The sequence below is a fragment of the Sminthopsis crassicaudata genome, chromosome 3 (assembly GCF_048593235.1).
Source record: "Sminthopsis crassicaudata isolate SCR6 chromosome 3, ASM4859323v1, whole genome shotgun sequence".
Taxonomy (NCBI): Eukaryota; Metazoa; Chordata; class Mammalia; order Dasyuromorphia; family Dasyuridae; genus Sminthopsis; species Sminthopsis crassicaudata.
The window spans coordinates 394,774,307-394,881,727 of record NC_133619.1 but is presented as its reverse complement, the minus strand read 5'-3'; the positions used below and the strand labels follow the sequence as shown (position 1 = coordinate 394,881,727).

Sequence of the window (107,421 nt, the reverse complement as noted above, 5' to 3'; positions counted from 1 at the left end):
TTTCCAGAATAGCTCTACTGACAGGATATTAGTGTGAACCTGTTTTCCCACTGCCCTATGACATTAGGGAAACAAAATCTGTAACCAAATTTTCCCTGGAATGAAAAATTTGGCTATTCAATTAGGAACTCTTGCCTTGGAGCTTCCTTCAAGGAAGGAGTGGGGTGGAGATTTGGGATGGGTCTCCTACATCTCATTTTCCCTACTTCAGAAAGAATGGCTTATGTTAGGGATAGCCTTTGCTCGCTTTTGGGGGAGTCAAATTCTTCATTCACAGAATGAGTTCACTGTTGTCAAAGCTAGCATAGGGATTGGGGATCATAGGACCATGGATTGAGAGTTGGATGGAATCTTAGAAGTTATCTAATCCAATCCCTCCATTACACAGATGAGAACACTGAGGATCAGAGATGAAAAAGGACAAATCATGTCACAAAGGTAGTGAGACATGTTTTGGGAACTAGTCCTATGATTTCATTGGTATGGCAATTGGTAAGGAAACTCTTTCTGCAAATTATAGTTTTAGGCAGCTAAAACTGTTGGAAAATTCATCTTAACAAAACTGGAGAAATAATGACCAAATTTTCTCCACTTCCCAAAGGAGTGATGGTGAGATGACAGAAAAAGGGAACTGAATAAAAATTATGCTGTTAGAATTATGAATTTGATATTTTTTCTTTTGGTCTTTTTGATAAAATGTCAGTTAATACTAGGTAATGGGCTGTTTTTTTAACATTTAATTTTTGTTTTACTTTTTCTCAATTACTTATAAATAAAAATGTTTAGCATTAATTAAAAATATATTTTTTGAGTTTCATATTTTTTTGATGAAAAATCTCTCTCTCTTCCCCTGACTTGAGAAGGCAGGCAATTTGACATAGAACATATATGTGTAGTCATGCAAACATATATTTCCATACCGGCCATGTTACAAAATAAAACACAGATGAAAACAAAGAAACAAATCAAGAATAATAAAGAAAATATAAAAATATGCTTCAGTATGCATTCATATTCCATCAGTTCTCTTTCTGGAGGTAGAGAGCATTTTTCATCATAAGTTCCTCAGAATTTTCTTGGATCATTGTATTGCTGCCAAGAATAACTAAGTCATTCACAGTTGATTATCATATAATATTGCTGTTACTGTGCACAATGTTCTCCCAGTTCTGCTCATTTTACTTTGTATATAAATCTTGTACATAAATCTTCACAGATTTTTTGAAAATATCCTGATTATAATTTCTTATAGCAAAATAGTATGCCATATAATTGCATACTAAAACTTGTTCAGCCATTCCTCAATTGATGGGCATCTCTTCCCATTTCTAATTTTTTGTTACCACAAATATAAATATTTTTATTCATATTCAAAGGTTCTTTCCCTTTTTCTTTGATCCCTTTGGGGTAGTGACCTGATCATGGTATTACTAGGTCAAAGAAAATGCAGTTTTATAACCCTTTAAACTTAATTCCAATTTTTTTTCTGAATGGTTGGATCAGTTCACAACTCCATCAATGATGTCCCTATTTTTCCACATCCCCTCCAATATTTGTCATCATTAAACAATCTGCTAGACATGTTGTGATATCTCAGAATTGTTTTAATTTGCATTTCTCTAATCAATAGTGATTTAGAGCACTTTCTTCTTTCACATGAGTATAAACAGGATGGATTTCTTTACTTCCTGTTCATATCCTTTGACCAACTATCAATTGGGGAATGACTTGTATTTTTACAGATTTGACTCAATTCTGCATATTTGAGAAGTGAGGCCTTTATCATAGAAATTTACTGTAATTCCATCTCCCTCACCCCCAGTTTCCTGCTTTCCTTCAAGTTTTATTTTATTATTTTATTTATTTCTAGGCACATTCAAAGATGATTTTCAATATTCATCTTTGTAAAACCTTGTATTCCAAATTTTTCTCCCTCCCTCTCTTCACCATCCCCTAGATAGCAAGCAATTCAATACAGATTAAATTCTTCTAAACATATTTTCAAATTTATTCTGTGCAAGAAAAATCAGATCAAAAGAAAAAAAGACGCTAGAAAGAAAAACAAACAAGTAAACAACAACAGCAACAAAAGGTGAAAATATTACGCTTTGATTCACATTCAATCTCCATAGTCCTCTCTGTTTTTTCCATCACAAGTTTACTGAAATTACCTTGATCCAAGTCCATCACATTTGATCATCACATAATCTTGTTACTGTGTTCAGTGTTCTTTTGGTTCTGTTCATTTCAGTCAGCATCAGTTCATGTAGGTCTCTCCAAGCCATTCTGAAACCATCCTGCTGATGGTTTCTTACAGAACAATAGTATTCATATATATTCAATATATATTCATATATCATAACTTAGTCAGCCATTCTCCCACTAATCTTCAACTGATGGGCATGCACTCAGTTTTCAGCTCCTTGTCACTGCACCAAACATTTTTGCACATGTGGGTCCTTTCCCTTTTTTTATGATCTCTTTAGGATACAGACTGAGTAAAGACATTGCTGTATCAAAGGATATGTACAAAAACTATTCATTTAACATCCCAGAATGTTTTCTGTCTCTTTTTTGGTCATATTTCCCCCTTATCTATAAAATTGTCAGGTAAAATATACAATGTTCCCCTATTTTGCTCATATCATTCATTATTAGTTCATATACCCATTTTGAACTCACCTCAGTATATCTTGTGAAACGTTGTTATATCTGAAGTTTCTGCCAAACTGCTTTCCAGTTTTTCTAGCAGTTTTTGCCAAATAGTGATTTCTTGTCTCAATATTGTAGATCTTTGGAGCTATTAAACACTAGAATTTTATGGCTATTTACTATTTTATTATCTATTTTACTGATCCAACACTATATTTCTTAGTCAGTACCAGATGGTTTTGATAATTATAATTTTGTAGCATAGTCTGAGGTCTTGTACTGCTGAGCCACCTTCCTTCATATTTTTTCATTGATTTCCTTGATATTTTTGACCTTTTGTTCTTAGAAGAATTTTATTACTTTTCTAACTCTATAAAATACATTTTTGGCAATTTGCTATGACACTGAATAAATGAATTAATTTAGGCATAATTGCAATTTTTATTATATTGACTTAACCCAGCCACGAACAATGAACATTTCTCCACTTGCTTATATCTGACTTTATTTGTGTGAAAAGCATTTTGTAATTTTGTTCATATAGTTTATGTGCTTGTCTTGGCAGGTAGGCTCTTAAGTACTTTATATTATATGCAATTACTTTAAATGGAATTTCTCTTTCCATCTCTTCCTGATGGGCTTTGTTGCTTGGGCTCTTCTTTAATGATCCTATTAACCTTAAATCAAGGATGGAAACTGTTGTTTCAATTGGCAAGGATAGAATGTACTGAGCTGTCCTCACTCTCGTCTCTTCTTGCCTATGACCATTGTCACTCATATTTACATGAGCACTGCTTGAACCTATGATGTGCAGTCTATGTCCTTTAAGTCATTTTCCTTTGCATGTATTTCCTCAACTATCAATTCCATGATCTTGCTTTCATGGTCAAGACTTTAATCATCTTAACTAACTGAGCCCAAGGACTGAAAATAAGCAGAACTTAGTCATTCCCTCTGCTCTCAAGAGGAGGGTGATAGCTTAATACTACCACTTTCCCTCCAATATAATAGCAAGAAAAATCACTTATCTGAAGAAAACAATAAAGAGAAGTAGGAGGTATTATACATATTAAAATATACCAAATAATAAATAAGAATAAACTAACTTCATCTGGGAGCAGAAAAAACCAAAAACTTCACTTCCATCAAAAAAGGGGGAAATTTTTACTAAGGGGAATCTATTCTCATTATTCTCTAGGGTTTCAAACAAAGAAATTCAAGAGACATGTTGGATGCTAGCACTTCTACATTTTTATAGTGTTCCTAAATTGTGTTGGTCTTTCAAAAAATTGCCCCCTTCATTTTCTTAATTAATTGGTCCCTTCTTAAATCTTGTTAAAAATTTCCAAAAATCAGTCCTGGGCAGATAGGAGGCATCACATTCTGTTTCTTTCAGCCAATTAGGAGTCATGCCTTCCTCCATTTAGATTCTCACAAAGTCACTCACGTGACTTTCTCTTGGAAAAAATGACCCCTTTAGGGTAGAAATGAATGTTAAAATGAACAAATGAAAAAGCATTTTAAAAAATCAATGTAATTTTTCAATTAATAAGTATTTATTTTCTCTATTTCACTCCCTAATTGAAAGGGAAAAAAGTAAAACTCTTGTGAAAAATATACATGTATAACAATGACTGCCCTACCCTGCACAGCCTGAAGGCCAGGTATGATACATTTTCTTCTTCTTGAATTTTTGTGCCTGAGATATTCATCTTATTATTTCCCACCTAGCTGTTCTCTGGATTCCGTGATCTCCAGGAATTCATCATCCCACAAAAATGAAATCAACTTCGTCATTTTCACTTCCTGAGATCATTTCCTATCCTAGTGACATGATTTCATAATAACTTCTCAAACTTCATATTCCAGCCCTTTCCAGTTTCTTTTTATGTGTTGTTTACCCAATTGCTCAGGATAGGGATTGTCTTATGTCTTTCTTTTTCAGTGCCTGGTATATAGTGGGCACTTAGTGGACAGAATGCTGATTTTGAAGTCAGGAAGACTCATCTTTCTGAGTTTAAATCCATCCTCAGACACTTACTAGCTCTGTGACCTTGGCCAAATCACTTAATCCTGTCTGCCTCAGTTTCCTCATCTGTGAAATGAGCTGGAGAAGGAAATGGCAAATCACTCCAGTATCTTTAACCCAAAGGGATTGCATGACTGGAGGAAAAGAAGACAACTACTGAAAATACAAAGGGAGGGAAACTTCCTTGGGAGTTCTTTGTCCAACAAAGGAGACAACACACACAAACAACACATATACATAAAAACAGAAGTCACTTTCAAAGAGGGAGAAGCAAGAGCCAATTAGTGAACCACCAACTTTGTAAATAGAGAGAGAGGGAGCTGAAGAAATATAAGATCTGAGGGGGCTTTCTGCCATTCCAAGTTCAAGTTTTGGGAAATGAGGTGTTAGAATCTTAGTGTTGTAGTTTCAATCAGGAGTGATGAAATAGGCACTTATAGAAATGCTGGCAGAACTTTTCCATTTGTAGGGGCAGAGATATTTGGTATCCTTTCAGTTTCATTTATAGATACTCTTGGGATTTGGATCTCATGTCAAGTCTTCTGCAGACTTATTTTCCTTTCCACTGCTTTTTCTAGATACTATTTTGTAGCTTTCTGTCATCATTTTCTTTGGTGTTTCACAAATGAGCTTATTCTCTAAATAGGTAATACCCTTGGCTACCATATCTATGCTTGACAAGAAGATAAAGCATTTACTGGCTGAAGCTACCTTAAAGTACTATTCCCTTCTTTGTAGCAGTTGCTTCATATCAGTTAAACTTTGCTAAGATGTGATAATGATCAGTCATTGTCTTTTCATTTTTATCCCTATTCCATTTTTTTTCAGAATAAATAGCATATTTTAATGCAGCTAGATGGTGTCGTAAATAGAATACTTGGCTTGGAGTCAGAAAAGACCTGAATTTAAATTTTGCTTCAGACACTCACTAGGATAAAGTGAGATATTTGCTATTTTTTTTTCAGTTTTTTATTTTTTTTTTAGTTTTCCCCCCTAATTACATGTAAAGATAGTTTTCAATTTTTTGTTAAGGTTTTGAGTTCTAAAATTTTTTCCCCTCTTTTTTTTTTTCTTTCTCTTCCCCAAGACAGCAAGCAATCTAATGTAGGCTATGCATATACAATTGTGTTAAAAAATTTCTATATTAGTCATGTTGTAAAAAAGAACCAGAAAAAAGTAGAAAATCATGAGAAAGAAAAAAACATATTTTAAAAAAGTGAAAATAGTATGCTTTGGTCTACATTTGGACTTTATGGTTCTTTCTCTGGATGTGCATGCCATTTTTTGTCACAAGTCTTTTGGAATTGTATTGGATCACTCTATTGTTGAGAAGAGCTAAGTCTGTCAGAGTTGATCATCATACTATGTTGCTGTTACTATGTAAAGTGTTCTCTGGTCTGCTTACTTCCCTTTGCATATCGGTTCATGTACTTTACAGGTTTTGCTGACATCCATCTGCTCATCATTTCTTGTAGAACTTTAGTATTCCCTTATATTCATATACTATAACTTGTTCAATCATTCCCTAATTGATGGGTATGCCCTCAATTTCCAGTTCTTTGTCACCATAAAAATAGTTATGATAGATATTTTTGTACATGTGAGTCCCTTTCCCTTTTTATGATCTCTTTGGGATACAGTCTCATAATGATATTGCTAGATCAAAGGATATGCACAGTTTAATAGCCTTTTGCTCTCCAAAATGGTTGGATCACTTCACAACTCCACCAACCATACATTAGTGATCCAATCTGCCCACATCTTCTTCAACATTTATCATTTTCTGTCACATTAGTCAATCTGAATGAGATATTTGTTGAATGATTTTCAAATCTCCAAGTGCTATATAAATGCTAGGTATTATTGTTATATGTTAGCTATTAATAGGTTGGGTTGGAGCTATCATAATTGTACACAATGTTTTTTTTTTTTTTTTCTCATTTGTAGTCTTTCTTCTAATTGGGTTTTGATCTTGGCTTTTTCTCTAACTCTTCCATGGTTATGACTACACTCAGACTATACTCAGACTATACTGATTTAAAATGATTTTCACATCAATAATTTTTTCTTGTTTTTTGACAATCAGTACTCAGTTTTATTTTTGCAATCACCATGTCCAAGGGTTTCCAATTCTTTTCTACAAGTATTCATATTTTCTAAGCTTCTTTTTAAAATGTTATTTAATATTTAATTTGCTTCATTACATTTAAAAATAATTTTAATATTCTTTTTTTCTTGAAAATTTTTAATTACAAATACTCTCCCTCTGCCCTGCATTTCCCTCCTATTGAGAAGTTGAGTAATTTGACAAACATGTTTCTATGTAAGTCATTCTGTAAAAGAAACAAAGACAAAAAGCTCTCATGAAAAATAAAATAAAAAAACAACATTATTTTTGATCAGTATTAAAATTCCACCAGTTCGTTCGCTTAAGATAGACAGCACCTTTCATCATAAGTTCTACAGAATTGTCTTGAATTGTTTAAAATAGCTGTTATTCATAATCTATCATTGTACAATATTGCAGCTAATTGTGTGCAAAGTTTTCCTTGTTTGATTCATTTTATTTTGCATTAGCTCATGTAAGTCTTTCCATATTTTTCATAATTTCTTAAAGCACAATGGTATTCCATCACAATTATATACAACAACTTGTTCAGTATTTCCCCAATTGAACTTCCCCTCAATTTCTAATTCTTTGCCACCACTAAAAGAGCTGCTATAAATGTTTTGTACATATAAATCTTTCTCCTTTCCCCCATTTTTTTTTAGCTCTTTGAGATTCATACCTAGGAGTGGTATTGTTTGGGTAAGCTTGGTTTTATATAGCCCTTCAGGTATAGTTTTAAATTGCTCTCCAGAAGATTGAATCAGTATGCATTTTCACCAGTAATAGTACATTAGTATTTTAATTTTTGTTCATCCCTTCAATATTTGTCATTTTCCTTTCTATCATATTAGCCAACCTGACAGGTTTGAAATAGTAGTTTTATTTTTTGTTTATTTCATCAATAATGATTTATAACATTTTTAATGTGACTATAGATAGCTTTGATTACTTTGTCTGAAAACTGCCTGTTCATATTCTTTGACCATTTATCAATTGTAGTGATTTTTTTTTTTTTTTTTTTTTACAAATTTGACTGTTCATTTTGTATTTGAGAAAGGTAGTCTTTATCAGATAAATTTACTGTACTTTTTTTTTCATGGTAATAATTACCAACTATGTATTTCCCTCTATCTTATTTTCCTCCTGTTTATCCTATTCTTTCTGTCTCTGTTTCTCTCCTTTTGCTCTCTCCATTACCAAATGTATTTTGCTTCTAGCTTTTACCTCCCCCAAGTTGCCTTCTTTTCTATCAGCTCCTCTCTGCTCCTCCTACTTTCCTCTCTCACTTTTCCTATCTTCTTCCCTTCCTACTTTCCTGTATGGCAAGATAGATTTCTATACCCAGCTGAGTGTGTATATTACTTCCTCTTTAAGCCAGTTCTAATGAGAGCAGGATTCATGTCCTTCCCTCCCCAAATCCCCCGTTTTCCTTTCCGCTGTAAAATCTCTTCCAGGTTTCTTTATGTCAGATAATTTACCTCATCCTACCTCTCCCTTTCCTCTTCTCCCAGTGTATTCTTCTTCCCCATTCCTTAATTTTATTATTATTATTATTATAGATAATCATACTATCACATACAACTAGCACTTCAGTTTTCTGTATATGAATACTCCTTCTAACTACATACACTAATAGTGAGAAAGTTATTAAGAGTTATAAATATCATCTCATGTAGAATCATAAACAGTTTAACTTTATTGAGTCCTTTATGGTTTTTCTTCCTTTTTTATGCTTCTTTAAATCTTATATTTGAAAGTCAAATTTTCTATTCAACTCTGTTCTTTTCATCAGGAATGCTTGAAAGTTCTCTATTTCAATATAGTACTTAGAAACATCAGTTTGACTCCATGCAGCAGCACTATTATTTTAGCATAAGGCAAAGCCTAAGTTGATCATCCAAATGCTAACTGAAAAGACATTTTAAAACTGGTTTGAAATGTAATATAATGAACTAATGCTAAATGAAATGAGCAGAACCAGATCATTGTACATGGCAACACCAAGACTATATACAACAATCAGTTATGATGGATGTGACTCTCTTCAACAATGAGATGATTCAGACCAGTTCCAATTCTTTAGTGATGAAGAGAGCCATCTTCACCCACAGAGAGGACTGTGGAAACTAAGTGTGGACTACAACATAGCATTTTCACTCTTTTTTGTTGTTGTTTATTTGCATTTTATTTGCTTTCTGATTTTTTCTGGTTTGATTTGATTTTTCTTGTGCTGCAAGATAATTATATAAATATGTATCCAAATTAAAAAAAAATGTAATGTGATTTCCTTAAGGCCACCAACCCCTTCTCTACTTGTTATTGAGCAAAATTCTTCAGTAGAAGAGAGATTACCTATATCTTTTCCCATCAATTTTAAACATTACTTGTGAGTCATGAAACACAATTTTCACAATCTGAACATCCAAGCTTTCCTCCAAAAAGATGCTACTATGTCCAATACCAATATACATTTTAATATCTTATTGAGTTGGGGAGAAGATAAGTTAAACCAGAAACTAGGTGAGGGGAAAGCTGATTGAGTTTATACTACATTGGGAGTGGGATGGTATTCTTAACCCTGTCCAGAATACATCTGAAATATTGTGCTTTTTTTGGGAGCACAATATAAAAAAAGCATCGTTAGGTTGGAGCAGGGAAAACATGATTGACCCGACCTGCGGGTCTCAAACTAGGGGGGTCTGAAGCCCCGTGCCAACCTGTAAGCAAAGCTCATAAGGCGACAACCTGGGAATGGGTGAAGAAAGCAAGAGGCGGAGACAATTCTGTGTAAGGCAGAATAGCTCATTTATTAAAGGGAAATACAAGGTTTATATATGTTTCCAGAGTATAGGTTTGAAAAAATAGTTCTGTGACTAATTAGGGGGACTTTTGATGATTAAAGAACATCTGGTGGTAGATATGTGTGTCCTTGTGATGTTTTATGGCAGGATGTTCTCATGCTTCACTGTATTGCTTATCAGTTCTTTGGTATTTGGGGTGTGGGGCAAGAGGCTCCAGCATGTCTCCCTTCTTCAATTTAAAAAAAAATAGGAGGGAAGGCATTTTGACTCAGAAGAATCACGTCTAGCCAATTTGAAATTTTAATTATTATAATCCTGTTGTTATGGTTTTTCTCAATTCTATGCATAGGGAGGAGAGCACTGAACAGAGCGGAGAATTAGCAGAGGCTTCTATCCCTAGGGTCAGATGGTCCACTGCGACCAACAGCTATGGGGAACACCAATTTTTGTTGAGTTTGTCTGTCTTTGTTAGGCCGTTGAGTCATAGGTGGTCCTGTCTATTCTATGGTAGGCAGAATTCCTAATGACCATATGTATTGTAGGCCGATTTGAGACAGGTATCAAGCATACAGTCCTGATGATCTTCCGGTGCTCGTGTGTTGCTGAGGTGCTTTCTGCTCGTGTGTTGCTTTCTGCCTTTCAGGGAACAGCCAGTGCATTATGAGTTTTGCATCTCCATCTCCGTATTTCTCTCCCCTAGCAAGAGTATGAGAAAGTCTGGCCTTTTATAAAGGCTTATCAGCCAATTAGAGGTTAGAATTTGAGGGACTAATTCTTATGAATATCATTTTGCCTTCTCTCTTATCAAAGGTAAAGGCCAATGCCTGTTGATGTACAACAATTTGCATTACATCAGATAACTGTGAGATTCTATTTAACATTATCCGATCCAAACTTTCTTGATGCCGCCAAGCAGCATTGTTTTTTAATCATAAATTGTGGTAGAGTCGCAGCTAAAAAAGCTACCTCCTGTTGAATTTGATATATTAGTATTTCCTCTATCACATTAAGAGCCAAATTAACCACTGATATAGCTGTATCAAAAGAACTGTCTCGTTTCATTCTAGTTAATTTTCTTATCATGTCTATAGACAAAGAAGGATTTTTACCAAAAAATTATATAAGGGTTTGGCACATACATCTGTGCAGGTGCGGGGTACGGAAGGGCTTCCCTAGTTGACTCGTTCCGTATCGTCTGTATCTTGACAGTTCTTTATTAATTGTCTATGCCCAGGGAGGGAGCCACTCTTCTCTGGAGCACAAACATCTCTAGGAATGGCTAGTTCCTAGCATCTAGTGTCAAAAATATACAGAGTTCATGGAACGGTCAAGTTCCCATAATTTGGAAGCAGAGGCCTGTTAGATTTGAGTGAGCTTATAATCCTAATATGAAATTTTAAATTTCTTATTCATTTGGCCTTAAGATCACGAAAATAATAAGAGGACTGAGCTAGTGGGGTGAAATTAGAGTAAATTAATTTCATTTTCCAATACATAAGACAATTACACATACATAATATAACTAGAAAGAGTAATAATAATACTATGGGTATAGCTAAACTATTAAAATAAATGGTAGCGCTACCTGATCTAAATAAGAAATCATACCAATGGTGGTTAGTATCCGATGTTACTAAATGAGAGGCCTCGATAAGTTGTCCTGCAGCTATAAGAGTCTGTATTCGATGTTCATTTAATGCGCGCTGATTAGACTCTAATAGTTTCTTCATAACTAAGATCTGTTCAGGATATCCATATATATGAAGTAAAGCAAAGTAATCAGGTAAGACAAAAGGTAACACATGAAATTAACACATAACAGCCCATAGCTTAACTTGACAATACACAATAGTTCCAGTACACCAAAAAAAAAAGTACACATAGCATTTTCAGGTCATTGTTTTTCCATGCTTCTGGTAAATTAAACATATGATCCCACATTGCAACAATCTCTGAGCATTTTCTTTTTGTATCTAGGTATACGTATTTTGTAAAGAGCATTTGGTCCACTAAAATAATTTACTAATATTTCCAGTAAAACCCAAACTAGTAATAATACTATCATCAAAAATCTGTAGAAATTGGCTTTGATATTATAATGTATTTTGGTGGGGTAGGATCGTCGTGGGCAACTATTGAGCATTTACAGTCAAAGCTTGAGAAACAGCTTGTCCAGCCCTGCGCAGTCTGCTGGCCAAGGTCTCAAGGTCTATTGAATTAACTATACCCAAACCAGTTCCAGCACCACCAAATAAAGTGTCATACCAGGTTCTTTTCTTTCTAACACAATTCATCAGATGAGGAAAAGTTACATTATTGGTACAAGTTTTAGGAACTCTTATGATTGATGGAGGATGTTTTGTAGGAGGGGGAGGTGTCAGTAATAGATATTTTATCTAATAGTGAGGTTTCAATACCGCTATCAAGATTTTACATGCACAGTTCATCAGTTGCTTTTCAATGTCTGTCTCAGCTTGTTCTCTGCATTCATTTGGGAAGTCCACACCCTCGGAGTCCACTCTCTTTCCTATGTAGCACTGCTGTATCTGGATCTGGAACAGTCCTTTCCAGCTCAGGGTCAGCTTGTCCTCCTTCCATGTCCCAACCAGGACCCCGTCTCCAAGCTAGAACTCATGCACTGTTGAAATCCTAAGGGAGGAGTCTGAGCAATAAGCCTGTTTAGTTGTAAAGTTTTCAGATGTTACAGTAAAGACATAACATATTTCCTTAAAAACAAATCCTTGGTTTCAAATATTGGATACAAGGAAGAATTTTGAATCCCTTTTGGATAAGGGTGACCATACAACAATTCATAAGGTGACAATTCCACATCTCTTCAGGGGTTTTGTTTTAATTCTTAATAAGGCAAGGGGAAGGCACTTGGTCCAGGGCAATTGTGTCTCTAATGCCAATTCAGTCAGTTGCTATTTAATTTCCTTATCCACCCTTTCCACTTTACATGATGAGGGAGGATGCTATAGCTTGGGCCACAGATTGGAGGATCTTAGCTGTGAAACAGGTGCCTTGGCCTAAATCTACCTGCTCCACCATCCCATACCCTGGAATGATATGCTCAAGAAGTACTTTTACAATTACTGAGGCTGTTGCCCAGGCAAGGGGAATGGCCTCCACCCATAAGGTCAGATGGTCCACTATGACCAACAACTATTTGAGACACCCCACTGACAGCAGCTCAGTAAAGTCCACCTGTATGCTTTGGAAAGGCCTGATACCAGGAGGCCTTCTTCCTTTTAGGCTTGTCATTGGGCCGTCCTATTCATCCTCTGACAAACAGGACACCCGCTGACCAGTTGTCTGCCATTGTGTATGAGCCAGTGCCACAAACCTAGTCAGCACCACATCACACAGGTCTCGGACACCCCAATGACTGCCCTGATGTAAATGTTGGGGTACATGTCTCATACCTGCTGTGGTCAGTATCTCTCTGCCATTAGGGAGGAGCCAGTGCCCCTCTTTTATCCTTCTGAGCACCAAGACTTTTAGATTTCCTGCTTCTCTTCTGGGGTAAGGGAAGGTGGAGGCACTGGAGGCAGAAATGCCAGAATTAGCACCATCATCTCCTCTGTACTTACAGATTCCTCTTCTCCAGGCCGCTTTGCTTCCTCATCTGCAAAGCAGTTTCTCCTTATGTCAAATGAATCTCCTCTTTGGTGCCCCTGCACATGAATCACTGCAGCATTCTTAGGTAACATAAGATTAGTCAAAATTTCAGTGACCAATGCCCTGTGTGCCAATCCCTTTCCTTTACTGTTTACCATTCCCCTTTCTTCCCATATTTCCCAAATATATGAACAATTCCCCAAGCATATTTTGAATCAGTCCTTCAAGCAATTTTAGGGCTTGATTTAGTGCCTATAATTCACAAATTTTGAGCTGACCACTCTTTTGGCAAGAATCCAGCTCGAACCAGAGTCAAATCTTCCCCATTAACAATAGCATAACCATTTTTCCTTTTCCCATTAACTATTTGTGAAGAACCATCTATGAACTATTCAGTGCCTTTCAACAAAGGGACTTCCTACAAATCTTCCCTAACCTTAGTTTGGTAATCAATCACATTTGGACAATCATGTTCAAGGGACACATGTTCCCCAGGGGAAGCAGATAAGAACATGGCTGGATTAAAGTTATGATCTGGTGAGAGTGCCAAATCATCTCTTTCCAATAGTATTGCTTCATGTTTTAAAATCCTTGAATCAATTAGCCACCTCCTGGCCTCTTTGATTCAGAATTGATTGAACCTGGTGCAGGACACTCACTATTAAACTATTCCCAAAGGTTAATTTCTCACTTTTCTTCTACCAAAAGTGCTGGGGCTGGCCTTGCTTTAATTGTGATAATACTCCTAAAGCCACATTGTTTACTGTATTTACATATTGAACTATATCAGGCTTCTCTTCCAACAACTGAGTTAATAAAGGCTTAGTTAATAATGCATATTCATCAATCCAGGTTCTACAATACTCCACCAATCCTAGAGATCTCTGGAGACTCTTTTTAGTTTTAGGCTTAGTAATTTGAAGAATCCCCTCCACCTATACAGGATCTAGTTTCTTTTTTTCCTAAGCTTATAAAATGGCCTAAATATTTTACCTCATGTTCCACAAATTGCAATTTGTCTTAAGAAATTCTCAATCCCTGTGCTCCTAAATAATTTAACAAACTGATAGTGACTTGGACAAGGTCACTTTTTTTCTTCCTGTCACAAAAAGATCATCTACATTTTATAAGACTTTTAACAATAAGAAATTTATCCCAGAATGTTCACACAATTCTTATATACCCAAGTAGATGTTTTATAAGTTGAACATTGTACCAATTATTTTGTTTTTAAAATACCCAATACACAGAAAAATCCCAAATTACATATTGCCATAACAAAAACATTTTCAAAAGGACTATTATACTTGGAGACCCTTTAAATAATTGGAATCAATACAATTAATTAAAACTTCTATTTTCACATAAAGGAATCTTAAAAATTCTTAAAAACATCAATTAAACATTTTTTTTTATAAATAACCCTTTCAGACTATATATCACATTTCTGATCATATTCTTTAAACACAAAAACCATTATATATCTAAGGAAACAAATGTTCAATAAATTAACATCTTGTAAGAGCAGCTTGACCCCTTTATCAGTTTGCTTTCTTCAACCAGAAACAGCTGCAGTTTCTTACTGCTGCTCTCCCCCTGCAAAAACACATCCTGTCTCACAATCATCTCTCCGTGACTCCCCTGTCCAACTAGTTCCTTCTTTTCCCCACTGATTTCTTCTTGAAATCATTTGCTCTCACTAATCAATCCTTCTTAAATCACCTTCATTCTCCTGTCCCATCTCTCTGTCTTTCTCTTCCCAATGCTTACTTACTTAAACCTAACACTTCCAAACCAATAACTCTTCTGACTTCATTTAAACTATTAATTGCTTTTGTAAATCAATCTCTCTTGTCCCTTTTCTTTAATCACCCTTTTTTTTTAAAACTTTAAACTTTAAGATTCATAACCCATAATGATAACAAATTACCCAATGTTTCAGAAGCAAACCAAATAGTTTTTTTTTTTTTCCTGCCTGAATGCTTCAAGGCCACTAGTAAGAAGCTTCCCAGGCGGTATTAAGCAGATAAGATTGTAATGCCGTTACTCCCCTTTAGCAGGCTTTGAAAATCTGCTTTTCAGAGAAAACTTTCCCACCAGTTTAAAATAGTCAAGGTTTTTTTTTTTATACTTACAAATTGGTACAACAGATTAAAAAGTTTAAAATCACAAACAATTTTTATATTAAGTAACATTAAAATAATCAATTCTCAAATTTCTTAATCATTGTTTTTAAAACTTAACAAAGCTCTTAAATCACTAAAACAAACTAGAGGCTTTTCCTAGGACCCCCGCTGCCAGAGAGAAGTTTGTTTCACCTTGAACATTCTTCCCTCCCAGAATTCAAACAGAGCTTCTCTAAACTTCCAAGCCCATTTTAATGCATTTCTCTGCCTTCACAGGGAATGCCTAGATATTCCATGATTTAAGACCACTCTGAAAGAATTACTATTCTGAATGAATTCCAATTTCCCCAATTCAGCCTGATATTTTTCTAAGCCTGTAACACAGAGGCTGAATTCTTATCTCTTATGAGCTTGCTAACTTTTAACACAGAACAAAAAATTCAAAGCAGACAAACATACACACACAGACACACAGCTCTATTTTTATTAACTTTTAAGCCTCTTTCTCTAAAGCTTTCTTTTAAGATCTTTTATAAAAGCTTATTCTTTAGAGAGTTGGGAACCCATGAATGCGGCAGATGGCATACTCACCTTTGCAATCTTTTGATTGCTGAAGTAGGGGGTCTGGCCAGACGGGTACGTTCCTTCTCCTCGCCGATCTGCCGGGCTGCCACGAATCTTCAGGTCCCTGTTCGAGGGCGCCAATTGACCCGACCTGCGGGTCTCGAACTAGGGGGGTCTGAAGCCCCGTGCCAACCTGTAAGCAAAGCTCGTAAGGCGACAACCTGGGAATGGGTGAAGAAAGCAAGAGGCGGAGACAATTCTGTGTAAGGCAGAATAGCTCATTTATTAAAGGGAAATACAAGGTTTATATATGTTTCCAGAGTATAGGTTTGAAAAAATAGTTCTGTGACTAATTAGGGGGACTTTTGATGATTAAAGAACACCTGGTGGTAGATATGTGTGTCCTTGTGATGTTTTATGGCAGGATGCTCTCATGCTTCACTGTATTGCTTATCAGTTCTTTGGTATTTGGGGTGTGGGGCAAGGGGCTCCAGCACATGATGATAAAAGGATCTTGATATTCTGCCATAGGAGGATGGGCAGAATGTTCTGTGGATATTTGGTATAAAGAAGAAATTGGAATAGGGAAGGGGGAGCTTGTGATACCCAGAGTAAAGCATTTTGAAAGGCTGTAATGTGAAAAAAGGATTAGATTCATTCTGCTCAGGGCCAGAGAGACTAGGTAGCTGTTGGGGTCCTTTCCACCTTTAAATTTCTGTAGTTTTGTGTTTTCATGGGTGGAAGTTACAGAGAGGTTCTTTTAGTTTAAATTGGATGTAAGGAGAAACTTACTAAGAATTAAGCTCAGATAAGAGTGGGATGAATTGGGGAGATGACATGATTAGTAAACAATGTGTGCCAAGCTCCAGTGCCAAGTTGAAGAGGTCTGGTCCCAATTTATCATACAATTGCTATGCATTGCTTAAAAATTGATATGCTCACCCTTTGACTCAGCAGTACTTCTGCTGGACTTATATCCCAAAAAGATCTTAAAGGAAGGAAAGGAACCCATGTGTGCAAAAATGTTTGCAAAAAAGCCCTTTTTGTAGTGGCAAGAAATCCAAAACTGAGTGGATGCCCATCAGTGGGAGAACGGCTGAATAAATTGTGGTATATGAGTGTTATGGAATATTATCATTCCGTAAGAAACAACCAGCAGGATGATTTCAGAGAGGCCTGGAAAGACTTACATCAACTGAGCTGATGCTAAGTGAAATGAGTAGAACCAGGAGATCATTATACACCGTAACAAGATTATGCAATGATCAATTCTGATGGACATGGCTCTCTTTGGCAATGAGATTATTGAGACCAGTTCCAATTGTCTAGTAATGAAGAGAATCATCTACACCCAGAGAGAACTATGGGAAATGAGTGTGGACCACAACATGGCATTCTCACTCTTTCTGTTCATGTTTGCTTGCATTTTGTTTTCCTTCTCAGGTTTTTTTTTTCTTTCTAAATCTGATTTTTCTTGTGTAGCAAGAGAACTGTATAGATATGTATACATATATTGGATTTAACATATATTTTAACATATTTAACATGTATTGGATTACCTTCCATCTAGAGTAGGGGTTGGGAGGGAAAGGAGGGGAAAATTTGGAACACAAAGTTTTGCAAGGGTCAATGTTGAAAAATTACCCATGCATATGTTTTATAAATAAAAAAGCTTTAATTAAAAAAAAATCGATATGCTCCCAAACTCGAACCTTTGTGTCCTCAGTTATTTCAGATTTCATTCATCATATCCCTCAGGGGAAATGTTCAAACAAAGGCTGGAACACTCTTTGAAGGAGGCTTTAAGCCACTCCACATTTGAACTCTGGTCTTCCTGATCCCAAGCCCTGTACTCTATGTACTTGCACCACACATTGTACAGCAAGAGCCTTTGTGATCCATTAATAGATTTCAGAGGGATTTGTGAACTTGAATGGGTAAAAATGCCTTGCATTTTCTTTTCAGTACAAATACACAGGCAGTAAACTCACATATTTTATTTTATGCATTTTAGAGCATTATTCTGAGAAAGGGTGAAGATGGGCTTTACCTAACTGCCAAAGAGGCTTCATGACACAATAAAGGTTAAGAAACCCTGATTTAGAAGGAATTCTTGTTCAATGACAGGGTTGAATAGTTGGTCTCGAGTTTTCAAGATATTTGGTTCTGGTATGTGCATGTGTCTCCAAAATCAGCCCACCAGGCTGCATTCCTGACTTCTCTCCTATGTCACAGAAACCTCTTCATCCTGAAGCCTTGGTTCAGCCTGGGAGTTTATGCCTTGGGGGTCTGTCTCTCAGATTTCATGTTTTCTCCTATAACCTTTATTTAAGGACACCCAGGCCAGCCAGGTCTCATTTCTCACCAAGTTGTACTTGGGATTTCTTTACCTTGTCCCTGATCTTCAGCTTTCTTTTATGTGTTGTCTTTGCTTGTTAAAATGTAAACTCTGTGAAGGCAGAAACTTTCTATTTGTTTGTATTTGTATTCCCAGAGCTTGGAACAGCTTTCAGAATATAGTAAGTGCCCCTGGACAGCAACCTAGACTATCGGTCCCTTCTCCTTACATACTTCATACTCTCTTCATGTCGATGAGGGCCATTACAGGCCAAATAATATACTGCATTTTTCAAGCTTTCATTTTCATTGCTTCAGAGGAGTTGTTACACATGAAATATGGTACAAAGAACTGGTTATCGGTGTGCTCCTTCCTCTGAGCTATGCCCTAAATAGTTGCCTCCTTTGCCTACCCTTGGGCATAGCTTTATCCCCAGAATGCTTTATTGTATTTTCTTATAATGACTTGAATACATGATCTAGATCTCCTTCCAGACTAAGTGCTTCAAGGCTATCCAGAGTAGGGGAGCTAAGTGTTATGTGCTAGGATAGGTTAGAATTCTGGACTGAGAGTCAGGAACATGAATTCATATTTGGCATCAGAGATTTCTTATCTGTCTGTCTGTCTGTCTATCCATCTGTCATTTTGTCTCTGTCTCTCTGTCTCTCTGTCTCTTTCTCCCACCCCTTTGTCTGTCTGTCCTGTCTGTCTCTGTCTTTGTCTCTGTCTCTCTGTCTCTAGGTCTCTCTAAGTCTCTCTCCTTTCTCCCACCCCTCTCTCTTTTTGTTTGTCTGTTTCTATCTCTCTTTTTCTGTCTCTCCCTCTCCCTCTCTCCTTCTCTCTGTTTGTCCCTCTCTCTTTCTCTCTCTCCTCTCTGTCTCTATCTCTGTGTGTATATGTGTGTATGTGTCTCCTCTCTTATCTCTTTGTGTGTCTTTCTCTGTCTCTGTGTCTCATTTTCTTCAGGCACTTTCCTTTACCCATAACTATGGACAAGTAACTTACTCTTCATCTCCCTAAGTTTTTTATCTGTAAAATAGAAATAGTAGTAGTACCTATCTCAGTATGGCTGTGAAGCCCAAATGAGATACTGTTATAAAGCACTTTGCAAATCTTAAAACATCATATAAATATTATTACTATTCACTTTAATACTTCCCAAAATATTTGATCCCATTTTTGTCCTTCATTCTCAAAGGAGGACCATGACATCAGGGAGGTGAAGCTATGAGCAGTGAGTTGAATTTTAAATAAGGGAGGGCTATGCAAAGTCACCAGACTCACTTTCTCCTTGGGAGTCATCTGAGTCCAGTAAGATACAGATCAGGAAGACTAGAGATGATTCTGGATTCAGTGGTCCTATAGGCTTAGTCCTGTACTTTGATACTAAATAAATGGTGATTATAGCAGGACATCAAATGGTGATTGAGTAAATGAATGTTTCCAACATTCATTTTTGTTAGATTTTGTATTTAAAAATTTTCTCCATACCTTTCTTATCTCCTCCCTCCCTAAGACAACAAGCAATCTGATATAAATGAAATATGTACAATTCTTTTAAGCATATTTCCATATTTGCCATGTTAGGCTGAAAAATGAAACAAGGCAATGCCAGGGAGGTCACAAGAAGTTAGAAAAAGCTTTGGTGTAGACTGAGTAGAACTAGGCAAAATCCAATCAATAGTTTTCTCAGCATGGACCAGGCCTGTGTAAACCAGTTCAGGTCCTTCCCAAACAGGAAACTGGGAGATCTGCATGGAGCTCTAATGGAGGCAAAGAACAGAGAGCTTAGGAGTAAGGCACAGTGTATGGAGAGAGAGAGAGAGAGAGAGAGAGAGAGAGAGAGAGAGAGAGAGAGAGAGAGAGAGAGAGAGAGTGAGAGAGAGACAGAGAGACAGAGAGACAGAGAAAGACAGAGAAAGAGACAGAGAGAAAGAGACAGAGAGAGAGACAGAGAGAGAGACAGAGAAAGAGAGAGAGAGAGAGAGAGAGAGAGAGAGAGAGAGAGAGAGAGAGAGAGAGAGAGAGATACAGAGAGAGAGAGACAGAGAGAGAGAGAGAGGGAGAGAGACAGAGAAAGAGAGAGAGAGAGAGACAGAGAGAGAAACAGAGAGAGACAGAGAGAGACAGAGAAAGAGAGAGAGAGAGAGAGAGAGAGAGAGAGAGAGAGACAGAGAGAGATACAGAGAGAGAGAGACAGAGAGAGAGAGAGAGGGAGAGAGAGAGAGAGACAAAGAGAGAGAGAGAAAGAGACAGAGAAAGAGACAGAGAAAGAGAGAGACAGAGAGAGAGAGAAAGAGACACAGAGAGAGACAGAGAGAGAGAGAGACAGAGAAAGAGAGAGAGAGAGAGAGAGAGAGAGAGAGAGAGAGAGAGAGAAAAAGAGAGAGAGAGAGAGAGGGAGAGAGAGAGAGACAGAGAGAGAGACAGAGAGAGAGAGAGACAGAGACAGAGAGAGAGAGATACAGAGAGAGAGAGACAGAGAGAGAGAGAGGGAGAGAGAGAGACAGAGAGAGAGAGAAAGAGACAGAGAAAGAGAGAGACAGAGAGAGAGAAAGAGACAGAGAAAGAGACAGAGAGAGAGAGAGAGAAAGAGAAAGAAAGAGAGAGAGACAGAGACAGAAAGAGAGACAGAGAGAGAGACAGAGAGAGAGAAAGAGAGAGAGAGACAGAGAGAGAGAGAGACAGAGACAGAGAGAGACAGAGAGAGAGACAGAGAGAGAGAGAGAGAGAGAGAGAGAGAGAGAGAGAGAGAGAGAAAGAGAGAGAGAGATAAATGGACAAAGACAGACAGCTAGATAGTTGGACAGAAAGACAAACAGGCATATAAACAGTATATGGAATATTTATTATGTTCCAGGCACTGTGCTAAACACAAAGGGTACATATATAAGCAAGCAAGACAATTCCTCCCTTCCTAATGGAGGAAGATACACATAAGGGGAATGGGAGATTCCTATCGCTATATGGTATAGGGAAGATTAAGAAGTGATGGGGAGTCTTGTTTCCTGAGGTGAAAATCTCACCTACCAAAGTTAAAGTCTCAGGGAGAATCCAAATTTCCAAAAGAAGGCAGATTAAGATGATGGCCAGAGTATAGAGAAATGTAGAAATGGGTGGGGAATAAATGAAGAAACAATGGAGGGTTAAGGGACTTTGGAGCAAGGAGAACAACAGACAGGAGCAGATACTAGCAAGACTTCTACATATTCTAACATTAAGTGTACACTTATATGCCATGGAAATACTTCACTAGAGTGTATGTGTGAATGTGTGTGTGTGTTGGGGGAGGGGGATTGAGTGTTTGGAAGGGGATTAATGAGGTTGTATAATTTGGCCTATAGATTCAAATTTTTATCCAGTCAATCTAAGGGTTTAGAAACCTGCTCTATGGTTTGTCTCATCTACTGCACTCCATGAAGGGCTCACATTTAATAGACTTTAGGTTTACAAAGTGCTTTTCTAAACAATGTCAGCTCTGTTATGGACCTCCCCCAAGTCAGCATCATGTGTATTCATCAAACACATGGTTAAAGGGGCTACACTCCTAAAATATCAATGACAAATATTTAACAAAATATACATTTAAAATACAGTATAATATTGATAGTATCACATTTTAAAATGAAATCATTATATAGGGATTAATGGCCCCCATTTCTATTTGAGTTTGACTTCACCGGTTAGTTGCCAGAGCTGGGCTTGAATTCCTATTCTATCTCTCACACATACTAGAAGAAAACATTGCTGGGGCAGTGTTTTCAGTTTCTCAGATTTCTAGGTGACTCTCTGAGACTGACCAGCACTGATCTGTGGTAAAAAGTGTTTCCTCACTGGGCTTTCCTTCCACTGATGAAATCAAAATGCTGGACTTTCCTTCTCAGCACCCCATGAGAATTTCCATTATTTTCTTTATAGAGACGAGAAAACTGAGGTTCAGAGACATGAAGTGATTTGTTCAGGTCACACTTAAGCATCAGAACCCTGTTGGGGACCCAGGATTCCTCACTCCCAAGTCCAGTGTTCCGTCGTCCATGCTGACTAAATGTCACAGCCCTATTCTGCTGGTACAGCATGGAGTCTGAGCTGGGTGTGGGCACCTGGCAAAGAGTGAAGGTTGATGAAGCTTATGGTTATGGTGATGATGGTGTCCAGATGTGGCCCCAACTGAGGCTACTCCCCCCCAAATGGATTGTTCTGATTCTTGTTCCTCTCTGATACCAATGTCACAAGGCTCCCTCTTTTTTTTTTTTAAATCAAATACAGAAATCTAATCTCAACTATGAAGAAAACAAGAGGCTTGCTCTAGGAGAGCAAGAAATAACCTATTCACAGTGAAAAAACATCCCCTCCCTTCTCCCCCGTCCACAGATTGCTTGGACAAAGAAAGCAATTTCCTGTCCAACTCCAGCTAATGGCTTCCAACTGCTGTTACGAGGGAAGTGAGGGCCATGACTACAGGCTGGAGCTATGTTTCCAGGCCCTGAGAGCAATTTTGTACTAATGGGTTTTAGAAATGGTAATGGGGCACATATAAATATGGGGTAGAGTGGGGAAAAGAGATTTCACCGGGTGCTTGGACGCCTTCAGAATGGGGCATGTCTCTAGTGTTCCAGAGTGTCTTGGCTGCTCTACTTTGGCTTAGGGGTTGGAGGGGGGGATTGGGATATATGAGGGACTTATAAAATATAATGCTGAGAAATCTGGAAAGTGTCCCCATGCAGAGCCAATGAGGAGTTTTTAATCTGAGCCAGTCGTCCATGGCTACAGGTGATTCTGTGATCACTATTTGCTAAAGAGGAACCCCTTTTCTCCTTTAACCAATAAACCAATAAATATCTCCTTTGATTATAGTCTTGCCTCCTCGCCATTCCCTATGCTCCTGCCTCAACTTGTGGCGTGGAATCCAGAGCTCCCAGATAGTCTCTTGAGATGTTCCCAGCTTCTTGCACTCATGAAAACCTGGATCTCCTTGGCATTGCATTGCTGGCTACCCAGTACCTCTACCTTATATCCTCCCTTCATCTCTATGGTGACCAAGAGGTTGAATCAGTTGACAGATGAGTAAGTTCCCTTCTAGCTCTAAGTCTTGTGATTACTATGGTTCTAGGACACAATGGGGTGTTGCTTTGCTGTGTACAATTCACTGCCTAATGGATTACACAAAATCCAGGGCTATCTCACATAAGAAGTTTGAGTCCTGAGATAAGTGAAGGACTCACTGTTGTGAGGAGGAGATCTATTCATCTCTTCACTCACACGACCCCTCAACAACCTTTCCTTCTTCCAGTTCTCTCCATCCATTGATATTATTCCCTACTTGATACAGTCATCTCTTTGCCTCCAGGTTATTTTCTTTTCTCTCTGAATGAATTCTTCCTCCATAAAATCCTTTGCCTTTTATACTAAGAGAATTCCATAGGGATATTTATGATTTTAGAATTTATACACCAAACATCCCTAGATTTCCAGCTTATCAACCTCATCGATTTCCATTATCTACACCTTCATTCCATCTCAACTTTTCACAGTGATGGCTGTAGCTTAGAATCAACACTCCCATTATTGTGCTATTATTGTGCTATCTCCAACATATTGAATCCTAAAATCCCCTTCTCTGATCATAACTCTTGCTTTCATTCCTTCCCTCGGCTTCATTCCTTCTAGACTTATTATTTTTTAAATTAAGTTTTTATTTTTTAATTTAAAAAACCTACTTTGCTTCCCTCCTACCTTCACCCTATTGGAAAAAAAATTCCTTGTAATAAGTATGCATGGTCAAGCAAGACAAATCCCCTCCTTGGCTGTGCTAAAAATATGTTTTATTCTACACCCTGTAATCAACATTTCTCTGTCCTTGGTGAATAGAAAACTTCATCACTGGTTCTTTGGAGTCATTCTTCATCTTTAGATTGATCTCCAGTCAATTTTGTTTTTACTTTGTTTAGAATTTTATTTTCTCTCAATCACATGTAAAAACAATTTTTAAGATTTGTTTTTAAAAATTTGAGCTTCAAATTCCCTCTCTCCTTTTCACTGAGAAAGCAAGTAACTTGTTATAAGTTATACATGTGTAGACATGCAAAACATATTTCCATTTTAGTCATGTTGTTTAAAAAAGTACACTAAAATAACAAGTAAAATTTTTAAGAAGTAAAAAAAAAATGATGCTTCAACTTGTATTCAGACATCATCAATTGTTTGTCTGGAGAGAGAGAGTATTTTTTGTCATAAGTCCTTTAGAGATGTCTTGAATTGTTGTACTGCTGAGAATAGCTAAGTCATTCCTATTGATAATCTTACAATATTGATGTTACTGTGTACAATGTTCTGTTTTTACTCATTTTACTTTGTATAAGTTCATTTTAGTCTTTCCATATGACAATCATATACTACAGCTTGGAAGCCATTCCCCAACTGATGGGCATCCATTTGATTTCAAATCTATGTCTCCATTATAAATATTTCTTGTACATTTTTGACATTAGAATTTTCAACTCTCTTTATTCTTTCAGGCCATTACCCCAAAGCTGATCTCACTTTCCTCCCTTTATCATATGGACCCTATCTATACTTGACCAATTCAACCAAAGATGAATTTCTGAACTTGCTTTTTTGTCTCATTGTCAGGCATACCTAACCAAAACCTAATCCTGGGGAAATGATAATAGAACCTAACATTTTTATATTGTTTCAAAAGCACTTTACCTGTGTGTATGCTCTTCCATATGCTCTTCTCATCACACCTGCCTTTTCTCTTCCTACTTGGGTAGGAAAGGAACAATGGGAAAAGCCACACAATTTCAGGATAGATATGTCAAAGGGCCAGAGATTAAGCCCTGAAAAGGTCATAAAATCCTAACTACTTATTTTAGCAGATGAGGAAACTAAAAAAACAGAGAGATTGAATTACTTGACTTCAGCAGGATTCAATCCAAGTTGATGAGATCTAAGTTTACTGGAACCTTACTATTGAATAGAAATCCTTTTATTCTTTCATAGTTGAAACAAAGAGTGTTTCAAATCTTTCATATCCTTAAGACATAGCCTCCCAAATCTCTCCCAGGAAAAGAATTTGCCTTCTAGTTTACTGAGAAAATACTGAGTTTTCTTTTGTCCTTTATTTCTTATTTCAGAACCCCACTACATTATCTATTTCAGTCACTGAGGAAGAGGTGTCCCTCCTCCTCATCAAGCTTAACTTGTTTACTTGGATGTTTAATTCCCTATCTTCTTTTCCCCTTTAGAAGTTTTGACCTTCATTCATTCCCTTTCTATCTCTCATCTTAAATATATCCTTTCTTACTACCTACAAATATTTTCAATTCTTTACTATCTTTAAAAAAAAAGCATTAAAGTACACTATGAATGCTGGTTATTATTATTATTATTTTCCCATTATGTATCTAAGAAAAAGCCTTTTTGTTGTCCTGGTTTTTCTTAAAACCCTTTATTTAAGCTTCCTATTCACTCAAGTAAACATCCTAAAACTTTTTCACAACCAAATTCTGAAAAAATATTTTCTATCATAACACCATCCAACTCACTTCTCTACCCTTTGTATACTGACTTCTAATTTTACTATATGACTCAAAATTCTCTCTACCAAGGATCTATTAACTGCTAAAACTGGCAATTTTTTCTCAGTTTTCAGTTTATATTAGAGATGTCAAACATGCCTGAGGGTGCCTGCAACCTGAAACATTCCAAAGTGGGGCTGGCAGCAGATTAAAATGCAATTGGGAAATATGTAAAAAAATAAACAAAAACACAATAAAAGATAGATAACATTACATTTTAAAACTCTATATGTGGTTCTAATGTATTATTTAAGTTTTATTAGCCCCTATTTATATTTGAGTTTGACACTACTGGGTCTACATGATATCTCTATAGTTTTTTTTTTTATCTTAATAACACTATTCCTTTATGTAGCCTTCCTCTTCCAGTCAACAAGTATTTATTAAGGACCAACTATGTGCTAAGCATTATACTAAGCACTGGGAATACAAAGAAAGGCAAAACACAGTCTTTGCACTGGATTTCACAATTTATTGGGGGAGGAAACAAAAATATAACTTTACACACACAAAAAAAAGATATATGCAGAATAAAAATAATCAGTAGAGGGAAGACACTAGAATTAAGTGAGATTGAAAAAGCATTTTTATGGGAAACAGTCTTTGTTTAAGAATTTAAGAAAGCCAAGGAAGTTAGGAAGGAAAGAGATTTAGGAGGAAGAATATCCCATGCATTGGAGACAGCCAGAGATAATGCACAAAATTGGGATCTGGAGTGTCTTTTTGAGAAATAATAAGAAGCTCCATGTCATTGGATAACAAAATATGGGGGTGGGGAGGGAAATATTAGGTATAAGAAGACTGGAAAGACAGGAAGATGTCAGGTTATTAAAGGGTTTGAATACTAAGAGATGAGTTTATAACTGATCCTGAAGATGACAGGGACCTGCTGGATTTTATATCCATTTCAAGATGTCGGTCAGGCAGTTGGAGATGAAAGACTGGAAGTCAGCAGAGAGGTTAGGATTGGATAGATGGATATGAGAATCATTGACATAGATAATAACTGAATGTGTTGGACCTGATGAGAACACCAGATGAAAAGGTATATATAGAGAAAAAAAGCAGTACTAGATAGAAGCTTTGGAGAACATTCATTATTAGCAGGTGTGCTATGGATGAAGCTGCAGCAGAAAAGATTGAAAAGGAATGGCAAAGTAGATAGAAGGAGAAGCGGGAGATAGAAGTATTATGGGAATTAAGAATCAGGAGACTATCAAAGAGAAGCAAGTCAATAGTCCTGGGGGTGGGTTCAAAATGGTGGAGTGAAGATAGGGGACTGTTTGAGTTCTCCCAGTTTCTTTTGAAAACCACATGAAACCAACCTCAGAACAAAGTCTGGTGGAATGAAACGTCTCTCTAGCTCAAGACAGGCTGGAAGGACTTCAAGAAAGGTCAGTCTCACTGGGGCAAAAAGGATGTTCAGCCCAGCTCAGACAGACTCTGCAAAGACAGTGAGAGGGTCTTAATCACAGCAAATCAGCAGCTAAAACCCTCAGTCCAGGCTCAGCAGAGGAGCACAACAGGGGGGGCAGCCTCCAGTCCCAGCTCAGGAGGCAAACTCTGGGAAAGCAGGATGTGTCCTGGAAAAAGCAGGCAAAGCCACTCCCTGTAGATGCAAGAGACCCCTATGCTTAAAGCCAAGGCTCAGAACTGCCCAGAAAGCTTGGGACAGAGCCCTGTTTACCCCAGGAGCAGAACTCAACCATAAAAATAAAAAAAAAGTGGAAATACTAAGAGAAAAGGAAAGAAAATGAGCAAGAAACAGAAAAGAATGTTGATTATAAAAGCTACCATGATGACAGGGCAGGCCAAACACAAACTCAGACGAGGACAGAATGCCCACAGAGGAACTATCAAAGAGTGACATGAATTGGTCTCAAATCCCAAGAGGCTTCTTGGAAGTGCTCTTAAAAGACTTTAAAAGGCAAATAAAAGAGATAGAAGAAAAAATGAAATAAGTTATATGCATGAGAGAGTCAATAGCTTGGAAAAGAAAAAAAAAGTCTAAAGAAAACAACTCCTTAAAAAGTAGAACCAAATAGGAAAAAAAAAAGACATATAAAAGCTAACTGAAGAAAACCACACATTAATAACTAGCACAGGGCAAATGGAAGCTAATATTTCTGTGAGACAGCAAGAATCAGTCAAACTAAAAAGAATGAAAAAATGGAGAAGTGAGTCAATAAATAATAAGCTCTAGAGAGGTTAAAATGGTCAAATGCTCTGTGGAAAGTTAAGTGTGGTAATTAAGAGAGCTCTTTTGTGTGTGTGTGTGTGTGTGTGTGTGTGTGTGTGTGTGTGTGTGTGTGTGTGTTGTGTGTGTGGGGGCACGTGTGTGCATTGTATATTGGTAACATTGGAAAAAACTTTTCAATTGAATGATGAGGTCAGAAGCAGTGCTATAGAGACTTGGGAAGTGCAATTATCAATTATAAGTGAGTTTCTGAAGAAATTGAATCACCAAATGGAAGAAAGATGTGGGCAGTCATATAGCAGAGATGGAAGTATCATATAAGAGCTTGTTGAGACAAAGGAATTTTTGTTGACACCAGGGAAACAGCCAATAAGTCAGAGAAGATCAAAGATAGGTAAGAGAATGAGAATGATGAAAAACAGTCTGCCAGAGAAGACTGGCTAGGTAGAATAGGATTCTTGTGTATATAGAAGGGTTTGTCTTGGCAAGAAGAAAGTTCAACTCTTTAGGAAAGACAGTGATAAAAACAGATTTTCAAAGTATCAAACTCTGAAAATAAATGATCAAAAAACCATAGAAATTATGCTTTGAACTCTGAAAATACTGAGGAGCTCACAGAAGTTATACATATTAACTCTGACAAACAAAATAACCAAAGAGCCCCAGAGGTTGTACACCAACAGTTAAAACTCTGGAAAAAAAATAAAACCAAAGAGTTCACAGAGATTACAGGCAAAAGGCCTAAACTAATTGAAAAATGGGGAGATAATTTTTTTAAAACCTTTTATTTTCAAAACATATACATAGATAGTTTTCAACATTCACCCAATGTAAAACCTTATGTTCCAATTTTTTTTCTCCCTCCCTTCCTCCTCCCCTAGTGGAATCCAATATATGTTAAACATATGCAATTCTTCTATACATATTTTCATTATTATCATGTTGCATAAGAAAAATCAGATCAAAAAGAAAAAAATAAGAAAGAAAAAATGCAAACAAACAATAACCAAAAAGTGAAAATACTATGTTGTGATCCACATTCAGTCTTGGCAATTTTGTCTCTGTGTACAGATGGCTCTCTCCATCAAAGTCTATTGGAATTTGCTTGAATCACCTTGCTGTTGAAAAGAGCCACAACCCTAAGAATTGATCATTATATAATCTTCTTGTTGCCGTGTACTATGTTCTCTCAGTTCTACTCACTTCACTCAGCATCAGTTCATGTAAGTCTATCCAGACCTCTCTGAAATCCTCCTGCTGGTCTTTCTTACAGAACAATAATATTCCATTACATTCATAAACCATAACTTATTCAGACATTCTCCAATTGATGGGCATCCACTCAGTGTCCAGTTCTTAGTCACAGCAAAAAAGGCGACATTTTTGCACATGTAGATCCCTTTCCCAGGGAGAATATTTTTAGGAAGACCACTTTGGCAGTTTAATGGAGGATAGATTGAATTAGGAGAGATTTGTGGACCATCATGCCATTTCTGACAGTCTAAGTTTGAAATTATGAAGATCTCCATGAAGATGATGGCACCTAATTACACATGCTGAGCAGCTAAACTAAGATTTAACACGTATAGTTGAAACTAAACATACAGCCAGACAGTAAGGAGTAATAGCAACAATTGGCAAGTTTGCCTAGTGAAAAAGTCTATTCATAACAGAACTTCATGACTGAAATGTGGTTCCTGCAGGTGCTTGTCTGAGCTCATGGACCACTCGGTGCTTGTCTAAAACAGTTCTGTGATTTTGCTGCAAGAGTTCCTTCAATGGGTGAATTGTTGTTATGTCAAGCTCAGGGCACAGCTTGCTTGTTGGGTCTTAGCTCTGGAAAACAGGGTGTCTCCTAATAGTAAAAAGAGAGGAGTAAAAAGAGAAGGTAGTATTGGCATGGAGATCCTGACAAAAATAATAGAAAAGGAACGTGACATAATTGTCAATAATTTGGGTAGGCTGTTGAAGGACATAAACATTCATCTACTCTTGTTGTAGTTGTGCAGTGGCCCAGGCATTGTGGAATGCACTTTGAAAGTGTACCTTCACACTAATACATTGTTGGTGGAATTGTGAACAGATCTAATCCTTCTAGGGAGCAGTTTGGAGCTATGCTCAAAAAGTTATCAAACTGCAAACCCTTTGATCCTGCAGTGTTTCTACTGGATCTTTATGCCAAAGAGATTGTAAAGAAGGGAAAGGGACCTGTATGTGCAAAACTGTTTGTGGCAGCCCTCTTTGTAGTGGCTAGAAACGGGAAACTGAGTGGATGCCCATCAATTGGAGAATGGCTGAATAAATTGTGGTATATGAATGTTATGGAATATTATTGTTCTGTAAGAAATGATAAGCAGGATGAATACAAGAGGGTTGGAGAGACCTACATGAACTGATGCTGAGTGAAATGAGCAGAATCAGGTGATCATTGTACATTCCAACAAGATTATAGAATGATCAATTCGAGGCTCTCCTCAACAAAGAGATGATTCAGACTAGTTCCAGTGATCTTGTGACAAAGAGAGCCATCTATACCCAGAGAGAGGATTGTGGGAACTGAATGTGGATCACAACATAACATTCTCATTCTATTTAATATTGTTTGATGCATTTTCTTTCTTACTCATTTTCTTTCCTTTTTGATCTGATTTTTCTTGGGCAGCAAGAGAACTGTATAAATGTTTACACATATTGGATTTGACATATATTTTAACATGTATAACATATATTGGATTACTTGCCATCTAGGAGAGGGGGTAGAGGAAAGGAAGGCAAAATTTGAAACACAAGGCTATGCAAGGGTTAATGTTGAAACATTATCCATGCATATGTTTTGAAAATAAAAAACTTTTAAAAAAGAAAAAGAAACTGTACCCTCAACTGTACCCTCAATTGTACCCTTATTATATATGCATATATTTTAGATCAGCACTGCCATTACAATGCTTTTGCTCACAAAAAAATCAAAGAAAAAGTAAAAGCACATGATATATAATTATATTTAAAGTATATAGCATATATTGTATATAATTATATTTGAGTAAATAAATAAAGTGTATATCCATTAATTGGGAAAGGCTGAACAGGTTATCACATGTCAAGTCCAGCTAACAAACATTTATTAAGTTTCTACTATGTGTTATACACTGAATATATAAAGAAAGATATAAAGATAGTTTCTACTTTGGAGTTCACAGTCTAATAGAGGAGATAGTAAGTAAACAATTATTTACAAACAGGATACATGTAGGATAAGTTGGAAATAATCAAGAAAGGAAAGGCAGTAGAATTTAGGGAAACCAGAATAGTATATTTGTAGAAAATATTTTAGCTGATACTTGAAGAAATTTAGGAAAGTTCAAGGACAAAGATGAGGAGGAAAGGAATTCCAACCTGAGTGGACAGCCAGTAAAAATGCATAGAATTAGGAGATGGAGTGACTTATTTGAGAAACAGCAAGGAATCAAGTGACATAATGATGGTGGTGGGTACTAGGCATAAGAAATTTTGAAAGATAGGAAGGGCTTTGGGCACCAAAAATGGGAGTTTATATTTGACCTTGGAGATAATAGGAAGCTATTGGCATTTAGTAAATGAGGGCAGAGGAGAGGTGAATTTCTTTAGGAAGATCACTCTGACGGTGGAGTGGAGATTGGAATGAAATGAGGGAAAAAATGAAGCAGAGAGACCAAGCAGTAGGCTACTACAATGAAGTGGTGAGGGCTTGAACCATGATGGTATCAAGGTGGGAGGCTAAAAGGAGAATACACAAAGAATATTATGAAGGCAGAATCAACAATCTGGCAATAGATTGCAATGAGAAAGATTGAGGAGTTGAAGATAACTGCAAACATTTGTGACTAGGAGGATGATTGTACCATCACAAGAATTATAAAAATAGGAGGATTTTGGGGGTGGAAGGTAGAGAGGAGATAGTGAGTTCAGTATTAGACATGTTGGGATTAAGATGGTTTTAAGACATCCAATATGCAATTAGAGATAAAAAGCCAACAAACAGTTAGGGCTGAATAAGTAGATCTAAGCATAGAGATGATAACTTAATGGGAGTTGATGAAATTAGGAAACAAAATAGTATAGAGGGAGAATAAAATATCTATGAGACAGGAATCTATGGGACACCCATGCAAAGCCAACAAACAGTTAGGGCTGAATAAGTAGATCTAAGCATAGAGATGATAACTTAATGGGAGTTGATGAAATTAGGAAACAAAATAGTATAGAGGGAGAATAAAATATCTATGAGACAGGAATCTATGGGACACCCATGCTTAATAAATTTAACTTGGATGAAGATTAGCAAAAGAGACTGGAGACAGAGTAGTAAGATAAATAAGAGAATGAGCAAATACAATGGGAAGGGGAAAGCAAGTAGAAGGTGATTAACTGGGTCAAAGATTACAGAGAGTTCAAGAAGGATCAAAAAAAGACAAAAAAAGACTATTGGATTTGACAATTAAGAGATTACTGGTAATTTTGGAGGTTGAAAATCAGTTTATAGAGAATTAAGAAGAGAGTGGGAGGCCCCCACTAAAGACAACCTTCTCATGGAGTTTAGTGACAAAAAAAGAATGAAATTGAATGGAAAACATAATTTTTTACTTCTATTCCCCACTTCTGGTGACAGAGGGGAGTATGTTTCACTGTTATTCTTTTGAATCTATAAATGGTGACATTGATCAAAGTATTTCTTTATTTACATTTTAAATTGTACATATCCAATTCTTATCTAATTGTCTTTCCTCTCTTTCTGACTTCCTTATTATTCTCAAAGATATCATCACCATCCTTTTCATCACCTACACTTGTAACCTAAGTGTCAACCTCAATTCATCAGCCTCTCTCATTCTCATATTTAATGTCATCCTCCACTATGCTGCCAAAGCGGTCTTCCAGAATTTCAGGTCTGACCATGTTACTGCCTATTCAATTAATTCCAGTAACTCTCTATCACTTCCAGAATCAAATATAAAGTCTGTAGGACATTCAAAGCCCTTCATAATTAGTCTCCTTGCTACACACATGCTTTCAAGCTTTATGATACCTTACTCCCCCTTTCTTTCACATACACTACAATAGTATTGACCTATTCCTTGATGAAAACATTCTTATTTTCTGATTTGGATCATTTTCATTGACTGTTTTCCAGTCCTAAAATCCTATTCTTCCTCCTCTTTTCTTCTGGACCTACCTGGCTTCCTTCAAATCCCAGCTAAAATTCTACCCTGTACAGGAAGCCTTTCCTAAAGGTCCTTAATACTAAAGCTTTCCCTATTTTTGATCTTTAACTTATCTAACCTTTATATTTTCATGTGTCTCCCCCATTAAACTGTGATGTCCACATGAATATAAATTGTCTTTTGCCTTTCTTTGTGTCTCTAGCATTTGGCATAGTTCCTGAAACATAGTAGGCACTTAAATGTAATGTTTATTGACTGACCAACAAAGGAAGTTCAGAAGTGGACACACACAAGCAGGACAGTGTTCTAACTACCATGTTAAATTTGAATTATTAAAAAAATGTAAAGGGGAAACAATAAATTATAGGTTAGATATACAATCTCACTTTTGTCCTTCCTTGAATATTTTATATAATTTTATTGAAATTTATTTTGGTCAGAATAAAAAAGAAAATTAAGTGTAATATTTGATTTAGGAGCCTTTCCTAAATCATTACTGTAAGTATATTTTTAAGAATAAAATGAAATGTAGAAATAGTTTTAATTTTCAATTTTCCTATTTAGTAGAATGGTTTGAGAGAAACTAAAGAAACTATTTTCCTGTCATGGCTGGAAAGAAGATAGAAAAGACAGAAAATAGAGGCTTTCTTTCTTTCTTTCTTTTTCTTTTCTTTCTTTCATTCATTCATTCTTTCCTTCTTTCTTTTTTCTTTCCTCCTTCCTTCCTTCCTTCCTTCCTTCCTTCCTTCCTTCCTTCCTTCCTTCCTTCCTTCCTTCCTTCCTTCCTTCCTTCCTTCCTTCCTTCCTTCCTTCCTTCCGCCCTTCTTTCTTTCCTTTCTCTTTCTTTCTTTCTTTCCTTTCTCTTTCTTTCTTTCTTTCTTTCTTTCTTTCTTTCTTTCTTTCTTTCTTTCTTTCTTTCTTTCTTTCTTTCTTTCTTTCTTTCTTTCTTTCTTTCTTTCTTTCTTTCTTTCTTTCTTTCTTTCTTTCTTTTTCTTTCTCTTTCTTTCTTTCTCTTTCTTTCTTTCTTTCTTTCTTTCTTTCTTTCTTTCTTTCTTTCTTTCTTTCTTTCTTTCTTTCTTTCTTTCTTTCTTTCTTTCTCTCTCTCTCTCTCTCTCTCTCTTTCTTTCTTTCTTTCTTTCTTTCTTTCTTTCTTTCTTTCTTTCTTTCTTTCTTTCTTTCTTTCTTTCTTTCTTTCTTTCTTTCTTTCTTTCTTTCTTTCTTTCTTTCTTTCTTTCTTTCTTTCTTTCTTTCTTTCTTTCTTTCTTTCTTTCTTTCTTTCTTTCTTTCTTTCCTTCCTCCCTTCCTTCCTTCCTTTCTCCCTTCCCTCCTTCCTTCCTTCCTTCCTTCCTTCCTTCCTTCCTTCCTTCCTTCCTTCCTTCCTTCCTTCCTTCCTTCCTTCCTTCCTTCCTTCCTTCCTTCCTTCCTTCCTTCCTTCCTTCCTTCCTTCCTTCCTTCCTTCCTTCCTTCCTTCATTTTGTAAAACTTTGTGTTCTAAATTTTCCTCCCTTCCTTACCTTCCCCTCCTCAAGACAGCAAGCAATCTGACATTAGTTTAACATATTTCCTTATTTGTCATATTGTATAAGAAAAATCAGACCAAAAGAAAAAAAAAGAAAGAAAAAACAAGCAAGCAAACAAACAAAAAGGCGAAAATATTATGCTTCTATCTACATTCAGTCCCCACAGTTCTCTCTCTGGCTGTGATTGACATTTTTCAAACCAGGTCTACTAGAATTGAGAGTCCTTATTTCTTGATAGAACTATTTCAATTTTTAGAAGAAAATTCTTGAGAAGAAGACTTTTCTTGTGGAGTAGAGGGTGTTGTATGGCTCACAGGGAGACAAAAAAAAAAAAAAAAAAGAGAAATTTTCTAGTGTCTTCCCCCTCTTAGCCTTCTCCAAGGGAGATTTTGGTTTCTGCCAGGAAGAGCAGCAGGAGATTGATGTCCATGAACTGGTCCCTCTTCTCTCCTCAGAGAGAAAGGGTATTGTTATAAAATCATGTCTATATGTTCCCTTAACTAGTATTAGTCTAGGTAATATATTTTTTAGATTCAAGCTAAATTTCTGGTCACTATTTCTTGATGGGGAAAAAAAAGACACCAGGCTTTTTATACAATGCTTAATTTCTTTCCCACCAAATGCCAATTCAGCCAAGAAAGCACACACAGCAAAAAATCAAAGAAACTTGCTTGTCCAAATCAATAGCAAAAGCTAGAGAAATCTGAGGAAGTAGGAATTTGAAAATATATAACAGACAATACAGTGTTAAGGAGTTCTCCTTGTGGGATTGAGGTAACTTAGCCAAGAAAGATGGAGAGAATCCCAGATTTCACTGAAGAAGTTATTCCCCAGTCTTTCCCATAACAAACTAGAGATAGGGACATGATAGAGATAGCCTATTCCTCTCATTCTTCCTAGAGTCTTTCTGTCTTCATGGCTCTAAGATGGCCTGAGAGGTTGATATCCAGTGTATCTTTTCTTTTGATGTTGAAAGCTAGAAGTTCTGTACCTCCCCACTCCAAAGACCTAAGAGACCAGATCTTTCTTTTCTCCTGTTCTTACCTAAGCTCTGTTCTTCAGGAAGGTGTGAGGCATTGAGCAATTAATTTTTACCAATGAAGATAGAGTCCCTCCCAGTTGGCCCTTTGAGCCAGGGTTATATTTGGTGAACTGAGTGACGAAAATTTAAGAAGTTAGAAGTCATCTGTAGTTACAGAGATGGTGAAAGGTGATTTTTGGCTTTGATCTTTCATACAGATGACATATTAAAAATAGTTATTTATGTCTTATAATATTATTGATTATTTTTGTATATAAATTTTATAGCCATTTCAAAATTGAATTAACTCTAATAGATATTTGTTTTTTAAAGTACAGCAAAGTATGAGAAACTGCTTATGGCAAAAGAAAGTTTTCGTTTATTAAATTATGTCTAATAAATGGGATGGGAAAAGACCCAATACTTAAGGAGAAAGGGATTGCAATTTTTAATTAATGAGGAAATATCTAAATATACCTCTGGATTACTCTAGAATTTAGGATATTGAGAATAAGCATTGTAATAAGTGAAGAGCAATCTGAGGAGTAACGAAAAAGTCAGATAGTTGATTCTAAATATCTTTCTATAAAAGGAAGAGAAGAAGAAAGAGAAAAAGAAGAATGGGAAGGAGAAGAAAGTTCCCCAGCCACGGTTATCTTGTATTTTATTTTTAAATACAATTACACCAGGCTATACTTCATCCTCCAGCTTTTCAGTTTCCTTTTTTGTGCTATCTTTCTCCATTACAATAATAAATCCTTAAGAGCAGTGACCTCACTTTCTTTTTTGCTTATATTTTTATTTTCAGTTTATCACATTACCAAATGTTTTAAAATGCTTATTGACTGCCTAAATATATCACCTGTGATTTCTGGGGTACAAGTTAATTTTTAATTTATCTATAATTTATAGTCATAAAATTTCTTGGAGAGCTGATAGGTTCAATGACTTGTCCATTGGTATTTAGATATGGGTCAGATACAGGACTTGAACCTGGATTTTTCTGATGCCAAAGCTGACCCACTCAACTCCACCATATATAAATATATAAATCACACTATTTATAATAACAGGTAACTCTTAGAAAAGTGCCTGAAGGTCTGATAAGTTAAATAATATGCACATAGTCATATGCTAATAATTGCTGGAGTCAGGATTTGAACATAGATTTTCTGATTCAGGTTCAACATTTTACCCATTCCACCACATTGTCCCTCTTACTCAAAATTACTAGTTACTAAAAATGACTTACTGGGAAAATTCATATTTTTCCAAGTAAAATGGTTTTAAAAAACATTACTATTCTAGTCTTCCCTTTTGTTGTTGCATGATGATAGGTTGCAAATTTGGGGAAATGTGCTGTCCATCTTGACTAGCACAGTGGTACAAATGAGTTCTCATTATTATTGTATAGTAAATACTCATTGAATGGTTCCCAGAATTATCCTCAGAAACCTTGGAAGAAAAGGACACTGAGCTGTGTGAGCATATGGTCCGTGAAGTCTTGACATTTGGGAACAAAATTTTTATCTTCTGGGAAGGCAGGCTTTACTACTTCATAATGTCAATTCTAACTGATGGGAAAAATTTGTTCCCCAATTTCCCTTTCCTCCACCATGGAAACCCCTTCCCTCTTGTTTGGCCTCTGGCAGATAACAGCTGGGAGCATTTAAGCAGCTTGCCAAGCAGTGTAAAAAAAAAAAGGTGGGGAGGGGACTAAAAATAAACCCAGTTTGAATGGAGCTTCTAAGACTTCCTTTGAATCCTAATATTAAAGGACATTTGGCTTCTAGGGAGAGAGAAAAAGAGCCAAAGCAAGAGAGAAAATGTTTTAGCTACAGATCCATAAACTTTAGTGACTGACACCCTTTACTCCTTCTTCTGTTAGAAGTTATAACTTGCAGAGATGCTCAATTATCAGATTTATCTATCAATACCATCTTAGAAGTTGGTGGTATCCTCCTGCCAGCTTGGGATCCAGTCAGTGTTTCTTTGATTGATTAGGATAATCAGATAAGAAATGCAGACATCAGATGGATTTTTTTTTTTTGTCTCCTGAAGGAAATTAAAACCATGTTCCAGAAAGATTGGGTAGGAGCAGGTGTGTGCCGTAGAAAGCTGATTATTAAATTTTCAGTGTGTCCATTTTATACTTGACAAAAAAGCAAATGCTACAAATCAGAGCTCAATTTATTGTTTTGTTAGTTGTCTAGATGAGAACGTGATAAAGGAAACATTAATGAAGTAGATTAAATTTAAGAGTACATAGTATTTGGGCAATGATTGTTTCATACTAGGAAAACCACTTTCTCCTAGGTAAGTACTGTGTTCCCATTTTTGTATCCCTGATGCCTAGCATGGTTGGTGCCTTATTTATAGTAGATATTTACTAGATGTTTGTTCAATTGAAGTAAATTGAATTTATTATCACTATTTTCTCACTTCCTTTTTTTAATCAAATAGGGGTAAGAGCTCTGATCTGCTTCCCATAATTCCTAATGCCCAAATGTCAATTATATGGCTTAGCTTTGAATCAAATCTTTCAGTCCATCTCTTGCCTCTACTATACAATATACTGAATTCAACTCAGGCAAATGGATATTCATTTTATTGTTTAAAAATCTATAGGGAAGGATATTTTTTTCCAAGGGCTATCTGATGACATAGTGCATGACCATGGCAATAAGTGGTTTCTGTCAAATTCTCATTAATCATGACCCTTGGACTGAGAGATAGTAACCTTAAGACACCATGTTTGAGATAATTGTATTGGAGAAGAGCAGAGCAGGATAAGGAAAGCTTCTAAGGATCTGAACCACATGAAAAGGTCACTCTTGATTACTTGTTGCTACCAAAGCAGTGCACTTTTCCAAGAGCAGGCTGACCACAGACCCAGTGTATCAGGCTTTCAGCCAAAATTGTTAATGTTCTAGTCACTATTATTCCTACTTCATTCTCTCCTCTGCTGTCCACTTGCCAAGCAGAGGTTTATTATGTTCTGGAGGAATACCATCCTTACCTCTCCCTTCCAATATGGTCTTTCTGGAAGCTTTGCAATGTATTGTGAGGTCATAGTACCTTTGAAAATAAATTCCAACTATTTACCAGCCCATAGCTATTTGTTCCAGCTTGCCCACTTCCATCCCAGAGGGCTGGAGGATAGAATAAGAAGAGAGAAAATGGAATAAAATTATCTCAAGTTGTAATTTGCCTTATGGGGTCTTTTGGTTATTCTTAAACTCAGAAACATGATTATGACACTGATTTTGAGCTTTGGCACTTCTATCACATTTCTACTTGTTGAAATCTTCTTCTTAAAAACAAATTTAAAAAGAAATCTTCCTTCAAGACCAAGATTAAGAGTCCCCTCTTTTATGATGCCTCCTTTGATTCCCTGCTTTTTTCCCCCTGAGGGTCTTTTGTTATGGGTTTTATAGCACTTTATCTATATTTCTCTTTCATCCTTATGTACCTTGTATCAATCTTATTTGCATAGCTCCTACTTCCCCATTACATTGTAAGCAACTTCTAGGAGAGAGAATAGGTTGGTTTTTTTCCATCTTTACCTCCTGAGTGCTCAGTTTACAGTCTGGCCCATGGACTTATTTTATAAATGTTTATTGAATTGAATTCAAAGTATAAGATGACAAGCGCTTGTGTTGAAAAACAGGCCCCTGGTGCTCCTCTTGGTGAGTGCATGGGTCAAGTACCTGCTTATGCTAACAGGCTGTCATCTTCCTTGAACATGAGAGAAGAAGAAATGGAGAGCTATTCTAGTTTTGTCTGGGGACCCATTATGTCTCCAGTTTCCAAAGTCATTATCTCCGAAGGCTGCTGTGGCTCCTTATACCTTCCATTTAGTTTATCGTGCCAAATGTTCCTCCAAAATGTGTCCGTGAACCTGGGGCTGGTGGGGGATATTGGTGAAGAATTGATAAGCAAATGCTTTAATAGGGCCAAGGGAATGTCCAGAGAGATGCATACTGGTAATTAAAGGAGAACACTAGGAGGAGATAGTTCACTCTGTTGGAAGGCAAATTTAATCTAATGAGGTAATTATTGCTTTTTCTGATAAGGTGAGGAAGGGAGGGGGAGAGAAAACAGTTTATACTGGGGGGATGAATTTCACTTATATTTGTATAGGTAGTTATTAAATAATGCTATTCATTTAAATGACTGTTTTCTGTGGGGTGGGGGAAGAAGAGGGATTTGATTTAATTCCTGACTTCATTACCTCATAGGATGTAGAACCAGAAAGAACCTTATCTAAACTATCTAGTCCAATCCTTTCATTTAACAGAGGAGTAAACGGAGGCCCAGGGAAAGTGGCTTTACCCAATCCTTGTCCTTCCTATTATGAAATCTTTGAGAGAAAGAGTAAAGAGAGGGGTCAATGCTGACAAGACAACTATGGAATCTTTGTCCGTCTAATTGTGTTGACATGAATGTGAAAATTTGTGGATTATATTTCCCTGGGTGCACATGTATGTGTGATGTGTGTGTGTGTATGTGTGCATCTCTAGATGGCAAGTAGAGGACTGGAATTATAATGTAGGAAGAAGACTAGAGATACCCAGGTTATAAGAGATGAAATTTAAGGGGAGTCAGCATGACAACTCATGACATGCCCACAGATGTTTGTATACAAATGCACCAAGTATGGGTAACGAGCACAGCCCACTAGAGATACTGATGCAAAAGGCAAATTTGGCATCATGTATGTTATTGAAATTTAGTGAGATGTATTGGTCTACCTGTCATCTAGGGGAGGGGGCGGGGGGAAGAAGGAGGAAAGTTGTAACAGAAGGTTTGCAAGGGTCAATGCTGAAAAATTACCCATGCATATGAAAAGCTATAATTAAAAAAAAAGAAACTTAGTGGGAGAAGATCTCTCATGAATTATAGTTCTGGAGGGATTTACAATATACAATGGACTAGAATAAATAAAGGGGAATCAGATTAATACTGCAATAAGTGGGATTTATACATGTGAGGAAATCTAGGAACTAGAAAAAGAAATATTTGTGTAAAGATCAGTGGAAGCAGAAACAGATGTTTTATTGACATTATTGCTGTTCAGTTGGATCCTATGGCAAAGATATTGAAGTGGTTTGCATTTCTTTCCTCATTGCATTATGCGAATAAATGTTAAGTGACTTGCTTGGGATCACACAGCTAGTGAGCAGCTGAGACAAAGATAACTTAGGGCTATCCTGACTCACCACTCTATCCACAAACTATCTGACTGCTTCCAATTATATTGACATTAGGACCTATTATAAAGCTGGACAGAAAGAGGAAAGAGTTGAGGATTTTGGAAAATAGATCACAAAAGCAAGCTTGGCCCAAAGGTATGATAAATATGATATGATGGAGACTTGAATTGTCCAGATGGGTATCTGTTGGTACTCCCCTTCAGTCAAAAGCAGGTTCACTAATATTTTCTTGACTTGCCTTAATGATACTCCATTCACTGAAAGGTGGAAGGTCTCATGATGGAAACTGCTCTTCTAAATCTAATATAAATAGCTAGCATTTACATAGTGCTAGTCGGTTTGCAAAATACTTTATAAATATTTTCATTCAGTCCTTACACATCTGGGAGATAGTGTTACTATTAATCTCCATTTTGCAGATGGAGAAATTAAGGCAGTTAGAGGTTAAATGACTTTCTCAGAGTCACACAACTAGTAAGAGTTTGAAGTTGGATTTGAACTCAGTTCTTCCCAACTTTAAGTCTATTATTAATCATTATTAACAACCTCAGGTCCAGGGCTTTATATCTTCTGCAACAACTAGTTGTTTTACAATGTCTATAACAATGCAAATGGTACCATAGCAACAAAACTTCAGCAACTCAAAAATCAAGTAATGTGTAATTATAATGGACAAGTTTGGTCCCCAAAAGAGAGGAGAAAATATACCTTTCTCCCTTCTTCACAGGAGATGGATTCTGTGTCTGAATTATTGTATATTGGCACTGTTTTTTTTTTTTTTCTTTCTTTTTTTCTTCTTTCTTTTAGGGCATGTTTCATTGGCTGGAGGGTGGGGTAGGGAAAAGCCCTATATATTAAGAAGTGAAAGTAATATTAAAACATATCAATAAAAATAAGAATAAAGAAGCATAGGGAGTTCTAAAGCTCAGAATAATCTGCCTAGTAGGAAAAGAAAAAGACAGCTAAAAATTGCTTTTCTTTTACCTGTGTTGCAGAAAAGAGGACTACTGTCTGATGTGGATGAGGTAATGGCCAAGGATGACTGAAAGAAAACAGATCTATTAGACTCTTGCTTTTAATTTTTTCTTCTAAAGAAGATGATCTTTAAATTGGTCAGCACATAAAATTGGAGGAAGGAGCTGATTATTGAACTGATAACCAGATAAGGAAGGAGATAGGGAATGCTTGGCTCTCTTTGGTGAATTTTAATAACCAGCCCCAAATAACTATATTCGATGATCCTGAAAGGAATGAATACTGTAACTGCTAAGCCATTGTCACAGGGATTGTGGAAATAGGAGAGGTTCAGCTAGAATAGAGAAAAGCAAAGATTATCCCAATATTCCAAAAAAGGAACAAGTGGAATCTAAAAATTCTAAACCAGTGTGTTAACTTATGTTTCTGGTAAAATTTCAGAACATCTTTACAAAGAGATGATTAGTAAAACCTTCTGGAAAAGGAAGCAATAATAAAGACTGCATAATGGCTTGAGTGCTTGGCCTGGAGTCAGGATATTCAGATATGGTCTCAGACACTCACTAGCAGTGTGATTGGCAGGTTACTTAACTGCATTTCCCTCAGTTTCTCCATTTGTAAAATGAGCTAGAGAAGGAAATTGCAACCACTCCAATATCTTTCCTGTGAAAAATCCAAATGGGGTCACTCATAATTGGATGTGACTAAAATGACAACAGCTACATTGAAGAACTAGAACGTGTCCAGAGGGTGACAATTAGGATGTTGAAGGGTTTCAAAATTATGCTATATGAGGACCAGCTGAAGGAAAGGGGGATGTTTATTCTGGAGAAAAGAAGACTAACGGAAAGAAAGGGATAGTAAGGAGGTGATATCTGTCTGCCAGTGAAAGAGCCATAGGATTTTTTCTGTTTGGCCCTGGAGGATAAGTACAAGCTACAAAAGGTAAACTATCTGCATTTAATTGTGGGAATTTGGGACATATAGAAGATTTCATAAAAGCATCAGAGTAAGAACAGTAAATTTGATTACCATTTATTTTCAGTCATCTAAAGGAAGGCTTAAGGAGACACTGATGGTTGGATGCATAGGCACCAGGACAGCCAACATGGTCAAACATTTGGGCAGATTGTATTCTCCTACCAGAGCCAAGAGAAAGTGCCCAATGACAGTTAAAGGACTGTGGATTTCATAGTGAGGGAGCAGGGGTCTCCCTTAAGAGTGCTTCTGATTAGTTACCTATCCTTAGTGTCACAAGGATTGAAGCAAGGATTAACCAGGGGAAATCCCTTGGTATATCAGTGTATGTTGAGAGAGAAGCAGAGTACAAGAAAGATTTCAGGATAAAAATTCCCAGCAAAGGGCAGAAGGGGAGGGATTCTGTCAAGAGTAGAGAGAGGCTGCTGCAGAAGAGGTTAGGCTTCAAAAGTATAGAGACAATTGCAATAATTGCACAAATTTAGGTTTGTTGTAAGGAAAAATTTCCTAATGATTAAAGTTTTTTACAAGTAAATTAGACCATCTCAGGTAGCAGCTATTCTTCCTTATAAGGATTTTAAAGGAAAGAGGAAAGTCTGTTGAATATATTTTTGCAGGGATTGAAATCTGAGGCTGCTTAACATTTCTGCTTCCCAGTTCTTTTCCTACAAGATGAAGATAATGGACTATATAGGCCCTTCCAGCTCTAGACATGGTGTTAGCTATCTATCTGTATTTTAGCCCAGATCCTTTGGTTCTAAATCTAGCGCATTTTTTTAGTATTGTCCCTGCAAGTCTTTTCACTCAGTCTCACCAGCCCATGTGCTTGGCACTGAGCTCATATCTTCCAGAGACAGTACATCAAAAGATCTGTAATTTCATAGTCCTCTCTCCACGGTCACACATCACATCCTTTTTATAACTATAAACCATCTTCACAAGTTTCTTGACCAAAAAACAAATAAAAATCATGACTCAGTGGCTAGACCAGATACCAACCCAATCTCCCTGCATCTGGCGTAGCCAGCCTTTGATCAACAGGCACTCACTGTATCATGGAGCCTAGATTGCAAAATTTTTCAGTTGGTAAGGATTGCATTTGTGGATGTGCTCTGGTGGCCTTGAGAACTAGGCTGTCCAGTATATCAGGAAGAGATATCAAAGTAGGGTTCAGGTATCAAATCACCCAAGCTTGTACAAAACTTTTGTTTGGAAACATTTCAGGTTCTCTTTCTTTCAGTTCCCAAGGTTTTTAGACAGTAGAGAAAAGGGAAGGAACTGCAGAATAGAAATTGAGTTGGAAGCTGGGAGTGGGAACTAGTTTTGGTGGAGTGGAACTTTTACAACATTGCCAAGTTTTATGATGCTGTGCCAGGAGAGGGACATCTCAGTGTGAGAAGTATGAAAAGCTGAGTTTCTGTAGATATTATTAGAACAGGATAAGGGGAAGGGGGAATGAAATATCTTGTTGGGATGTCTCTAATCACCTGTGAGTTGGGGAACTGGTTAGACAACTAAGTTCCTGACAAAAGGGGCTTAGAATTAAACCAACCCAAACCATCTATGATCAGTGACAAAGCATAAGACTTTTTGAGGAGATTGTAACCCAAACTAATTGCTATTCTGAGAGTAAATTCAACCATTTGTAACCAGCCCTGATTGTAATCTAATCAATCTAAACATTGAAGGTAAAGAATGGAGCTACCAATATAAAGTTTGCTCTCTGAAAGTATCTAGTGTGTCTTATCTATGGGTATACCCACTTCTCATGAGAATTGCTGAATAAAGGATTCTTCTCTCATTCTAAAGAACATTGGTTATAACACTACTCCTGGACCAGTTTGCAAATGGGAAGCAGTGGACAGTGGCAGCCGGCCCCCGGCTTACTCCCTAATCAATCCTGCTGAGTTCTACAGAATCCTTTGATAACTTAAGAGACTATAAGTACTATGAACTTGATGCCTTTGGAGCTAGGACTACCCAAACTTTGGATAGGCCTGTCTTTGTATTGGTCTTTCTTATTCTCTGTCTTGTCTCTTATCTCTCTCTCTCTCTGTCCTCCTGAAGTTGTAGGCTGTACTATGAATGGTAGAATTTGGGGGGAGGGAAGAAAGGGAGGTAGGGTGAGGTTTGGAGGGTGGAAAGGGAGGGGAAAAGTCCAACCAGAGGGGAAAATGGAAACACTGGAATAGGATGTTGAATGGAGATGGGAAGGGCAGGGTAGAATTTTGGTATGGTCCAACTTCACTATCTATCCCTCTTCCTTACTCTATAAGTATATACTCTGAAGTCCATGTGAGCTATGTTAAGTTAATTGAGAAAATAATAATAATAATACAAAGGGTACAAAACACTTTACTTTACAAAACTTGGAGAAAGTAGTATTTGAGTTAAGAATGAGAATTAATTCAACAAAGGTGGAGGGAGAGTATGCCAGAATTACAGAATAATTATTATTTACTTTTCATTTTTAGAAGTTGTTGTTGTTGTTTTTTGGCTGAGGCAATTGGGGTTAAGTGTCTTGCCCAGGGTCACGAAGCTAGGAAGTGTTAAGTGTCTGAGACCAGATTTGAACTCAGGTCCCCATAACTTCAGGGCTGGTGCTCTATCCACTGCGCCACCTCGCTGTCCCCTTTGCCCTTCATTTTTGAAGAGGACCAATGATAAAATCTGATAAAACTGATCTTGATTTTACTGAGGTAGATAAACCCTTTTCTGATAGAGATTAGCTTAAAAGACTTAACAAAACTTGGATTTCTGCCAGGATTACCTCCAGTGGGTGGGACCATGGAACTATACAGTCTTCTCCTTACCTGCCCTAGGGAATAATTTTTATCAGTTCTTTGGTTTCTCTTTGCCAACCATATCCATCATGTAGGACCTCATGTTTGGAACTGGAAGTTCTCTATTATGTCCCTATCCTCATCTGACTAAAGTGGAGACTTTGAGGAACATCGCCTTAAGTGAAATCTAGGATTATTTCTCTTGTTGGAGATGAATGAACCTTCTCTGATTTCTGTTTTGTTATGATTTGGATAAATGAGTTTCTTTGCTATTTGCTATGTGTATTCATTGAGGAACTTATATCTGGTAAGAAAGGGGATACAGAGCTGGGGGTCCTCTTTCCCCCTAATAATGACACAGAAATTAGAGGTTATATTGAACTTGATCATATTCCCCAGACTAACAATATCCAAGCGAGAAGAGAAATATAAATCTAGCCTAGAAATATAAATTCCCTCTTTATGAAGAAAGCATTGTAGCTTCCTGTCCCAACTTCTTACTTGCCCTCCTAGCAGGAATTAAGTTTTCTTTGAATAGGGGCAGGGGAGAAAAAGCTAGAAATGTCTGTTCTACCTCCCTTAAACTGCACAAAGAGAGTCTTTGAAACACCTGGTCCTTTTCTACATTTATACAAAGTCTGCAGGGTCCAGCTCCTTCCCACTCCATTCTTAAAGGAGGTAAGCATTGGTGATATACAGGCTTGGGGCTTGTGAGTTGGTTACTTTTGTTTCTTTAATCATATTTTCCAATATAACATTCAATATCTTCTTTATCCATTTTCAAATGAAAATCACTAAAATCAAAATACATTTTGACTTAAATTGAAGGATCTAATCCAATCTACGTCAGATGATCACTATAATGAAATACTAATCACCAATTTCACCCCAAAGTTCTCCTAAAGCATCTGGTGTTGGAATGTAGTGGGGATCAATTTAGGAAGATCCTTAAAAATCTCACATCCATTTCAGCATCTGTTCTTACAACTTTTTGTAGGGGAGAGGGAGGGCATTTCTTAGCCTAGTTGTTGTATTCTATCAAAACTAGGTGATTCCTGCAGTGTTAGTCAAAGGGACCCTGAAAAATGATTTGGCAAAGGACTTTGTTATTCTCATTATAAAGATATTAGAGCCAACAAATGTTACCACTTCTAGCTTCTGATCCATTGGCAAATCCTCTCCTATTCAGGTACTTGTATAGTCCAGATTTGATGAATCCTTCCTTGATAGAAGGTGTACCGGAAAACGGCAGTAAGAGGTGCCCAGAATATAGCATTTGGGATATGCCCAAAATAGAAAATGAAGATAAAAATAATAGTCCAGAATGTACAGGTAGAAAGAATTAGGGACAGAAGGATTGAACAATCAGTTCAAAGTTATAAAACATTGCATATGTGATAGGTTTTGGACTTGATTGGTTTGCCTAAGAACATAGAAATCTCTTTACACTGGCTCAGACCATGAATACAGTTTGTACTGTTGCCAACAGAAGTATCAAAACATTTGCTAGGAATTCAACTGAGCATTTAAGTATGCACTATGTACAGGACACTTTGCTAAGAGCTGGGGATACAAATATAACACAAAATGAAACAATTCCTGAACTCAAGGAATAGGGAATAAATACAAGGACAGAAATGTTCTCCAAGAAACCTACATTCTACTGGGGGAAAATGATTGCCTGTTGACAAAAGTCCAGGATTGTTTTCCCTGAAATTATCTTAAAGATTAGGCAGAGTTCTACTATATCTTGGCAAGGAAGTTTGACTATAATTCAATAATTGATCCAAATCCATTTTCAATTCATTTCTGCTTGCAAATATTAGTACCTCTGGGGGTAGTGAACTCCCTAAGTGTATTATTACCTGCTAGTGGGATTGGTGGCTTCCTTATCTATGCCCTAAATTTAACTCACATGTTTCAAAGGGTAGGTACTGCACCTTCCTCATCACCTTCCTGGATTTGGTTAACAAAGCCTTGTTCCCTCTTGGCACAAATTACATTTGAGATTTCATTGTCTGGGATTTTATGGAATTTGACCACATCTCTTCTCATTCTTTGCCTTTCCATAAAGCCATTGGAGTATGATTGAGCAATAAGTTCCCACAGGAGACTCTGATTATTGTTATCATGTCTCTTCCCATAACATCTTCCCATCACATCTCCCTCTGCTCCTCATATCCCAAAGTTTCAGAAGGTAAAATTCTTCTCCTCAGGACTATGCTCTTTCCAAAACCATGGCTCACTTGGCTGGCTCCTGGTAAAGGTGTCCAGGCAGAGAAAGGCCTATATTTTCAGCTCAATTTCCAAACCATTCTTTTGAAAGGTTTGTTTTTTGTTTTTTAACTTTTCTCTAATGAGTCCAAGAGCCCTGGGATTGTGGTGGTGGCAGAAAGTACTTTATGGTTGTCAGTGGAGAGGCCCACACCTTTTCCTTGTTTCTTTCCACTTAGACTGCTATTGTCTTCTTGGTTTTTCTGATAGTGCTGGGGCTATATCTCTTGAGACCAAGTTCCTTGACCTGGGGTGAGGATCATGCTTGGAATCGCACAGGTGTGCTGAACAGAAAATCTCTGGAAGGATTTGGCCATCCTGTTAAGGACCACAGTCGTCCTCGGTCAGTTATAGCTAAAAATGAGATTTCTACCAAACAAAGGCTGGGCTCCCTGTAACTACAATGCAGTCATTCATAATTTTAATCCATTTTTTTCCTTAATTACTGAGGCTCCTAATGAACGTGGGCTGCCTGAGTCTGGTACTGGGCTTTTAAATATTTTTACCCTTCCCTTCCCTTCCCCTTCGTTTACTATTTCTGAGAGACAGAGTAGGAGGGGGGAAACACTAGTTCTTTCATTGTGTGTGCATGCTTCTCTCTCATCCACTCCTACCACAGAAAAACCAAAAAGCAACAGCTGATTGCAAATTCTTTCTTCCACCTCCGCACCCACAGTAAGGCAGGGCTCCTGTTGCTTTCTCCATGCTTGACTGGCCTTTTTATCTTTCCCCCTCCACCAGTCAGAGAGGAGAGGACTGTACACAGGACCATGGGGGGAGGGGAAAGGAAGGGGAGGGGGTATCTCCGTCTGAACCTACCCAGAAGCCATTAGACAGCTGAGACGGATGCATCTGGGTCCCCAGACTTAACAAGACAGCCCAGCCCTGCCACGCACACAAACACATACACACACACATCACACAGAGAACACTTTATTCCTGCCTGCCTGGACTCCTACACAGAAGAAGAGAGGCTTGGGGAAAACAAGCCAACGCTTACTTGCCACCCCCCCATTTTACCCCACCCCCACCACTCCTACTAATCTAAGAGACTTCTTGGGCCTCCTTGGATTTTGTTGGAGACTGGGGCTATAAAGGTAAGTAGGAAGAGGGGTGGGTAGGGGGAAGACAGAGAAAGTTTGGTACTTTTGGGGGGAGGAGGAGGTGGCTTGGATGGAAGCCCCCTGGAACCCAGGGCTGCTTTAGAAACCGATTGAGTTGCTGATGGCATAATTTGGATGGTTAGAAGAGATTCTCTCAGAGAGGGGTAGAGGTATGGTTTTCAGGTGGGAAATGACCTTAGGAGAAATAAACCATAGTGGCTTTTTTTGGGGGGGTGAGGGGGTGCTAAGTAGAGATTGGAAGAAGAGGGAAAAGGAGTGTAGGGGAGACAGATTATTGGAGATATAATGGAGATAGGGGCAGGACAGTAAAACTGGGAATGGTTTCTATGGTTATCTTGAACTTGGCATTTGAGGCGGGGAGGGAATATTTGTTCCCCCTACTCTATTTTTCTTTGAGAGATTATTTTTTTCCCCTTTGTTACTTGGGGCTGTGTCAGTGACTCAAGGCTAAGAGTATGTCTGTGTTTAGCTTGTGTGGATTTGGAAATGTATCCTTGGATTTGTGTGTACATATCGGTGTCTAAGTAATAAAAATTTGGGTGTAGTGGGTTGTAGGGTGGTGAGGAGTGGCAGATTGAAGAGAATTGAAGGGTCTAGTTTGTGGAAATGGGAAGCTTCTTTTCTCTTCTCTTTAATTCATTTGAACCCTCATCTCCTTCCCTCTTTCCCAGGATCGAATGCTTCCTCTTCCTCCCCCTCACTCCCATTTCTTTTCTCTAAGACAGTGGGAGCAGGCAGAGCTGGGGGTATTGATCACTACAGTCCTCATGAGTGCCTCTTTTCCCTGTCCTCACTTGGACAATTGGGAGGAGCAAATAAGGACTTGTGCGAGGTGGTGGTGGTGGTGGGGGCAGTTTAGACACTGATTTGAGCTGTCTGGTAGGGTGTAGACACACCTGAGGAATGGGTTTGTTTTCCCCTTCCCCCTCCCTCCACCCTTGCCAGCTCTCAGGTATTAGGGTAATGACTATTATGCCAGGTCTGTTTAGAGCTGTTGGTTGGTGTCCCCTTCTCTGTCTCTGGAGCTGTAGAATTGGTCTGGGATAAGCTTCGAAGGACATTGGGGTGCATCTCATGAGCAAGTTGGGTGTCTAGGCTGTTCTTTTCCTGAATGGACCCCACCCTGACCGGCCCCAGCCTCGCCTTGCTTCCCTCAAATTGTGTATGTGTTTCAGCAACTTAGCTCTTTCTCACGTGACCTGCCTGGTAGTTGCCATGGAAACTCCTCTCCTGTACTCTGCTTCTCTTCTCTGGCCCACTCCCCACCTCTTTATCCCTCCCTGCCTACTGCCCCCTCCTCTACACATAGTTGCCTAGATACTGCTTGTTCCTGGCTTTTCTGGAGACTTTATTCTGGATGCCCAACCGTCATCTCCAATTTGATATCCCCAAACTCCCTCCTATCCCCTCCCCAGCGTAGACCCACCTCTCTCTAGGCTGTGGCTCTCCCCTTTCTGACCTCATCACTGCCTCTTTCAGCTCTCACACATTCCCTCCCTCTCCCTTTAAAAAAATCAGTAAACCTGGTAATCACAGAATTTGTATTTAGCTGGAACTCAGAAGGGGATTATCCTGTCTCTTGAAAAATTAAGAGAAAAAAGAGAAAGGCCAGGAGGGAACTGATGGATGTCTAGGTTTGAGAGGTCAGGGATTAGGGAGAATGCCAGAGCTGAGACAAAAGGGCTAATACAGTTGTAAGAGGTGATTTCCAGGTCTGTTTTCAGGTCTAATGAGTATGATTCTAGAAAAGGAGGTCAAGTTATAGATAGGTAGGGATTCTGCTCACCTAGCATCATGCAAGGAGGCAATGTGTTACAGATGCTGGATTTGGGTCAGGAAGGCCTGGATTCAAATCCCACTTATATCACAATTTGCAATTTCAGATTGTTGGAGATATGATGGGGCCAGGGACAGGAGGGTTTAAGACTGGAAAGGATGACATCAGACATAGAATGCTGGGCTTGAAGGCAAGAATACTTGTATTCACATCCTACCTTCAGCAGGATTATCAGATGTGTGAGTACCTCAGGCAAGCCATTTAGCCTCTGAACTCAGTTTTCTCTTTTGTAAAATGGGGATCATAATCATAAACTCTTGGTAAAGAGTTGTTTACTAATGGCTGCCTTAAGCTCAAATGAGATCATGCAAATGAGGTGCTTGGTGTAGCCCCTGAGGATAGAATGCTGGTGGAATCAGGAAAACTCGTCTTCCTAAATTCAAATCTGACCTCAGATACTTACTTATTAGCTATGTAACTCTGGACAAGTCAGTTAATCATGTTGCCTTAATTTCTTCATCTGTAAAATGAATTGGAGAAGGAAATGGCAAACCACTCCAGTATTTTGTCAAGAAAACCAGAAAAAGATTCACAAGGAGCCAGATACTACTGAAAAACAATGAAACAACAAATATATATATTTCAGCTATTCACCTTATACAGAGAAGTATATACAAGATAATAAAGTAAAGGATTTTGGGAACTAGTGTACTGAGGGTGAGCTTGAAATACCGAAGGTAGTATTTGGGGTTGAGGGAGAGAAGAAAGAAGTTGGGACTTGCACAGAAATTTGGCTAAAGTCCACACTGTTCTCATTTTCTGCTGTCTTCCTCTTGGCCTTAGAAAAAGTCACGTATTTAATGGTATCCCCCTCTTCTACAACCTTTGTTCCCTTCAGTTATCAGTAAACAGGAAAAGAAAAAGACCCCAGAAAGAGCCCTATTACTTCAACAATGGTGAGAGAGTTGGTTTTTGCCAAGAGAAGGGAAATAGGAAGGGCTTAAGGAAATAGCTATTTTCCATCATCTTGGGTTATAGGCAGAACAGGCTTTTCTCTCTTCCTCCCTCTCTCCTTCATTCTCCTCTTTTTCCCTACCCCAACTTTCTCCCTCTCCACTTATCTCCTCTCTCTCCATCTCCTCTCTTTTGCCCTCTCTCTCCCTTCTCTCCTCTTCATCCCTTTTTCTTTTCTTCCTTACCCTCTCTTCCCCTCCTCTTTTATAGCCGGCTTAGAACCTCAAAGTCCACAGAATGGAAGCTTAGAGAAGGCAGCTTCTATGGTGTAAGGGGAAAAAAAAAAAAAAAAAGCATTGCTTTTAGGATCAGGAGCCCTGGGTTCAAGCCCTCTCTTTGCCATTTACTACCTCTGTGATTTTAGGCAAATGATTTTACTTCTCCAGGTCTCAGTTTCCTCATATGTAAAATGAGGGGTTTATGCTAAATGACTTAAGGAATTTTCTATGACTCTTTGATACTGAAGAGTAATTGCCTTTCTCTTGTGTCTTGTGGTTATTCTTTGGTGTGATTCCTTCTAGGGGACTGGGGAAATAACTACAAGGTAAAAAAAAAAAAAAATTTTTTTTTTTGCATCCATGGAAAGTGAAAAGGTTCCTTTGTTTACCTTTAAAAAAACCTCCCAGAAACTGGAAAATAGGCTCTTATGTTTTAGTCATGGCTCCTCCAAAGGGCAGATGGATTTTTTTCCCTCTAGGGACCTGTGGAGGAACCTCATTTTCTAAATTTCAGCATGTTATAATGAATAGAATACTGGCTATTGTTGTTTGTTCTCTGTTCTTAATGGGGACCATGACATCAGGGAGGTGAGGCCGTGGCTTGCAAGTGAATTGAAATTAAATGAAGGGAGGCTGTGCAAAGTCACCAGCCTCACTTTCTGGAGCTAACTTGTAATTGTACTCAAGAAGACCTGCCTTCAAATCTTACCTCTATAGTTGTGTAACCTTGGCTAATTTACCTGATTTCTATGGCTTTCAATTAAGGAAGTTGGACTTGAAGAGTTTAATAATCCGTATGCCCACTAAATCCCGGATCCTGTGAGAAAGGCACAGATTGCTCCTGAGTCCTTGTCAATTTATAAGGGCCTTTCAGGTTGGGGAGGCAACTCCCCCCTGTTCTCACCCCAAAATCAGGACTCCATCAAAGTCTCTGATGATGAAGGCCGATGAAGATCAAAAGGCTAAGGCCCTACAGGTGCCAGCTGCTGAAGCAACTGTGCCAGGCACCCATCAAACACCTTCTGTGTAACAAATTGTCTAGGAGATTGCCACAACTCCTTCCTGGAAACCAGCCAGATACTGATTCTGGTATCCAGACAGCAGAAATGTGGCTCAGAAGGGCTAGCATAGTCAAAAAGAAAGAACCAAGAGATCTTGGGTCTTCACCCCTCTCCTGCCATCTGTTAGCTATGTGACTTGAGGCTGGTCACTCAATCTCTCCGAGATACCTCCTCTGAAAAATGATGGTCTAGTCAAGATGACATTTGAAATTTCTGTGCTAGTAAATGATGATCACAGACAGTTTATATACTTTCAAGCACTTATCTGCTCATGCTTTTTTTTCAGATCATATTTATTTATAGTTAAATATTTAAATTCATATTTATTTATATTTAAAATTGAAGGAAGTTTCAGAAATCTAGTTCAACCCATTTCACAGATGTGAAAATTAAGGCACAGAGAGATGATGTGACATATCCAAGGTTACACAACTAATTGGGTTCAGATCTGACACCAGGATCAATGTTGGAAAGAAAGCCCTAATTTTATATATTCCTAGGATTCAGGTAATAACCCCCTCCTCCAAATTCCCCTCAACCAGCACACATATTATGAGAAATGATATTTAATATAGTCACCATCGAGTATAAGGAGATACTTCTGAGAAGCTTAGTTTAGGTATGAAATTTCATTTCCCCTAACTTATCTTTCCAGAATTTCCCCAGGAATATAAGTCAAGATCACTAGCTTACTCATGTTCCATTATTTCCTTCTGGTCAGGAAATCTATGGTATACTCACAACATAATACTGCTTCTTTTTCTCCCTTCACATTGATCTTCAATCAAATCCTCTGCCATGGTTGTTCCATCTAATTCATGGATTATTCATTCCTTCCCTTTCTGTACTTTAAAGTCCAAACAAACCGGCCTATTTTCTGTTCCTCCTACATGGTATTCCATTTCCTGTCTCCATGCCTTTGCTTTTCCCATATCCCAGTCCTGGAGTGCACTCTTTCCTCACTTCTGCCTTATGGAATATCTCATCTAACATTTTATTATCTTTCTTGATCACTTCCAACTGCTAGACCCTCCTTTCTTTGACTGACTTATATTTAATTAAGTTATATTTGCTTTTTATTAATTTTTTAATATATTTATTCTGGTTAGACATATGCTTATGTACACATATATGTCCCTATCTATCTATATATTAATCCATTTACATTCATGATGATCTTGTAATAGAATGCAAGCTCTATGAGAGAAGGGACTGTTTCACTGTGTCCTTGTCACTCTAGCTCTTGGCACATAGTAAGTGCTTAATAAATGCTTCTCAAATCACTGATTGATTAGGGGTCATTTAGTTCTTTTATAGATGGAGACACTGGTAGTAAGTGTTAGTCAGGATTAGAAGCCAGGGAGCTTGACCCCACACCTGGTAGTCTTTCTACTCTATGACACTATCCTTTCATGTACATGTTATATCCATTTCCTAGAGGCCCCACCTTCTAGTAGAATCTAAGCTCTTTAAGGTCAGAAAATATTCCATCTTTGCCCTTATGTCCCTAACGCCTAGCATTCTTGGAACACAGTAAAGCACTTAAAATCTTGTTAGGATGGATTGGGAATGCTTAGGACATGACATCATCAAGAAAAAACTGAATGAGGTGATTTTTCAGAGCCTTAAAAAGACTGCCTTTGGAAATCTTTAAGAGGTGCACTGAAAGAAGTCAAAGATAGCTGTGATATCAGGTTTACTGGTCAGGAGAGCGGAGGTACCCATACCCTTATTCCTCATGGCGGTATCACTCTCAGAGACATGTCAAAATACTTTGGCAGCATCCCCTTACTAAAATGGGAAAATAGGAATTTGGCTTAGAAGTACAAGGTCAGGAGGGGGGGCTGTGGTCAACTGGACCCCAGCTCTCCATCCTCAGGGAGATTTCTTTCAGCCTCTCTAATCCTGGATTTTGGATTTGCATGCATGGTACTCCTCTCTCACTGTTGCTTTCACCAGTACTAGCCCAGATTCGAGGGGACTTGGATTCCCTTGGTTTTCCTGGCTTGGTCACAAAAGTTTTGTCCCCCTAATTCTGTTTGAGCAAAGACTGAAGTTTTTCAGGAAGGACTTTTTCTGGTGACAGGGGAAGATAAAATAAAGCAAGACATACTTAGAGAACTCATGAGTTTCAGAGCATGAAAATTTTATCCTAAGATTTCCCTAATGCTGGTCAAAGAGGCCCACAGAAGTTATAAAGGGAAGTTTCCAAAATCAGTCTCTCCCATGCTTGTAGCTTAATATGCTGGCAGTCTTTAACTTTTAGTGAGTCCCTTGTTCTAACTGTCCTTTGGGCCTGGCTGAACTTTAACAAATGGCTAACCTCAACCAATGTTATTTCCAACTAACTCTTTTTCAGCTTTGAAATTTGGTTTTACCAGTTTCTATTTTCTAGCCTGAGGGTGAATTTAGGGGAATGTCTCAAATAGAGTTGACAATTTCTGGGTTCAATTAGTATTTCACATAGAGAATTTGCTGGGTGGGTGGAGCATGAGGCTTTGCTCCAGTGTGGGGGATTTTGAGGTTTCAGAGTCATGATTGTGGGCCCACTTCTACCCATTTCAGACTGTGTGGCAATAGGTACTGATGCTATGGGCTCACCTGAGGGCATTTTTTCCCCTCTATAGTAATACTCAGGTGAATCTTCCCCCTCTGCCTTCCATGATCTTCTCTTGGATACATTGTTAGAGCTTATTTTCTAATCTGTATTCTTAAAGTGTTGATCATTTATCCTCAAACATTATTTTATAATTTATTGGACCACACAGATGTCTTGTACCTGTGTGTTTCTGAGGTTGTGATTGTCCTTCCAAAGTATTGGTTGCTTAATTGGGTCCTAGGAATGTTCTTGAAGAGGAGGATGGAGCATATGGCTGTTTTTGTTGCTATCAACTTAGGAGAAGGAACAGTAGGAGATCAAAAATTGATGTCTCAGGTGGCAGTCTGTTGTTCCATAAGAGCAGGGATTTGGGGCACTTTATAAAGATTTGAATCTCAGCAGAGACACGGAATGTTACTTTACTCTTCCTCCTCATCCATAATTTGCCTCTGGTGACTTCTCTGGAATTCAGAAAATCTATTGTCGGGTTTTCTGATTTCTCTTCACCATTCATGTCCCTAACTTCTTTTGCCTCAGGACTAAGACTGGGGAGCCTGAGGCTATGTATGACCTAAAGGAGGTTTCTCTCTCTCTCTCTCTCTCTCTCTCTCTCTCTCTCTCTCTCTCTCTCTCTCTCTCTCTCTCTCTCTCTCTCTTTAACCAGGGAAAGTAACAGAAATCCAGGAAGCCCCTTTGACCCAGCATTGCTGTTATTGGGATTATATCCCAAAGAAATACTAAAGAGCGGAAAGGGACCTGTATGTGCCAAAATGTTTGTGGCAGCTCTTTTTGTTGTAGCTAGAAACTGGAAGATGAATGGATGTCCATCAGTTGGAGAATGGTTGGGTAAATTGTGGTATATGAAGGCTATGGAATATTATTGCTCTGTAAGAAATGACCAGCAGGAGGAATACAGAGAGGCTTGGAGAGACTTACATGAACTAATGCTGAATGAAATGAGCAGAACCAGGAGATACACTTCAACAACAATACTGTATGAGGATGTATTCTGAAAGAATTGGATATCTTCAACAAAGAGAAGATCTAATTCAGTTCCAGTTGATAAATGATGGACAAAATCAGCTATACCCAGAGAAGGAACACTGGGAAATGAGTTTTGATGACTGGGAGTTTATTGAGACTGACAGATCAGAAGCAAGGAGAGCTGGGAAGGAGAGAAGATGGGAAGGGGGTGGGGAAAGGAGTTTGCAATTCCTTCTCAACAGTTCTAGGATCTCTAGGCAGGTGCTGAGCTTCCTCTGTAGGATGACTAAAAGAGCTAATGGGCATGAACTAATCATTAGACCAGAATTACCAGTAAGATTAAGGATAGGGAGTAATAGAAATCAGAGCATCATTAAGATCATTAAAAGAAAGAGAGAGAAAAAAAAGCTACCTTTACAGAGGGAGCAGACAGGGTCAGGTTCTAGGTTCCCAGCCTTGCTGTAAACTCAGGTTTGATCTTAGGTCTTTGTTCTTTCTCCTCAACTATTTAGAAAATGGACTTCTCAGCTTTTAATCTCTTCTAGACTTTCCACTGTTGCTTCCTTGCTCTCCTTCCTAAGTATGTGATCCAATTATTCTCAGGAAGGGTGGTACAGCCTGACCTGTTTGCCATTATCTTAATTGACTAGCTGTCTTAACCCACAAGGGAAGGGATAAGGAGGCCAGTTGTGAGACAAATAAAGGAGGCTTGCTCTTTCTTGGACCTGGACTTGGGTGTGTTTCAAGCATGACCTGGGAAGGAGGGTGGGTTGCTGTTTCTAGCCCCCGGGTTGGTGGGTAAGGGTCAGCCTGAGTAGTTCTTTGTTGGGAAGAAACTAGAGGAGGCAGACATTCAGCTTTTGGACTGACTCTTGACACCGATTTGATTTCATCTGCTTCTTGGGTCTGTGTCTCCTCAGGCTAAATATTAGGCTAAAAAGTGACAGTCCAGACTCCCAGGAACCACAAATGACATTTTTGCTGTGGTGCAATCTTTCTCTTTCTGTGGGAGGCTGTGATGGAAAAGATCCCAGTATTTAGGAATCTTGGCCTAATTTTGTGGCATATTTATGGGCAGATTCCAAGAGGTCAAGGTCCTCTTGTTTACTTAGCTTCCCTAGTAGCTGTGGCTTAATCAATGTTTACTTAATGAATGAATAAAATTCTAGTCCCTACTCTTGTCATTAATCTATTTTGACTTTAGACTATTCACTTGATTAATATGCCTCGAATTTTATTTTTTTATCAAAAGGGCAAGTATTGTTCCCTCCATTGTACTTGATGATATTGTTTTAAGGATCAAGAGAGATAAAGGATGTGAAAGTGTTTTGAAAAACACTTGGCAAATATGAAATATGGGACTGAAAGACTGATTCCAATGTTGGGATATGTTAAGGGGACATTTAGCTATAAATAAAATATAATCTTCATTTAATCCTCATAAGCCTGGGAGGTGGGTGATATTATTATCCCCTTTTTACAGTTGAGGGAACTAAGATAGGCAAAGTTAAGTGATTTGCCTCTAGTAAAGGTCTGAGGTTCAAAATTCATTTGAACCAGGACTTCTTTCACTGGTTCAATAAACCATCTAGCTGCCTCAAAAGCATTGAACTTAGAGACAAACAAGCTAGGTATTAGCTTCATCTCATTACCCATGAGTGGAATATCCTCATGTATAAAATGGGGAGATTAAATCTCTTTTTGTCTCTTTCCACTCAAATTATGATCCTTTGACCTCTTTAGATCCCAGTTTGTTTCTTTACAAAATGAAGGAATTAGCCTCCATACTTCCCAAGATAACTTTCTTCTTTAGATCTGTGATTCCAGTGAACTGCTAGATCACAAAACTGGATATCTATTGGCAATTCCTATCTTGGAAATTTCCATGCCTAAGTCAGGAATTACTTTCTTCATTAACCCATTTTCCCATCATATTAGACACTTTTAAGTGGCTATGCTTCTTTATTGTGGAAACTACATATACTATATATATAACTACATTATCAAGGATGACCACCTCTCTCCCTCTAAGGAGGATGGGGGAGAGGATGCTTTTGCTTACAGCTGTTCTGTTTTCATATTCTAGGTTTTAAGGAATTCATCTAGAATTCTGTCAGAATCACAGATAGGTTTCTATGTCATACAGAATTATCTACCCATTGGCTGGTCTCTAGTCTACTGAGGGTGGCACGCTGCATTTGTCAGCTGGTTCAGCTGGCAAGGTTTCTCAGGAGCTGAGCTTTGGTGCCCAGGAGGAATGTAGGAGTGAGTGAAGTATCTCTCTCCTCCATGCTCCATTTCAGTCTCACACATTCCTTGGAGCTTAAGAAGAAAGGGAAGCAATGAAATCTTTAGGTCTATTTGATAGACCCTTGGAAGTCACATAGGACTCCTATCTTACATGTTTGATCAGTAGAACAGTGAAGTAGGAATTAGTAAGGGTTTATTAATGCCAGATAAGTGGCACAGTGCTGGGCCTGGAGTCAGGAAGTTTCTGAGTTCAAATCTGTCCTCAGATACTTATTAGCTTTTTGACCCTTGGCAAATCACTTCACCTTGCTTGCCTCAATTTCCTTATCTATAAAATAGCTGGAGAAGGAGATGGCAAACTGCTCCAGCTTCTTTGCTAAAAGATACCCAAAATGGGGTCACAAAGACAGGACTGAGCATAGGACTTGAGGCCTGGGATCCTGGGCAGTAGCTGATCCCATAGTGAGCTCAAGAGTCTCATCATAAGTTTCCTGGGTCTGGGCTAGGCATTGGCAGCTTGATCCATAAAATAACAAGGAATATGGTTTTCAATAGTCACAGAGGCTCATTGCCATGACCTTTGGCAAAATCGTGAACAATCCTGTTTTACTTATAGAACATTTTGTATCCGACAAAACACTTTCACAAGCAGTATTTTAAGTAATTTTTATACTACTTGCCTCACAGGATTATAGTAAATATTATTCACATTTTTCTTTGAGGATCCTGAGGCTTAGAAAGTTTCTATGATTTTGCGTAATGTCCACAGCTAGTAAATGACAGATCTAGGAACTTTACCCAGCTGCCTTCTTTCCGCTAACATATTATCAGAAGAAATCTGTCTTAGGGAATTGAAGGAGGCCTTTTCTGAGGAAAGTGGCATTTGTGCAAAGTGAAATGTTGGATTTTGACATGAAGATGACTGGGAAGAGCAAGGTATGAACACAAATACAGAGCTAAGAAAGTAATAACCTATATTTAAGCAAATTTGAGTAATAGGTCTAGTAATTGCCATTTATGCAACTATTTTAAAGGTCAAAAAAATAGCATATCATTTGGGCCACATAACCTACAGGTATTATTATCCACATATTACAAATGGGAAAACTGAGACTCCCCTTATTTGACTTTTTCATATCCTTACCCAATAAGGTATTCCCCATATTCCTCCTCCTTTTCATAGCCAAAGTCTTAGAAAAAGTGTCACATACCTATTTGTTTTTTAAATTTAAATTTTCTCCTTGTATTCTGTATTCCTCCAAATATTTCCACTGGTATTTTCTGGTATTTCCTCTCTGCCTATCCCTTTGCAAACTGCTTCCCAATCTCACCATTCTATTGAAACTGCTTTCTCCAGGATAACCAATGAATTCTCAATCACTAAATCTGTTAGTATCTTAATTTTTCTGCAGCATTTGCTGCTGGTAACCACACCCATCTTTTGAGCTTTCTTTCCTTCCTAGGTTTTTATGACATTATACTCTCCTGATCCCCTTCTTATTTATCTCTCAAGTCTATCTTGGGACCCCTTTGTTAGATCATTATCTATATTCTATTCTCTAACTTTGGGTATCACCCTAAGGCTTTGTTTTGGGATTGATTTTTAACCTAATTCTTTTTTCCCCATAATTTCATTCACTACCATGGGTTCAATTATTACCTTTTTGTAGATGATTCTCAGATCTATATAGCTAGCACTAATTTCTCTCCTGAACTTCAATTCTGTGTCATCAACTGCTTATTTGATATCTTATAGGCACCTTGAATTTAAAATCTCTAAAACAGAATTCATTTTTGTTTATTGTAGTGCCATGACATCTTTTACAGATGTGTCCTTTCCATTCCAATAGTAACCATACAAGTTTAGTTATCACTTCTGGCAGGGACCTTTGTACCAGTCTCCTAATTGGACTTTTGGTTTCTAGTCTTCCCCCTCTCTAATTTATCATTCACGCAGCTGCCCATCTACCTTGCAGGTTTGTTGTGAGAATAATCAATCAAATGATATAATTTTTTTATAATTTTTTTAAAAAGTAAAGTGCTTAACTTAGTGCCTGTCACATAGTAGATGCTATATAAATGCTTATTATTTTCCCTACCTTCCTTGCTCAAGAACTTTAGTTGGCTCCCTTTTAATTCTAGAATAAAGCTAGCATTTAAAGACCTTCATGTACTGCAATCAGCCTGTTTTTCTATATTTATTCCATATTATTCTCTTTTACAAAAATCAATCTGTAAATATTTATTAAGCACCTAGTCAGATAACTGTGATAAACCCTGTAGTCTGGTCAAATTAGTCTTTTTACTGTTTCCTGAATTTGGAATTCTCTTAATTCTCTTTCTTGCCTCTCTGCCTTTGCATAGATTGCTCCCCATGTCTGCAATGCACTATATCCTTGCCTCTGCCTCTTAGAATCTCTATTTTCCTCCAAATCTCATTTACATACCATGCCCAATGTATACATGCCCATGTATCTCATTGTTCATCAAGTTAGTGTGTTCTTATTTTTTGTATACATATTGTGTCATGCAGTAGGTGTAGATCATTGAAGTAATTAAGTATTTTGTCTTCATCCCAGCACATAGACTCATGTACATAACAGACTTTTGGCAAATGTTTGTTGGATTCAGTCGGCATAATTAGCTAGAAGAAAGAAAAGGAGATAGGACGCTGAATGAATGATTTGCCATAGGGAAGAGAAGCAGAATGGGGTGCTAGACTGAGAGTCAAAGGACCTGGTCCCACATTTTTTAGTCATTTGATCTCTGACCTTGGGAAAGTAGCTAAAATGTTGATGCTAACTCCTTCCCTAATTCTTAGGAATGTGAGGATTCTGAGATCATTACATGAAATCATTTCCTATTTTAATCACTCTAAGCAGAGCTTGATTAGGAATGGTAATACCATAGAAGGACAGAAATCATTCATATTTAAGAAAATAGAGAATCACAAAATTTCAAAAATAAAAGGGAAATCAGTGGTCATCTAGTCTCATTCATGCATGAACAGTTATTCCTTCGGTGATATTCTTAACAGTTGCTCATCCATCTTCTTCTTGAAGGCCCCTAGCAATGGAGAACTCTCCTTTGCTTTTGAAAAGCTTTTAATTCCTAGGATGTTTTTCTTTTTATTGAACAAATATCTGCCTCCCCATTCAGAGTTCTGCATATCAGAGCCAAGTAGAATAAGTATAATTTTCTTCCATATGCCACTTCAAATACAATCAGTTTGCTTCTACTGGTTAAATGCCCCCAAATTTATTAACCAGTCTTCTTGCTATCCTTATGGACCTTCTATACTGTGAGGCATATTCTAGTTCTTCAATGTCCTTACTAAATTGTTGTGCTCATAGATGAACAAGTCTAGCCTCATCAAGATAGAATACAGCCTACCTCGCTCTAGTTATTATAGTTCTGTTATTAAGTAGGTGGTCTTTTAGGATCAGCAATAATGACCTTTCCTTTCAGACCATTTTTGGCATTTTTTCTATTTTACTTTGATATAATTCTTATGTAATATTATATATTTTAGCTATATTTATTGATTTGTTTTCCCCCAGCAGATTGTAAGATTTATGAAGACACAGAGACCTTGAATAATCCAAATTTCACCTAGCCTTTCACTATGTTAAGGACAACATTTATCACATAGTAAGCTCTTAATAAATGGTGGTGGCTCTTAGAAAAGTAGCTTTCATATTCCATTGTTGACTCTTATTAACACTGAAGCCTCCTAAGGCTTCTAGATATGTGAATTATTTTTTAGCTATGCTCTGATATTATGCATGTGAATTTGATTTTTGTATTCTGATCCTACCATTTAAAATGATGATAAACAGGAATTTGGAACCTCAAAATAGTAGGGAGATGGTTAAAAAAACACACAAAAAACAAACAAAAACAAAAACAAAAAAACAAAAAAAACCCCAAAAAAACAACCCAGCTTCTCTTACTGAATATAAGTCAAGAGCAGACAAATTGCATCCCAAATGACTGAATAGATTAGCAGATGTATTTACTGTCATCCTTGAAAAATGAGAGGAGTCTTAGGATGGAAGACTGCCAAATGGTGTTCCAGTTTTCAAAAAAGGAAAAGGCTACACAGACTTTGAATGAGTCATTGAGCTTGATGAGTTCTGTCAACATGCTAGAACATATTGAAGAGATAGTTTGTGAGCATTTGGAAAGGGAAGCACTGAACATTAAAAAACAGCCTGAATTCAAGTCTTACCAAACTAAACTAATTTTCTTTCTTTGGCCTGGCTTAGTAGACTGGTATACCAGAGGTATCCCTTAGAATAATACAGATGGGTTTCAGCAAAGCATTTGACAAAATCAATCCACAAACATTTATTAAGTATCTACTATATGCCAAGTACAGTGCTAAGTACTAGGGTTACAAGATCACAAATGAAACAATCTCTCCCTAAAAGTCACAAATGATATCCTTTTGTAAAAGATGGAGGTACATGAGCTAGATATTTGTGTTAAGGAGAGTAAGAACTAGGGTCCCAAAGAACAGCTATAGATCGCCAGCTAGAGTAAAGACTATGTTGTTGGCTCTGTTTTATACAATACTTTTATCAGTGAAAAGAGGAAGCATGCAATTAAGTCAAGAGAGTATTAACTGTGTAGTCAGAGGATGTTGATATAAATCTTGGTTCTATTGCTTACTAACCACATAACACTGGGCAATCAATCACTTTTCCTCTCTGGTTCCCATTTTCCTTGTCTATAATCTTGGTTTGATTGGACCAGATTATTTTTCAGTAGTATTTTATTTTTTTCAAATTATAAATAAAGACAATTTTTAACATTAATTTTTGCAAGATTTTGAGCTCCAAATTTTTTCTCTCTCCTCTCCCCTCTTTCTAAGATGGTAGGCAATTTGCTACAGGTTATATATGTGCGATCATGCAAACCGTATCTTCATATTGGACTAGATTTAGAAATAATCTAAAATCTCTTAATAAAGAGTTCTAAATTCTATTAGTCATAATCCCATAATTTAGATGAAGACAGAGATGACTTACCTACAAAATTTGCAAATGAAAAGAAACCAAGAAGGATCTGCTAACATTAAATTACAAAATTAATATCAACAAGATATAGATTCAAGACAGGATAAATTGGAAATAATCAACAGAGGGAAGGCTGTAATATTAAGGAGGACTGGAAAAGTTAATTAGTACTATTTATGAAGCACCTACTAGGTGTTAAGCACTAGAAATACAAAGAAATATAAGATAGTATTTGTTTTCAAGAAACTCATCATTTAATGGCAAAGCAGCATGCAAACAACTATGTACAGATGATGAGATATAATCAGGGTAAACTGGAGATAATCAGCAGAGGGAAAGTCTTTTTTAAAGATAAGAAGCAAAATAATAGTTTGGGGAGACTGTAATGAAGAACCTGTCTTTGGGTTTGACTTGGGGATTTGTTTGGGTTTGTCTTTGACTTGGCTCCTCATACGCTTGTTATCTGGACACCAGGCTGCCCATCTCTTGTTCACTTAAAGCTGGAAGGCACATTAGAGACTTACCATAACCCTCTCATATTAAAAATGAGGCAATTGGAATCCAGGGAGCTTAAGTCACTTGTCCAGGACATACTGTTGGTTATTAACAGGCAGGATTAGACTGAATCTCCCATATAATCTTTTTGCATTATATCCCATTGATCAAACCAGGAGGGCTTCTCTCAGAGCCTTCAGCACATGCCCCACTGGATTTTGCCACCTCTCCTGCATTTTGGAGGAAAGGATACCTATGGATGATCCATAGGAGGAAGATGTCATTCTATGCTTATTTTTTGTAGTTGGTGTAAAATGGATTACTTAACATTAAGAGTGGGCTTTGTAGCTAAGATTTTACATCATCATCAAGCAGATTTGTTGAGCAGCCAAGGAGAGGCATGAGAGATTTTCTGCCCTGTAACAACAGTTGTCTTGACTTTTTCACACTCTACACATCCCTATGGTACTTTCCTTTGCTGTTCTCCAAATCTTTTCCGTTTTAGAGTATTGCCAGATTTACAAGGGACATAGCAAAACAGGCAGGAGACAGAAGACACTGGGACAGGCTTTGTCAGAGGTCCTAAGGGAAAACTGGCAGACTCTTGGATTTTCCCACTAAAATAGATCTTTACTCCTTTCTCTGCTTTCCATCTTGATTTCCCCATTTCAGGATCTTTCATCCTCTTTTGATTTTTATTTCTGATAGGTTTTCTCACTTCTGTTACATTTCTAGCTTCCTATCTTCTTTTTTATTCCTTCCTTTTATTGTACTGTCTTTTTCTGTTTTGTTCTCTGTTTCTTGCTCTTTGCGAAGCTCTCCCTTTCTCAATCATTCATTCTGTCTCTCTCCCTCTATCTCTCTCTTCATCGGTTTCATTGCCTTTGTCTCTCTTAGGGAGATTCTCTCAGATTCGTTCTCTCTCTGTATCTTCTCTCTTTTTCCCTTTCTCCTTCCTCCTCCTCTCTGTGTCTCTCTGTGTGTGTCTCTCTCTTTCTGTGTCTCTGTCTCCCTCCCCCCTTCCCAACCCTCCCCCCTCTCTGTGTCTTTGTCTTTCTCTGACTCTGTCTCTCTTCCTCTCTCATTTTCTCTGTCTGTCTTTCCTTTCCTCCTTCTCTGTCTGTCTCTCTATCTCTGTCTTTCTCTGTCTCTCTCTTCCTTTCTTCACCTCTTTCTCTTTCCTTCACTTCCTTACCCTCCTTCCTCTCTTTCTGCACACACACACACACACACACACACACACACACACACACACACACACACACACACACAGTTGGCTTCTAGTCCAGCTCTTCAGTCAGTCATGTTCTCCCAAAGTCACAAAATTAAGTGAAGCCTCAGATGACTCAGGTTGTTTTCTTGAGGGAAAGTCTTGGCTTAGGCTGTCATTTTCCCCCCAAGTCCTGCTCTGCTTGTGTCAGCTTCAGTCTAACCTCCTCTCTGTCCCTCAGTACTGGAGTGGAGAAGCATCAGGTGTGATCCTGGAAAGGGAGGAGAATAGATGGCAGCACTCACCCCTCCTTGTCCCCTCCTGCTTTTCTTGGTCCCCGATTGCTCTTTTCTCCTCCTTGAAGGGAAGGTAAAAGATGAAAAGGAGGAAGGGTGAGGAGCAAGAGGTGAGGTGGCTTGTTGTGGGAGAAGGAAGCTTGACAGGGACCATAGAATGAGATAGATTGCCAGGGACCATTCCCTGTGGGTGTTGGGCAGACGAGGCATTTACTGGACTCAGGAATGTGAGGGCAGTTATAAGCTTTGCCAAGTTGAGGTAAGGATTGTAGCTCTAATATTTCAGATTCTAAGAGGTAAAGCAGAGCACAGGGCCTGGGCCCCTTTTCTCTTGGCTGCTCCAAGGTCTCATAGTGTATCAGTCACAAGATAATAATTTTCTTCTCACTTTAATGTGGCTCTGCAACCCTGAATATAAATGAGACCTTATTTAGAATATGTCTTCAAGGTATCTTCACTCCCTCTCAGTAAGTCTAGGGATGCTTTATCCTTATTTTAGTGGTAGAATAGTTCTCTCTCTTCTTGGGGACGTTATGCAGACATACCTAATGGATCTAATGGCAGTTATTGATGTAATCTCTTATAAACTTCACTATAAATTCTTGTAATGAGGATCTCTACGTGCACTTTCCCATAAGCACTGAATAAGAATCTCTATCAGAGAGTGTCACATTAGAACTTAAGTATACACTTACAGACCTATGGCAAAATTAGCATTATGTAGCTTCACTCCTTTTCCCTCTTCTTCACTCCCCCCCCTTTTCCACTCACATACTAATTGATAGGCAAATATTTCTCCCTTTTAACATCTTTACCTTCCATATCATGTATACTGCATAGCCTCTGAACTTAGTTTAAATAGTCCTTAATATGGTAAATGATTAGATCCATTAAAAAAATGGACCTACACTGAAATAGTAAAGATTTGAATTAGAGCTAGGAAAAAACTTCTTGGCTTTGAGTCTTCAGAATGCTGGAAAGGTCTAAGATTAGATTCTCTCCCACTCCTCACCTACAAAGACTTAGATTTACCTCCGCAAGCAAGGAATGACCAAGTTGGTCTCTACAGTAGGGGCTCTTTAACAAAACAAAAAACAAAAAACAAAAAACAAAAAAACAAACCAAACTTAATTGAAATATAATTAGTTTTATTGTGATCCTGTGTATTTTATTTTATATATTAGAAACATCATTCTAAACAAAAAGGAGGGCCCATAGAATTCTTCAGATTGCCAAAGGGGTCAAAGTTAAGAATAATTGCTGTAGAGAATCTAAACTGCATCAGAAGAAGAATACATTTATGCATTTTACATCCCAACTTTCCCTCTCATGATTTCAATATATCCTAGAATGGCATAAAAAATTAAATGGAATTTCTGGGGGAGGTTTACAGAAGCTACAGACAACATGCAGAGTGTCACACAACACAAAAGTTTGGAAATCAGAAATGCATAAAATGTATGTTCAGTCTTATATAATATAATCTGACCACATACTTAATCAAAATTTTATAATAAGGTACCATAAGAATTCTATAAAAGAAAAAAAGCAGAAAAATTCAGATTTCTTCTCTAGTACAAAGAGAAGGCCAAAAAATTTTACACAAATTTTCCAGATCATGGGGGTGCTGCAGCCCTGACTGGTGGTGTGAAAGGGATAACTATATGATTTATAACATTATTGGTTAATCATATATTTTCTAGGCTTCCAGGATGGCTTAAAACTCTTTGCAAACCTCAAAGCTCCATTCAAATGTGATTTCTTGTTATTTGTTATTGTCCTCTCCCAAGGCAGTTCCTTCCATTTTAGGACTTCTCTGATTATCATCAGTAAGTGCTTTTTTCTTTCATGATACTAAGAATCTACCCTGTAAAGAATGCTTTCATTGCTTCTTCAACAGAATGCTTGAGATTTAAGTTAGAAGTGGAAGGGGTCTACTGGGGAGATAATCTGTTCATCCCTTTCATTTTACAGAGTATAACAAGGGAATATGAATCATCCCTTAGGAGGGCGGGCAGCCAGGCACCCTATGAATATTTATGAGGCCACAGTGGTATTACCCAGCTTCTTTGGTAAATATTTAACCAGTACGCCTATTTCCCCACTCCCCTCCAGTCTGACCCTCCTTTCCATGGGATGCTTTTGGTATCTTAATGAAATTTTTATGGGTGGGGAGGGGATTGTGGTGGAGAAGGAGCTGGCTGGAGCAGGCCATAGGAGTTTAATAAGGCTCAGGGCTAATGAAGGAGGACCAGAGACAAGGTGATAAGCCCACAGTCTATCTGTATGTGATATGTGGGGAAGAGCTATTCTCATGAGCACATCTTGTCCTCTGAACTGCAGGAGGGGAGTGGTAGGAGGCTGGGAACTTTCTTCACTACTCAGAAGGCCTACACAAAGCTTCAAGAACTGGCTTCCTCAAACAGTTTTCATAACCTTTCTCTCCCTTGCTTGCAAACCCACTTCAGGGTTTTGTGTTCTTTTATAGTGAATCCTACTTCCACACTAGCTTCCAAGATTCCTCTCCTGGCTGTGATCCTGCCTTCAGCCCTTACCACTCCTAGCAGAATGCTCTTACTTTGGTCAGCCCATTATGCTCATTGTCCCATGTAACTTACTCATTCTTCACTTTGAAACTAATTTTGTTAACTAGAATGTTTATTTCCTTTTAGATTCTACATAGGATTCACCTTCTCCAGATAGTTACTTCAGAATAAGTCCCTTTGTCTCCAAGCCAATTTATGATTCCAATCTCTTTAGATCAATAGTTTTTAGCCTAGGTTCTTTGAACTTATGAAATTTTTTGATAAAATAACTAATGTGGAAATGTTTTATGTGATTGTACACGTATAACCCCTATCTGATTGCTTACCATGTCAGGGGAGGAAAAGATAAAATTTGGAGCTCAAAACTTAAAAAAAAAAGACAAATGTTCAAAAAAATTTGTTTTAACATCTACTTGGAGGAAATAAAATATTTTATATTAATTATTTTTTGATAATAGAATTTCAATAAAATTTGCTATAGTTATTATAATTGGATTTAACTCTGTCACATCCACTAAGATAACTCTTAGTAAAAATCACTGAACTTCTTAGGAGATTATTTTTCTTGTTTCTGTTTACTTTTTCTTAGAGTCTAATGGAAAAAATTTAAAAGCCAAACACATAATTACCCAATCTCTAAAGTAATCTAAACTCCCCTTCAGCTCAAACGTTCTGTGATCCTTTTTTTAATTTTGTTTTTTATTAGTTTTTATAATTATAACATTTTCTTTGACAGTACATATGCATAGGTAATTTTTTTTTTTTTTACAACATTATCCCTTGTACTCCCTTCTGTTCTGAGTTTTTCCCCTCCTTCCCTCCACCCCCTCCCCTAGATGGCAGGCATCCCCATACATATTAAATATCTTATAGTATATTCTAGGTACAATATATATGTGCAGAACCGAATTTTGTTATTGTTGTTGTTGCAAAGGAAGAATTATATTCGCAAGGTAAAAATAATCTGGGAAGAGAAAAAAAAAACAAAATAAAAAAAAAAAACAATGCTCACAGTTTACACTCATTTCCCAGTGTTCCTTTTCTGGATGTAGCTGATTCTGTCCATCAATGATCAATTGGAATTGGATTAGCTCTTCTCTATGTTGAAAATATCCACTTCCATCAGAATACATCCTCATACAGTATCATTGTTGAAGTGTATAATGATCCCCTGGTTCTGTTCGTTTCACTCAGCATCAGTTGATATAAGTCTTTCCAAGCCTCTCTGTATTCCTCCTGTTGGTCATTTCTTACAGACGTTCTGTGATTCTAAACTCAAACAATTTGAATCCTGCATTGAACAGGTAGCTCTAACACTATACCAAGAAAAAGATGACCATTTTTGTAATCTTATCTCTCTTGAGCCTCAGACAACTCTCTAAGATTGTAAGTTGCATAGCAATTGCTGATCAGTGTTGGTGGAAGGAATTTCCTATACTACCAAAATCATAGGCTAGACCTCTCCATTATATATTATAAAAATCTAAATTCTTCTCTTTACTTTTCTTCTTTTTACCATCCTTATTAATCTCTTTTCCCCTTCCCCTTCCCCTTCTTTCTCTTTTCTTCCTTTCCCTCTTCCTTTCTCTTCCATCTTTACTCCCATTCTCTCTTCTTTTGAAATAGAAACCAGTTATAACATGAATCCTTATTACACAAACTGAGATAGAACTTGAGCTGTATTGCATCCCTTGATATTGTATAATATGAAATAGAAGGCTAGTATAACCTAGTGAATCTAATAGTTAATTTTAAGCTTATCTTCTGACAGAATCACTGAATCGTAAAGAGGTCATCTAGCCCAGTCTGAACTTGACCAGGGAGTCGCTATTCCACATAGATTCTCTGCCATACACTCTCCTATGTAGGAGTGGGATATTCTTGTCTTCTTCAGCATCTGTGGTCATCCCGTGAGTGCCGTTCTTATAATGCTATCCTGAGTGTTAGGAACTGAGACCAGCAGACGAGAGCCAAGTGTACTACATGTGGGGAAACAGGAAAGGAAGGCTATAGGAGGGGAGAAAAGGAAGAAGGGATGATGATACTTTGGCATAGTCTGGTACTTGATCATTGTAAGGGGAAGACCAGATTATCTCCACAGTGGCACTGAGGAGTGCTATTATGCCTTGCTAGTGTGGGTTATAAAAATAAAAATAAAACAACTAGTACCTTTTCTTTCTGTTTTTACTCAGTCATTTGTCTTTTCCTTACTCCATTTGGGGGTTTTCTTGGCAAGTATAGTGGAGTGGTTCACCATTTTCTTCGCCATCTCATTTTATAGATGAGGAAACTGAGGTAAATGGGGTTATGTGACTTGCCCAGGATCACCTAGCTAATAAGTGTCTGAGGCTGGATTTGAACTCAGGACCTCTTGATTCCAGAGTCAGCACACTCTCCCCTATGCCAACCAGTTGCCAAATGTGGGGATATAGAGACAAAAGTAAAACAGTTCCTGTCCTAGAGGAGTTTGCACTCTATCATGTACACAGATTCGTATGTACAAAATATGAACAAAAAGGCAGAATGGTGTCATGGATAGGGAGCTAGCCTTGGATTCAAGAAAAACATATATCCTGGCTTTGCCACAAGCTGGTTGTGATTTCTCAGTGCCATGGATGACACTTGTGTAAGACTATAAACAGAACATGTATTACTCTTTTTTTTTTTTTTTTTTTTTTTTTTTTTTTTTTTTTGCTGAGGCAATCAGGATTAAGTGACTTGCCCAGGGTCACTGAGGTTAACTGAGATCACATTTGGACTCAGGTCCTCCTGACTTCAGGTGCTCTATCCACTGTGCCACCTAGCTGCCTCCCATGCATTACTCTTTATTGGTGGTGGGAGTTTCTTCATTGGGACTTCTTCATACCCACAAAACCAGTCTGTTCCCAAAACAAACTAATTGGTGTGTGGGAGGGGGTGGAACTATAGCTTGAAGGAAGATCAAGAAAAATACCTCAGAAATAGCCAGGAATTATAGTTAAAAGGGCCCTAAGAGATCTGGTCCAACTTTAAAATTTTTTTTATAGATAAGAACATCCAGTCCTCTGCTCTGGAAGGTCCAAGGTCACAAAGGAAATGAATGGTAGGGCTGAGATTTGAACCCAGATCTTCTGTTTCTAAATTCAGCATTTCTTCCTTCCTCCTACTAAATTCTGTTCCAGTTTAAGTGTGAATGACTTGCCCTGAGTAATGCAGTGATTTGGTTTCCTGATCAAAAGAGAAGATGTGAGAAATTTACAAGAAAGATCCAGGGGTGGGTTCTTTCCTTGTCCCCTCCTAGATTTTTCTTGTTCCTCTTAGCAGTGAGCCCCTACCTTCCCTGATGATGGAGTGTAAGTAAACCAGGTCCTTAGAAGCCAGGGAAGTTCTTGGGCCCTGGGGAGGGGAGAGGACAGGCTTAGGAGTAGGGTGCTTGGCCTGTCTCTTCTGGCACTCATAGGATGTTGCTTTGAAAGGAGACACTCTCAGCCCCTTCTGCCTTCCTGGACCAGTCCTAGCTTCTTCCCTTAAGGAAAGGAATGTGGGACAAAGTGGGGGAGGGATGAGGGGTGAGTAGTAGTTGTGGAGGAAGATTCAGTTTCTTAGAAGGCAGAGGCACACAAAGGTATTTTGTATCATCTAGGGCTGCTATCCCCCCTTGCTAGCTGGGAAGGGACAAAGGGAGCCTCTGTATTTGGTCCATGGGTTCAGGGACACCAGGCTGGGAAGGACCCAGAGGCTACTGCTGTGCCTGGAGATGAGCTAGGTCCACACATAGGTGTGTGAAGGGCAGAAAGTTTTCCCCAGCCCACAGAAGTGTCTGCCTTTCTGCCTATTGTACCTTCTAGAGGACAATCTTTCCTACTCACCTCTGAATCAGAAAAATGTAGGACTTTGTCCCCTGGTGCAAAGCATTCTCCACAACTGTGTTATGCATTTTCCTTTGAGCTGGAATGTAAACTTTGTAGCATCTCCTGCTTAGATTTTAGATTTTAAAGTCTTACTTCTGATTTCAGAACCAGCACTCCTCCCATTGTGTTGCTTCACATACTGAAAACCTAGAGCATTTTTCATTCTTGAGAGAAGTCACTGGGCTTAAGGTGATCCACTGGTCGACAAGGCTCAGAGGAGAGCTTTCTACACATTGGTTGGTTATTAGTCCTGGAATTTTGATGGGCAGGATTATGCTCCCAGCATGGGGGCTAAGCAGATGAGTAGATATGGGGAATGAAATCCAGAGAGACTATAAAGCAGCAATCCTCCCCTGACCAAAAAAAAAAAAAAAAAAAAAAGTGAAAGTTAAGCAATATTTGGTAAAAATTGGCTAGTTAACGAGCTTCTGGATCTTTCCTTAAAGCCTCTAATCATGGGTACGTCCAATCTGTTTTGGGGAGTGTCTTGCTCAGGCATTTAGAAGCCACACAGTTGAATTAGAATTGGAACCTATGCAGACTTATGAACATGTTGATGAGAAGGCTGCTCACGTCTGGTGTTTCTTCTCTAGTTATTTTTGGTCCATGTGATAAAAAGAGTCTAGGGTTAATTCTGAAGTATCCGAGACTTAAACCAGAGGACAATACTTAAGAAAACGATCTTGCAGTCCAAAAAGCCCCATGGTTAGTTAGATAGTGATGGGATGTGATAACTACTGAAAGTCAGAATTTTCAAATCACAGTGACTATGCCCATTGGAAGGGTCCTTGGGGCTTGTGCCTAAGAAGGAATTTTCACTACAACATCCCCAACAAGTGACTCTTTCACTTCTGGAGAAGACTGTCACACCACCTCCCAGGGGGACCCATTCTAGTTTTTATTCCTAACTTTTTATTGAATCTAAACCTACCTCTCTGTAATTGTCCGCCATTGCTCTTAGGCAAATCCTGGACTGTCTTAATTAAGAATAATGTGTTCAGAAAAGGAGTCTCTGCCATGGTCACATTCAGGACTTCAGTGTTTGGTCTTGGGCAGCATATTTTAGAATGGGTATTGAGAGATTGAACCCATATGTAGGAATTTTAGGATGATCTAGTCAAATCCTCTTTTAAAGATGAGGAAGTTGAGAAAAACAACTTGACCTGTTCAAGATTTTGTAGGTAGAAACAAAGTCTAGAGGTCATCTTGGATGGGGAGGGGCTTGAAAATAGGACCAAAAAGTGAATTAGTAGTTATCTAGTACACAGATTGATGGTCTAGATCTTGGCTCCACTCTCTCCCTGTCTCCAAACCATCTTCAAAAGAGTGCCAACATAATCTTCCTGAAGCCCATCTGATCATAGGATTCCCCTGCTCAGTAAGCTTTAGCAGCTCCCTATTTATTGGCTCTAAAGATAAAATACAAATGTCTCAGTTTGGCATTTAAAGGCTTTTCTAATTTTGCTCCACTTCTTGATCTTTCCACAATTGTTGCAGATTATTCTTTACACATTATGGTCCAAACAAAAATTGTTATTCCCTGAACTCTGCATTCTACCTCAAACCCCTGTGGTCCTTGACCAACTCCATGTCGGGAATGTCCTGTGCATTTAAGATTTCCCCTTAGCATTCCCCCTTAGGACCCCTGTCTTCTTTCAGGATGCAGATCATTTGTCTCCTCTAGGAAACCAGATTGCGAGTATGCTCTTCTTCCTCAAATTACCTAAGTAGAAAGAGAGACATTTCTATTTCCATGATGTGAGTTCCTTGAGGGTAGAAACTATTTTTCTTCTTGTCTTTGTATCTCCAACATTTAGGCCAAGAATAAGTGTTTAATTAATTAATACTTATTGGATTGTAGTGATGCAATCAATCAGTTCAGGATTTTTTCTGTCTTTTTAGTCTGACTTAGGTGAAATTCCCAGAGATCTTCCTCTCCCATGAATTCCTCCAGAGCATTCACAGCCCATACCATACTAATTAGCTGGTGATTAATTCTATTTTATCCTAGTCATGGCTTCCTAGCTAGAACATGAGTTCTGTGACAGCATCTCTGATCTAGTCAGCATAGTGCTGGATGCATGGGCTCAGTAAGCCCTTGCTAAATTGAATGAAGGAGCTAACCTTGATAATGCTTCAGGTCTGTTTCAAAAGTAAATACAAAATTCCAAGGCATCCCTGGAGCAATCCTGGCCCCTAGTGGCTTTTAGAGGAACTGGAGGATGGCTATCTTGGATACACTACAGAAAAGTTTTTGGTGGTTGCATACCATCCCCTCCCCAGCCTCTCAAATCCACGCAACCAAAGTAGGCTTAATCTTTTTCAGGGAACTCAGACTTTGAGATGGGAAGAGCATTTAGGTTCACAGGCTTCCATCACTTAGAACACTATGTAGTTTTCCCCAAAGTCCACTTTGTCTTTTCCTCCTTTGTCCCCTTTTCTTTCTCTATCAAGCCCACCCCAGTGATTATGTGTAGAGCGACCTAAGGTTCCATAGTGGAAGTCTTCTTGGCTTCAACGGAGCTATTCTTCTCCTTTGAGATAATATGAATTTTAAATAATCCCCAAAAAATGAGATACCTCTAATTGATTTCCATCAAATATCTATCCTCTTTGTCCTGTTGTGGAGATTTTCCTTCTTTATTAGGAAATCTTCCTTCATAGTCAGGAATTTGTTCTATAGATTACATTCTTGTAAGAAATGGAGAATGGAGACAAGGCTTTCTTCTTCCTCAATGCTTTCATCTCCCTCCCCCTGCCAGGAGTACTCTTTCTTCCTCAGACCTCACAAAGCATGAATTAATTTGTCTCTGAGTATATGATGCCCTCTTTTAAAAATTATAGTTCCATATGAAAATACCATGTCCTTACTATATTGCAAGCTTACCATGGGCAGAGATTGGGTGTGACTATACTGGTGATATAGTGGTAAGAATAGCTGTCTTCTACACTGCAAGCTCTATAAGGACAGAGATTATATCTTATTTATCTTTACATATCCCTCAGTACCTAGCATTGTGCCTCATATAGAACACATGCTTAACGTAAACCTTGTGGCTTCATGTGAATAACAGCATTATAAAGCATGAGAATCCTGACCAATGAGTGTCATCAGAAAATGCAAGTTTTATAATGGTCAATCAACAAGCATCTAGGGAGCAGCTATAAGGTATAGTGGATAAAGCACTGTCTAAAATTAGGAAGAATTGAACTCAAATTTTTCCTCAGATTTTCTAACTGTATGACCTTGGACTTAACTTTTATTTACCTCAGTTTCTTCATCTGTAAAATGGAGATAATAATATTATCTACTTTCCAGGACTATTGTGAGGATCAAATGAAATAACTGCAAAGCAATTAGCATAGGGTCTGACACATAGTAAGTATTACATAAATGTTAATTATTATTATTTATTAAGTTCCTACTACAGAGGGTTATGAAGACAAGTTACTTTTCTCTCCTTCCTTCTGTATTTCCCCCTAGTATTAGCAGGGGTCCACTCTATTTCCTTTGACTTTGGCCTAGTGGAATATGAACTGCCCCAGTTTCCCCAATTGTAAAGAGAGGAGTTTGGATTATGTGATTTCTAAAGTTCCTTAAAAATTTCAGTCTTTCATGATTTTTTCCAACAATGAGATGATTGAGACCAGTTCCAATGCTTTTGTGATGAAAAGAACCATCTGCATCCAGAGAGAGGAATGTGGAGACTGAGTGTCGATCACAACATAGCATTTTCACTCTTTTTGTTGTTGTTGGCTTGCATTTTGTTTTCTTTCTCATTTTTTTCCTTTTTGATCTGATTTTTCTTGTACAGGAAGATAATTGTACAGATATGTATACATATATTGGATTTATTATATATTTTTAACATATTTAACATAATATTAGATTAATTGCCATCTAGGGGAGGGAGTTGGGGGGAAGGAGAGGGGAAATTTGGAACACAAGGTTTTGCAAGGGTCAGTGTTGAAAAATTATCTATGCATATGTTTTGAAAATAAAAAGCTTAAATTAAAAAAAGAAAGAGATTTCCAAGTGGATACCAAACACTTGGAAAAATCTGAAGAAATATAAAGGCAACTGATAAAATAGCATCAACCTAAAAACACACACACACACACAAAACTCCATATTTCCTATCATCAAGGCTGAACTGCTTAAGGTTCTCCCTTAATTTCAGATCATTGAGATCCTTGTTGGTTTTGGACCAAGATACTCTACCTGCTGACTCCAGGCATTTTCACCAGCTCAGCCCTTTGAGGAATTTGAGACTATGGTCACACTGTACAGGGCAGTAGCAGAGTCAGCATTTAAATCCAGGAGCCTTGATTACAAGTCCAGATCTCTTGCCACCCCATCCCATATGCTTTATATAATCTGTTCTTTTTTTCTTTTTTTTAAATTAATTTTTATAATTATAACATTTTCTTTGACAGTACTTATGCATAGGTAATTTTTTTTAACAACATTATCCCTTGTACTCCCTTCTGTTCCAAATTTTTCCCCTCCTTCCCTCCACCCCCTCCCCTAGATGGCAGGCATCCCCATACATATTAAATATCTTATAGTATATGCTAGGTATAATATATATGTTCAGAACCTAATTTTGTTGTTGTTGTTGCAAAGGAAGAATTGTATTCGCAAGGTAAAAATAAACAAACAAACAAACAAAAAAACAATGCTCACATTTACACTCATTTCCCAGTATTCCTTTTCTGGATGTAGCTGATTCTGTCCATCATTGATCAATTGGAATTGGATTAGCTCTTCTCTATGTTGAAGATATCCACTTTCATCAGAATACATCCTCATACAGTATCATTGTTGAAGTGTATAATTATCCCCTAGATCTACTCGTTTCACCCAGCATTAGTTGATGTAAGTCTCTCCAAGCCTCTCTGTATTCCTCCTGTTGGTCATTTCTTACAGAGCAATAATATTCCATAACATTCATATACCATAATTTACCCAACCATTCTCCAATTGATGGACATCCATTCATTTTCCAGTTTCTAGCCACTAAGAAAAGGGCTGCCACAAACATTTTGGCACATACAGGTCCCTTTCCCTTCTTTAGTGTTTCCTTGGGATATAAGCCCAGGAGTAGCACTGCTGGATCAAAGGGTATGCACAGTTTGATAACTTTTTGGGCATAATTCCAGATTGCTCTCCAGAATGGTTATATTCTTTCACAACTCCACCAACAATGCATCAGTGTCCCAGTTTTCCCACAGCCTCTCCAACATTCATCGTTATTAGTTCCTGTCATCTTAGCCAATCTGACAGGTGTGTAATGATATCTCAGAGTTGTCTTAATTTGTTTGCATTTCTCTGATCAATAGTGATTTGGAACACTCTTTCATATGAGTGGAAATAGTTTTAATTTCATCATCTGAAAATTGTCTGTTTATATCCTTTGACCATTTATCAATTGGGGAATGGCTTGATTTCTTATAAATTAAAGTAAATTCTCTGTATATTTTGGAGATGAGGCCTTTATCAGAACCTTTAACTGTAAAAATGTTTTCCCAATTTGTTACTTCCCTTCTAATTTTGTTTGCATTAGTTTTGTTTGTGCAGTAACTTTTTAATTTGGTGTAATCAAAATTTTCTATTTTGTGATCAATAATGGTCTCTAGTTCTCCCTTAGACAAAAACTCCTTCTTCTTCCACAAGTCCGAGAGGTAAACCATCCCATGTTCCTCCAATTTATTTATGATTTCATTCTTTATGCCTAAATCTTGGACCCATTTTGATCTTATCTTAGTATGTGGTGTTAAATGTGGGTCCATGCCTAGTTTCTGCCATACTAATTTTCAGTTTTCCCAGCAGTTTTTGTGAAATAATGAATTCTTATCCCAAAATTTGGGATCTTTGGGTTTGTCAAACACTAGATGGCTATTTTTATTCACTATCTTGCCCTGTGAACCTAACGTATGCCACTGAACAACTAGTCTATTTCTTAGCCAATACCAAATGGTTTTGGTGACTGCTGCTTTGTAATACAGTTCTAGATCAGGTACAGCTAGACCACCTTCATTTAATTTTTTTTCATTACTTCCCTTGAAATTCTCGACCTTTTGTTGTTCCATATGAATTCTGTTGTTATTTTTTCTAGGTCACTAAAATAGTTTCTTGGGAGTCTGATTGGTATAGCACTAAATAAATAGATTAGGGAGTATTGTCATCTTAATTATATTTGCTTGGCCTATCCAAGAGCACTGAATGTCTTTTCAATTATTTAAATCTGACTTTATTTTTGTGGCAAGTGTTTTGTAATTTTTCTCATATAATTCCTGACTATTCTTTGGTAGATGGATTCCCAAATACTTTATACTCTCAACATTTGATTGGAATGGAATTTCTCTTTGTATCTCTTGCTGTTGCATTTTGTTGGTGATATATAAGAATGCTGAGGATTTATATGGATTTATTTTGTATCCTGCCACTTTGCTAAAATTCTGAATTATTTCTAATAGTCTTTTAGCAGAGTCTTTGGGGTTCTCTAAGTATACCATCATGTCATGTGCAAAGAGTGATAATTTGATTTCCTCATTTCCTACTCTAATTCCTTGAATCTCTTTCTCGGCTCTTATTGCCGAGACTTATTGCCGAGAAACTAGAGTTTCTAGTACTATATTGAATAGTAATGGTGATAGTGGGCAGCCTTGTTTCACTCCTGATCTTACAGGAAAAGGTTCTAGTTTATCGCCATTACATATGATGTTTACTGAAGGTTTTAAATATATGCTCGTTATTATTTTAAGGAATATTCCATTTATTCCTATACTCTCAAGCGTTTTTAGTAAAAATGGATGTTGGATTTTATCAAATTCTTTTTCTGCATCTATTGAGATGATCATATGGTTTTTATTAATTTGATTATTAATATGGTCAATTATACTAATAGTTTTCCTAATATTAAATCAGTCCTGCATTACTGGTATAAATCCCACTTGGTCATATTATCCTGGTATTATCCTGGGGATGATTTTCTGAAGTCTTTTTGATAATATCTTATTTAAGATTTTAGCATCAATATTCATTAAGGAAATTGGTCTATAGTTTTCTTTCTCAGTTTTTGATCTACCTGGTTTAGGTATCAGTACCATGTCTGTGTCATAAAAGGAATTTGGTAGGACTCCTTCAATCCCTATTTTTTCAAATAGTTTATATAGCATTGGAGTTAGTTGTTCTTTAAATGTTTGGTAGAATTCACCTGTAAATCCATCTGGTCCTGGGGATTTTTTCTTAGGAAGTTGGTTAATAGCTTGTTCTATTTCTTTTTCTGAGATGGGACTATTTAGACTACTTACTTCTTCCTCTATTAATCTGGGAAAGCTATATTTTTGAAGGTATTCTTCCATTTCATTTAAGTTATCAAATTGATTGGCATAAAGTTGAGCAAAGTAGCTCCTAACTATTGTTCTAATTTCCTCCTCATTAGTGGTGAGTTCTCCCTTTTCATTTACAAGACTAACAATTTGCTTTTTCTCTTTCCTTTTTTAATCAGGTTTACTAAGGGTTTGTCTATTTTGTTGTTTTTTTCATAGAACCAACTCTTAGTATTATTATTTAATTCAATAGTTTTTTTACTTTCAATTTTATTAATCTGACCTTTTATTTTTTTTTTATTCATTTTTCCAAATTATCCCCTCCCTCCCTCCACTCCCTCCCCCTGATGGCAGGTAATCCCATACATTTTACATGTGTTACAATATAACCTAGATACAATATATGTGTGTAAATACCATTTTCTTGTTGCACATTAATTATTAGCTTCCGAAGGTATAAGTAACCTGGGTAGATAGAAAATAGTGCTAACAATTTACATTAGCTTCCCAGTGTTCCTTCTCTGAGTATAGTTATTTCTGTCCATCATTGATCAACTGGAAGTGAGTTGGCTCTTCTTTATGTTGAAGATTTCCACTTCCATCAGAATACATCCTCATACAGTATTGTTGAAGTGTATAGTGATCTTCTGGTTCTGCCCATTTCACTCAGCAACAGTTGATTTAAGTCTCTCCAAGCCTCTCTGTATTCCTCCTGCTGGTCATTTCTTACAGAACAATAATATTCCATAACCTTCATATACCACAATTTACCCAACCATTCTCCAATTGATAGACATCCATTCAACTTCCAGTTTCTAGCTACAACAAAAAGAGCTGCCACAAACATTTTGGCACATACAGGTCCCTTTCCACTCTTTAGTATTTCTTTGGGATATAATCCCAATAACAGCAATGCTGGGTCAAAGGGTATGCACAGTTTGACAACTTTTTGGGCATAGTTCCAAATTGCTCTCCAGAATGGCTGGATTCTTTCACAATTTCACCAACAATGTATCAGTGTCCCAGTTTTCCCACATCCCCTCCAACATTCATCATTATTTGTTCCTGTCATCTTAGCCAATCTGACAGGTGTGTGGTGGTATCTCAGAGTTGTCTTAATTTGCATTTCTCTGATCAGTAGTGATTTGGAACACTCTTTCATATGAGTGGAAATAGTTTCAATTTCATCACTGAGAATTGTCTGTTCATATCCCTTGACCATTTATCAATTGGAGAATGGTTTGGTTTCCTATAAATCAGGGTCAGTTCTGTATATATTTTGGAAATGAGACCTTTGTCAGAACCTTTACTTTTAAAAATATTTTCCCAATTTGTTACTTCCCTTCTAATCTTGTTTGCATTAGTATTGTTTGTACAGAAACATTTTAGTTTGATGTAATCAAAATCTTCTATTTTGTGATCAATAATGATCTCTAATTCTCCTCTGGTCATAAATTCCTTCCTCCTCCACAGGTCTGAGAGGTAGACTATCCTCTGTTCCTCTAATCTATTTATGATCTCATTCTTTATGCCTAAATCATGGACCCATTTTGATCTTATCTTGGTATATGATGTTAAGTGTGGATCCATATCTAATTTCTGCCATACTAATTTCCAGTTTTTCCAACAGTTTCTTCCGAATAATGAATTTTTGTCCCTAATGTTGGTATCTTTGGGTTTGTCAAAGATTAGATTGCTATAGATGTACCCTTTTTTGTCCTTTGTATCTAATCTGTTCCACTGATCTACCGTTCTATTTCTTAGCCAGTACCAAATGGTTTTGGTGACTGCTGCTATATAATATAGCTTTAGATCAGGTACACTTAGACCACCTTCCTCTGACTTTTTTTTTTCATTAGTTCCCTTGCAATTCTCGAGCTTTTATTCTTCCATATGAATTTTGTTGTTATTTTTTCTAGGTCATTAAAATAGTGTCTTGGGAGTCTGATTGGTATAGCACCAAATAGACAGATTAGTTTGGGGAGTATTGTCATCTTTATTATGTTCGCTCGGCCTATCCAAGAGCACTGAATATCTTTCCAATTATTTAAATCTGACTTTATTTTTGTGGCAAGTGTTTTGTAATTTTTCTCATATAATTCCTGACTATTCTTTGGTAGATGGATTCCCAAATACTTTATACTCTCAACATTTGTTTGGAATGGAATTTCTCTTTGTATCTCTTGCTGTTGCATTTTGTTGGTGACATATAAGAATGCTGAGGATTTATGTGCATTTATTTTGTATCCTGCCACTTTGCTAAAATTCTGAATTATTTCTAATAGTTTTTTAGCAGAGTCTTTGGGGTTCTCTAAGTATACCATCATGTCATGTGCAAAGAGTGATAGTTTGATTTCCTCATTTCCTACTCTAATTCCTTGAATCTCTTTCTCGGCTCTTATTGCCGAGGCTAGCGTTTCTAGTACTATATTGAATAGTAATGGTGATAGTGGGCAACCTTGTTTCACTCCTGATCTTACTGGGAAAGGTTGCAGTTTATTTCTATTGCATATTATGCTTACTGCCGGTTTTAAATATATGCTCCTGATTATTCTAAGGAATAATCCATTTATTCCTATACTCTCAAGAGTTTTTAGTAGGAACGGATGTTGGATTTTATCAAATGCTTTTTCTGCATCTATTGAGATGATCATATGGTTTTTATTAATTTGATTATTAATATGGTCAATTATACTAATAGTTTTCCTAATATTAAACCAGCCCTGCATTCCTGGTATGAATCCTACTTGATCATAGTGTATTATCCTGGGGATGATTTTCTGAAGTCTTTTTGCTAATATCTTATTTAAGATTTTAGCATCAATATTCATTAAGGAAATTGGTCTATAATTTTCTTTCTCAGTTTTCACTCTACCTGGTTTAGGTATCAGTACCATGTCTGTGTCATAAAAGGAGTTTGGTAGGACTCCTTCATTCCCTATTTTTAAAAATAATTTATATAGCATTGGGGCTAAGTGTTCTTTAAATGTTTGGTAGAATTCACATGTAAATCCATCTGGTCCAGGGGATTTTTTCCTGGGGAGTTGATTAATAGCTTGTTCTATTTCTTTTTCTGAAATGGGACTATTTAAGCAATTTATTTCCTCCTTTGTTAATCTAGGAAGCCTATATTTTTGGAGGAAGCCATCCATTTTACTTAAGTTATCAAATTTATTGGCATAAAGTTGGGCAAAGTAACTCCTTATTATTTCTCTAATTTCCTCTTCATTGGTGGAAAGATCCCCCTTTTCATTTGTAAGACTAACAATTTGATTTTCCTCTTTCATTTTTCTGATCAGATTTACCAAAGGTTTATCTATTTTATTGGCTTTTTCATAAAACCAACTCTTGGTTTTATTTATTAATTCAATAGTTTTTTTACTTTCAATATTATTGATTTCTCCTTTTAATTTTTGTATTTCAAGTTTAATTTTTGGTTGGAGGTTTTTAATTTGGTCTTTTTCTAGCCTTTTAAGTTGTAAGCCCAATTTGTTAATCTTCTCTTTCTCTATTTTCTTCAAATAAGCCTCTAAAGATATAAAATTTCCCCTTATTACTGCTTTAGCTGCATCCCACAGATTTTGGTATGATGTCTCATCATTGTCATTATCTTGGGTGAAATTATTAATTGTTTCTATAATTTGCTCTTTCACCCAGTCATTCTTTAAGATGAGATTATTCAGTTTCCAATTACTTTTTGGTCTATTTATCCCTAACTTTTTACTGAATGTAGCTTTTATTGCATTGTGGTCTGAGAAGAAGGCATTTATTATTTCTGCCTTCCTACATTTAATTTTGAGATCTTTATGTCCTAATATATGGTCAATTTTTGTATAGGATCCATGAACTGCTGAGAAGAAAGTATATTCCTTTCTATTGCCATTCAGTTTTCTCCAAAGGTCTATCATACCTAGTTTTTCTAATGTTCTGTTTACTTTTTAAATTTCTTTCTTGTTTGTTTTGTGGTTTGATTTGTCTAAATCTGGGAGTGCAAGGTTGAGATCTCCCACTATTATAGTTTTACTCTCTATTTCTTCTTGCAACTCTCTTAACTTTTCCTTTAGAAAGTTAGATGCTATACCACTTGGTGCATATATGTTTAGTATCGATATGGCTTCATTATTTATGCTACCTTTCAGCAGGATATAGTTTCCTTCCTTATCTCTTTTAATTAGATCAACTTTCGCTTTTGCTTGATCTGAGATAAGGATAGCTACCCCTGCTTTTTTGGCTTTACCTGAAGCATAATAGATTCTGCTCCAACCTTTTACCTTTACTCTATATGTATCTCCCTGCTTTAAGTGTGTTTCCTGTAAACAACATATTGTAGGGTTCTGATGTTTGATCCAGTCTGCTATCCATCTCCATTTGATGGGAGCATTCATCCCATTCACATTTACAGTTGAAATGACTAATTCTGTATTTCCTGCCATCATATTATCCCCAGATTATGCTTTTTCCCTTGACGCCCATGTACCCTTCTCCAATAGTCAATTTATAGACCCCCCTTGTGACGTGTAGCCCTCCCTTTTTTTTTTAGTATCCCTCCCCCCTCCCTCCACGTCCCTTCCCTTATTCTCCTTTTCCTTTTCCCTTTTCCTCTCCCCCCTTTTAATGAGGTGAGAGAGAATTCTCTGAAAAACAAATATGACAATTATTTACTCTTTGAGCCTCTTCTAATGAGAGTAAGATTTACACAATGATTCTCCCTCTCTCTAAATTCCCTCAGATATGGTGTATTTTCTATGCCTCTTCCTAGGATATAGTTTCCCACTTTTTATCACTCCCTCCCCTTTTTCTGATACTATCCCCTTCTCTTTACTACACCCCCTCCTTTTTTTATATCAGTAAAATCAAATTATCCACGCGTACTTTCTATATACCCACAACAGAGATATAGTTCTCAAGGTTTCTGTGTACCTTTTTCTGTTTCTCTTCAGTCTTGTGGATGTAGATCAAATTTTTTGTTTAAGTCTGGTTTTTTTCTTAGAAACATATGGAATTCCTCTATTTCATTGAATGACCATCTTCTTCCATGGAAAAAGATGCTAAACTTAGCTGGGTAGTTTATTCTTGGTTGCAATCCTTGATCTTTTGCCTTTCAGAATATCAGGTTCCAGGCCCTTCTATCTTTTAATGTGGAGGCAGCCAGATCTTGTGTGACCCTTATTGTGGCACCTTGGTATTTAAATTGTTTTTTTCTAGCTGCTTGCAGGATTTTCTCCTTTGTGTGGTAATTCTGCAGCTTAGCCACAATATTCCATGGTGTTCTTTTTTTAGGGTCTATTTCAGAAGGAGTTCGATGAATTCTTTCAACATCTACTTTCCCCTCTGTTTCTATTATCTCTGGACAGTTTTCTTTGATAATTTCCTGTAAAATAGAATCTAGGCTCTTTTTTTGGTCATAGTTTTCGGGAAGTCCAATATATCTGCAGATTATCTCTCCTAGATCTATTTTCCAGGTCTATAGATTTTCCCAGTAAGTATTTGACTTTGTTCTCCAGCTTCTTATTTTTTTTTTTTGTTTTGTTTGACTGATTCTTGGGTTCTCAATGAATCATTCCTTTCTATTTGTTCCAACCTGACTTTTAAGGAGTTATTTTCTTCATTCACTGTTTTTAGTTCTTTTTGTAAATGCCCAATTTCATTTTTAAATGAGTTATTTTGCTCTATTGAATTTTTTTCCATTTCCCTAATTTTTTTTTTGAGAATTATTTTCTTTTTCCAATTCAGAAATCCCTATTTTCTTGGGACTTTTTTATCTTCTCCAATTCAGAAATCCTATTTTCTTGAGACATTTTTATCTTCTCCAGTTCAGAAATCCTACTTTCCTGTGATTTTTTTACCTTTTCTAATTCACTAATTTTGTTTCCCTGCATCTCTTGTGAATTCTTTATTTTTTCCAACTCCAATTTCATAGCTTCTCTTTCCTTTCCCCATTTTTCTTCAAACTCCTCTCTTCACTTTTTAATAGTCTCTTCAAGGAGAAAGTTATGTGATGGGGGGCAGGAATCGTTCCCCTTTAGGTTATCTGCTGACTCTCTGCTGTTAACTTCCTCAGGGTTGGATACCCGCTCTTTCTCTGTGTAGAAGGAATCTATGTTTTTTTTGGGCTTCTTGCTCATACTTAAAAAATCTTTTGGGGTCTGTCCCTGGGGTAGGAAATTATTTATTTATTTCTTTACCAGCTTCCTCCCAGACTGGATGGATGCAGCGGCCCCTGCGCCTGAGCTAAGAGAGAGCTCTGGGAGAGAGTTCCCCACGCCCTCCCTGGAAGTGCCTCAGAGGTGACTAGCACAGCTGTGCCTTGAGGGCGCTGTGTTTTAGCGGCTTCCCTGAGGTTCGAGACTGAACAGTAAAGGCGACTCAAAGTCTAGCCTATGCGTCCCAGTGGGACGTGGATGTCTGCAGCAGGTGACATGAAAAGCCCCTGCACTCAAACTGGAAGTGTCTGCCAGAAACTGCGGTCCCTATTTCAAAGGTTCTGCTTCTCTGGGACCTCCGTTCCACCTCCTCCAGCCGAGCCAGGCACTATGAGTTACTGCCCCGCCCACTCTTCAATCTCTTAACTACCCCGAGGTAAAAGCCTGGATTGCCTATGTTGGCCACACCCCCAGTGCTGAGATCTGCTGAGTCACCCCTGGGATCCAGGATGATCCAATCTGGTTTTAAATTTTAAAGTGGCTTAGATTTCTCTTCTTAACTGCTGTTTTATAAGCAGAGAAGAGGTAACAGCCTGTGCCAGATTCTTTTATTTCAGTGGATTCTCTGATCCCAGAGCCCTCCCCAGCGCAACTGGCGCAGTGTGCCACTAGCCAACTGTCTGCGCTGGCCTCTCTTCTTCCTCCCCTGGGAGCTGACCTTTCCTGCTGAAACTCCAGATTCTCTTCAGCTTGGAAGTCATGTTTCCAGTCCTTGTGGATTCTATCAGTCCAACGCTATTTCTGAGGCTGATTAAATCTAGTTGGTTGTGAGGGAAGAAAGGAGCTTACACAGTGGCATGTATTTTCTACACCATCTTGGCTCCGCCCCCTCACCTTTTATTTTTTGAATTTCAAGTTTTGTGTTTGTTTGGGGGTTTTTAATTTGTTCCTTTTCTAGCAATTTTAGTTGTAAGCCCAATTCGTTGGCCCTCTCTTTCTCTATTTTATGCAAGTAGGCCTGTAAAGATAGAAAACTTCCCCTTTTTACTGCTTTGGCTGTATCCCACACATTTTGGTATGATGTCTCATTATTGTCATTTTCTTGGGTGAAGTTATTAATTATGTCTATGATTTGCTGTTTTACCCAATCATTCTTTAGTATAAGGTTATTTAGTTTCCAATTATTTTTTGGTCTATTTTCCCCTGGCTTTTTATTAAATGTAATTTTGATTGCATTGTGGTCTGAAAAGGATGCATTTACTATTTCTGCCTTACTACATTTGATTTTGAGGTTTTTATGTCCTAGTATATGATCAATTTTTGTATTAGGTTCCATGAACTGCTGAGAAGAAAGTGTACTCCTTTCTGTCTCCATTTAGCTTTCGCCAAAGATCTATCATATCAAAATTTTCTAGTTTTCTATTTACTTCTTTGACTTCTTTCTTATTTATTTTGTGGTTTGATTTATCTAATTCTGAGAGTGCAAGGTTGAGATCTCCCACTCTTATAGTTTAGCTGTCTATTTCTTTTTGCAGTTCTCTTAATTTCTCTTTTAAGAATTTAGATGCTGCACCACTTGGTGCATATATGTTTAATATTGATACTGCTTCATTATTGATGCTACCCTTTAGCAGGATATAATGCCCTTCCTTATCTCTTTTAATTAGATCAATTTTGTTTTTGCTTGATCTGAGATGAGGATGGCTCCCCCTGCTTTTTTGGCTTTGCCTGAAGCATAGTAGATTCTGCTCCACCCTTTTACTTTTAGTTTGAATGTATTACCCTATTTCAGGTGTGTTTCCTGTAAACAACATATAGTAGGATTCTGAGTTTTAATCCAGTCTACTAACTGCTTCCTCTTTATGAGGCAGTTTGCCCCATTCACATTTATGGTTAGAATGACTAATTCTATATTGCTTGCCATCCTATTAACCCCTGCTTATGCTTTTCCCTTTTCCTTCCCTCTTACCCCCCTACCCAGTATTAAACTTGTGAACACCACTTGCTTTTCACAGCCCTCCCTTTTTAGTATCACTCCCTCACCTTAAAGTACCTCCCCTTATTTTACCCCTTTTCCTCACAATTTCTGTATTCCCTTCCCCTTAGCTTACTCCTTTCCTCTCACTTTTCAATGAATTGGAAGAAGTTTCACCATAAATCGAATATGTCTATTAATACACACTATGCTCATCTCCCTCCTTTCTTTCTCTCAGATATAATAGGTTACCTTTGCTTCTTCATGAGATGTAGCACCACCACTTTACACTTTTTTATGATATAATTTCCTTTCCACCTCCAGTTTCTAGGACAAATTATACATACATTCTTTACATATGGCAAAAGTATAGTTCTCAAGATTTCTTTTTACCTTTTTAGAAATCTCTTGAGTTCTGTATTTGAAGATCAAACATTTTCTGTAGGTCTGGTTTTTTCTTCAAAAATAGATGGAATTCATTTATTTCATTAAATGTCCATCTTCTTCCCTGGAAAACCATGCTCATTCTTGCTGGGTAAGTTATTCTTGGCTGCATACCAAGTTCCTTAGCCTTTTGGAATATCATGTTCCAGGCCCTTCGTTCTTTTAATGTGGACGCTGCTAGATCCTGGGTTATCCTTATTGTGGCTCCTCCATATCTAAATTGCTTTTTTCTAGCAGCTTCCAGTATTTTTTCCTTTGTCTGATGGTTCTTGAACTTGGCCACTATATTTCTTGGCGTTTTGATTTTAGGGTCCCTTTCAGTAGGTGACCGATGAATTTTTTCAATGTCTATTTTACCCTCTGTTTCCAAAATGTCTGGGCAGTTCTCTTTGATAATTTCCTCGAAAATAGTGTCCAAACTCTTTTTTTTCCTCACATTTTTCAGGGAGTCCAATTATTCTTAAATTGTCTCTCCTGGATCTGTTTTCCAGGTCTGTTGTCTTTCTAATAAGGCACTTGACATTCTTTTCAATTGTTTCATTTCTCTGGTTTTGCTTGACTACCTCTTGGTTTCTCCTTGAGTCATTCATTTCTAATTGTTCGAGTCTAATTTTCAATGATGTATTTTCTTCACTCACTTTTTTATATCTCTTTTTAATTGTCCAATTGTGTTTTTATCTTCTATGGAATTTTTTTCCATTTTATCCATTTTATTTTTTTAGAGAGCTGATTTCTTTATCCAGCTCACTAATCCTGTTTTCCTTGGAGTTGTTTGCCTTTTCTTAATTCACTAATTTTATTTCTCAATGATTTGATCTCTTTATCCAGTCTGGATGACCTCTACAGGCTCTCTTGCCAAGCTTCCCTTTCCTTTTCCCATTTCTCTTCTAGCTCTCTTTTGAGAGCCTTTTTGATTTCCTCTATGAGATTCTTTTGTATTGAGGAGCAGCTCATATCCCTTAGGGGATTCCTCTGGGGACAGTCTATTTTTAGTCTCCTCAGTATTTGAAGTCTGCTCTCTTTCTATACAGAAGCTGTCAATGGTTAGAGCCCTTTTGAATTTTTTGTTCATTTTGTCAGAGCGGGAGTTGAAGAAAACAAATTGACAAGAGAAACAATTGCTCTGTTTTTTGGGGGGATGGAGCTGGATGGTGTTAATGGGCTTCCTCTACAGACTGGGGGTAGGGCAGCAGCGATGGCTACACAGAGTCTGTGCTCTGAGGCTCTGAGAAAGTGCTGAGTCAGTCCTGGTGGGGGTAGTCAGGTTCCGAGAGAGACTAGCTTTCTGGGGTTTTAATCCTCACCTCTGATGTTTACACCCTCTTTGCTGCTCCTGGCTTGCTGCCAAGACGGAGTATCCACACTGGGGTAAAAGTCTTTTTGCAGAAATGGCAGAGATCGTACTCCTCCCCCCTCTGGTCTGAGCAGTGTGAGCTGCCTGTCTCTCTCTGCCTTGCCTCCCCTCAATCTGTGCCCAGTCTGTTCGACCCTTCCCTGAGCAAACACAGACCTTCTCTGGTGAATTTCAAGGATGTCTTTTGTTGGTGATTATTTGTGGGTTTTTTTCCAGTCAAGCATTAACTCTGAGGCTTCTCATGAAGTAAGTCCTGAGAGAAAACACAGAGCTCAAGCAGCTCTCTGCCTCCACGCCGCCATCTTGGCCAGAAGTCTGTTCTTTTTTTCATATGTGAATATTCTAAGTCTCCAATTGGATTGTAAACTCCTTGAAGGCAAGATCATGCCTTATTTTTATCCTAGCTCTGCTGATGATTAGTCTGAGGAGTCTTTAGATTGGAGTCACTTCTTTTCTTTCCTCTTTCTCCAGATACCACCATGGAGATGGTGCTGACCTTTCTATGTAGCCTATTGGTTCCTTTGGTTTTAGCCAGTGGTAAGTGGACTCTCCTGGGACCTGGGTGGACAAGGGAAGAGCCTGTAGCTCTTGTGTGCCCCAGAGTTGCCTGCAAAGCTGGATGCTGCCATATATAGCCTGGGTACTTACCCCCTGAGCAGGGGCTGGGAATCAGATACAGCTTCTATGATGAAGCTCAGGACTGGTCAATTTCTCTCTCCTTCCCTCTATTTCTCCTTCAGAGATTTAATACTTATTAAGTATTGTATCCCTGGGCAAGTTAGAGAAAAAAGAAGGAAGGGAGGGAGGAAGGAAGGAATGGAGGAAAGAAGGGAGGGTATATTTTTCTATAACACAAAAAAGGTTAAGAACCCCTGGAGTAGATGAAAACTCTGAGATTTTTTCCAATGCAAATAATCCAAATGACTATGAAATAGAGATACCTTTTCCTATTTACAGCACAGGGTTGCCATGAGGTAATTTCTGTGAAAATGCTGTATAACCATAAAATATAAATGAATTGTTATTCTCCCTTCCTCATGATTTTGCTTGTATTATTTTACCAGCTGCTGATCAGAAGAAAGAACAAGATCCTTTTCATTATGGTGAGCATTCTTTGGAGTGGTAAGGGGCTTTAAGAAGAGTTTGGGGGAAGGTTTTTTTTGGTAGTTTGGTGAATAACCTGAAGGTTGAGTGGGAAATGCCTGCCTGTATTTCTCACCTTCCCCTTTCATTCCTATTTGGCTGCTTCCTTTGCAGATTACCAGAGTTTGAGGATTGGAGGCTTGGTGTTTGCTGTGGTCCTTTTTTCAGTTGGGATCCTCCTTATCCTGAGTAAGTGATAAAAGGGAAAGAGAGAAAATAAAATCCCACCCCTCCCAGCCCCATAATGGGTACCTTTTTAGAACTCAGGGCTCAATTGTTCCCTTGGATGGGTGAGTAGGACCAGATCCCTCTTAGAGAAGCTCTGTACTGTTCTGGAGAATATTAGACTTGCAGTTAAGAACTCAGGTTCCTTCCTATAACACTAACTATCTTTGTGACTACAGGCAAATAAATCCCTTAGCTCTCTGATCTTATATATTTTTATCCATAAAATAGAGATGACAATGCCTGTAGATCATATTTCACACAGCTTATAGGATAAAGTGAAATAATATTTGTAAAGTACTTTGCAGACTTTAAAATGCTGTACAAATTTCAACTATTATTATAATTAACACTTATATATCCCTTTAAAGTTTGTAAAGTACTTTTTACCCTCACAATAACATTATAAAGCAAGAGCTATTATTTTTCATCCTCATTTTATAAATGAGGAAACTGAGACTGAGAAAAGCAAAGTGTTTTGCCCAGGATAGATGGCTAGTAAATGTCTGGGGCAGAATTTCTAGCAGCAAATCCAGTGGCCTATTAACTGTAATTTGTTATTGTTATTGCTATTATTATTATTGTAACATTAGAACTTGTTTCCTCCTATAATTGGAATGTCTTTATGTCACTTTAAATCCTACTCATAGCTCAAGGCCTAGCTCAAATTTGACTCTTGTGAAGCCTTCCCTGATCACCACTCCCAGAGGTTTCTCCTTCTTCTAAACTCCTCTTGTTTTAATGGTCTAGATCAGTGGTTCCCAAACTCTTTGGAGTATGGAGGAGTCTGTTAAACATTTAAAAAGTTACATAGCTACATGTGGAAACACTTTTTTGTTAGCATTCATTAATTGAGAAAACACTAAATGACAAAAAGCTGCTCTGAGTTAAATAACTTGTAAAGTGAATCTGTACTGCATTAATCTCAGGAACATAGGGAAAAAAAGGATACTCATATGTGATATGAGCAGTGAAGTTGTGCAGTAGATAAAGTGCTGAATCAGAAAGACATCTTCCTGAATTCAAATCTGGCTTCAGATCCTCACTGGCTGTGTGATTCTGGGCAAGTCCCTTAATCCTATTTGTCTCAGTTTCCTCACCTATAAAATAAATTGGAGAAGGACATCACACACTTTTCCCATAAGTTTGCCAAGAAAACCCCAAAAGGAACCATGAGGAATCAGCCATGATTGAATTGACTGAACCAAAATAAAATATTCCTCCCTTTTTCAACTGCATGTCCTTGTGAGGCCAGATTTTCTTCATATACCTCAACCCAAATAACAGATGGCAGCAGATTGACTGTAGGAACAGATATGAGAATCTTGCTACCTTTTAACAAGGCATACATTAGAGATTTGCAAAAATATGCAAAACAATGTCAATTGAATTTTTTTGTTTGTTTTGGAAAGTAGTTATTTTATATGTATTTATGTAAGTATAGTTATTTTTATGAAATATATATCACTTATATTAGTATGTAATAGATTTATTATTTTACATTAATGCATATTTTAAAAATATATCAATTTTAATTTCCAATATGTTTTTTACATTATGTAAAATAAACAAGCACATCCATTTCATTAGCATGCAAATTTGCTTTCATCTTTAAGAAGTTGTAAAATTATATGTATGCCAAAGAATTGTTTTAAAATAAATTTCTTTATGCTTTATTATCAGTAAATGTTTGATTTCTATACCTATTTTCTATACCTATATGCCTGGGGTCACATAAAAATTTCTTGGGCAAAAAGGGGTCCCATGTGGAAAAATTTTAAGAAGCCCTACTGTAGAACAGAGGTCTCATACAGGCAGCTTTGTAACACACTGGATTTGAACTGGATTAAAATGTCATTAGGAAATATTTAACAAAATAATTAAAATTTATAAAAAATTAACATGGATAATGTTAATATGTGAGTTTTTAAGTCAATACCTGACCAGCAGGAATCCTTATGTATGATTTAGTAGCTCCTGTTTTTATTTGAAATTGGTATCTAGGTTCAAGATCTTCCTTTGATACATATAAGCTTTATCAGGTCAATTAAACTCTTACTGCTCTTTGCAATTCAAATATTATAAATTGCAGAGAAAGTATTTCCTCATCTGGGAATTTCTACCATAATGAAATCGCAGTACCTACTCTGGTTTAGGATTAGACCTGTGAGTTCATGGGGATAGGGAATGCCCAGCAAGACACCCATTGTCAATGCAGATCAGCACCTTTCTGTGATTATTCTTTGGAAAGTTGCTTTATAGCCTTTTCATAGTGGCAAGAAACTGGAAACTGAGTGGATGCCCATCAGTTGGAGAATGGCTGAATAAGTTATCTGTAAATGTTATGGAATATGATTGTTCTATAAGAAACAGTCAGCAGGATGATTTCAGAGAGGCTTGGAAGGACTTACATGAACTGATGCTGAGTGAAATTAGCTGAACCAGGAGAGCATTGTACATGGCAATATCAATATTATATGATGATCAATTCTGACAGACGTGGTTCTTTTCAACAATGAGGTGATTCAGGCCAGTGCCAGTCCTCTTGTGATGAAGAGAGCCATCCATACCCAGAGAGAGAACTGTGGGAACTGAATGTGGATCGCAGCATAACATTCTTATTCTTTTTGTTGTTGTTCACTTGCATTTTGTTTTCTTACTTGTTTACTTTCTTTTTTTGTTTTTTTTTTTATCTGATTTTTCTTGTGCAGCAAGAGAATTGTATAAATATGTTTTTACATATTGGATTTAACATATATTGTAACATGTTTAATGTATATTGGATTACTTGCCACCTAGGGGAGGGGTTGGGGGAAAAGAGGAGATAATCTGAAACAGAAGGCTATGCAAGGGTCAGTGTTGTCAAATTATCCCTGCATATGTTTTGAAGATAAAAAGCTTTATTAAAAAAAGTTGCCTGAATGACTGGCTTAGGCTGCACTGTATGGTCAAAGGCAGAACCTGAAGTTAGATCTTCCTGAATGGGAGGCCAATTCTTTATGGATTCAGTCTCCTTGAAATAACTTCTTGGCTCCCAGGTTGCTTTATCATGCACTCTTATTTATCTTTTCATGTGCTGATATGTATGAAAAGTACTGTAAAACCTAAAACCTTATATAAATATTCATTATCACCATTACCATCTTTGATCTTGTCTTCCCAACTGTAGTGTCAGTATTTGGTGTCTAGCATATTTAGGTACTGACTACATATGTATTGGCTAGATCACAGGATTTAGAATATAAGGTTATAAGAAATAATCTTAGAGATCTTCTAATCAAATCATTTAATTTTATAGATGTAGGAAAAAAGATTAAGTGACCCAGAATGGTGTGGCATAGTGAGCACTAGCTGTAGCATCAGTTCAAGGCTCAAATCCCAGCACTACCCTAGCAACCTGTGTGATACATGTCTACTTGTATAAAGGGCTTGAAGTGGAAAGCCCTTCATTTGCTCTTACAACTCTAAATCCTTGATTCTATAAGTTAAAAATAACTTGTTCAATAAGGTGACTAATCAGCACTAACCTGAAAAATGAAAATAAAAAATAAAAATACCTTTCCAGTATATTTTGTTGTCTGAACTTTAAATGGCGAGTGCACTTAAATGGGTTAGGATGGAATGAATAAGGATTGAGAAAACCAAAACCAGGTGAACTAAAGCAATACAACATGTGCTATTACTTGTTTTTTTTTTTTTCCCCTAAGAGTGGGAGTAGTTTGTACTAAGACATACATAGTTTCTCCTGCTTTATTTCCCATAACAGACAATGGCATATCTGTATGAGATAGTAAACAAGATATGGATGGGATGGAACAGGAGAAAGTTAATAGTTTAGAAGAGGACAAAACCTATCTGTACCCATGGCCTCAAAAGTACTATTCTTAAGTGTTTGAGAGAAGAATGTATGTTGTAATGGAAATAATATATTTTGAAGGAATAAATGAACCTTTTCTTAATATTAAAAATAGCATATATATTAATAGTATTTTATTTGTCCAAATACATGCAAAGATAGTTTCCAGCATTCACTTTGCACAACCTTGTATTCTAAATTTTTCTCTCTCTCTTCCCTGCTCCTAAGACAGCAAGCAAACTGATATAAGTTAAACATGTACAGATCTTCTAAATATATTTCCATATTTGTCATGCTGTGCAAGAATGAGAAAAAAAGGAAAAACCCAAGTAAACAGCAACAAAAAGGTGAAAATACTATGCGATCCACATTCAGTCTCCATAGTCCTCTCTCTGGATGTGGATGGCTCTTTCCATCCCAGATCTATTGGAATTTTCTTGAATCACCTCATTGTTAAAAAGAATCTTATCCATCACAGTTGAATAATCACATAATCTTATTGTTACAGTATATAATGTTCTCTTGGTTCTGCTCACTTCACTTAGCATCAGTTCATGTAAGTCTTTCCAGGCTTTTTCTAAAATCAGCCTGATCATCATTTCTTATAGAACAATAACATTGTTTTTTTTTTCTTTTTGAGACTTGAATATTTATTTTATGGAGAGAATGAAAAAAAAAATCACTCACCAAATACAATGGATATATCAATTGTGCCTGGCAGAATATAAAGTATTTCCTATTCCCTCTGCAAAGAGGGAACCACAGACTCTTCTTTCCCTAAATCCCTTTCACATGACCTTCTCCCCAACTATGCTTTCTCTCTAGAAATTTGGACATTCATTTCTAACTCTTCAACTCTGATGACTGAGTGTAACCATGACATAATAATTAACTAATTTGATTTAATTTAACAATTAACTAGTTTGACTTCAGTATTGGGAAGACATGTATTCACAAGAATTTCCTTTTTATTTATGTGAGTTTTTAGGTGGTCTATAGGTATTTGATTTCATTTGCTCTTTAATCTGAAAGTATAGTTTTCAACATGATTTTTACCATTCTCTCTTCTGTCAATATTTATACTGAAGTCAACAAGTAACAATTTGTGTGTTGCTTTGATTTGGAGTATTATGTCAAGCTCTTCATAAAACTTATCTATTTCATCTTCTTCCACAGATATGATGTATCATTTCAATTTTCTTTCTAATGTCGATCTAACAATATGTCCTTGCTACTATATTACTTACCATTCTACTTAAGAGGCAACTCTCAATTATGGATTAAGTTCAATCCTGGTGAAGCCATTTCCAAAGAGAGTTTTTGTTGCATCTCTTTGAATCTCAATCCCTAGTGGTCCAGGGGAAAAATGACTAACCCTTAATTTTGATTTATGTCTTTTAAGATTATTTCAAAGGAAAGAATAGAAAGTAATTCAATATATAATATAAATCAGGTATGGAACAGCTCTTTATCTCTTCTGCACAAAAAAACAAACAAACAAACAAACAAAAAACCCCCAAAAAACCTACTATACACAAAAGACTCAACCATGCAACACAAAAACTTATAATAGAATAACTTATTTTACTTTCTTGAGTATTTGGAATTTAACATTAAAACATGAAACAGCTTATAGAACTATTAAGTAGCTATTTCACATTTCACCTCTGCTTTGCACTATCCAAACCAACTACCTCCAGGTTCATATCTTCTAGCAAATCAGACTAAGAGTAATATTCCTCCTCTTATTAGAGATCACCCTTTCTTTCTTTCCTTTTTATTATAGCTTTTTATTTACCAGATATATGCATGGGTAATTTTTTCAGCATTGACAATTGCAAAACCTTTTTGTTCCAACTTTTTCCCTCCTTCCTGCCACCCCCTCCCCCAGATGGCAGGTTGACCAATACATGTTAAATATGTTAAAGTATAAGTTAAATACAATACATGTATACATGTCCATACAGTTGTTTTGCTGTACAAAAAAAATTGGACTTTGAAATAGTGTGCAATTAACCTGTGAAGGAAATCCAAAATGCAGGCAGAGAAAAATAGAGGGATTGGGAATTCTGTGTAGTGGTTCATAATCATCTCCCAGAGTCCTTTTGCTGGGTGTAGCTGGTTCAGTTCATTACTACTCTGTTGGAACTGATTTGGTTCATCTCATTGTTGAAAACATAGTATTGTTGTTGAAGTATATAATGATCTTCTGGTCCTGCTCATTTCACTCAGCATCAGTTGATGTAAGTCTCTCCAAGCCTCTCTGTATTCATCCTGCTGGTCATTTCTTACAGAACAATAATATTCCATAACATTCATGTACCGTAATTTACCCAACCATTCTCCAATTGATGGACATCCATTCATTTTCCAGTTTCTAGCTACTACAAAAGAGCTGCCACAAACATTCTGGCACATACAGGTCCCTTTCTTTAAGCTCTCTTTGGGATATAAGCCCAGTAGCAACACTGCTGGATTAAAGGGTATGTGCAGTTTGATAACTTTTTGAGCATAGTTCCAAATTGTTCTCCAGAATGGCTGGATATATTCACAATTCCACCAACAATGTATCAGTGTCCCAGTAGAACAATAATATTGTAATGGAAAGATTATAGAGCCAGAGAGTTAAGTCTAGGTTCTAGTCCTAACTCTGATGTAAACTAGTTTTGTTCCATAGTACAAATCACTTTTTCTTTCAGGGCATTAATTTCCTTGAATATAAATGGAATTATACTAGGGGATCTCTTAAGTGCTTCCCAGTTTTAACTTTACATAATTTTATGAGCTAAAGCCAAAACAATAAAATCAGAATCATGGAGTTGTAAGGGACTCCAGAAGCCATTTAATCCAACACATACCTGAACAGGAATCATCTTTTTGATATATTAATGACCATTCAAACTCTGTTTGAAAGCCACTAGGGAAACTCACTGCCTTCTAAGATGACATAACATTTTTAGACAGCTTTAAATGTTAGCAAGTTTGGGTTCTTCTTTTACATTTGAAATTTGTAACTTCTATCCATGACTCCTAGGGCCAAAGCATAGTAAATCTAATTTCTCTTCTAAATGACAATCATTTATTTATTTTTGCCTTGCCTATCTTCATTTTTTAAAAATAGCTTTTTATTCAGAATACATGCAAAGATAATTTTCAACATTTACCCTTATGTTTCAAATTTTTCTCTCTCCTTCCTTCCTCTGCCCCCTCCCCTAGATAGCAAGTAATACAATATAGGTTAAACATGTGCAAGTCTTTTTTCTTTAATTGAAGTTTTTTATTTTCAAAATATATGCAAGAATAATTTTTCAATATTGACCCTTGAAAAACCTTGTGTTCCAATTCCTCCTTCTTTCCCCAAATCCCTCCCCTAGATGGCATGTAATCTATGGTAAGCAGGGTAAAAATTTATGTTAAATCCAATGTAGGCTACATATTCACACAATTATCTTGTTTCACAAGAAAAAGCAAATCAAAAAGTAAAAACAAAACAAAAACAAAAACATAAGAAAATAAAATGCAAGCAAACAATAAAAAGATTAAAAATGTTATGTTGTGAACCACACTCAGTTCCCACAGACTTCTCTCTAGGTATAGATGGCTCTCTCTGTCACAAGTCCATTGGAACTGGCCTGAATCACCTCATTGTTGAAAAGAAACACTTCCATCAGAATTGACCATTGCATAATCTTGTTGTTGCCATGTACAATGATCTCCTGGTTCTGCTCATTTCACTTTGCATCAGCTCATGTAAGTCTCTCCAGGCCTTTCTGAAATCATCCTGCTGATTGTTTCTTATAGAACAATAATATTCCCTAACATTCATGTACCATAACTTATTCAGCCATTATCCAAACTGATGGTCATCTACTCAGTTTCCAGTTTCTTGCCACTATAAAATGGACTGCCACAGACATTTTTGTACAAAAAATGTGCAATTCTTCTAAACATATTTACACATTTATCATGTTGCCCAAGAAAAATCATGTCAAAAGGGAGAAAAACGAGAAAGAAAAAAAACAAGCAACAACAATAAAAAAGGTAAAAAACTATGTCATAATTCACATTTAGACCCCACAGTCCTCTCTCTGGATGCAGATAACTCTCTTCATCACAAGCATATGACAGTCTTTTAAATCAAGGCTTCTTCAACTTTTTCTATTTGCATCCCCTTTATGCCAGAGACATTTTTACTCAACTCCATATATAATATATATGTAAACATATAATTTTATAATTAAAAATAAAAGCAATTTTACATATTAATAAGATACTTTTTTACTTTTACATAAAGAATTAAATCTTGGTAGAATATTTGATACTGCAGGACATAGAATATTAAAAAATCTTTTACTATTGCCAAATTTTTTGTGACCCCCACATTCAGTTATGTGATCCCAGATGGGGCATAAGAAGCTTTGCTTAAAATACTTGAAAAAAGTTAAAATGTCTCCCTTAATTCTTCTCAAAGTTAAAAATCTTGATTTCTTCCATTTATGCTCATGGCTTTAAGTTCTGTTACTCTCTTGGTTGTTCCGCCAATAGATTTACTTCAGCTTGATAATTTCTTTTCTTGAATATAATACCCACAACCCAGAACAATTGGGGTCCTGAGGGCAAAATACATTGGGAGTCTCATCTACTACAGTCTGAGACTCTGATGACTGGATTTTTTTTTTGTCATTTTCCTCTTAGGTCGGAGATGCAAGTGCAGCTTCAATCAGAAGCCCAGGTAATGCATGGTGAAATCTGAAATGATTAGGGGAAAACTTGTGATAGTCAGTTTGATCCCAAGTATTTCTACTTTTCTAAATCAGTGACAGAGGCAGGAAGTGGGCTGAAGTTTTTGTAGTGAAGATGGTGAGAGGATAGTACTTCATCTTCATTTAATTTGTGAGAAGTAAGATCTGCTATCTTGAAGTGCACATAGGACAATTCAATTTACAGAGAATGGAATGGGTTTTAAAAATTGTCTATCTCTGTTTTTTTGCCAATCTCCCTTCTCTTTGGTTTGGGGTCCTTTCTTAGAGGAATATCACCAATATTCAGGAGCATTGGCTGCCTTGAGTTCTAAGGTGCCTGGGAAACCCTTTCAAAGAACCGTGTTTCTTCCTCTTCCTTAGACAGAGTAAGTTTTCAAATCAGCCAAAGAAGGACCCAGTGGGTGAGCTATCAAATCCTGGTATTGTAAACCTTATGCATATAGAAGCAGGGCAATTGTCAGGTATCTATGCCAGGAAAAATGATGGGTATAGAATGGAGATGGATGTGTCTAAAGAAAATGGGACTAGTTAGGAGGGGCAGATTGTACAAGGTGAGAAATTCCCTTAGGAGTATGTGAGTAAATGTAATAAAGAGAGACTGAAGATATAGATCCTGAGTTCATTAACAATGGTAGATATAATTGTGAATAAAGTGGGTTACTCTGACTTTAGTAAAGTCAGCAACCCCAGAAGACAAAGAAAGGGTTTTGTGAGAAGTGGAGAAGAGATGATAGGTTATAGGACTGGAGCAGAAACATTATTATGATTATCTATACTGAGAAAGGTGAGCTGGGTTAGATAAGACTAATCACTCCCCTCTCTTAACTATTAAGGAATGTTAATTGCCTTATGGGGCTCATCTCTATCTTGTGATCTTTGCTAGGGCATTACAACTAATAGACTTGCTGTCTACTTGGAAATTAAAACCTCTCTTAAGTATATAAAAACAGGGAAGGACAGACAATTTATCTTTTGTAGATGGTGATTTTGAGAGGCTAAACAAATGGATATCTATGAAGTATTCTAGGGGGTTACCAGCATGAGAAAGAACAATCTTTCTTTTAAACTAACTTTAAGCTATAGCTCAGTAGCTGGATTCTTAAATTGAGCTGAAGCCAGCTGGATCCAGTTATAAAATTAATATAGTAGAAATCAATGAAATAAAAACCAATATAAGATGAAGGTAATAATTAATCTTGATTTTTTTCATAGAAAACAGCCATAAAAGAGAGGCCCATACGATGACAAGAACTGTCTATTATTTTGTGCCTCAAAAATGCCTTACATGTTTTAAGTGTTGAATAAATATCTGTTGACTGACTGATTATGAAAGTTTTTGATAAGATATGTTCCATGGTCTTTGAGAAATGGACATTTGAATAATGTCTGTGTCTGTTCCAACAGTTTCTGTTGGCTTCTTCTCAGTATCCCAATGTACTCTACTCTAATGTATCTCTAATCTTCTCCCACGGTTGTGGGAAGATCTATAGTTTAAAGAAGGGATTCTCTGAGAACCATGGACCAATGTTATGTCTTCTCTTTCAGAACTCCTGGGGATGAGGAAGCCCAGGTGGAGAACCTGATCACCTCAAATGGTAACTTTTGACAGTTATCTGGTCACAGTGGGGTTAAGGGGATGTAGAAAAGTGGTTTAAAAAAGAAAATGAAGAACATATAAAAATAAAATCTCCTCTCCCCCCAAAAAAATTATCCCCAGGAGTTTTGTATATAGTAAGTCACTGGGAGATGTGTGTGTGTGTGTGTGTGTGTGTGTGTGTGTGTGTGTGTGTGTGTGTGTGTGTGTGGAGGTGGGACAGGGAGGCCCTCTTTAGAGCTAGTTTGTATCTCCACAGGTCACCAGCAGCACCTCTGGCAAGTTACTTTTGCTCTCTCCTGTCTTCTTCCCACCACTGAAAGCAAAAGTAAATCTCCCTTAGTTAGACAGTCATATAGTCTGGCAGTGCCTCCCTGCTGGTTAGACTGTTCTGTGTTATGCTTTATGCTTTTTTCTTTTCAGCCACAGAACCACAGAAAGTGGAGAACTGAGGTGTGCAGCCATCAGACAAAAAGGTGAGCCCTTTACCTACCTCCTCTCCCAGTTTGTGATGGCAGCTAGTCAGGGGATGTCAAAGTAAACCTCTAGAGAGAGACAGTCTTATACTGATATCTGAGAGAGTTGGGGGAAGGCAATGGGAGCAGAGAGTAGAACTAGAGCTGGTCTTCTCCTGAGGGAATTCTGAGTCTGAGAGGAAAGGCTAACTATTGCCAAACACTGAGTGCTGAAATGTGTGACTGCAGTTAATTCTCTGGCCCTGTACAAGTAGGAGACTCTAAATAATCCAAAATTTTGTTAATGAGGAGTTGGTAGTGATTCTATATATTTGTCATTTTTTGAAACTTTTGAAGAATTGCATATTTGAATGCAATAAACACCTAATATTGAAGCTGTACTGAAAACAACCTTTCTTTGAAGATACAGAAAGCACTTTGAGTGGATTCTTAGGGACATTTCAGAAGTAACTGGAAGAATACTGAACAGGAGATCTGGATTTGAGCCCTGTCTCTTATACTAACCACAGGACAAATTCTTTTGCTTCCCTATGCCTCAATTTCTTCCTTGGTAAAATATAAATAATGTCTATCATACAACAATTTGTCCTTCATGTATATGATACAGAGTTGCATACGTGACAATTTCTACTGTTATGATATTAAGTAAATCAGATTTTATTATAATCAAAATGCCATATGGTTATCAACAGTCACCTATTTAAAACTAATATCCATTGTCTCCCCTCTATTCCACAAAATTGGCCATTTCATAGATATGAAAACTGAAGCCCAGAAAAGTTGAATGATTTCAGATCTATAATTAGTATAAAAGTCATAATTTTGCTCCACAGTACCATCAAACAAACTTTTCCTCTCAACACAGACTTGCATATGATCTCTTTTTAAAATAGTATTTTATTCTCTAAATACATATATAGTTTTCATCATTAATTTTCATAAAACGTTGTGTTCCAAATTTTTTCTGCCTCCCTCTCTTACCTCCCTACTCTCCAAGACAGCAAGCAATCTGATGTAGGTTAAATATGTATAGTGATAGTGTGGAGGAAAGTAGGTTCCAGGTGAGGAGATCTAGTCCCCTGGGACCTACTTTCTTCCACATGATCAATGCATATACCACATATAAAGTGCTTTACAAACCTAAAAGTACAATATCATGTGCTGCTATTTATAATTTTTTGGTTGTGTTGAATTCTTTATATAACCCTATGTGAGGATTTCTTGGCAAAGAATGGCTTACCATTTTGTCCCTCAGCTTACTTTACAGATGAGGAAACTGAGGTAAACAGGGTTAAGTGACTTAACAATGGGTCAGCTAGAAAATGTGAGGCCATATTTGAACTCACGAATATGATTTTTCCTGACTTCCTGACTCTACTTAGTACTCTATTCATTGTACCACCTCTGTGCTCTTACTATACATACTATTAGATCAAAAGAAGTATTTTTTCTCCTCTCTTTTCACAGCCACTAATCCCTAAAGATCACTGCGCAATCCCATAGATGCCAACAGTGATGCTTGAAAAACCTGGAAGCCACAGCAGCAAAAGCATTCCCAGGAAAAGTCAAGAAGTCATGTGTACATTCTAATCCATTTCCTCCAAAAGTGGTTCATGACTTCACCAGACAAACTAATTCTTGTTCCCGTTGTCCTGTATGACTTGTGTGATGTGTATGTGTGTGATTGGTCAATATGATCTTTGTGACTCTATGTTTGTGGATGATATTGTGTCCCTAGTAAAACTTGGATTAACTTTCCCAAGGTCAGGAGTTGGAAAATCCATCCACCACCATGGTCTCTTCTTCCTATCTACACTCTTCCCGCCCCCCACCCCATCCCCGCTCAGAGAAGGCTGCTGTTTCCCAAGGAGACAAGCAGTTCTTTCCCTTGATTTGTATGGATAAGGAAGGGCAAGGTATACATTTCTGACTACTTTGAATCTCCCAGAGGATGGCAACATTGATGTTATATGCAATGATCTTAGTTGTAGCCTTTCATCTCATGATTCTTCCCCACCTGTAATGGTTCCGTATTCTGCCCTTCAGCTTGGTCTGAGGATACTTACACACTCCTTATGAGCCCAAGGCAACTTAGAGCTGCAGCTTTCGCTTCTATGGGAAGAAGAGTAGCACTTGGCTCTTTCTTAGAGTCATGGATACTGAGATGCCATCTAACCAACTCCTCAAATAGTGCAATAATTCCTCCTACAGTAGTCTTGACATCTAACTCCTGCATGTGCACTTTGAGAGACAGGAAGCTGGCAACTGTTCAAAGCAGGTTGTGACATTATTGGATTGTTTTAATTATTGGAGAGTTTTCCTTTCTATTTTGAATCAAAATCAACTTTCCTTGAAGCCATCAAGGGTCTGGCCTTTATTTCTGACCTTTTTCTTGATAGCAACCCCTATCATGGTCCTACATTTACCATCTCCCAAGCTGAGGAAAGCCAGAGTTTCATAGTAACATTTGTTGACCCTTATCCTCTACCCCAATCAAAGTGGAGGTTTTGAGATTGTATGGATAGTCTCATCTTGATTTTCAGAATCTTAGCAATAGCCCCAATATTTCTGAAGCCTAACATTGTTCCCAAATCCAAATCTTGCTCTTAGGACCTTAATTTCCTTTTCCTGGTGACAGCTGAACTCTGAACAACTGTACGTTAGTATGAAATGGGGGGTGGTGGTAGGAATTGCTTATTATGGTTTGGTGGGGGTGTTTGGTCTCAACTTGTAGAGTTTATCTATCCCCTATTGTCATTTTTTCTGGTATAAGTGAGCAGCACTACAGTGGAAGCTAAAGTTGGGGAAAGAGAAAGTGTGGGGTTCAGAGGTGGTGGAAAGGAGAAGAGAAGAGAAGAGAAGAGAAGAGAAGAGAAAAGAGAGAGAGAGAGAGAGAGAGAGAGAGAGAGAGAGAGAGAGAGAGAGAGAGAGAGAGAGAGAGAGAGAAAGAGAGAGAATGAATCTTATTAATCACGTTGACATTAATCAAGGAATCTCCCTATGCCTTTTTCTCAGTTTCAGCCCTTCTGTGCTTGCGGTGCACACTGCCTCTTCTACTCAGAATGTTGGTGGTGATGGTAGCTTACTTAGGTGGAGATTGCATGATGTGGCTGTTTATTTTGTCTTCTCACAAATCTAGTCCTTTTTGCCCAAATGTGCATCAAAAATGATGAGGTCTTGAGTGTTGTAATATGAATGGAAAAAAAAAAAAAGGCCCCAATCTGCCTATCACCATTGTGTTCTTGTGGAAATTGAGCAAACTGTATTGCTGTGATCAAAGACTATCGTATTCTGTATTGTGATCTAGATTATCCTAAAGCAAAAATAAATAAATAAATAAATAAAATATCATTTCTATCCTAGAGGCTCTCAGACTTATTTATTTGTATTTATTTTTGTAGAAGTTGTTCATGTATCGGGGAATGTTTTGATTAAAGGGCCAATCAGAAAGACTTTAATAAATGTGATTACTGAGCCTCTATTAAGAAAGGTGTGGTGTGTGACCTGGAATTGGACAAATACTTCAAAAAGATTAAGAAGATTCTTCAGACTATAAGTGGATAAACCTGCCTTCCAATTTATGACAAAATTTTAGAAATGCTATTAAGAGGATAGGTTATGACCATTTTGAAAGAGAATTGGACATTAAAAGCCAGCATGCATTCATTTAAGTCGGGTTATACTTGAAGAATCTCATTATTTTTTAGGTAGGGTTATTCATCTGTCATAGGGGAAATAATATGACCATAGTATATTTGTGTTTCATCAAGGTATTTAATAAAGGCCTTCAGGATGTTCTTTTGGACAACAGAGATGTGAACTACACTTGGGGGCAGGTTTCAAAATAGGTGGAATCTAGATGTTCTGGTGAGGGAGAAGCAATGTCAACGTCCTCTTCAGTAGTAACAGTTATCGTGTGCTGAGGGAAACAAATAGCACCAGGAATACAGTGTACACAGCAATAGCAAAATGGTGTTATGATCAACTATGAAATACTTGGTTCTTCTCAGCAGTTCAGTGATCCAAGGCAATCCCACTTTGGATAGAAAATGTTATCTGTATGTAGAGAGAAAACTATGGAGGATGAATATAAAGCAACACATGCCATGTTCACTTTATTTTTCTTTTTTCCTCTCATTGTTTTTCCCTTTTGTTCTGATTTTTCTCTCTCAACATTTCATAAAGAAATGTATATTTAAAAATTAATGCATGTGTATAACAAGGAAAAAGATAATAAATATAAAAATAATAGTTAACATGAATTATAATGAAATATAATGGAACATATTTTCTAGATTTAGGATTTTTACCTTGATATTTAAACTGTTTCTAAAATCTAGTTTTAGCTAATCCAGTGTTTCTTTTTCTTCAAGTCAATTATATATGTGCCTATCAAAAAAGGGCTATTATTTCACTTTTTAAAAAATTATCAGTGGTGAAAAGTTCATTGTTAAAAATTTTAAACAATTAGAGTTATTTCAACTTTTAAAAAAGTTGTACATTGTAGAAATTTCAACTTGTAGATAAGTGATTTTTTAAAATGAATCTATATCTCCCACTGCCTTCTTCCTATTAGTCAAATGACAAAAACTAACCCCCAAAATAAAGCTCTCAATACATAGATGCATAGTCCTGCCCCCCAAAACCCCAACTCCAATTGTCCCTTCTGTATCGATTTCATTATTCTTTTCTAGCTCTACAAATTATTCCTTTGGGAGATCAATTGGTATAGCTCTAAATAAGGAAATTACTTTAGGTAGTATTTTCATTTTTAATATATTGGCTTGAATCCTCTATGAGCAATTGATGTTTAATTATTTAGATCTCTATTTTTACAAAGAATGTTTCATATTGTAGACATTTGGAAAGTCTTTGGGTCAATCTTGGTGAATACATTTCCAAATATTTGATAGTTTCTGTAGTTATTTTGGATGGAATTTCTTTTTCTAGTTCTTCCTGCTGCATTTTGTTGCTTATATATGGGAATGCTGATGATTTGTTTTCTACAAGTTTACTGAAGTCATTCATTATTTCAATTAACTAACTTTCTAGGTTCTCTAAGTATATTTGCAAATTTTTTATTTGCAAAAATGAATAATGTTGTTTTATTTTTACCTGTACTTGTTCTTTCAATTTCTTTTTCTTGTCTTATTGCTATACCTAATATTCCTAGCATTATGTTAAAACAGTACTAGGTGGAATACATAGCTTTACTTTATCCCTGAATTTATTGAAAAGGCCTTAACTTTTTTTCTGTTGCATGTAATTTTTAGAGATTATTTATAGAGATACTATTTACTATATTAAAAAACTTTCATTTATTCTTCTAGTTTTTAAAAAAATAGAAGTCCTTTTATCATTAAAAAGTTTCCTTAGTTATTTATATAGAATATAGATATTGATATTCTTAGTAGATATTGATTAATATGAGTTTCATTATTATTAACATGATTAATACATTTATGGTCTTCTTTATATTGGACCAACCCTGAATTCTTTGTATAAACTCAATGTGATAATAGTAAATAATCTTTGTAATATGTTTCTGTTTTTTTATTTCTTTCCCCTTCTCTACCCCTATTCCCTCTCTTTTCACACATACCTCATCTCTATAGCAACTTCTCTTATTCTCCTTTGTGTTACAC

General features: G+C 37.2%; 1 protein-coding gene across 1 annotated transcript; it reads left to right on the top strand.

The window, feature by feature from the left end:
- The first annotated feature begins 48,743 nt into the window (after window positions 1-48,743).
- FXYD6 (FXYD domain containing ion transport regulator 6) lies at window positions 48,744-104,700 on the top strand. The gene is made up of 8 exons (XM_074302222.1): window positions 48,744-49,080; window positions 90,191-90,256; window positions 90,784-90,822; window positions 90,977-91,051; window positions 99,639-99,675; window positions 101,252-101,301; window positions 101,724-101,776; window positions 103,244-104,700. The coding sequence occupies exons 2-7, from the start codon at window positions 90,199-90,201 to the stop codon at window positions 101,750-101,752; spliced, it is 288 nt and encodes a 95-aa protein (XP_074158323.1). The 5' UTR covers window positions 48,744-49,080; window positions 90,191-90,198; the 3' UTR covers window positions 101,753-101,776; window positions 103,244-104,700.
- The last annotated feature ends 2,721 nt before the right edge of the window (window positions 104,701-107,421 follow it).

Coding starts and splice junctions, on each gene's coding strand:
- FXYD6 (XM_074302222.1), top strand. CDS start 90,199: ATGGAGATGGTGCTGACCTTTCTATGTAGCCTATTGGTTCCTTTGGTT. Junction 91,052..99,638: donor TGGGATCCTCCTTATCCTGA/GTAAGTGATAAA, acceptor TTTTCCTCTTAG/GTCGGAGATGCAAGTGCAGC. Junction 101,302..101,723: donor GAACCTGATCACCTCAAATG/GTAACTTTTGAC, acceptor TTTTCTTTTCAG/CCACAGAACCACAGAAAGTG.